This window comes from Uloborus diversus, chromosome 10 (assembly GCF_026930045.1).
Source record: "Uloborus diversus isolate 005 chromosome 10, Udiv.v.3.1, whole genome shotgun sequence".
Classification (NCBI taxonomy): Eukaryota; Metazoa; Arthropoda; class Arachnida; order Araneae; family Uloboridae; genus Uloborus; species Uloborus diversus.
The window spans coordinates 79,963,344-80,089,911 of NC_072740.1; the positions used below are offsets into that span (position 1 = coordinate 79,963,344).

The 126,568-nt window shown below is 32.6% G+C and overlaps 2 protein-coding genes across 2 annotated transcripts; one reads left to right on the top strand and one right to left on the bottom strand.

Moving 5' to 3' along the window:
- Window positions 1-53,290: 53,290 nt before the first annotated feature.
- Window positions 53,291-113,216, bottom strand: LOC129231067 (putative glycerol kinase 5). Its single transcript, XM_054865315.1, has 13 exons — window positions 112,952-113,216; window positions 104,604-104,697; window positions 98,930-99,005; window positions 90,205-90,298; window positions 90,026-90,115; window positions 86,307-86,348; window positions 75,768-75,905; window positions 71,403-71,476; window positions 64,524-64,584; window positions 62,056-62,190; window positions 61,848-61,958; window positions 54,786-54,946; window positions 53,291-53,438 (listed from the first exon to the last, which is right to left on the bottom strand). The coding sequence occupies exons 1-13, from the start codon at window positions 113,057-113,059 to the stop codon at window positions 53,291-53,293; spliced, it is 1,332 nt and encodes a 443-aa protein (XP_054721290.1). The 5' UTR covers window positions 113,060-113,216.
- A 453-nt stretch (window positions 113,217-113,669) lies between these two features.
- On the top strand, window positions 113,670-117,719 carry LOC129231068 (ras GTPase-activating-like protein IQGAP2). The gene is made up of 2 exons (XM_054865316.1): window positions 113,670-114,312; window positions 115,267-117,719. The coding sequence occupies exons 1-2, from the start codon at window positions 113,670-113,672 to the stop codon at window positions 117,717-117,719; spliced, it is 3,096 nt and encodes a 1,031-aa protein (XP_054721291.1).
- Window positions 117,720-126,568: the final 8,849 nt, after the last annotated feature.

Sequence of the window (126,568 nt, forward strand, 5' to 3'; positions counted from 1 at the left end):
GGACAGAAATGGGATTGTCTCAGACTGATACTGCTAGACGTCTCAATGTGTCTCGTAGTGTTGTTCAGCGACTTTGGGATCAATATCAATCAGAAGATTCTGTGTCTAGAAGATCTGTTCCAGGCAAACCACGAGCTACAACACATGTAGAAGACAGTTTTCTAGTTCTTTCGGCCCCGAAGGAGAAGAACCACTATTGTGCCGCAGCTCGTTGCAGACCACTTTGTAGCATCAGGAAGAGGAATCTCTGCTACTACGGCGCGAAATCGTCCTCACAATGCTGGTCTCTATGCAAGACGACCAGTTGTGTGTGTTCCGTTCAACGGACCACAGTGAAGGATCAGCTTATGCTGGGCAAGAGCAGTGGCGTAGCCATGGGGGGGGGATAGGGGGGTCAGAACCCCCCCCCCATGAGCCCCGAAACTATGTATATATATATGTATATATATGTATGTATATGTATGTATGTATATATATATATACATATATATATATATATATATATATATATATATATTATATATATATATATATATATATATATATATATATATATATATATATATATATATATATATATATATATATATATATATATATAATAATAAAAGTGAAAAATATTGAAAAGACCACACCAAGAGCCCATAGATGCGCAACGCAGCAAAACTAAAAAGCCAAGTAAATATAAAATTAAGCAAACAGAATTACAAATATTAAACAAATTATAAATAACAAAAGATGATAAAAAGGAAAAATGCAAACAGCTATTAAGTAGGAATAGATAAAGAGTGAATCCAGAGCTCATCAGCCGTGGAGGATTCATTAATTATGGTCAAAAGACCAAAATTTTAACTATAAACTAGAAGAGAATGTTTAAGCTCCAGTACATGTAATATAGAGTAACAATGGGCAAACGCACCACTTGCTAAACTAAAAACAATAAACTAGAGCTCAAACCTAAAACTAAAAGCAGGGGGTTTCGCCTCGACTAATTAGGAAAACAAGTTCCGATAATTAGCCTTCCACGGGACAGTACCTGCCAATAACAAAATTGTCTTCAAGGTAAGACAATTGTCCCGTGGAAGGCTAATTATCGGAACTTGTTTTCCTAATTGAGGCGAAACCCCCTGCTTTTAGTTTTAGGTTTGAGCTCTAGTTTATTGTTTTTAGTTTAGCAAGTGGTGCGTTTGCCCATTGTTACTCTATATTACATGTACTGGAGCTTAAACATTCTCTTCTAGTTTATAGTTAAAATTTTGGTCTTTTGACCATAATTAATGAATCCTCCACGGCTGATGAGCTCTGGATTCACTCTTTATCTATTCCTACTTAATAGCTGTTTGCATTTTTCCTTTTTATCATCTTTTGTTATTTATAATTTGTTTAATATTTGTAATTCTGTTTGCTTAATTTTATATATATATATATATATATATATATATATATATATATATATACAGTATAAGTGTATAAACTTGAGGGCATGGCTTTACTTGAAACTTCAGAAAAAGTTAACCCCCCCCCCCCTAGGATTTTTTCTCGCTACGCCACTGGGCAAGAGAACATGTTTCCTGGACCCAGCAGCAATGGGCTTCTGTGCTGTTCACACACGAGTCCAGATTTACATTGGAGAGTGATTCAGGGCGTACACTGATCTGGTGGGAACAGCGAACTAGATACCGTCATTACAACATTGTTGAAAGGCACAGCTATAGAGATGGTGGAGTCACGGTTTGGGTTATGATCTCGCTCGGTGGTCACACTGACCTGCATGTGTTCCATGGAGAAACTCTTATTCTGAGATATCGGGATGAGATCATTGATCCATATGTCCGCCCATATGCTGGTGCTATTGGTAATGACTTCATTCCTATTCCGGTGTCCGACAACTTAATAAACAGCATGGAAAACCGATGCCGTAAATGCATTCAAGTTATGGAGACACATTCCTTATTAGAACCCATTTTTGTATTGTTTCTATCACATTTTACTACATAAGATTGTGATGTTCTGTTTTCTTCAAGAATGGACTTTTCTGCAAAAATTGCTTTTTCTGTTATAAATCGTTTTTGCAATACACTTATACAAATTTCTATGACGCATTCAATAAAAAACTATTTAATGCACACATCCTCCAAATTTTTTGTTTCTACAATCATTCATTTGCACATCAGATACAAAAAGCAGGTTGTACCTTAACTTTTTGAGGCCAGTGATATAAAAGATGTGCTGAAAAGTCATCAAAAAGTGGCACAACATTGGCGCACTTGACTGTAGTGTCCATAACAAACTGTTTGAACATCTCTGATTAGTTAATACTTTCTAAGGGAGTGGGAATTATAATACGTAGAATGTATTTGTTTAAATTCTGGAAATAATTATTTGCAATAGCTTAAAGGACTAAATGAAATTCTTTTTTTAACCAATTTTAATCTAAGATTTCAATGTATCGCTAATAGATAAAAAATGCCTTTAAAAGGTTAAGTATTTCAATAAATAATCAGCAAAACAGTTGTGTTCATATTGAAAAACAAAATAACTTTTTTTTTTTTTGAAGTACGGCATCTCACGTATAAGTCGCATCGAAGATCTTAAGTAAAGAAATTTACAGTATAAAGTAGTGAAGCAAAATTTTAGATCTCAATTCATTGCTTTGGTTGCCAACTAGGCAGTTCAAGTAAAATTGATAATCAGTTCTAAGACGTTAAAAAAGAGGTTTCATTGAGCTTTTATCGCGTAAGTTCACCGCAAACAAGGCGGAAACTCTGACTTTTACATTGATAATGAAACAGTAAATCTATCGCAAATATTAATCATAGCTTACCTGCCCGCACTGTACATCACTTTGAAAGATTCGTACCAAAACAATTCGGACTGTAATCGAACAGCAGTTCATGCATTTGAAATTAACGAAAATGCTGAAAGGAAAAAAATATAGATGCATATACATATGTTTGGTGATCAATGTTAAGCTCTATGTACTTTCAATTACTTTATTTTTATGTATTTCCTACACCCAAAAAGCTTAATTTTATCTTTAAATTACTATTCCGATAGAAGTTTACACGAATGAGGACGATAATCTGGTTTTTATAGTGATAAACTAAATGTAGGAGAAACACTGAAAAAGCTGATCCCTTTTATTGATTTTTGAAATATTTTAAAGGAAAAAACCTCGCTAAGTCTCCTTTCTCGCTACAAATGTTCATATTTTTGAACCTTTCAATTTTTCTATTCCTTCAGAAGAAATTACACTTCCTCTTACTACAAATTAACATTTTGGCTATAATTTTCCGAAAAGGGAAAACTGTGTGGGTGGGGAGGGGGGCATCTCCAAAAAGTAGTGGGTAATGGACGAAAACAAGACTCATATTTGGATTCAGGAGGTTATTTTACATCAGAATTAGCAGAAATGGTGTCAGGGTCCATTTTTCATGCTATGCAGATCCATTTATCATATACATTAATCAGGCTCTGCCACAAATGAAGTAATAACTACAAACCTTGAATTTCTATAGAAAAAAGTAACGTACGAAATTTAAGAAAAAATAAAAATATGCTTCCTTCTAAAATTAAAAAATTACTAGAAATTGTACTTTCGTACAAGAAAATGTAATGAAAAGTTCCACATTGAAAGTATTCATACAAAAAGTTTCTAGATCCTTGTTTTTTTTTTGTTTTTTTTTTTTCATTTTTCTTTCAAATTCTCTTGAGTTCCTTTTCACTCGTTTTCGATTTCATTTCTTTTGTCTGAAAAACTTAGCATTAATATGCAAGAAAACTTGTTATCATCAAAAAACAAAAAAAGTGACTCATTTCGTAATCTTTTTTTTTTTTTTTGTGAATGCACAAGTATAGAAGGAACTATATTTTTCTTTCTTTTCTTTTTCTCTCAAATTATGTATGGCGCCTATAACAACAATCAAAATCTAGGCTGATACATTTATTATCAGCATCTAAAAGGCCTTGCATCATGACTTGCAATATTTGTCAATGAAATTATAAAGGAAAAGATTTTGTACTTTGACTTGGGGTATGCAATCTGAATTTCTTAGATTACGTAAACTGAAAAACCGGTAAAATAGCTAACGATCTGAATTATCAGATTTCAAGAAATATAATGAAATTTTTTCTCATTTTTGAGTTTTACATACTTTTATATACACTGCACAACCTTCTGGTATGAAAAAAATATAACATTCATAGAGAAGAGTTTAAAATATTTCAGAACTCTTACAAATGGTCGTCTTTCTGTTTCTATAGAAGTCTGTTAAACTGAATAAATTAATTAAACTGCGGAATGCTTTTGTACCATTTTAAATGATTCTGAGATCCGTGTATCCTAAATAGCGAGAATCATTTATTTATCACTAGGGGGAAACGGTATAGTTATTGGCCACTAAAGCGACCAGATGACTGTGTTTGAATAAAAAATAAAACAGTTTCACTTAAATTAAAATTATGTTTTATGATAATATATTAATGTATTTATGTATACTCATATTGTTTTTAAATTATTTTCGTGTATGTATTCTGAATAAAATCAACACAAAAATCCAAATGTCAAATGCATAGTGATTGGCCACCTCATTACAGTTATTGGCCATGCTAAAAAATATACAGTAAAATAAACGTGAGCAAAATAACTACAATGTTAGTTCTCCGGCATATCCCCAAGTGAATTAGTACCTTCGAATGTATAGACAATGCAGTCGAAATGTTTCATTTTAACAGATTCCCCATACAAAAAAAGCGTTAGAAGACGCAGAAAATTTGCCAAAGAAGAGAGAGAGCAGAGATAAAACTACGCTTTTAACTACCCTACTCTGCTTTTAGTGCCACCTGCCTGGTAATACTTTAACCAAGAGCACATGACATGTAATCTATTCTAGTCAGGAAAATAATACCGCCGAAGGTTAAAGCATATGATAATACTACTTGCAATTTTCAAAAATTGATACTCATATTGTAATATTTTGTTGTAAAAAATTAAAAGATGTCATTTTTAAAATTAAAAAAAAACTATAGGATTTTATATTGTAATTTAATGAGTACATCTGAAAATTTTCAGAGTCTGATAGCGAATGAATCAGTAGTTACAGCAAATAACGTGGGTAACTTTTTACAATTTTTGCTAAAACGTACTTTAAAATGTTGTAACTCAAGTTCCAAACGAGCTAAAGAGTAGTATAATAGCTCATCTGAAACAGAATCGCATACACTTTAGTTTGATATGCATGTTTGAATATTTTTTCAAAAAGAATATCTTTTCACAATAGTTTACAATTTAAAAATTCAAATATTTTTTAGTGTCATTTGAAATAATACTTTTGAATGTCTTTTTTTTAATAAATACATCTGAAATTTTTCAGAGTGGGACCATGAAGAAAGAGATCAGCAGTTACAACAAATTAGGGGCTGTAACTGCTGATCTCTGAATAATGTTGGACACTTTATTGCAACTTTTGCTAAACGTTTTTAGCTGAGCTGCGGAGTCGGAAGAAAAATGGCCCGACTCCGACTCCTGGATTTTGAAACGTCCGACTCCGACTCCAACTCCGGCTTTTTTATCTACTTATTTATAATTTTTTCAAATCCCCTTCTCATGGGAGGGGGGACAGACCCCTAAACAGAGGTTGAAAAATAAATTCCTTTTTATAAAAATTTTCGCGTTGTATTTTATTGTGAACCTGAGATGCATACAATGTTCAAAATTCAATTTGAAATCTAATTATCCAATAGTTACGATTTCTAAAGTGAAATTACTTTAAAATCCCGTTAAAAAATGAAAAGGATGAATTTGCTCCCCTTTACTGTTTAGATGCTGATCAAATCCTGTTCTTTCAATTTTTAAAAACTGTAACTTGAGAGAAAAAAAAATTTTTTTTTGCTAAGTCAAAAAGCTTTTCTTGAGAGAGGCCCCCCCCCCTCGATGACACACATCTGGTGGGTGAAACCTCAACTTAATTTCAGAGTTTATAAAAATTGAAATACTTTAACTCTGAAAAAATTCCCCAATAATACATCTTAAATTTCATCTTAAAAATTTCAACGAAACTATTGTACTATATTGCGGGGAGAGGACGGGTAAATGTATGTATGGGGAAATTTTAAGCAAAATGCGGCGTATACAGCTTTGTACGAATAGCTTTTATTATATCTACCTGCATTTCTGGGCTCAATTTTTAATTTTAATTTTATTGAAAACTCTAGAATTAGCCTTAATATAAGATTTCAGGATTAACTAGAGTTATTGATTGTACTTTTTAGTGATAACCAAGCTTTCTTAGATAAAGTCTTATATTTTATCGGATCTTTTGGATTTGCGCTTTCGTACCAACACTTATTTGAATTTACCAAGCACTTTCAGAAGTTTCCCGACTTGCTCAAGCGATACATACATTCCTTTTACTATTTTATAATTAGGATCGAGGTAAAAAATATATTATTATTTTTAATTGAAAGTGATTACTTAGAAAATGTTGGGCAACAAAACTATTTTGTTGACAGTTGCTATCAGTTAAATAAAGTTTGGTTGCCACAATGACAGTTATTTTCTTATTCGTAGTCCTTTATACATGTAATCAAATTAATTGGTAGTCAGTTTTTTTTTTAAATGCAAGGAGAGTCAGTGTAAATTAAAGAAAAAAAAACAAACCCGGAGTCGGAGTCGGCATGTTTTCGAAGACTCCGATTCCTTTACCCCAAAATCAGTCCGACTCCGACTCTTCGACTCCGACTCCACAACCCTGGTTTTTAGTAACTTCTGTAACTGCTGATTCACTCCGAAATTTTTTAGATATATTCATTCAAATACACTAAAAACGGTATACTGATTTATTTCTTTAAACTGACCTATAATACAACTAGGTAGCCTTTATAAAACTTGAGATATACTTTAAAGCACTGCCGGCAAATTTAAAAAAGTGCGTCTTAACAAATGAAAACAAACTAATTACTCATCAATTATGACTGTGATTATTCATCAGTTATGAAGATTTTTTTAAATATTATATTTGAATTTAAATTATCAAAGAGTAGAGTATTTGTGAGATGATCAGGTCGCGATTTTTTTTCTTTTTGGCTGAATTCACATGGAATGTGAATGGCCCACCCAGTGAGACTTAAGGCCTCAAATAGAAAATGCATTTAAAAATAGTTAAAATAATAGTTATAAACGGATACTCAACTCTATGTGAAACGAAGTGTAGCTTCGCCTACATGCTAAGCATGATTATTACACGCAATACAGAGCAAACGGCCCTAGACTTTTCAAATTTTAGGAGACTCTCATAAGATTTTTTTTTCTACTGACAGAAATCACAGCAGGTGCACGAGCACTGAATTCATATGCAAGATGATATTCATAATTTAATACTTCTTAATTACTGTTATTTATCCAGCGGTATTAGAGGGCACAGGGGCGCTCCGAAATTAATTTTTGGGAGGGTGGGAAATTCTCAATTTGTCGAATGGAACTCCAAACTTTGCCAATCATGACTTTTCCAAATGGCACTTAATATTTTGCCGAATGGTGATAATGTTGCCGAATTGTCAGACAAAATTTGCCAAATAAGGAAATTTTTGGAAGGTCACAGTGACCTCCCATCAGGGCGTCCCTGGTGGTGCAGTGGGGGACGGTTTTAGGGGTCAACCGTCCGGTCCAGAACCCCGGGTTTCCAACACATACTTCCAATCCTAATACAGTAGTTTATATACTATTAAGGACTAGTATGACCCCCCCCCCCCCTCTCTCTCCGAAAGCTCATTCTGGCTGTGCTGGTGAATGGTACTTTTTGTTTAAAATTTTATTTCATTTTTGTTGAATTATATTTCGTCTGTTTAACTAAAGCAGCAAATTTCGTGCCAAACATTTTACGGAGCTATTGCGGATTTACCATGTCGCAATTGCAAGGAACCTCACGACATAAAGGGTCCAAAACTGCACATAAAAGTAAGTTTACGTCAGGCAAGAGTTCACAAAAAGTGTAAATCCACCACTGGTCGGAGCAGGCCCAGAGACAGGACTAGGCATAGTCTGAGTTAATCAGGCGCTGCCTGCATGGCATTAATAAATTAATCTGAAATTCCCAGGACCTAGGAGTTTCAAAAAATGACAGGTTCAGTGCAAATCGAAATTTCACATATTTGACGTAAGAGTTAGGGGCAAAGATGAAACGTCAAAAAATAGTTCCGTATAAAAAAATATTCTATCCTCAGAGTCCAAAGGGTGTTTCCTTATCAAGTCTTTTGAAACTGGAAGTGTCGTCAAGCCGGTGCTATAAATGGACAACCATTTTATCCTCAGCTTCTTAGAGCAGTGTCGACTTCCTGACTAGTTCAGTTTTCGAATAGGTGATCACCTGTTATCAAGTCTTTTTGTGTAACTGGAGTGGAGGAGTGCGAACATTTTTGAAAAAAAAAAGCGCTGTATTTCGAGTAGAAAAGTAAGTTGCATTTAATTTTCCCTTTAGGGATAATTTCTCACTTTCTTCTAGGATTTACTTAATCCGGGTCAAATGTAGCTAAATGTGTTTCGATTTTTATATAATTAAACCTTCCATTATGTATCTTAAGTTGAGAATAAAATTTTAATTTGTTTTTGTTCTGGAAATGGGATATCGATGAAAGAATTAAGGTAAAACAGTCAGTGATTGATACTGCACTTGAAGTTGGGACTTATAAAAGAAAAAAAAATTGCAAGAGAAATAATAAAATTGGACAAAAATTATAAAATTATAAAAGTGTTTAAACTTGTAATGTTTACCTATCAGCTTATAAACTAGCTAATCTCCGGCCTTTGTGTTTCTCCTATTTAATTATTTGCTCACTATAAGTGCACTACTACTGCTGTTTTTACTTCATGTATCAAATATTTTAAACAGAAAATGTGGTAATGTGTACTGAAGTTGTAATGATTTGAATTTAATTCGAGTTTCAACGTCAGTGTTTTTAATGGAGGTATAGGTAATGGATGAGGATGGTGTCAAGGCTGAATATTTAAATAATAATAATTTAAAACAGAACTACTGAATGAAAGATACGGTAATTAATAGACAATTATTTTATAACTAATAAAATTTTAGCTCTCTGTGAAAAAATATATCTTTCTAATATGCAAGATATTGTTATGCATGCAAAAGTATGAAATAAATGTTCAGTACATGCATTCGTATCTATAAACTATGAGTTGTGCATGTTAAGCATGTGATTAAATTTTAAATCAAGTTTATAACTCGTTCTTTCTTTCCTTTTTTTTATACTTCATTTTTAAACATTAATTTTATTTAATTATTTATGTACTGATACTGCGCGTTTTAAATTTATATCGTCCGGAAATAAAATTTGGTACAATTTATAATTCCGGCTAGAAAAGAAACTTTGCGTACTTTGAAACCAGCGTTTATATTTAAAGAAATGTGCGTGTGTGTGTGGGGGGGGGGGGGATTAAAAACCTTATATCATTGCATCAGCGTTATTTCGGTAGGTTTATACCAAAACGTTGTGAAGGTTCTGTTTCTATTGGCCAAAAATTAAACTAAAAGTTGCCAATTAATTAGGTCATTTAATTTTTCTTTTAAGGATTTGCTTCATATTATTTCGCAAACTTGTTTCTGTTTCGTGAGAATGATACATTTAATTGCTTCAAAGAAAATTAATTGGACTGTTTAGTGTTTGTTTGGATCATTGAGTTTTTTCTTTTACGACTTTTCTTCAGATTGATTGTTACCTTAGTTTGTATCCTATGAAAATTACAGTAACACGTATAGCGATAAATTAGATCATTTATTTTATACTGAGTAACTAGCTGTCATCAATTAAACTATTTAATCCTTCTTTTCAAGGATTTGTTTCATATTATTTCTCACTCTTGTTTCTATTTCTAAAGGTTAGTGTTTGATTAGAACGAACATGTAATTCCTTTTTCGAAGAATTTGCATCAGATTTCTAATTCTTCTGTGTTTTTAATGTTTTCATTCTCTAATTATCTATTAATAATTTTAATCAGCAATTACTTCGAGCATAGCTACACTAAATGGGATTATTATGCAAATCCCTAAAGCCAACACGTTCTTTTTATTGCATCTTTTTATTTTTCGTACAGTACAGGAGTACGGTATTCGTGTCATTACTGATATCTTTCTGTATCTCGATATTACTCTTTTTTTAAAGTTAAATAATGAAAATTACATTGTTATTACTTCTCTAATAAGTGTTGTAATTACTTTAAATTTTTGTAGATTAACCATACTGCATTTTTATTGAGCTTTTTAAAATTTAAAAAAAAAAAACGAGATTTTATAGTTTCTATAACCTATTTTTATCCGCAAATTGCCTAAATTCCGTCTTTTTATTTAAAAATTAGCTAAAAATTGACAGGAAGAACAGGAGCTGAGATCCCGTGAGCTTCCATGTAAATTATACCGGAGTTATTAAAAATAATACATTCATATAATGCATCTTCAACTATCATAGACAGTAGTGGATTCCAAATCAGAGCTTTTGAATTTGCGCTGCAGAAAAAAAATATATATATAGATAAGTAGTAGGATATTCTATTCATAATACTAAAAACTAGCTATGTGGGGAAGAAGAGATTTCACAGATTTTTTTTTTTTTAAATAAAAACTTTCCTTTTTTTGCTATATACTTCTCCAGAAAATTTTCCCGTGTCAAAAAGTCAATTTCCGTACTTCTTTCGTGCGACATACTGAAACAATGAAAGATGTTTGCTTTCACTAATAAATTTCAAATTCATTCAAAAAAAAATGTAATAATAATTCCAACTCTGTACTGTAAATGCATAATTTCAGTTTTATGAGCTCTACTTAAGTTTTATCCATTGTTTTATTTGACAATAATAACACGTTATTTCCCAATTGAAAAATATCAAACCACTCAAAAAAGATTAATAACCTTTTCTTACTAAATAAGATACGAACTAATCAGAAAACGAGAGAGCCGAAAAATTTTGCCTCTATTAGCTTCAGTCATAAAGGGAATTTCCCTCGAGAAGACATCAATGGAATTTGTCTAAGAAAGTTCTTCACTCTGCTTTCTCCTCAAAATAACTTCGCTTTAAATTGTACATTTATTCTGTTTTCATGAAATTAAGCTTAGGCTGTAGAACGAATTCAAGCTCCATTCTCGACCAGGGCATGAATGTTATTGCTCGGTATAGCGCTTTTAATATCGTCCAAGTGGCTTGGATCTCTCGATTTAAGGGGGATTGGATGCTTAAATTTTTTGATTTCAATGTTTAATTTAACGTTGACTTTCTAAAGCATGAGATGTTTTCTTCACATTACATATATTTCAATTCGATGACTAGAAGACTTTTTTGTAATTATTATTATTTCATTTTTATTGATATCAACTAACTGTTACCTAATAACGAATAAATACTTTGTGCTTGAAAATTAAATGAATAATGTACCAACGTTATGATGCGCAAAAATTGCAAATTAGAGCAGACACGTGTTTCGGTGTTACAAGGAACACCTTTTTCATTGCAAAGAAATATGAGCTTTTGAACGAAGAGCCAAATCCGAGGAAAGCAACATTGATCTTCGTCCAAAAGCTCACACTTCTTTGCAATGAAAAAGGTGTTCCTTGTAACACCAAAACACGTGTCTGCTGTAATTTGCAATTTTTGTGCATCATAACGTTGGTACATCATTTATTTAACTGTTACTATTTCATACGAAACATGCTCCTTTGGATCATGCAACCAAGCCAAGATTCCCATAAGCAAATTTTAAGCTATTCGTCTGACTGTGAGCATAAAAAGTTCTAGTAATTAGTTCTCCTTGCTGTTAAAGTTAGCTTGTCATAATCGAAAAAGTTTCAACGCCTTCAGTTATAGACAGGGACTAACTGCTAAAAAGGGACGTACGAAGCAAGTATTTGTGTTTCAAAAACTACAGGCCTTAAAATACAAATACGCAAGGGTATTCGTTCCCTTCAGAGCGATGGCGTACCCGCTCAGTTGCTACGGAAGCTATCCTCCCCCGAAAAAAACGATATCTCTCAAAAATATAACAAGAACACCCAAAAAACCCCCACCACTAAAAAATTTTCTCTGAGATGCCAGTCTGTGTCAATATTACCCCCTCCCCCTCCTTTGGCCATGTGAAATATGTACTTACTTTCTAAAATTCAAAATTAAATTATTTTCTAGAATGAATTTCCAAAGAAAAATTATAGATTTTTGTGTGCTTATATCTATAACCTACTACAGAAAACTCCGCTTAACGTGATCAAGGTTCATGTTATCAATCGCTTATTGTTGCCAAAATCACTCGGTTCCGAATTTTTCTACTTATTTCTGCGTTAAAATCATCGCTTTAATGGGATCATTACATCGTTCAATGTTATCTGTTTTCAAATCAAGGACTACGTTTGAAACAATCAGAAACATGTTCTAACGGCAGTATTGATTTCAAAAGAAAAATTCGGAACACATCCTCAAAAATCATTACAGATGGCCGCAGTCTCCTTCCCAAATTCAAAGTTCGATTTTAATTTTTATTAAATAAAAACGAAAGAAAAATTTAAAACATGTACTACTTTTATTAAGTCAATTCTTTCTTTAGACGCGTGAATCGATCAACACTTTCATTTTTCAATCGATCGTTAATTCCAAACTTAGAAAAGTGGAGGGGCAAGCAGTTCCCTTTAATTTGGAAGTTATGGGCGGTTGCCCTCTTACCCCCCCTCCCCCCCCCCCATGTACGAGTCGTCAATGACTGAAAACATTGAATTGTGAATTTTACAGCACAACGATTTCTAGCTAACAAGAATGCGACATGCTAATATGACACTCGTTTTCTCGACTTGGGTTTCCTTTGTTTAGGAAGTTACTTAATAATTCCACAGATTTAGCATGTTGCACAGAATATCAGCTCTCATTGCAGCATAGAGACAATTCACAACATTCTGATTTTTTTCGTAAACAATAGATTGTTTTTCTTTTTCCCAACGTAATAATATACTTGATTCGACTTCATTTTGTACATTAGGATTCCCCAATTAACAAAAAAATAAAAGTAGATAAAATAACATAAAATAAAAATACTGAATGCTACTTAAATTGCTTGATTAACATTTTAAAAAGTAATCTTTTTTTTTTTTTTAACAATGGGTCAAATTAAATGTCACAACATTGTAAAACATATACTACAATGTTTTTTCCTTTAAATGTTTTGAACACAGTACACCTTAAATAAAACACCGCACCGTACTTTCAAAAAGTATATAAGCATATAAAAAGGCCTTTTATGCACAAATGGGATTTTTAAATATTAATAAAAATTGTGTACTGTAATTTTGGTATGACTCATACCAAAATGATTTTAAAAAAATTAAATCGGTAGACTTTTTCCGTCTTTTATTTCAAAGATTTTCAAGATCTTGTAGTTGCAAGTTGGAAATATGCGTGCCGTCTTTTCATTTCAAATTCCGTCAGAACTGATAAGTGGCACCAATGGTAATGAGGTTGCAATAAGTTGTCAATCACAAATCTAAGTTTGCCTAAAACCTAAGTTAAAACTACCCTAAATTAAGAATTGCTGCAATGGATGAAAATTACAAAAAAAAAAAAAACAAATTCTATACATTTTTACGATCAAAATTAAATTAGATTAGCAATGAAAAAAAAGCAGGCTTCTTAAAATTTTTAAATAAATTAAAAAAGCAACCGTATGAAAAATCAGCTGTAAGAAAATATATCCATATGCACGAAATATTCAAGTCTTCTTGTTAAAGAGATAGATATGAAAGCAAATTTTCCATTCAGTTCAAACATAAATGTAACAGCATAGTTTTAATTTCTTGGCAATTGGATTTTTATTCATACCATCTGCTTTGTTCAATTTCAGGTGTCAAAACCTACCCAAAACAGACTTGGATCTGAATCAGTAGAATTTGGAAGAAAGTCTTTTACGAAATTCGTTCATATTACATCGTTATATTCATCACGAAAGTACATTTGTACTTTAATACAATTGAAAATATCGAAGTTGAAGCCAGTACTCAAGTAAAAAACCAACAATAACAAGGTTCAGACCTGGAATGATTATTCAAATTTTAACGTTTTAAAAAGTACTAATGAGCTAGTTTACTTTTATACTTTGGCTTTATCTTTAAAGGCATTTTAGAGTGAGGGCTGTTTTATTATGTCAAACAATCTCTTTCGTTCAAACTAGAAATTTGGACTTGTAAACACCTTTTGTAACTGGGTATTTGTACACCACCCCCTTATTTAAAAAAAATGTCACTGTTAATTTCAAATTCGTTTTATTTAATATATTAGAGAAGCGTACTTTTTTTTTTTTTTTTTTTGTAACTGTAGCAAAAGAAACTTACCTTCTGCTCCGCATTGCAAAGATTGCGTTTCGTGAAAAATACAAAAATAAACTATGTTTACCAAAAAAGTTAACGATTGTTCAAAATTTAAGTTTCAAGGGATCTTATTTGTTAGGAGAAGTACTAGCTATAGTAAGCAATTTGACATACCATATCATATCACTCACATAAGCTCTGAGTCTATGCTTTGGATAAAGCATAGCCAGAAAAATAATTTTTTTGTTTATATGTGTTAACATATATTCATATGTCTGTGAATATATGTTAGGAGGCGTAATGGTTAGAAGTCGATTTCTTACGCTGAAGCTCGCGCACCCGGCCCTATTCGGTAAATTTAAAAAGTGCAGAAGCTTGTCCGCTTCCATACTGTATGATTATGGGTAGGGGTGGGAAGGGATTTATTTCCCTTCCCCCCCTTCAATAATTACGACACGTTAAAGATTTCTTGTGTATCTATTGGGTTTGATTATTCTCGGCTAAATTAAAACTCCTAGTGTAATTTCGCATCATAAAAGCCCAAGCGCCTCCTTCTGGTGGAAAATCGAGTGTTATTTACCGTTTGTGGTGACACATTAATAAACAGGTTGCAGCTATAGGGAATGTACTAATTGTGCACTGCAAATAGCTATTGTTTTTATTTTGAGATATACTGTGCATATGTAAAATTATTTTCTTCATTTTACGATGCAATTTTTTTATGATATTACCATACTAAAGCGGAAAGTTTTTGAAAGACAAGGACCCTTCATTTAAACTAAGGAAAAAATCTTAATTTTGTCTTTGTTCTTTGAAACACTTTTCTTGATTGTACATCTCGCATCTTCGCAATGTTTTAAAATTTTCTTCATACGTCTTTTCTATATAAAATCATGATAACAAGTTTCCAGGAGAGGGCCTCCGTAGCCCAGCGGCGGTAAGTGCGTGCTTTGGGAGCTGCCTGAGCACAGTAAAGGAGGGTTGTGAGTTCAATTCTCGCTGATGCATAGTGATGATTTCACAAATCTAGCTGGACAAAAATATTTAGGTTAGTCAAATTGAGGTACCCTGCACAGTTTCGGTTTGTGTGAAAATTCAGAAAGAAACACTATGTTTTTAAAATTTCAGTAGCATTTTTTTTTTTTTTTTCCCAATTTCAGTAGCATTTTTTTTTTTCATAATGAAGTTTCTATTTTAATCGAAAAGGCGTTTTCGAAATAATTTAAGGAATTCACTGAATTCAGGTGTAATGTGTGTCGTTAAAATAGATGCGAGGAAAGCAAAACAAGTTTATTTTGTAAGACATATTTAAGTAATTACACTCTATCGCAAAAAAGAGAGAAAAAAAAAAAAAAAAGACGTACCCCTAGAAGGAGCTGTCAGAATGAAACAAAAATTTTCGTACGTAAGGACAACGTTGATATAAGAAATTGATTACAAAATGAAAGCAAACTATTTATTTACTAATCCTGAATGAATTGAGATTTTAGTCCTTTGTTGAGGCAACTCTGCGTGAATTTACGAGACAATACAGGCAAACATTGAGGCATAACAGTCTCTTATGACTTCCTAAGTCATTTCGTACCACAGTTACTGCACTGTAAAAAAAATTCGGAAACGTTTCTGAGTATATCGTGCAGCTGCGGTTCATGAAATTTTCGAAAACGTTTCTGAGTATTTCGGAATTCTCTTTCTGTAATGTCCGGAAACGTGTCTGAGTATTTCGGAATCCTCTTTCTGTAATGTCCAGAAACGTGTCTGAGTATTTCGGAATCCTCTTTCCGTAATTTTCAGAAACGTTTCTGAGTATTTCGGAATCCTCTTTCCGTAATTTCCAGAAATGTTTCTGAGTATTCTGTGCAGCTGTGGTTCATGAAAGTTTCGAAAACGTTTCCGAGTATTTCGGAATTCTTCAAACAATTTTCAAAAACGTTTCCGAGAATTTCGGAATCCTTTTTCCGTGATTTTTTCTAAAATATAATTCTTTATTATAGTATTGCATACCATATCAGTTTCAATTCTTTCATATCTGAGAGCAATAATACAAGCAATTTTAGAATCATTCGTGGATTTTTTTTTTTTTTTTTTGGAATTTCTAATGACAAATAGCATGGTTAACAGCATAACATATGCACAGTTATAAATTTTTGAAAAATTATGAAATAATCTACTAGTTTCACTCCTAATCACAAAATCGTCGGGGAATTGGAGTGGGGGTACCTTCTGAAAAGTGGGGATTGTTTGTTAAACAATCTTAAACTTCAGTTTTTCTCTCAATATTTTCAAGACAAAACTATCAACATATTGTATTTTTAATGCAGAACTTAAAAACATATCTTGTATCAAACTTGATAGCTTTTATCTTCGGATAAAATTTGACAGGACTTACCTACCCTTCGCGTTCCGGAATTTGTTCACCTCAAATCAATTTCTCTGACGAACAAAGTGTACCGAAAAGTACCAACAGAGAAATTGATGAATTAAAAAATATGACACCAAGTCCCCCTGCTGGAACCATTCGGGTTGATTCTTCTGTTCTTGCCCTTTCCAGCTCATCACAAATATAAATACTTATTCAAAATAGGTTACTGATTTTATTTTTACAGTGTGCGCAAAATGCATTATATATTTTATTTATTAAAACATTGAACTCTATTACATGATTATTCCATTTCATATATACGAGAATACCCCCCCCCACCCCCCATAAGAGTGATGGTGCACCCATAAAATGCTATGAAGCACCCCCCCCCCTCGAAAAAGCAACATCATATACATTATAAATCAAAGTATCATATACATTATAAATTAAAGTATCATATGAATTATAAGTCAAATACTTTAATATGGTGTAAAAATACAAAATTATTTTATTAAGTCTTTTTTTTTTTTTTTTTTTTTTTTTTTGCTTTTGGTAAAATTGAGGCTCGTAAAACGAAAAAAATGAAGACACTTTTAAATACATACATGTATTTATTTGTTAAATAAATTAATACACATTTAACTAATTTAAAGCGTTTCGCTAATGCAAATATTTAAAGAGATATCGTCATTTAGATAATACTGAAGCACTATGTTCCTAATTACAAGAGATAGTTTTTTTTTTTTACTTCATACAATCTAGCTACACTGTTTACAAGAGAATGAAAACATGCAACCTTAAAGACGAACTATCAAACCTGACAATTTGCATATTATAACATTTAATTCATAATGCTTGATACATAAATGTTCAGCCAAATATTAACTGAGATTGACACATAAAAACAAAGTACACAATAACACTTATTTAAATTTTTTTATATGAACATATGAACTAAATCTCTTTAAAGTAATAGAGTTGCAAAGCGACTTACCTATTCGTCGGTGGTGGTCTTTTGCAGGCTTTGGTCACCAAAAAGGTGATTTTTATGACAGAATAAAATTCTGCCAACAAAAATTACCCATTTGGTAGAAAGAAGAAAAGTATCCAAGAAAAAAGTAAATTACCTACACAAGTTATGCGACGCAATGAATTTACATGGCGTCCTCTAGGCAGTTATTTGGTTTTTAATTTCAGTTTGTATTCCTTCCGCGAGCATGCGTCGAGAATTTGCACTTCGTACTTAAAAATAAGTGACATAGCTTCAAATTCAATCTCATGACGATACATAAGCAAGAAAATATAAGACTTTAAAATTATCTTCAGTGAATTCATGCGAGGAACAAAACTTCTACTAGTTCCCTTGATGAGTGTTACTTCGCATACATGAGTCAGCACTTGTTTTCATTGCGTGCTTTCGAAAGTTTCAGTTTAGATTTTCTGCTGGACTATAAAATTGCCGTGTAATCTGCGCATGCGTCGACTCTTACTTTCTTGCTAAACCGGAAACGTTTCTGATTATAGCAGAAAACTGCGGAGGGCGTACGAATCTGTGTATTACGGAAAACTTTTTTATATATTCAGAGAGTTTTCCGAGATTTTTTACAGTGTGTAAAAGCGCCACTAATTTGATCAAACTCGAAGGCAGTCCAACTTACCGTCTTAAGCGATCCCAGACATGCTCAATGTGTGACAAATCAGGGCACTCAGGCAAAGGAAATACCTGTTTTTTTAGTAATTTATTCAAAGTGAAGTAGTCAATGAGACATATATTTTTTAGTTTTCATGTTTAGTCGATATAATATAATTGTGTAGTTCCGTTTTTGCTTAATAAATGTCATTTCGGCCAACGAACATCGTAAATAGAGCTCCAAGTTTTTCTTTTATAAATCACTAATGATTACCTTACCGATCAGAGTTAGATTTGATGTACATATTTTTGTTTTGTGACCGAACAAATGACACAATTCTTGTACTTATTTTTACCCTTCAGAAAACTCCCTTTTACCCCTTAGGGGATAATCACCCACAGGTTGGGATCCACTGACATAAGGTATCAAGTGTCTTGCTGCAGATAATGTACCTAAAGATATTAAAAATTCGGTAGCAATGTTTAAATTTTTGGAACCCCCGCTTTAGTAAATGAACCGAACATATCCCTACACAATTCCCACTCAAAATTCGTTTCTAAAAATGAGCAACATTTATTCTCGTTCCCACCTCTTTAAAAATTACTTTTTTAACCCTAGAAACTGCATTTCCGTCTGACAGATATTTGTTTTCAAACATTTTTTTTCTCAAAAGCATCTTGGGATGATTAAAAATGTAATACTTTTTCGATAAATAATATTCTTCCCGTCTTACATTTTCAGTATTGTATTTTTTTAATCAAGTTAAATATTCAATAGAAAATGTTACACACTCAGAAATGATTGTAAGTTTCAATCTTTGCTTGTCACATACATCTGCTGCAGTAGCGCAGCCAGAAATACCTTTTAGAGGGGGTATTTTCATCAAAAATATTTTCTGGAGGGGTTTTTGATGAAAAATACCTTCTGGAGATGGGTTTTTGATCAAAACAGTCTTTTCATATGCATAAACTACTGTATTAGAATTCGCATTTATGTTAAAAACAATGCCTTTCCTGCGCCACTGATCTGCTGTGTTTAAAACAAAAATTCAACCAATTATTAAAAATATCCACTAATATGCTTTATACTTTACTTACTATAACATAATATTATAGAAATAAAAAGAAAATGGTACGTAATTTAGTGAAGACGATTTAGTCATCTATCATTAAGCAATTTTGAAACTTATTCAATTCTATTGCCTAAATATTTTTGGTTTGGTGTTTGGGTATAACTGTTTGTAGCTAATTACCAAAATAATTACTAATGTATCGTATGATGACTTTGAACCTGAAAGATACCTTTGATATGAAACAGACACATTTCAAGAAAAAGAGACATGCTTTAGGTTGGCAGTGTAGTTGTGGAAGGAAAATTGCAATGAATGATGTTGCGATTCACGAGTTCTTGAGGTACTTTTCTACGAAAAACAAGTTTAATTTTATGGTCAAAAGTTAAGGTAACAGGATTTTCAATTTGAATGTGATTTCGTACAATGTAAGCAAACAGAGCGAAAACGTCGACTAAAAGTTTTTTTTTCTGTTAATTAACGTCAAATAGCACAAATTGCTGATTACTGCAAACACGTATTTCGGCCTTGCAGCTTGTCGGATGTCTTATCATCCATATGCTCATTTCTTTTGCATTAAAAAAGGCGTTCCTTGTAACGCTGAAACACTTGCCTGCAGTAATCTGCACTTGCACTATTTGACGTTGTTAATTCTTATTTTACCCACTGAGTCATTAGTTTTCAAAGGTTAAACACATGCTTTTCGGCTTGATGTGTTTCTCTTATAACACCATATTTCAGATTAATTAATTCAACTGAAAGACTAAAAAAAGTGTTTTTATTTTTTTATTTTTTAAATCCATCCACAAATTGCGTTTATGTTTCTAATAATTTTCTTTTCTTTTAGAGGCTATGGGAAGAACGTACAGAGTAATACCTTGGATTCTGACAAGTTTTATTGCCGTATGCTTCATCATCAGACACAGTGCAGCAGCACCACCATTGATGACAGAAGAGCAACTGAGTTTGTGCTCTCCGGGCTTGGACAGACGGAATTTATGCGAAAAATGTGCCAAAGTTACCAAACATACACGAGCATACCCGCTGTGTTGTACGAACGATGATGATGCGGCTTGGTGTGACAAATTCTTAAAGTACAGTTATAAAGAATGAAAAGCGACATTCAACTATTTTAACAAATTCACCTTATTTTATTGCTGTTGAGTAAAACCTACCTTATGCCTCCGAAAGTAATGAGTTTATGTGAAACTGGATTGGTTCTATTTGGAATGAATTGGCTTACAGTTTGAATGAAGAAACATAAAAGTATTTCTGATAATTCTATAATATTAAGTCATTAATTAATGAAATTCTGTACACTATATTAAATCGATAGTCTTACCTTTACCTATCTAATATGTTTCAATTATTCCTTTTTATACATTAGGCAAAGACACTTATTTATAAGTTTTTTAAATTCTGAATGGAAAAGATGAGCTTCCTTGTCAATTTTATTTGGCTTTTCAATGTCTTTCATTTAATGTATGCATTCATTATTATTTAAATATTTCACGCATTACCATAATACATGTTCAAGGACGTATCTAAGATGTATTAATGCTCTTTCATGCAATTTTATCTCATTACATTCTACATTTTTTTATGAATGTCAATGTATAGTTCTATGTATTCTTATTTATCAATTCACTTTATGTAATTCATTATGGTATGTCACTGAACTATATTTCAGTAAATTGTGATATCTGTTAACGTTTTAGAAGGAAAGTTTTGTGTACAATATAGTGGATTTTTTTGTCAACATATTTTAAGAATGAAGTATGGACTAAAGAGAAATAAAGACGTTGTCTGGAAACTCATTTATTAATTCGTTTATTATTTTTCTAAAATCATTTACTGGTTGTTTAACTCATAGCGGGTGCTCTGCAATGAAGATTTGGACGAAGTATGCATTTTCCAACTCCTACACATTAACGAATGTTTCCATCTAACAGTGAAATAAATTATCTTCAGCGAAAAATTGCAACTGATACAACATACGGACACTGCTTTTTATTGACTATTAGCAAGAAATTGTAATTTTCAATACGTTTAAAATAGGGATGCCCATCAGGGGCAGATTTAAGTCTATTCAAGGGGGTGGCGGTTGAAAATCGTAAAAACCATATTCCTCCCCTCAAATCTGTCATGTAGGGGGGGGGAGCGAATCAATTGCCCCCTCCCTTTATCCAGTATTTTAAATACTAATTGCCCCCTATCGCCCCCTGTAAGTGTTAAATCTCCCCTTTGGGGGCTATCACCCCCAGGGATGGAAACCACTGTTCTAAGTCATAGCAAAATGTATTATCATACCAGTATAGTGTAGTTTATGGAAGAAAAAGGTTGGAAGACACATATAGACATATAAAAATTATTAAAGGTTCAAAAAAGGGGGGGAAGGGCGAATTTAGGTTCAAATGAAAAAGTGGGTAACGCTGTCCATCCTCGACTACATTAATTGTCTAAACTTAATTTAAAGCAAATTTTTAGAATGTACTTGATTGAAATTTGTAACGATAGCTAGTAATTCCGCCAATTCTATATTATTGGTATATTAGAAAATGACGATCATGGAGGAGGCGGTAGCCCCCACCGCCCCTTAGTAAACCGTCAGTGATGCCCATTCCCCCAAGGGTGATGATACACCTCCCTCAAATACTGTGGAGCATCCCCCGAGAACAAGACCCCCTACCCAAATATGTGATCTACCAAAAACCTATAAAATACTCCCCCTCCCCTAAAAATTTCAGTGACGCAATAGGGTGGTCACAAAAAATCGATTTTCGAATTTCTTCCGCGGCACCCCCCTAAAATGTGCCAATGGACTAGAAAACATGATTTGCAAAGTTTCAGCTTAATCCGATAATATTAACACGTGCCGCAAAGAGGCTAAAGTTACGAAAAACAGCGATTTTTAGCAAAAAATCGTCGTTTATACTTTTTAAAACTAAAACTTTTCATCCTAGAAACTTATTCTAGGTTCATTTTATAGGAAATTTTATTCTCGTGATGAGATGTTTTATCCATTTTTTTAAATAAAAGTTACAGAATGATTCTTGGCATTATTCAGGTCAGGTCATGGAAGATATCCTCAATATGGAATTTTCATGCAAAGACCTAAAAGCATTACATTATTCAATTATATTTATCTGATCTTTGTTAATTTTAATTTATCCATTAAAAAGGCTTCATTTGGAATTTTAAAAATTAAATGCAAAAAATTGCTGATTTAAAATAAAGGAACTAAGCTGTTTAGAAGAGAAAGGAAAGAGTTTAAACTACAAAAAAAAAAAAAAAAAAAAAACCAAAAAAACCCAATGCATTTTATTACTTATTACTTACATTGTTAAATGACATACACTGAAAAGACATACATCATTATGTTATTACTTTTCATTGACAAATTAAAGTGGTAATGGCTTCGATATGGTAGATTTTGATGAATGTGGAAAAATGTGCGTGCATTCAGACATAACTTGTAATAGAAAAAAGCTAGTTAGAAATTAATTTTACACCTTTTTCAGCTGTTACATTGACCACCCTTAAACTGTTTGCTATCTTTTTAGTTTTAACATAATATTGGTTTCTACACTATTCATCAAGATCAGTATTTAAAAACTTTGTATCCATCTCTTTAAAAAAAAATTGAATCTCTAAATAGTTGAAGGAGAAATGAAAAAATCTACTTCTTTGTCCAATAAACCAAGCTTCTTTCAGATTGAGCTGTGATTTTGTATCCCTATCATCTCACAATCATCTTCATTATCTCCTACTTCAGATTTTAATTTTGCAGCCTCCCTTGTTTTGATCTTTCTTTCTTTCTTTTTTTTTTAAGTATCATCAAAAAAGTGAAATGCAACCTTCTCTGAGTTCAGGACCATAGATGGCTAATTATTCTATGTAGTTCTGTGCCTACATCATCTTTATAAATACTCTAGTATTGAACCAAGGATTTTACTAAATGTAGATCTTGGTTGGGGGCCAAAGCTGAACCGCAGACATAAACCATACTTTTCCGTAAATATCGATGATAAACAACCAAATATCTTCAATACCTTTTATCTCTAAATCGATTAAGGAAAGCTGACCCATGAAAAGATATATTTTTAAAGAATATATGAGACAGTGAGAAGCAAAGGGATGTAATTGAAAGAATTAAAATTTTGGAGAAAATCATTACAAATAATAGTGGAACCTCTACTCTGCTTAGGGGCAAGACATGGTACTAGTAGCTCTGGTAGGGGCTGTTATATAACACGATTTAGAAAAAAAGTTCAAATGAAAACCTAGGATCTGAACACGTTTTATAAAGAACTTTAAAAAGTCCACATACATCCCTTTGCTTCTCATTACCTCATATGGCCTTTGAAACCATCTGGTGCGATGAATAGCGCCAGGTACTCGAAAAGTAACGTTGTTTGGGGAAAGACCCCCTAAACAAGTTAGGCAAAGTGGAATGAATTGCTTGTTGTCATCCCTAGGCTGCTACTGATTTTATTTCTCAAAAAGAAAGCTTGAAATTTCACCAGGATTACTTATTTTATTTTTAATCTTCTATACTTGCTTTGGACTGCTTCTTATCTATACCATTCATCCTGAAATTCTTGAAAAATATCTGGTTGAGGACTAGTGACGTACCTATTTTGCAAATCAAATCTTCTTTTAAACCAACTTCTAAAATATGGTAGAGATTTGCTAAATACAAAAACTTTTTCTGTAACAATCGTACTCACAAAACACAGTTTTGCACTGCAGAAGCCCTAACAAGTCCCCGTCTAAGAACACAGACCACTTTCCTGGAAATCGTAAATTTTCCTTTCTCTAGGGGGTCGAAAGCCCTTTACAAGACTGGGATTTTTAAGCTATTTCTTAGCTCTGACCACCAAGGAATAAAGCAACGTTCCGTATTTATGGCCTCTACAGCTAATTTCAAAATTTTTACACGCAGTTGTTTGTTTTAGCTTTGAGTTTTAGAGACATAACTATTGTACAGTGAAATCCTGTTACAACGAATTTCGAATTACCAGAACTTTTAGTTGTAACGAGGTTTTAGTAGTAATGAAATTCAAGCAACGTAATGGAAACCAAATCAGGGCTGAAAATTTCTTTCGTTAAATCGGATATTTCGTTGTATCGGTATTCGTTGTAATGGGGTTTCACTCTATAGATTTCTGATAATATTGCTGTTTTTGCTCTGATTACTTAGCATTGTAAGGGGGTTACAACCATTAACTAAAATAACTAATACAATGTATTTTTTAATGATTCATTCTTTTTAAGCGATTTTGAGGATATTAGCTACGACCTGACTTGGAAAATCCTGAATAATGTTCAATCAATTTTTACAAGAATTTAAATGAAATTGGACTTAAAGAAAATAAAATTCCCTATAAAATGAAACCAGAACGAAGTTTCTAGAATGAATAGTTTTGGTTTTACAGATGAAAAACTACGTTTTTTTTGCTAAAAATTGCTATTTTTTGTAACTTTAGTTTCTTTGCGGCACGTGCTAATATCATCGAAATGACTTGAAACTTTGCAAATCACATTTTCCAATCTATTGGCACATTTTATGGGGGTGCCGCAAAAGATTAATTGAAAAAGTCTTTCCCCATGTACCTTATGACCACCCTAGTGACGCAATCTGCGTCTCTTGAACACTCCTGCAAAGAATCACTTATCATAAATTTTGTGGCTTGAGGAAGAGAGATGTAAGAACAGCAACTTATTTTAATGATTACGAGCATTTTAAATTTCTCTGAAAAGTTTTAAGACACAAATAAAGAACAGAAGACATATGCCAAGTACAGAAAATTGGGAACAAAATAAAAGTTGAAAGTCCTCTTTCTTGATCTACCGTTAGGCAAATTTTTGCACGTATGTTACAAGCTATCCAAAAGAATTGATTGTCCAACAGTACTAGGGAAGTTCTATAGCTCTGTTAAGAAAAATTTGTTTCCTAATTAAGTGGAATTCTAATTAGTTAATTTCCTAACACCAGTTAACTCATATAAAAGAGAATTTCGGTTCAATAGTAGGAAATTTAGGTTTGAAAAGATTAGCTATGCGAAATTTCAGTCGATTAGATGATTATCCATGAATCAAGATAAAAACATGCCATTCATCAATTTCACTATTAACTTGAATAGGAGAAACATAAGATGATTTATGTACAATATAGAAATAAAAGTAAAAATATACAACAAATTAAATTATGCCGAAATGGCTATGCCAGCTGGCTATCAGGTAGGGGAAAAAAGGTTATGATTCAGTGGATTACAGCCCACTGCAAAGTTCAGGGCAATGAGGCTGCTGTTCTGGCTAAGAGGGGAGCTTCTGTACTACAAACAACTCAATCTGCTTTACGTTTCCGCAACAACAAGTCAACTGTCAGAAAAACCTTCAGGACTTCCCTTTTTCAGGACCTTTTTATCAAAAATAAAGATAAACCATAGATCGGACACATTCGTAAAATACCGGAACGGTCCAGAAAGTGATCTGTGGCAATTTTCTGTCTTATTACGGGACATGACTGCCTTTAAAAACACCTTCACTGCATCAGTGTCACATCGGACTCTCTTTGCCCTCTATGTAATTTTAAAGAGCATATGGACATGTAACACCTCCGCAAATGCCCAGCTCTACCTCAGACTTCAATTTGGGAGTGTTATTGGGTGGTGAGAGCTGCCCTGAGTATATAGATTTACTGATGTCACTTTTATTCTTGTTCTCTGTGATTTTCAGTTCTCTTATTACTTGCCATTGGAAAAAAAAAAAAAAACCAAAGTTCGTTGAAACAAATGTGAACCAATATGTTTTTCAATTTTTTCTCATTTTTATTTTTTATCATTATTATATAACTTGCGGCTGTAATTTGAGTTGATTTATTTCTTTTCTACTTCGTCCAGTATTTTTTAAGGTGAAAAATCCTAGAACGATCAAGAAAGAGCTTGATTTATACTGCGAAAATAGTGTACACACTTTTAAAGAAGGGGAGACTGGGGATGGTTTGAACTATTTTTGACAAATCGCTCTCTGTGACAACAGTATATCTGATGGTATACCATCAATCAGGGTTCCCCAACCCTATACCCGCGAAGGCATTGTGCCCGCCACTATAAGATGACGATAAAAATATATCGGTTTCTAAAAAAAATATTACTGTGTAAAAGATCTCTTTTTTAATAATTAGTTAGGGGAGAGTGTTGTACCTCAGGATACTTTTCATATTTTAATTTTTAGTGTCATATTTTAATTTTTAACGTTCAAATTTAAAATCTAAAAGTCACATTAAAATACTCCAACATATTTCTATGTAATATATTTTTTAAACATCAGACTGTTTGAAAATAAACAGGGTGGCGACAGAAACTGAAAAAAAGTTCCCTGACTTTTACCTGATTAGGTTCGTCAAATTTCCCTGATTTACGTTACCAATGATAATGGTTTCCTTTCTTTGCTCTGCTTGAAATCCATTGTATGTTTGTGTAAAATGCAGTATTTTAAACGTTTTAAGTTAGGTATCCGACTACGTTGAGAAAGCGATTTTCGACCAAAATTCACTTTTTCTCAAAATAGTTTTATTCAACAGCCCCATTCTTTAAGATTATGAAATATTTTGGTTTTATAACCTACGCGAATTAGAACTCACGTTATAAGCATTTGAATACTAAGTGTCTGCGGTATAACACGTGTTAAGTCTAATCTTTATTTACGTTTTTTGAAGAATGCAATTTTTTCTCGATAGTGGCTACGGAAAACATGATTTTGCAAATTCTATTCAGTATTCAAGCATGAAATTTGGCATGCCTGTCTTGTAAGTACTTGTGAGTGGAATAGACCACAGATTATGTAAATGATGAAATATTTTTTGATTTATAGCTTTTTTACCGAAAAAAGGTGACAAATTTTTGAGAAATTTCTGGATAAAGTCACGTAATTTGTCATAAACCTTAAAATTCTTGAAATATTTCTTAACCTGCGGTCTGTTTCATGTGTAATATTTATACGTGTGAAAAAATCTAAGCAAATTGTTTATAGCTAGTTAATTTTTATTAATACAGTGTTTCTCCTAACTGGTAATTTTCAGTTATTTTTGCCAAAAAATCACCCATTTAAAAAAAGTTATTGATATTATGGTTTATTTTTAAGCAAAATACATGTTTTAAGATCATTCTGCTTCTAAAAAAACATTAATATTATTTCATAATAGTGTTTAAAAAAAAAAAACTGCTCCAAACCTAGTCGGATACCTAAGTTATGCAAAGTTGTTGAACTAGAGATATAATTTTAAAAAGATGCTGTTTTTTTAATAAAATGTTAGAAAAAACATATCAAGTCAATTTTTTTGGAAAAAATCCTACAAAACAGTATATTATTTTTTTCTATTTGGAAAGTTAGATAAAATTTTTAAAAAATACCTTACTTTCAGTAACCACTTAGCATAAGAATTTTAAGTAACTATTAAAATCACTTTTAGAAACATATGTGTATTTAAGATTGAACTAACTGAAATTATTTGGAACTAAATTTTCACAGTATAATAATTGTTGCAAGAAAAACAAGTAATAGTGAAATAATAGAAATAATGTAGTTATTCTTATATAACTAATTGACATATTTATGCAAAACAGATGAAACCTTTTGATCTATTCATAGGGAGCCTATTTTCTAATCAAGAAAATAGGTTTTAATGAATGATTACAGCATTTTAACAATAAAAATATAAAGATATTTACTTAAGTGCACAAGTTAACTCTATTTCAAATGATTTCAGTATGTATCGAAAAAAATCTTAGGTTGCTTTTGTAACAAATAGCTTTGAAATGCAAGGGGGAAAAAACAATCGGTAAATTTCAAAATATATAAAAGAATACAACTTGGTTTTAAAATAAAAGAATCAGTTAAGCCTGAAAAAAAGAAAACCTTTCTAATCTGTTGTGACAGCAAATAGTATAACGGCAAAAAACAAAGTTTTTTTGATTCAAAGTTCAATTTTAACAATTACATAAAAAATGCGAAGAAGTAATAACTTTCAAGCTTTTATCAGTATCAATTCAAAAAACAAAGATTTCTTCTTGAAATCTTGATTACAATATGCTTATTACTTCGAGACAATGGAATAAAGGCAAAGGAGCTAAGGCATTAATGATGGTTTTCTCTTTGCCTGTAGGGTTGTGTATTTTACGTAGTATTTAAAGGCGTGAAAGCAAACTTCAAGTTAGGTAAAATAAACAACTTTACAGACACAGAAGCAATTTTAGGAAGTTCATCCTGTGGTTAATAAGTAAGATGCAATACTTTGATGTTGAGGAAAAAAGATGCACAAATATGCGGCAGTGTATAATTGCACCTCATTAATTTTAACTTTTTTTTTTGAACAGATAATTGGCGGAAAATGCATAGAGAATTAGGGTACTTAATTTTGCAAAGCAAAAAAAAAAATTTTTTTTCTTCATAAAATCAATTTTCCCTGATTTTTTGTTATTTTTTTCGAAATTTCCTGATATTTCGCTGATTTTTCCCTGATCTGTCGCCACCCTGATAAAATATAGCCAGCCACTTAATGTAATAGTTTCAAGCTGTTCCAAGGTAAAACATCCTGTTGAACTTTGGGCACATCCTGTTGTACCATGGGAAAGTCTTCATGGTTCAGGAAACAACCATATACAGGGTGTCCTGAAAAAGACTGACTGTTTTAAAAAATTTATAACAGTAGAACGGTTAATGATAGAAAGCAAATTCTTGTAGAAAAATCATGTGGGGGGGGGAGCTAAATTTTTTCCCTCAGAGTTCCAGATTTTAGTTCCAAAATGTTTCAATAGATGGCGCTGCACATAGTAAACCGGTAAGACGGAAAAGAAAAATTGAAATTTACCAATTTTTCCTCTGATTGCGACATGGGATTACAGCCGACAAGTGTTTGAAAATATTGTTTTGTTCTTTTGTTTGTTATTTTCGAAAAATTATGATGTAATTTTCTATCTTTTTTTTTAATTTACCGGCTTACTATCTGCAGCACCATCTATTGGCAAACCTTTCAACTAAAATTTGTAACTCAGTGGGGTAAAATTTACAGCCCACCAAATGAATTTTCTGCAAGAATTGCTTTTTTATCATTTACCGTTCGCCTGTTATAAAATTTTGAAAACAGTCAGTCTTTTTCAGGACACCCTGTACTTGAACCAATTTTGCACCAAAAAAAAAAAAAAAAAAAAAAAACTCTTCGATGGTAATGAACTAAATCACAAATAATGAATTATGAATAATGAATTATATATATATATATATATATACATATTAAATGTGTTTAAAATGCTACATCAGATTAGAAAGTTTTCCCATGTTCCAAAACATATCTTAATTATTAAGAACCATGCATATGTTGTGCCTTGGAACGTGTCCTAAGCAATATGTTTGGCTGTCTCAAGGTACAATCACCACGCGGTTAAAAACAAAATGGTGGTCAACCTAGATGCACTATCATTATTTTCTCATAACCAAAATAGTTAAAGTACTTCTCTTTTATAACAAAATAAAATTCAGTTAATTAGTTTTCAAATACAAAGACAGAAAATGAAATAAAAATAAAGAAAATATTTACTTTGGAGCAATGAAATTTTCTTTCTCTTACAAAATAGTCAATTTTACTCATTTGATGCTGATTGTTACTATGGTACCATTTAGTGGTGAAGGATACTTTTTGAGGTTACAAAAACGTGGCTGCTAAAAATAGATTCTTAGAAATTAGGGTCAAAAGGTACAAACGTCCCAAGATACAACACTCTCCGGTACACAAGGGTAAAATGGTGTCCAATAACAACAACAGCACAAATCGAAATGTGGCCAATCTCTTAGTTCTGGAATATAATTGAGATAATTCATGGCAAAAATCTTTTCTTATGAAAAGAGCATCTCATTTCTCTTTTTACCTCAACTTACCCTATTAACAGAAAGTGCATATCATGATTCTAAAATAAAATACAACAATTTAAAAAGCAGTGCTTTATTACACTTCAGATAAAACTCTGATTTAGCAGCATATTACAGATTGCAGCTTATTTTTATCACAGGCACTGTCAGTACACATGATAACACGAGAGCATACTTTTCTAAAAAAATAAACATTATAATCTACAACATTAAAACTGAACAATTATTACCGTATATACTCGCTTTAAGTCAAGCAAATAAGAACAAAAATCAAGTGAAAAGAGAGCATTTGACTCAGGGGCGCCGCGAAATTAACCCATAACAGGGGACGTGGGGGCTGAGGTTTCAGAGAACTTTAAAGTTTTTTGCGCAATTGAGTTACAATACTTTTATTTCCCTTAGATGCTCTTTGAACTTTTATTTGTACAAAATAAATAAATAAATAATTTTGAATTTTAAACTGAAATATACCTTTTCCGAACAAATTTTGCTGGAACTTTGAGATTTTTTGAGAAAAATCATATGCTGCAGTAAATACTTTTTACTTGCAATAAAACAAATCTATTATTTATTAATACTTTAATTTCAGCTATTTACTATGTACAGAAAACTTTAATGCCAGAAAATTGAATATAGCACATAACTGAAACATTTTGGCAGCACCTTAACTATTAGTACAACATGCCATATTTCAAGGTATAATTCAGTCCTCATCGTTTCTAGAACATTATTGTGTAACTTTTGCGAACATTTTAAAGAACTCTCAACTGTAACTAGAATAGCTTGCATTGCTTTGGCATAACCTGGATCACATAAATGAATCCATCTCCATGGTCTTGAAGGGGAGGTGAGGTCTCACAGACCGCTATCGAAGAATGTGACGAAATTTCAACCAGATGCACATGCCAAATGATTAAGAAGAGGGAGATGATAAGCGAGGTCTCAAAACAAAAAGCTATTGGGGAAAAACAATTTAATTGGACTAAGTATGTATTAGAGGTGGTGGGTTGATCAGTCTGTGAAACCGCACATAACCTTGTTACGGGTAAAATGTTTGAGAGAGAGAAATTTCTCAGTTTACCAAATGATAAAATACGAGCATGCACATATAGCTAAACATTAGAAGAGATATTCGGCAATAAAAAAAAAGCAATATTGTCTCAAAATCTGCCGAATTGTGGGACAAAATTACTCAAAAAGGGAACTTTTGGGAGGTCACTCACTTCCTGTGACCTCCGATCGGGAAGCACCCTAATTTGACTTACAGGTGGGGCAATATTTTTGAATTTTTTTTATGGAAAGTATTTAAAAAAATATTTGAAAACCTGCAGTTTTTTTGATTTCAGACCAATCTTTTTAAGTAACACTAAGTGTATAAATGCTGATCTTTTTTATGTAAAATTTTATATTGCTCCATCTTTAGTTGAAAAGCAGCAATACGAAAAAGTGAAGGTAACATCAAAATGAAGATTTGAGAGTTTTCCATAGTCATAGTATAGTTGAAAATAAGAGTTTGTTTAAAGAAAATGAATATAATAAGACAAACACTAATTGTAAAACAAAGTTATACAGAAAATTATTCAGAATAAAAGAAATAATGAATGGAAATCATAATCATATGAATAAGAGCCCTTTACAAAAATTGCGATCACAAAAAGAAAACCATTTCTTACACGAGCAGGAAGATCTTATATTTCTTTTCCTTTTTTATAAAATGTTTGTTCAAAAAAAAAAGGGAAAACATTCCTGATTTTTCTTGAAAATTCAGGGATTGACCATACATGGTTCTACTTTTTCTTTGAAACTATGGATATTGACTTATATATATGCGAGTACATGCGGTAATTTAAGATTGCACATTGTCCACAGTTACAATTAAAAAAATTTGTTCAAAAATTGCATAGATTTTTAATTATACATTTGAAATATATATATGTGCTCTATTACTAAAAATCCACGAGTATATACAGCAAAAAATACATTACTGACTTTAAACACTCAAATCAAACACAAAAAGACAACAACTACATGCAAATTGTATAAGCAGATTTTCTAACATTTATGTTGCCTCCGGATATTACAGGCGAAGCATTCAGTAAGTTAAAGTATAACATATATCTTTTTAAATATCTCACTGCAAATGAAATAATTTATTAAAATACACAAAGAGATAGAATTTGCAAGAAGCAGTATACAATTTATTCCTCTTCACCAAAACATATTAATAAAAGTTGCTAAAAGCTTAAATAATAAACAATATTTTAAAATACCATTATGCAATTTAAAAAGAAATATTAAAATTCCTTCACATATTTTGAGCACATTGCAGAATTTTATTGAAAATTAACGAGTAACTAAAGTGTTCAATAGCTATCAAACAAAGTTTAATGACAACCCATTCCCTTCTTAATTTCTTTATACAGTTGCTTATCACTACAAAGTGACACCAGGTTCTCCAGAATCCTAAATGCACCAAAAAGGGTTTAAGTTCTAATTAAAATTAATCAAAGACAATCTGGACCAGTTGTAGCAATAGCTCAGTTAGCAAAAAATGTTAAAAGGTCAGACAATACTTGTGAAAAAATAAATCAAATTACAAAACACCTTCTTTTTTTTTGAGTATGATATACTTATTTGTCATAAGGTGGTACAGGTGTTTGTATACATATTCGTAGAAAATTGCCGCTTATGTAGTCAACCATGGGGTAACATGTTCTCTGAGCTCATTATTGCTGTTGTGCAACAGTCCACCTAGGAATGCCGAAATAAATGAAAGTTGCTGTGAGCGAGGTGGGGGCAAACCCCAGAGGGTGTTCAAAAACGTCCCAGCCAAAGCCCTGTAAGAGCCCTCATGGATAACTACACAGGCAGAAACTTTGTATGAATATGTATACAAAAACCGGTACCAAGCTGTGATAAATGCTTGGAAAATCACCGGAGCAATGTCAAAAAATTGCGTAAGGGTGGTAGATTTTTGTGCAATAAATTTCTTTGCTCTATCTGTACTCGTTATTTTCTTATTTCAAAGTGGACCTTACTTCAAAAACACACCTCGTACTTAGAAATAAATTGCAAAAGTTGATCTCAATATTTGCGGATGTACAGGGTGGCCGTAATTAAATGACCTTACTTTAAAGTTATCTAGCGACGAAAAAATTGCTCCAAAATTAACACAATTTTGTGTAGGGCAAAGTTAAAAAGTGGGAATTTTTACAGAATTGCTGACAGTCACCTTCATGTTATGATAATATAATAAAAGTAGAAGAAATAGCTTTAAAAATAAAGGTAAACGAGAAAAAGATTTGAGGTTAAATATATTGCATTTTGATCCCACATACATAAAAAATTTGTTCAGACCATGGCAAAAAAAGGGAAGGGGAGAAACCAACTTTAGAGTGACGTTTGTAAAGAATCGATTGAAGGCTACTGTGACCCACTCATTATTTTCATTACTTTTTTATAAGGTGACTGAATTTCAAATTCAGGACTTTCATAACCTATAGGCACATTCAGGAATGATCAGGAAAGAATAATGAAACTTCTTAAGTCCAGATATTTCTGCTCCATGCCTTGTCTTTTTAACAAGAATCTCATACTTTTCACATGATGGCGGTAGATTTTTCACATGATGTGTGTAAACTTTCTGACTTGAAAACTCCTGGTTCTTGCTGTCATGTATGGCATAGGCTTTAAGCCACTGAACTCAATCCCCACTCTCATTAAAAAAACCAATGATCAGCATGAAAAATTGCAAGGAACTGTCAGAAACAAAATAAAAGAGGTGGTGTCAATGAAGAATCACTTGAAATGTTTCCTTGATAAGTAAGACTTGTTTGGTACAAATTTCTTTCAATGAAGAAAACAGATTCTGTATTAATGGCCTGATCCACTTCAAGGAATAAAAAGAGCAAGATTTGTCAAGGGATAAAAGAGCAGTGCCTAATAGTAATGGCAAAAACATAAATAAGAGTCATCATTATGATCTTATAAGTTTTGCCATGCTAGGCTGAGTATTGCTGCATAAATGAGACACCTTATAAGTAAGCAACTCAAAAAGTAAGCTCCTTCAAATAATAAAGAAGAAATTGGTTGATAAATTGATTATTTGAGCTAAAACTAATTTTTAAAAAAAGCACTATTTGTTCATGAATGAAATCTATACTTTTATATGGCACATTTCTATAATGTATAAGTTATCATGTAAAGCATAATAATTAATTTCAAATCCTTTTGCCAAATAAAAATGGCATAGTATAGCCTATTAAGGATCTTGCGCCAAAAATCAGTAGAACCAAATAAAAACTTTGTATTGAGCATTTGTGCTTCTCACAAGTTTTTTAAAACTGTAGATTGTGACGATATTTTTTTCCAGTTCAAAAATTTCTGCTTTTGTCTAAATGATACTGAACTTGGAGAGAAAATTTTAGATTCAGAGTTTAAAGCCTTTATTTCTTCTACAGAACACCACACACCTATTAGAGAAAAAGTGATTACATTATTAGTTGTTGCATATGTGTGTGCATACAGAAATGTTAAAAAAAAAGCTCAGACTTTCATTCAGAAATTAAACAGATAAATATACCATTACATAATCATTAATCAATAGTATTTGTTTTATGTGCACAGTGAAGCCCAGCAGAATGGAGAGTGGGGGAGGGAGGGGGGATGGCACAGACTGCAGCCTCAAACATTTTAGGAGGATTAATTTCAGATTGATTTGGTCTTCATTTTGGGGGGTTCTTTTTCTTCCAGGATGTTCCGTAACATTTGAAGCAGCTTTCCCTCACCCTTGGAGATGGGCATCCATGATGATTACCATGATGATGATCTGTGTACCATCGGTCTGTGTACCCTAATGATGATGATACACAGAGCTGCCAACTGCTATGAGAAAATCATAGTTTTTACGAACTACAGCTGTGAACTACAACGCTACCAAAAAAATGTCCAAAACTTACAAATTTCTTTTTTTTTTTCGTAATCCCAAGAAAAATTTTAATCATTACAGATAATATCCAAATTTTTTGTACTATAAGCAAAGCTTTAGCCGACATCATGAACTGTGAGCCAACCAACCGGACCGAAACTGTAACGGTATGTTATGAATGTTTTAAGATTTGTTGTTATGTCGTGTTTGTAAATTGTCTAATACATGTTAAGAGCTATCTATAGTAGTACATCCTCGCCTCAGAAATGCACGCGAATAATACATGGTGGCAGCGGTAAATTATAAATAACCATTTAAGTGTTCCCGAACATTTTCTGTTGCGAAAAAAATTGTTGAACAAATCTGAAAACGGAAGTATTGCTATGGCAATTATCCAGATAGCTGCATCAAAACAGTCTACGTTCTCGACACCTGAAAATTGGTCTAAATGGAAAATCTGATTTGAAAGGTACAGGATTGCTTCTGGTTTATCGACCAAATCCAGAAATGAACAGGTAAATTCTTTAATTTACATTATGGGAGAACAGTCAGAAGATATATTTAATTTTTTCGGTTTGTCCGATACAGAGCAAGCTGAATTTGATACTGTATTGGAAAGGTTCAATGATCATTTTGTTGTTAAGAAAAACACTATTTTTGAAAGAGCACAATTCAATAAGAGTACAGCTTGAAGGGGAATCAGTCAATACATTCATAACTGCTTTATATGCATTAGCAGAACACTGAATATGGTATGTTGCATGATGAACTTATTTGTGACCATATTGTCGTGGGAATACGCGACAAAGGATTGAGTGAAAAGTTACAATTAGATGCTGATCTTACTTACCAAAGTAATTGAAAAAGTTAGACTTAGTGAAGTTGTTAAAGAACAACAAGAGAAGTTGAGCAGTAACAAAAATGCATAAGTTAATGCTATTTCGCAAAATAAGAATCAGCGGTTTTAAAAATAAATTTTCGTGAAAAGTAAACAAAGTGCAGCACCTTATGCAAATAAGAAATTTAATGAAAAAAGTTCACGATTTTCTAACAGATGCAAGTGGTGTGGAAGACAGAAACATGATAAAAGGGTGTGTCCTGCTAGGGATGCCAAATGCCGGAAATGTTCTAAAATAAGACATTACGCAAATGTTTGCCTCACAAAAAACCAGAAAGGGTTTTCTGAAGAGGCTTTTTTAGGGGTAATACAGCCTGAAAATGAGAAAGAACAACAGAGACATTAAATTTAAAATTGACAGTGGAGCTGATCATACTGTTTTGCCAACAGATGTGTTTCAGGGTAAGTTTAAAAATATTAAATTGAGGCCACGCAACAAAATTCTATGTGGTCCTGATAAAAATGCATTGAAGGCAGTCAGAAAATTCAAGGCTAATGTAAGGTTCAAAGAAAAGTGTTGTGAAGAAGAATAGTTATGTTATTGATAATCTGCAAACTTGTCTTCTTGGTAAACCTGCATTATTATCTCGTGTTCTTGGTTCGAATTTGAATTCCATATCCAAGATTTCTGCAATGAATCCTAAAGTTGCATTTCCAGAACTTTTAAAAGGGCTTGGGGTAATGAAAGAATGCCATGTTATTCAACTGAAGCCAGGTTCAACTCCTCTAGCCATTACTTCTCCTAGACATGCCCCAATTCCTCTTTTAAAGAAAACTGATGCTGAATTGAAGAGAATGGTAGAGCAAGAAGTCATTATTCTAGTTACAAAACCAGCTGAGTGGTGTTCTCCAGTGGTGATTGTGCCGAAAAGCGATGGCAATGTAAGAGTTTATGTAGATCTGAGTGAGCTTAACAAAAATGTCAGGTGTGAGTTACATCCTCTTCCTAAAACTGAATATACACTCTATAACAAAAAAATCGACGCACCAAGAAGGAGTGGTCCGATTGAGACGAAAATTGGTGGATACGAAGACAATGCACAGAATAGTAAATGAATAAATTCTCAGAATGATCGCATATTTTATGTCGGAGTTACAGTAACAAGTTCAATATGGTGTTGACCTGCCTCTAGCCTGGATACAAGCTGAATCAAGGCATGGCAAAGATGGATTAAGCTCCTGGAGGGTGTCCTGCGGTATATCCTGCCAAATTTGCTCCAATTGTTGAACAAGGTTATCAACATTCCTTGCCAGATGCAATCGCCATCCCATCATATCCCAGACATGCTTGATGGGAGAGAGATCTGGCTATCTGGCAGGCCACGGAGGAGTTTAAGAAGCTTGCAGACAGTTCATAGCAACACGTGCCGTATGTTATCTGGCATTGTCCTGCTGAAAACAAACCTAGGGTACCTCAAAAGGAACGGCAGCAAAACAGGTCTTAAGATATCAACGTACCGCTGTGAAGTAAGTGTACTTTTAATTATGAAAAAAAGGGTCCAGCTATCAAAGGAAATGGCACCCCAGACCATAATGCCTTGTTGAGGGCCAGTGTGGCTTGCAAAAGTGAAACCAGGATCCCCCCCCTATACCCTGGGTGTCTCCAAACACGTCTTTGATGATTGTCATGGCACAGTTGGAAGCGGGATTCGTCGCTGAAGACTATACGTCCCCAGTCGGCACCATTCCAACCTGATCGAGCCCAGTGGCGGATCCAGCCGATTGTTTTGGGAGGGGCCATCCGAAATTTTTGAACAAACTCCCCAGGGCCGAATTTAGCTCCATGCCGCCTCTAGGCAAATTTGAAATCGGCCGCCCCTCCCCCCCCCCTAAAGAAGAAAAATATCCTTGACTCAAAAAAACGTAAAAAAGTGTTCCCCAGATTCAAACTGTCAAACTTATGAAGAAATGATGGCGTTTCACATTCTGAGGCGCCCCGATGAAATGATCACAGTGATCTCCCAAGAACATTTTTATTCGGCAAATTTTGCTGACGATTCGGCAAATACCATGATTGAAAAACATTTGACTTTCATAAGATGTGTGAAAGTAATCATTAATAAATTACAAGAAAAAATTGTCTCTGTGGAAAATGAAAGAATGCTAATATTTTACTTTCAAGAAATTTACACTCAAAAAATGTGTATTCTAATAGCAAATTTGCCGCCCCTGAAAAGTTTGCCGCCCTAGGAAACTGCCTACTCTGTCTATTAGGAAATTAGGCCCTGATAACTCCCCAGAAATTTTACTAAAATGAAGTTTTAAAAACTTAATTTTCGGGGTATCGAAACATTAGGTGAGGAGGTGGATTTAGAAATCTCCCTCAAAAAAGTTTCAAAATTTAAATTTCCGAGCAATTTTTGAAAATTAGGAAACTAAAAACGCATTTTGTCTATTTTTGATGATGTACGGAGAAAGGTCAGGTTTCGGGCGCTGGCCCCAAAATACTTTTTGAAAATAAAGCTTAGAAACCAAAATATTCTGTTATTATACATTGAGAAGTTAGAAGAGAAGGGGTTCTCTTCTAGCTCTTCAGCTGTCCAGCCTAAAAATACACCTTTAGGTAACGTTTGCTTACATTAAAGGAAATGTGAAGGTGCTTAGAATCCTTCCTTCCGGGAAGTATTTTGCCTTTGAGGCTCCAAAAATTCGATTTTTAACTATATTTATACATATTTTAGAAAAGGATGGAAGATTCGTGAGCTCTTCTAAAAACCTCCTTTTAAAACTATCATCACGATATAAAATAGGGAGAGAGGGGGTCCTATCAAAACTCGTTTGTAATTAAAGTCCCAAAAAAAATCATTTAAGTTCCTTTTAAGCAAGTTAACTGATAAGGGCTGGATAAGCTAGTTTCAATTGACCTTTTTTCCAAATAAAAGACTTAAAATGCAATTTTTTGCTACATATCAAGGCATTTGTGAAAGGGCATGGGAAAAGGGGTTCTCCTCCTAGTTTCGAAATTAAAGCCATAAAAACGAAAATTTAGGCTCTCTTTGGTCTTGTGAACAATAGGTAAACTCTGATAACAGAAGCATTTAGAGATGGTCCAAGTATCTGTAGTTAGAATCAAAAAATGATGTAAAAGATGAAGAATAGTTTTGGAAATAAAAGTTTTGTTTTGAGGATAGGAATATAGTTTATTTCCCAATTAAGACCTATACTTCTTTTTCAGTAAAATACATGAGTTAAATTTTGTTATATATATTCTCATAATATTTTTTTTCTTTTTTTTCCTTAAAAAAATTCTTACAAACACAAGGCTTTGGGAGGGGCCATGGCCCCCATGGCCCCCCTCTAGATCCGCCCCTGATCGAGCCATGCACCACTATAATCTGGCTTGGCAGTGTGTAGGTGTCAGTGGCAGGTGGCGTAACGGATGGTCATGATGGACACTGGGGTTTGGGTTGAACGTCTGGTGCTTCATAGAGATGAAGAAAGTGCTGTGACAGCAGATTGGACAATCACTCTGTCATCACGATCTGTTGTGACCCTAGGTCGACCGTCACCATCCTGACGCTGAACTCGGCCATTTTCCACAGATCCTTGCCAGCATCTTCGAATCGCCTCATTGCTTCGACTCAAATGACAAACGATTCTCTGATTATAAACTGTGACAGTTGCTTGTAATGAGCACGAACCATGCCGCAAGACATTTTTAAGTTGTTGAAAGGTAATCTGAATTTCAATCAAACCGAAAGTTTTAACAATTGTTGAAGAACTGCTCCTTATAAACATCTGCTGAATGTGCAGTTTCGATGTGCTGAAGATCAAACTATTCATTCATTGGACGCCAAATTTTAATCATTTGCATATCTGGTCAAAACACTCATGCATACAAAATTTCAAAGCAATCGGATGATTGCTTCTTGGTCCGTCAATTTTTTGGTATAGAGTGTACTTTGAATCTTTTAAATGGTGCAAAAGTATTTTCAAAATTGGATGCTAATTCAGGATTTTGTCGAATTCCATTGGACAAAAAAATCATCATATCTTACCACATTTATCACTCCATTTGGTGGATTTAGATTCCAAAGATTACCTTTCGGAATTTCCTCAGCTCCAGAGCATTTCCAGAGAAGAATGTCTGAAATTTTATTAGACATTCCAGGAACAGTTTGCCACATGGATGATATTTTGGTATGGGGATCTACTCAAAAAGAACAGACCAGAGACTCACAGAAGTCTGCAGAAGACTCAAAGATTCCGGCATGACATTAAATCCAAAAAAAGTATGTTCTTGCAGAGTTCCGTTATATTTTTAGGCCACATAATAGATGAAAAAGGAATCCATCCTGATGTGGAAAAGATTGCTGCAATAGAAAATCTTAAAGTGCCAACCAATAAAACAGAACTGAAGCAATTACTTATTAGCATGGCTAATTATTTAGCTAAATTTGTTCCTCATTACTCGGATATACTTTCTCCTCTGTATTCTCTGCTAAGCAACAAAGTAAGTTTTGTATGGGGATCGCCACAAGAAGAAGCTTTTCAAAAACTGAAGCACATATTGTCATCTGATCCAGTTCTACAGGTTTTTGATCCAGCAAAAGAAACTACAGTTACCACAGATGCTTCCTCATTTGGCTTAGGAGCTACAATTTGCCAGAAACAAGCAGATGGAAGAAAATCAGTAATTGCCTATGCATCTAGAACATTGACTCCAAAGGAAAGCCATTAAGCTCAAATTGAAAAAGAAGCATTAGCTATTGTTTGTGGATGTGAGAAATTTCAGGACTATCTAACAGGTATACATTTTAGGCTAGAAACTGATCATAAACCACTTATTCTGATATTTTCCAAGAAAAATTTAGATGACTTATGTCCCCGATTACAGCGAATCAAATTTAGGATGATGAAATTTTCCTATAATATTGTACATATTCCAGGAAAAGAACTATACGCTGCAGACGCATTGTCAAGAAACCCTCTAACAGGTCCACATAAAAGAGGAATTGGAAGAAGAAACCAAGGCTTACATCCAGATGGTAATGGGTTGCCTTCCGGCATCTTCTGGAAAATTACAAGAGCTGAGTGAAGCATAACATAAGGATCCAGCTCAAAGAACATACACCAAAGGGATAGCCACAGAGAAAAAAAGAAGTGGAGATATTCTGTGCACATTACTGGCATAATCGTTATGAAATTTCAATTCAAGATGGACTGCTGATGAGAGGCTGCAGAATTATCATTCCAAAGTCACATCAAGGCGAAGTGCTGAATAGAATTCATGAAGGCCACTTAGGCGTATCTAAATGCAGAGCTTGAGCTAGATGCTCTGTGTACTGGCCAGGAATAAATAAAGAAATTGAAGAAAAAATAAAGAATTGCACTGCTTGTATTCAAGAATCAAGTAATCGCCATCATCCAACTATCCACCCATCGCCATAACTCCAACTCCATTTCCAGAGAGACCATGGGAAGCTGTGGGTCTATATCTGTTTAAATACAAGGATGCATGGTATCTGCTAATTTCAGATTGCTACTCAAGGTATCCTGAGATTGCCAGGCTTGACCGAATGACCTCTGCTGAAATTATAAATCACTGCAAGTCAATATTTTCATGCCATGGAATCCCAGATATTGTCCGTTCTCACAATGGCCCACAGTTTGATCCAGTAAAGACCTTGGAATTTAAGAACTTTGCACAAAGTTATGAATTTACTCACATTTCAAGTAGTCCTAGGATTCTGCGAAGTAATGGGCTAATAGAAGCGGCAGTGAAAACTGTCAAAGCTCACTTAAAGAAATCAAAGGATCCCTACTTTGCATTAATGTCCTATCAATCAACTTCGCTCGAGAATGGCTTTAGTCCTTCAGAATTACTAATGGGCAGAAGAATCAATACTACTCTTCCTCTTGCAAAAATTCAGTTACAGTCAAAGCCAGTGAACAAGAAAGTTCTTGAATCAACAGAAGAGATTCAGATAGAAAGCCAGAAGAATTATGATCAACATCACAGGGTTTGAGATTTGGATGAATTAGTCAAAGGTCAAAGTGTGTGGATTTCTAATAGAAGAGTAACAGGAAAGGTATTACAGAAAACCCCACACCCAAGACCATATTTCATTCAGTCTGGTTAAAAAAAAAAACCTATAGAAGGAACAGAAAAAATACTTGATTCCTACAACAGTTTTCCAGCCTGAACCTGAGCCAGAGGACGACTTTGATGGTACCAAAAACCAACACCCCTCTATTGATGTGGATACAGAATATGCACCTGTGATTCCAGCATCATCCCAGGCTCCAAAATCTCACCCTACGGGAACTAGCTCCTCCACAAATGTATATCCTGGTGTGTAAGTCACTAGAAGAAATAGAACTGTTTGACCCCCTGAAAAACTGGATCTTTAAATGTAAAGAAGGGAGATGTGCTATAAGCAAAGCCTTTGCCGATGTTATAAACTGTGAGCCAACCAACCAGACCGAAACTGTAACTGTATGTTATGAATGTTCTAAGATTTGTAGTTATGTCTTGTGTTTGTAAATCGTCTAATAAATGTTAAGAGCTATCTAAAGTAGTACTTCCTCACCACTAAAATGCACGCGAATAATATGTTATTTTTTAATCATTTTCAAAAAAATTGCTTTTGTGTTAACTAATGTTCAAAATTTTTGTTTTAAGATAAACAAAATGAATTTATCCCAATAAATGATAAATAATAAGAAATTAAATATTTTTTTCAAAATAAACTGTTACTTGTCCCATTGTAAATTTATGGTAAAACCACGAAAGTAACCTCTCCATTGATTATACCCCCCTCCCCCCATTTTCACCGAAAGTAAGATCATTTTGTACAATCCCCAATATACCCCACCACCTCGTATTTTTTTCTGATCTTCATTTGCCACTCCCTCAAAAAAACACTGAACATTTTCAGCTCTGCTTGTTAGAACATTTTTATGATTTTAGTCTTTCTCTCCATGTGCTGTTTTTTTTTCTAAAAATAAAAATAAAAAATAACAGATAATATCATTGAAAGGAAGGGGGGAAAAAGAGAAGAAAAGAAAATCATGCAAACAAAAAAAGTGGAAATTGCTGGTTTTAGCGGTTTATTCCTTTTACTTTGTCTAGACGTACAGTAGAGCGCCGATTATCCGAACTCCAATTAACCGAACTTCCAATTATCCGAACCGTGTTTTTCGCCTTTTAAAATTTTTTAACCGAACTTCCAATTATCCGAACCGTGTTTTTCGCCTTTTAAAATTTTTTTCCGAACTTTATGCGAACGGCATATTTTTCATCCAAAACCTAATTTTTTTTTTCTGACCCTTCCAACCAAGCTTTCAATTACGTACGTACTCTTTTTTTCACCCTGTTATCAATCTTTTTTCTTTTCTTTCTTGGCATACAAATTTTAATCCGGAAACTGCAAGGTATTTTTGGGGAGTTTTGTTAGTGGGAAGAGAGAACACAAAAGGTTTGAAGAAAGGGGTTGAGAAACCAAGGTCAAAGCACAAAATTCCTGTTTGCATTCTTCTCCCCCCACCCTCGCTGTGGACACGTGGGGAAAAACTGGTTTGTGTGACGTATCTACGTTGACAAAGTGAGTTGCTCAGAATCATGTGCTCTGCTTTTTTTAGAGTTTGTTATCGTCGATATCGGTTGCTAGCCGCTGTTAATTCTTGTTGTTAATAGAGTTGTTAGTGGTTGTTACTAAAGGTTTCTTGATAGCGGTTGTTGATTGCACCAGCGATCTAGCTCATTTCTTTTTCTGCAACGAAGGTGAAAAGATGTCTGGAAAGCGAAAAAGAGTTGTTCTTTCGCTAGGAGAAAAAGGAAAGATATTGAAGAGGCTGAAAAATAATGAAGCCGCTTCAAAATTAGCAGCGGAGTTTGGTGTAGGAAAGTCTACAATATCAGATATAAAAAAGAATGAAGAATCAATTATGAAGTATTTAACGGGACTTGAAAGTGAGCAAGGAAGCTTAGATAGAAAATCGATGAAAAAGTCCTTTGATGATAAAGTAGATAAAGCTTTGCACATGTGGTTTTTGCAGAAACGCTCATCTGGTCATCCCATTTCTGGACCCTTATAATGTGAGAAGCACTATTTTTCAACGAAAAGTTGAATGGAGAAAATACTAATACATTTCAAGCAAGCTCTGGGTGGCTTAGAATTTTTAAGCTATGGCATGGTATACGCGAAATCGGATTGCATGGTGAAAAATTATCTGCATCTACAGAGTCTGCTACGAAATTCGTAAAAGAATTTATTGAATTTGTAAACTCAGAAAAATATGAAGAAGAATTTATTTACAATGCAGATGAGACCGGCCTGTTTTGGAGATCTTTACCCCGAAAAACATTAGCATCTGGGTTCGAAAAAAGTGCTTCTGGAACTAAATTAAACAAAGAAAGAATCACAGTTCTTAATTGCGCAAATGCAACCGGTAACCATCGAATACCATTGTTCGTGATAGGACATTCAAAGAAGCCTCGATGTTTTAATAATTGGAAAAATCTGCCAGTAATTTACACTTCTCAAAGGAAGGCTTGGATGACATCAGAAGGTTTCATTGATTGGTATGATCACACATTCATTCCTAAAGTTAAGACACATCAAGAAGATATGAAGAAAGAGGGCAGAGTACTCCTACTTCTTGATCAGGGTTCATACTCAACTTGGAAAATCAAAAGTAAGGAGTTTTTAAGGAGTTTTGCAGGAGTTCATTTTATTTTTTAAGGACTAGTTACCTGTTTAAAGAGGTATTTTTAAAAACTTATTTCAGAAAAAATATGTACAACTCTAATATTATTTATTATTGTTTTCATACAAAACATTGAATGCACAAACATATTAAAATTATAGTAAAATATGCATTTACTGCATTCTCTTTGACGTGAGCCGCCTCGGTATCAAATTCAAATGCAAGGGGGGGGGGGGGGTACTAAAAGAATTTATAGAAGCAAAAAAAAAAAATCTTTAGAATGGTACTTTAACAAATCTACAAGATGTTATTTTACAAATAACTATCTACATAATCGTCATAAATTTGGAAAAAAAAATTCGGATGTGGGGAAGAATTTGTCTAATGAAAAAATCAGATTTCCGGTATTAGCAGACGAATAAATAGCGGAATTTTGGTAAAATTAGGTACAACGTAATCACTCCTATCAGATTGGCAATAGAAAAACATCTTTAAGGCCATGTAGAATAAAAAAATAAGGAGTTTGTAAGGAGATAATAGCAAAAGTCAGGAGTTTTAAGGGCCCTTATTTTCTTTTCTTAAAAAGCAGGAGTTTATAAGGAGTTTGTAAGGAGCGTACGAACCCTGTTGATAATGCACCTTCACATCCGTGTGCAGATACCCTTGAACGGGAAAATGGGAAGTTCCGAGTAAAGTTTTTGCCACCTAATGTTACATCACTGATGCAACCCATGGATCAGAGTGTAATAGAGACATTTAAGCGCTTTTATAGAAAGCAAATGTTGAGAAAGATGCTTCTATCAGAAGACACTGAAGAGCCAGATTCCCAGAATGCCAAAAACATTAATTTAAAAGATTGTTGCATTATGGCTGCCGATTCCTGGAAGCTTGTAAAATCATCAACGTTAAAAAATGCCTGGAATAAAATTTTAAACAGGGAAAAAAGTGATACTGGAGCACAAGCATCTGATAAGGAAAATGAGGAGTGTAAAACTATTAAAGAGATGGGAAGAATCCTAAATTATGAGGAAAAAGAAATTAATGAGTGGCTAAATTGTGACATGCAAGACCCTGGATATCAGATTTTAAATGACAATGAGATTGTGGCTGAGATTGAAGGCGAAAATGAAGAAAATAAAAATGAAATTGAAAATGAATGCTCTGAAAATGACCCAGGTCCATCACATAGCGAAGCCTTTGAATGCTTGGAAAAAGCTATGAAATGGCTCGAAAGGCAGAAAGACGCTGATCTTATTCAAGCAATGCATTTAAGAAGCATTAGAGATATGGCAGCATTGAAAAGAATGTCTTCTTTGAAGCAAGAAAAAATCAAAAGCTTTTTTACTTAAATTATAATCTTTTTTAAAAAAAAGACAAAAAAAAGCTTAAAAAATGAAAAAAAAGACAAAAAAAAGTTTAAAAAATGAAAAAAAGACAAAAAAAAGTTTAAAAAATGAAAAAAAGACAAAAAAAAAAAAACATTTTTAAACACGCCAGCACTAATTGTTGCCAGTCCTAAGCCTGGATAAAGTGTGAAGGTTTTTGTATAGATAGGGATATCCTTTAAATTGTCTGTCCAATTATCCGAACTTTTGCTTATCCGAACTAGGGTCGGTCCCGACGTGTTCGGATAATCGGGGCTCTACTGTATTTTGATGCATTGGCGCATTTCTTTTTATTCATATGTGTTACAAAAGAATCTTTCATGATCGTACTTTGTTGTACTTTCTCTGTAAAATTTTAAGAAAAGGGGGTTGGGGCGGGATCAGTGGTCGGAATAACTACATTATTTTCTGTAGCTAAAACTACAACTGTACATCTCCTGTGTCTTTTTATTAGCTCCAAACCTAGTTAACTATAACTACATTTAAAACCAAAATGCAGCGACTACAAAATACTTTTGAAATTTAGTTGCTACAGTGCTGCTTTTAAAAAAATAAATTAATTAAAAGCATACACACTAATTTTGTTTGAGAACTGAACAAAAACATTCGAAAAATTGTTTAGATTAATAAATTAACTGATTTGGACATCAAATATTTCTAAGAATTACCTCTTCTTTCCTTTTTCAGCCAATTGGTCACTCTTAACTATTTTTTACAATTTTTAGGAATACAGTGGAAACTCAATTTTATGTTGTCTGTTTCATACATCATACCACTTCCAACGTCATTTTCTGCTGGTCCATGAAAATTGTCATACTGATGATACCAAAATATTCCAGATTATACATTATTTTTCATCAAAAATTCCTTTTAATACGTTTTCCCACATACATATCAAAATCACGTTTCATCTAAAAGGTTCACACAAACTTTTATTTCATATCTCTTTCTCAAGATGCATTTGTTTTACTGCTGTTTGAAGACACTGTGGCACTCTTTTTGTTGTCTTGGTATCCTTTAAACAATCGGAGGAAACTCCTCTCAAAAGCAATCTTACCTTCACAAGAATTGGGGAACATGGCTGCTAATTAAGCAGTAAGTTACTTCCACCAAGCCAGGGCTAAGGCAGAACTACATGAATTATAGCGAAAGCCCGGTTATTCCATTCAGAGACCACAGTTTCCTGACTGAATGAGATATCATCTCACTCTAGCTCGGTTACTTCCTATTCTAGATTAATGAGTCCAAAAAAGGACAAAACTGCAGTCTCTACAAAGTATAACTGGGTAGTTAGTATATTGCATGTAGGACTGCTAATGTTCTTCTTCTTGAAAATCTTCCAGAAGTTGATAACAACTATATTGTTTCATCACAACACAAACTTCTTTCAATATAAGATTTAATACCCAATGCTGATGATAGCAATGAAGACAATGAAAATGAAGAAGAAATAATGGAGAATGTCCTCACAGCTGATCAAGCGATTCTAAGCAAAATAATCTAGAACATTTTTTATTCAAATGCCAACCAAGAAGCAAATTTACTATCAAACCAACAATCAAATTTGTGAAACATTGTTAGTATAGAATGGGCTATAAATGAAATTAATGCTAAAAAACAAAAAACCTTATTACAAAAAAAAAGTTTACTAGTTCATTGGGTATTCATCTATTTTTAAACAATGCACTTAGATTTTTAACCCCACCCCTGATTTATATTTTCCTGCTTGGCACGTCTTATATCACAATTGTGACAGAAATTGTAAAATCAGGATTCCAGTGAATACTCTGCAAGAAAGGATTAAAAAGTTGAAAGAATTCAACCTTTAATTTTTTTATCTTTTCTTGCCAGCAAATATTTAATTCAAAAAGTGCAACTTGGCGACTTGAAAATGTAAATAGAAACAGTCATATTTAGATTTAACACTAGAATTAGATGGAAGGTGTGATTTTGACCCCAAGCACACTCCTTTTGCCAACTGCTCCTCTGCATTTTCATAGAAAGTTCAATTCTTCCTTGACTTTTTCTAAATCATTGCACTGTGTAATAATATCTAGTTTTCAAAAATTTTTTTTAAAAAAACCTGATAGGAAGATTTATACCTGGAAGTGCGGCAGTGGCGTGCAGATCAATATTTTTTAGGGGACTAGTTGGTTACGGTAAATTACGATACACAAAAGTAAAAATATTTATAGATATATTATCTTCCCTATTATTATCAACTTCAGTGTTATGCTTCAAAGTTGATGAGCAACATTGCTCACTAAGATGAAAATCTATTCGAGTTTTACCAAAGGTTTTCAACTGAGTAATGGCTTGGTAGTGTCCTTGGGTTTTCTCATGACGAATCGTTGCCTTGTGGAAATTGCTCATATCTGAAAATCCATTAGCATTCAAGACGCTTTTTTCCTTTTCAAAAAGGACGCAGGGCCAGCAAAATAATTTTTTTCTTGACTTACAAGCAGTCAGCCATTTAACAGTCTCAAAATAATCTTTCTTAAAATGCCGATTGTAATTTTTTAGCTTCGCACATATTGCTAGGTCAGGAGTAGGCCTGCTCTGTGAAATTATTTGAGCATTCTCTTGGTCAAGTCAAAGCTCCGAACGAACGGATTACGAGAACGTCCAGCAGGCAGCAATTCTCTTCCAAGCTCCGGGACAGTCTGTGCTGTTGCGCATGCTCCTCAACTACGTCCAGTTGGGGACTTGTTTTTTCAACCGAGTCCCCTTCCATTACAAAAGAAAAACACAATGGACGCAGGAAAATAACTTTGACTAGTGAATTTGTTGTTTCCTGAAGCTCACATAGAAACATGTACACTAGGTACGGAAAAAAAATTTATCCGTTGGTTTAAAAAATGCATGAAATAATCAAATAAGCTTTCGAGCGAACGCCAAGGATCTAACAAAGCTATATGAGATCTGGGGAACAGGTTCTTAAGAGCTAGTCCATTTAAAACGTCGCACACAGGGGAGAAAGGAAGGGAGAGGCAGTAAAAGAAGTAGCGATTTCTAATAAACTTGTTTTTCTGCTCACGTTTTTTCTTAATAAATTATTCTGCAAGGTAATTTTTTCGAAGGGGCAAATATTTAAGGGACCAGCCTAGTCCCTCTGGTATTTGGGCGGCACGCCACTGCTGCGGGCAGGTGTCATTTACTCTTTTGAGAAAAAAAGAAAAGCAAATAAATTAACAGATGCTGAAGCAGAGCAGAAATTCAAAAATGTCTCTTGGAACACATCGTTGCAAGAATTTGAAACAGTTATAATGATTTTCCACATAAGAGAGAGCAATAGCCGCTAGTTTCTGAAATGCAACTAAATTAGCACTGGTTATTTTAAGAGTATTTTAAACTCTTATTTTCTAAACTTTATGTAGGAAACTACGCAGATTTCTTCTCAGAGGGTTACAATGACCCTCCCCACTAGCGCAGCCAGAAAAACCTTCTGGAGGTTTTTTTTTTTTAAATCAAAAATACTTTCTGGAGGGTTTTTTTTAATTAAAAAAACCTGCTGACAGGGTTTTTTTGATCAAAAATACTTTCTGCAGGGTATTTTTTGGATCAAAAATACCTTCTGGAGAGGGTTTTTGATCAAAAATACCTACTGGAGCGGGTTTTTGATCAAAAATACCTTCTGGAGGAGGTTTCTTGATCAAAACAGACCTTTCATATGTTTAAAATATTGTATTAGAATACACATTTAATGTAAAACCAATGCCTCTGGGGTGTCCCTACCCCCCAAAACCAACCCTTCGCTGTGCCACTGCCCTCGCCATATTTCTAAGTATACGAAGACCACTGAATTCTAGTGTCAAGTTTTAATAGACATTCATATACATAAAATTAATTAGATGATGAAAAATATCTTTTAAACAAAAGAAAAAAAGTATAATTTTCATTATAGGAAATAATTTAATAGGAACTTATATTTTGCAGGAACTAATTTAATTATTTTAAGTTCCAAGTTAGAGGTTCAGACCAGAACACCATCCCCTTTCTTACAGCAATGAAAAAATGAAATAAAAACATTTTTTTTAAAACCAACCCAATAATCTCAAAAAGTTTACATTAATTAATAATTGACTTTTAATACGTTAATCTATCAACACTCAATCACTGAAAAAGCAAAAATAAAGAATTATAAAAATGTTGCATATGGTACTAGTATTCATTAGTAAACATTAATAAACAAGCTATCTGAAATGTAAAACATAACTAAAAATGCTTAACTTACTTCAATATGCAATTTCAAATATTATGCAAACGACATTGATACCAAAAGCTTTCTGCTTAAGGGGCAAAGTTTGCATAAAACGAAAAGATTTCTGTTTTCTACTTACCTACAGCTGAACGAATTATTGTAAGTCCACAAGGGCAGTTCAATATCATCCTCTTCTATAACATTTACAGTTGCTTCCATATTTGGTGAACATTGAAACAGTAATCCACTTGAAATGTAAAATGTTCATCCATGGCGCATTCTCAACTGCCAGAAAGCACAAGCGTGCTCCTAAATTGACAGTTGTCTTTTATTTTTTCCTTTCTAAGTCAAGCTCTATTCAATGCGAATATTTGAGAAATACGAAAATTACAATGCCCAACAAAAATTAATGGCATCAAACAGGAAGAGCGTATGTCATCAGAATATGTCTGCAGTCAGCTCATTTTTTTATGAATCTTTCTTTTCATTGCATCCGCTGATGTACGTACTTTCATAAGATTTTCACCACTCAGATTCGTTTGAACTTTGTTTCTTTTTTTAAACACTTTACTGTGAAAAGTAATTTCCAGAAATCGCAACAAATTATTATTTTTTTCAATCCCACTCCACTCAATACTCTAAAACCAAACCCTGTGGCACGACGGCCTGTTAGGGCCAAGGCCTACTGTGCCCAACTCAGTTTTCCTGACCAGGGGCTCTGGGGTGCAAGGCAGATGTTCCGGTTAGGTGGTCAGCCTAACGCGGATCCCCCAGTGTTTGGTTCCCAAGTACGCTTGGTACTCAATACTCTACTTTTGCAAGCTTTTTTTAAGTAGTGAGCTACACTACAAACTACTAAAAAATATGGATACTACAGTAGCACTATGTTGCCCGCTACTTCCGACCTCTGGGTGAGATAATAAGGGAGCATAGGTATGAGGGGGTAGCTGTAGTCTTTTTTATCTCAGTGTTTTCCTCGGAGTGCAGATTCTTTATGCTTTTATTCAGATCCCTCTCCCCATTTGGAGGATAGGGGCTCGATTTTTCAACAGTTTTGAAGCAAAAAATAGAACATGCGTTCCTTGTCTTCATCATTCTGATTTTTTTAGTCCCCAAAAACGGCAAGTGAAAAGCTTTTGAATGTGCAATTGGTTGAAAATAGAATTAGATTTTTTAAGTTTGTTGATGAAAAACAAAAATAAAAAATGCTGCTTATTTTAGATTCCCTTCAAGTACTCCCTTTTCAATAATAATAAAAAACTATCAACTTTTTGAGAAAAACTATAAAGAAAAAAAATGGTTGAAAAATTAAAATTAGGAAGTCCGCCAGTCAAAAAATTGAACATTTGATATTTCTTACATCCCAAGAGGGAAGTAAATATATTTCAAATCTGTAAAATCTTGAAGAACTCATTAATCAATGTGCAAAGTGGTCGTTGAGTACATGCATAAATACGAGGGTTGTCTGAAAAGTTTTCGACCTTGATATGAAGATGGCAGCACTAGTATTTCAAAGTGGGTTGTCCTTATTTAGGCGTTCTTTGGTAGCTCAGAACCGAAATTGGCGCCAATTTTAGCTCAAATTGTTTGTTTGACAGCCATTTTTTTTGAGTTGATGTTACAGTTTTTGTGAATGTAGAAAAATTTGAGTATCGAGCTGTCATTCGTTACTTGTTTTTGAAGGGGCGCCTGCCCAGATTAACGAGGAGTTGGACGCTCTGTATGGGGACTCTGTTCCATCATCTACCACAGTGAAATTTTGGATAGCAGAATTTAAACATGGCCGTACCAGCTTGGGTGATGATGAACATTCGGGTTGGCCCAAAACTGCTACCACTGACGAAAACATCGCCAAAGTTCATCAGAAGGTGCTGGATGACCGTAGATTGAAGGTTAGGGTGATAGCAGAAGCTATGAATAACACCAAGGAACATGCTTGCCACATTTTGAATGACGAATGGGGCATGTGCAAGCTGGCTGCACATTGGGTGCAGCTCACTTTGGACTGGAAACGAGTCCGAATGAACATTTGCAGTGCTCTGTTGGCGCTATTCCGGTGCAACAAAATGGAATTTTTCCGACGACTGATCACTGTAGATAAAACCTGGATCCACCACTACAATCCTGAAACAAAAACGCAGTCAAAACAGTGGACTTCAAAGGGAGAACCTGCTCCAAAAAAGGCCAAGACAGTTCCTTCTGCTGGGAAAGAGATGGCAACAGTTTTTTGGGATAGCTATGGAATTATATTCATAGACTATCTTGAAAAAGGTAAAACAATTACAGGAGCGTACTATGCGACTCTACTTGACAAATTAAACAATCAAATTGAAGAAAAACGGCCTCATTTGAAAAAGAGAAAACTCCTTTTTCACCAAGACAATGCTCCAGCACGCACCTCAGCAGTTTCAATGGCTAAAATCCATAAATTGGAATATGGACTGATTGAGCACCCACCCTACTCACCAGACCTGGCCCCAAGTGACTTTTTCTTGTTCCCTAAGCTAAAAGAAGCTCTTGGAGGACAAAGGTTTTCTTCAAATGAAGAGGTAATCAACTGTCAACAGTTATTTCGAAGAGAAAGACTCATCGTACTATTTGGATGGGCTAAAAGGATGGGAGCATCGCTAGATCAAGTGTGTGGACTTACAAGGAGACTATGTTGAAAAATAATAGTCAGCTTGGAAGGTAAATCTCTCTTTTCTTTGTTAGGTCGGAAACTTTTCAAACAACCCTAGTACATATAACTTATGTGAGAGTTACTGGTGTAATTTTTTCAACCATGATAACTTGAAACCTCTTGGAGTTTTTCTAATTCCCAGAGATTCCAGTATTGAGGTTGTACTGGACATAATGAAACTGCACATGTATTTAAAATTTGATCCAATAAAAATCAAATATTGTTACCATTGTACAATCCTGCTAAAAAAGCTGCACCAAGGCTTGATGTTTCTGTGTGCTTTAAGCGAATGATTGGTTGACAGGTTAAATCGGAAATCAATTGCACAATAAAATCATTCTTTGCTACACCTCCACAAATTCTGCAAAAAAAAAAAAGATTAACATTTTGAAAAGAGCATAGAAAAAATTTACACCGGTGATCAAAAAGTAACATTTTTAACAGAATGAAAAGCAAGATGTGAATTTAAAAGCTGAGACTTTCACAGCAAGTGTCAATAATTGAACTAATATCTGAGACTGTAGGCCATCATCCCTATCCACCCCAATGTTTCTATCCCTATGTTTCTATCCACCCCAAACATCCAGGATGGACAACAATCAACAAGCATTCAAAATACTGTTGAACTCGGTTAATACGAACAGTTAAAAATCCACAAATTTGTTTGCATTATCTGCTATTTGTAACAACTGTGAGTGAATGATACTGAGAAAAGGTGGTAAATACTTACCTATATTTAAAAAATATTACTACTAACATATATTGTAATCTAACTATTACTAAATTTAGAAAAATATCCCTCATTTCCTATAAATGAATGTTTTTTGAAAATATTGAAAAAGGAAGATGATAATCAACAATCACAGAACAGGTTGTAATCCACAATGGAAGATGAACAGTTTTATCTTTGGGAAAATTGAAATGTCCACAGGTAAGCAAATGTGTGTGCTTTATTTTCTATGAAAAATTCTTATCGTTTTCTTCTCAGTACACAATGGGACTTCTACTACCTAACAAAATGATGAATAATTTTTACTAAAAGAAAATTATGGTATTCAACCACAAATATTTTAAGGAAAGAAGTCACAAATTTTTGTTCGTCTTAGCTGAGACTTTTAATTTAATGTAAGTATTAAATGTGAAATTTTTAATGCGATTAAATAGCAAACCTAACTTAATGAACAAAATGTTTGTTTCAGCCGTGATTTTGTATTAAATCTGATCCTATTAAGAGAGTTCAACTGTAGTAATATTTAAGACATAAATAGATCATATTACTTTGCAGCATCTTTTTTATAGTTTAATGTTAAGTTCAACTATTCTTTTATAAGCACTAGGCATTTGAAAAAAAGGGAATGAACTTTTAGCTCTTCATACCTGACTTTAAAAATTGCTGGTTCAACATTGGATATTTATTTTCTGAGGAAAATTATACCCATCATTAAGTAACTATTTTAAAAATTTTAATATTATATATTTAGAAGTTTCACAATGCAAGCAGTTAAACCAATTTTTTTTATACAAAATAAAAATAAAAGGGAAAAATGTATTCAAACAATTTTAATGCCAAATGTTACTTACAGTTAGTAAAATTTTAGCAAAATTGCTACAACTCTTTTGATATTTAACAATGAATTATTCAGTCAAAATGTGCTAAGAAATTAATGACATATTCTAAAAATTTCAGAAATATAAAACTTACTTAAACACATTGGTGTTCTCCCGGACAATATCACGGGTAATGATTTCATGCAGTATGGAAACTTGAAAAGAAAAAGATTCCAAAATAGCTTTAACTAAATGAGCTTTAGAAGTATGTATTTTTAATCCCATAAAAGAAGATGTGTCCAATGGTCCAGTTTTGGAAACCTGTAAATACAGTACTGGATTGAAACTTAACATCCTATTTCTCTTATAACGAAGCTTTTCATTAGCATGACATCCAGAGTTGAATTACAAATTATAACCTTAATTTGTAATTCAACTAAAATTTTCAATAAAGTTGGAAAAATGAACAAAAAGCAGTTAGAAATAAAATGTACTGATGCATACAGAACTACCTGAATTGTAGGAACAATAATACAGAGGTAAAAAAAAACACTTACACGCACAACTTCAATAATGCTAGGATTTGGTTTAAAACATTTCCAAACATCTTTAATGCATAATTACACATACAGATATTAAATCTACTACTAACCCAATTAGTAATCTCATTTGAATTTTCAGGCACTTTTAGTTTCTGACACAATAATACAGTATAAAACATGGATTACATAATTTTTTTCATTAACTAAAATGCATCAGATACATACCATAAAACTTTATTGAGGATTTGCTACTCTGGATCAATGATGATACAGAACTGATGACTCAATAGGGTCTGGTGGGGGAAAGTGGTCAATGGGGTAAAGTGGTCACACGTCGAATAACTGGCTATAGTTTGGAAATATATGTTCGAATGAATGTGAAAATTTTATTTTAGAGTAGGGCGGTTAGAAACTACATTTTGAATACAAAATTTCACAACTGGCAAATTTTTATTTGAAGAAAAAAAATATTTTGGGTGAATGTGAAACATTTTAAAATCTAAACACCTCGTTTAACTTCCATGGGAAACTTTGTTTGTTAGAATTATAAACTGATTGACTGCACAGGAAGCTTCCTACATGTCTCAAGAACTCTTACTGGTTAGCAGTTAGCTGAATTTATTTCAGATAATTTTTTATAACAATTTAAGTAAGATGGGGTAAAGTGGTCATAATATTAGGCTTAACGAATATTGTTCTTCTAATGTCACTTAATTTTTAAGTAGAAGGCAGACACAAATTAAATATTAATTTTACTTAATATGTATTGTTTTTACAGTAAACGGGGTTAAATATATGAGTATATGCGTATATATATACGCATATATGCTCGTGTAGGCACGTGCATAGACGTATTCACACATATGCACAAATAAATACGTATATGGGTAGTTTGCAAGTATTTTTTTTATCCATATAGCTATATATTCTACTATACACGTATATGCTCGCTTATACTCGTATACATACGAGCACTTATATACTCAGTTAGATACTTACATGCAAGCATAAGAAATACAAGCATACAGGGCGAGTTTAAACTCTTGAACAAATCATTAAAAAGTGATAGAGGGGAGGATAAGAAGCAAGAATCATAAGGAATATATGGTCACAAACACAATGCTGACGCGCTACATGCACGCAAAGCCAGAAACTAATGGATGCAAAAAAGGTCACAAATTTATTACACAAAGACAATTGTACACAACATTTTAGGTCTTAAGAAAGTTTTAAAGCGATTGATGAAATTTGCGGCCTGCAGCTGTAATACATGCGTCGCATTCTCGCATTCACAGATCACTCACTGTTGCAATAATGAGACTTTTGAAAAACTTTCATCAGCCGCTGCGCCTTTTTTGCGATGCGTGAATTAGAGCAACTACAGGCGGTAACTTTTAACAACTGCTCTAAATATTTTTTAAAAACTAAAATGTTAAGTAAAATCATCTTTGTGCAACAAATATGTGCCCTGTTCTGCATCCATTAGTTTCTAGCTTTGTGTGCATGTAGCGCATCAGTGATTATAACTTCCTTTTGATTCTTTGCTTCCTATCCTCCCCTCTCACGGCACTTTGATTTTTGCCCAAGAGCTTACATTCACACTGTAGGCCGACAAGTATATAAGCGTATATTCTAGTGTATATATACATGTACTGGTGTATACACGTAAATGTACGTATATATGTCTCTATAGGTATATTATCGTGTTTACAAGTATACATGCGTATATTCTCGAGCTTCCATATTATATTTCCGTGAGTAGACACGTACAAAGACTCACTGGATATATCAACGAATTAACTCGTGTATACCAGTATATGTATGTATGTACACTTATAAATGCGTATATACATCTACTATATACGTATATACTCAATTATGCAAGTAAGTTCTCGAGATGCAAGTGCATACACGCATATGATGTTCGTTTATATGCGTATATATTCGTGTAGTATATATACGTGAAACGTATATACACGTGACACGTATGTACTCGTGTAGACACATATACAATCCTATAGGTAATTACGTATACATGCTTATATACTCGTATATACACGTATATACTTGAGTAGGCACGTGCATGCATGTATCTGATGTACACATGTATCTACTCATATAGGAACGTGTTTACTCGTGTATAACACGATAAGTAAATATTCGTGTATACACACATGTGCTCGTGAATATACTTGTAATTACAAAAACAACCAAAATATACAAGTATTAGGGTTATTTGTAACGGTTTTGCATCTATTTTTAACTATGACCACTTTACCCCATGCTATGACCACTTTCCCCCACCCCATGGGGTAAAGTGGTCATAAAAACCTAGGGAAAAGAATGTGCTATAAAACTACTAAAATCAATATTTTTCTTCCAAAAATTCAGTGTACCGTGTTCTTGAATAATGCAATGTAAAATAACAACAAAAAAAGTTGAAGTGTTTAAAGAATTTATTGTATTTATTATCCACCTAATTTGAAAACCTACGATTTTATGACCACTTTACCCCACCAGACCCTACTCATTCTAATATTTTTAAAGTACAATTTGAACAAATTAAGCTATTAAAGGACAATCAAAATAAATTAGATTAGAAGATAGACAGGAAGGTGCTGGCTACAAATAACCCGTGTAGGTTATGAATTAGTGTAGAAATACTAAAAGATTGCAAGCAGGTGTTACCGATATGTGTACAATCCGTAATAATTCATCCCTGATTTGAGAATCATCGAAAAACAGCTTCTTAGATCTTTAATATCTTTTTAAACTGTTATGATGCTCAACTGGAGTATTTCAAGTTGCCAGTAAACTTGGCAACAAAATTATATGAAAGTTATAAATTGATATCTTTTTGCATGTCCAGAGAAAAATTAAACCCGTTGAATGTTCATATTTTATCACAATTGCATTATTTTAATTTTAAATTTTAGCATAATGTTTTCTTGCATGCTATCAACTTTTCTGAAAGTTGAAAGTTTGGTAAACTTTGAAAGAAAGCTGTACCTGTTATGAGACAAAGACTCGCAAGCAAAATTTAAATTTTTGAAAGAAATGCCTGTATCTTACTGAATAAAAGTGAAACTTTAAAAAAATACATATAGAATAATTGAATATAGCAAAGAAAACTAATTTGAGAATTTACAACTTATTCCCAGCTTTTTGTGATACTGGATGATCAAAAAACCTATTTCACTTCTTCAGTTTGTCCTTAGTCCCCTAAAAGCATACATGATTCACTTTTTCTTAGAAAATGAGCTAAAAGATACCCTCTAACAAAGCATTAGCCAGAATTTATTTTTGGGAAGGGTACCTTCTTTTCCCCCTCTTTAACATCCACACAAAACTTCTAGAATATCATCATTTGAATCTTCGTGACAAAACTACCATAGATAATATCAATTCCAACTTTATGGAAAATACGCAATTGTAATGCAGAAAAAGAAGCAAGAAACAATCAATAATTTAACTACAAGCATAAAAGAAAGATTTGTGTCTATTTTTTTTTGGGGGGGGGAGGGTTGCACTCCCAAAACCCCCCACTGGTTACAACCTTACCCTCTACATGACAGAAGTTAAGGGAAAATTACTTTGATATTTTTCGACAAAATTTAAAAAAAAATCAATTTTTGAAAGTACTTTTGGCTACATAGCATACAGGGTGTACAGACAAAAGTATGGTTAAGAATGTTATTTGTATTCTGTAATTCTTACATATGAAATATCAAGTCAAAGTTTTCAGATTTATTGCTACAATGGATGCTATCCCAAAATCCTAACCATTATAAGATTTTCAAAGAAAAATTATATCATCAGAAAAAAGAAAAAAGTCTCAAATTGTCAGTACTTACCAAGTTATGTGCCGGTAGAAAGAAAACTTCGTTATCTAAACAAGATATTCAAAAAACAAGCATGAGAAAAAGGGTTGAATTATAAAAAAAAAAAAAAAAAAAAAAAAAAAAAAACTAGTACAAAATATGTGTTATGTATCATAAGAACATAATTTTACCTGAAACAGAAAGAGCTATGTAGCTAGATTCATAAGGTTCGGAAAATAAACCTAAATTGAAGACACAAAAATTTCATTACACATTCATCTGGGACAGTCTAAGTTTCAATGCAGATATCATGTTTTTAAAATTATGATTGTTTAAGTAGTAAAGCATTTGATGTGCCCAGTGGCATAGCTAGTGTTTGTCATCAGGAGCGGTTCCCAAATTTGCCACCCTTTCATTGTGAAATAGATACATTAAACTGTCAAGGGTGTTTAAATTAAAACTAGAAATGATATTAAAGAGAAAAAAAAACTAATTATTTTCCACATACTTACAAAAGGAAAAAATAAGGGGAGGGGGGAGGACCACACTTGGAGAAAATTGCTAAATTTAAGTAAAAATTGAAAATTTATGCAGTTTTCAGTAAAGTGAAGGGAAAGGGCGGGTTGTAGGTTTGCTTCTGAGTTTTTTCAAAACTAAAGTCGATTTTAGTGTTTCTTTGTTGACGTGAGAAGATCCATAGACACAGCAAGGAAATGTCCAGAAATTAAAGTTTTAAAATGCAGCTTAGGCTACTTTGTGAAGAGGTTAAGAAAATTGGGAGCGGTAGGATCCATCCTCAATTCAAAAATTTTCAGTTGTGAAATATGCAATTTTTAGGCTATCTTTGGCAATGCTATTGCATGTGTATTCTAAGGCAGTTGTACGGGTTAGGGGAGGGAGGGGCACTAATATTTCTTACTGAATTTTTTTTTAAATTGAAATCAACTTTAAGGGTATCTTTGGTGATTTACTGGAATGGGGAAGGTTTGGCTTCGTTTTTTGAAAATTAATCAGAACTTAAGTCTCAAAAACGCAATTCTAGGCTATTTTTGTTGAAGTTGAAGGGTTCCCTAACACCTAATAGCACCAAAAATGTTGTGAAACCAGGCGGCTCTCCCATGGAAAATTTCCGTAACTGAAGCCCGACTATAGGCTTCGTTTGATATTGATAATGTTAGGAGCAAAAGGGAACACAGGGAGGTTTCCCTCGCATAATCTTTCTTTAAGCTGAAATTCATTTAAGGCTATCTTTAAGAGAGAAGAATTAGCGAGCTCTCCCACCCACACAAATTTCTATGAGCAAAATTTTGGGCTATCTTTGGGGACGTTGGGAAAAGGTCTGAGGAGTTCGGCTTTCCTCCCTCAGAAATGTTTCAAAATTGAAGTTTCCTAAAACACAGTTTTAATCAGTAGAGACGTTAGATGAGAAGGAGGGGGGGGGGTTGTTAAGGTATCTTTCTTGGAAAGTTTCCAAAAATGAAGTCCTAAAAGTGTATTTTAAACTATCTTTGATCACGTTAGGAGATAAAGCATAATCAAGGTTTAAATGCTGTTTTCAAAAATTTTGGTTTTAAAAACATAAGTTTAGGCTATATGTTGAGACTTTTAAAGTCCTAAATATGTACTTTTGGGGTGTGTTTGCTATGTTAGCGCAAAAGACAGGGCTTGGGGCTCTGTTGAAAAAATTTCAAACATTGAGGTCTAAAACCGTATTTCCTAGATATCTTTCGTGATATCAGGAAAAGAGATGAAAGATTCGAGAGCTCTCCCTCCTAAAAACATTTTGAAGCTATCTTTCATGCTGTTGGGCTACAGAGTGGAGGTGGGAGAGGTTCCCAACCTGAATTATTTGAAACTGAATACAATAAAAAGCAATTTTAGACTATGATTGGCCAAGTTGAGGGACCAAATCAAATGTTGAATGAAATTCCATAAGGAATAGACTAACATGTGGTCTAAAGTTGTTGGATAGATTTTCTACTCTCAAAAGAGAGAAAACAGAAATTCCTTTTACTTCTTTTGAAATAGAGAACTCATGTAATGAATAAGAAGTCAAAGTTAACCCTGCAACATATAAAGCCACTTCTGTGATAAGCAATAAATTGTTTCGTGTACCATTTTTTACTTCTCCCTCCCTTTTTTACTCTTGTCGCCAGTTTCTTGAAGTTAAAAAAAAGTTTTTGTTTTACTAGGAGGTTTTCAAGAAACTCTCTTAAAATCCAGTGTTATCTCTTTTTTTTAACAAAAATTGGAAAACTTCATTGTTTTCTTCCTCCTGGAGTTAACTTTTACAGTCTAAAAAAACACTGGTCCCATGACTGTCCTCTGTCGCCTCCCCCCCCCCCCCCAGAAAAGAAAAACAAGGAATTGCACTAATAGGCTATCGCGAAAGGCTTTTGAAAGTTAAAGAAATCAGAAAGTATTGTATAAAACTAATTTTAATCTGGAAGTGACACAAATTTCTTACAATTCGAAGATTTTCTTTTTGCCTTCAATAACAGATTAAAACCATTATTTCCTTATTTGAAAAACACGTTTATTTTTTCCACATCAAAATGGTTAATTTGCTGCCCCTCGAAAAGTGCCGCCAGGGGCGGACCGCCTCCTCCGCTCAACTCTACCTACGTCACTGGATGTGCCTATTTTGAGTTTCAAACACTTATGACTTAGCGCATTTGTCACTAAGAGATGTTAAATTTAAGTAGACCATTTTGGCTCAGCAGATAAGAAGTACTTAGCAATTCACAATCGATTTTTTTTTGGCCTGTTTGAGACGAACTTCCTTTGAAATGTATTGTTCATTTAGTACTTCAGTATTTTTAGTCTAGTTAGTACAGTATTTATTACATATGCTATTACAAATTTACCTAAATTCTGTGCCCAGTTAATAACAGTTCCTGTATCATGAACACTGCATTCAGCAACATAAGTTGTTTGTGAATTTATCGTCCACCCAACCAGAGGATAAATGTCTGGAAAATAGTTTAAACCACATTATTGAAAGTGATATATTTGATAAAAACAAATTCAAAGCAATAAAGACTTGAAAAATGATGTATGAAAATATATGCCAACCATGATGAGCAGTAGGAGGAGAATTTCCAGTATTAAGGTTCAAAAAGGTTCCTGTGCCCATAGTACAACTGATGTCATATTTATTAAAACAACAAGCACCAAACATAGATGCCTGCTGATCTCCAACCTACAACCAAATAAGATATTTTTAAAAACTAACAAATTAATGTATTATCTCATTTAAAGCCATGCTGTTTCACAAAGTTAATATTACAGCAAACAATTTGCTCATTTATATTTGAATATTGTGTTTTCAAGCTATTCAAGCAATGAATAAATGGCTAACTTAACGTAATGCAGTTTTCTTACTTCTTATAATATGATCCATTTTGAATCATTTAGACTTGCAAATTCGACTTATTTCAATAAAATTTCAAAATATTTTACTAAAAATTATCCAAGTTTTTAGTATGCCTTCAACAAGATACTATGATGAATATAATTAACAATAAATAAATGTAACTAGCCGCCTTTGGCAGGTGGGTGTACAAGTACACCACCTTCGGCGGTGGCATAGGGAAGCTTAATTTTCTGCAAACAGTACTATGACATGCAGTATGAAAGTATACAGAGTAAAAACTAAATAAACAGTTTAGAAAGTGTTCAGAACTGAATGAAGTATTTAAGAATAAGCTTCACAGCTGATAATCACATGATACAATAAGAAATAATTAAACTCCAGAACTTTTAAATCGCAATGAGAAAAACATGAGTAAGAATCCCCTCCCCCTTCCTCCATATATTTGCAATAAATAAAGAAAACTTTCAATCCATAGCCATGTCTAGTCAATATTTATCCCACCCTAGGTCCCCATCCCCTACTCTTTTCAAATCACCGGCCTTGTAGCTACTTTTTGTTTTTATGTTATAATTGTTATTTCTATTTATCTTTTGAAGGACAAAAATGTAACACAATTAACTAATGTGTATATGACCACACAGCAAACTCCCATTAACACTCCCCAACGAAAGAGAAAAAGCTTCCTAAAACTTTTTTTTCTTAAAGAAAATCAGGATCATTTCTTAAGCTTATGTTATGATACCTTTACCCCAGTTTTTGGTAACACAACATTTTTTTTTTCAGTTATTTTGATCTTTACAACTATACATATTATTATATCATACATTTTTCAACTTACTTTTTAAATTACAATTTTTGATTCAACAAAAAATTAATCAATACCATTTGATTTAAAAATAAAAAAAAAAAAATACATAATTTATCATTACATTTTTTTTACAAACTGATGGTTCAAATAATATTTTTTACTTATTTTTTCTATTTTGACTAAATATACACATGTATACAATGTTGCAACATTTTTCATGTATCCTTACTTTTCTCTTTGAGCATTGTACTTTTAAATAACTTTATAATTTTATAAAGAATAAAAGTTTTGGATTGCCACTAACAGTTAAACTAAATTTAAATCAAAAGTGCTCCTGAATTAGCCTGCTGACAACAGGCTACCCAAAATATTTTAAAAGTTTTCATGCCTGGTTAACACAATGTAATTTTATTAACAATAATATCTGGTGTACAAACAAGTTTTAAAAAATTTTCAAGAGATGTCCTCACTAGTATTAAATTGAGGTTCACAAGATTCACTCTGAATTTGGTGGGACCAATTGAATGTAGTGTATTATGAGCTGCTACTACCAGGTGACACCATCACAGGACAACTTTACTTAACTCAATTGATGCGTTTGAGCCGACCACTGCTAGAAAAACGACTAAAGGTAATTTTGCAACATGATAACGTTCAGCTAGATGTTGCACATCCGATCAAAACATAGGTTGATACGCTGAAATGAGAAGTCCTACCCCACCCGTCATAAAGTCTAGACATTGCCCTTCAAACTACTATTTGTTTTTGTCAATGATGCACGCTCTTGAGGAACAACACTTCCGCTCTTTTGAAGAAGTCCAAAAATTGGATCAATTCATGGATCGCATTAAAAGACGTATCGTGTCTTTGAGATCACATCCGAAAATTGCCAGAAAGATGGGAAAAGGTAGTGACCAATGATGAACAATACTTTGAAAAATGAAAATGAAACCATTTTTCACAAAAAGTGTCAAACTTGAAAAAAAAATCCTTTATAACTTATTTGTAAGCCAGATATGAAAATTGGATCAAAGAAATTGGATGAAATTTTGAAATTATTTTGGGAAAATTAGAGATGTGGAGTAAAATAAATGGTCTCTCAGAAATAAACTATTAACTTTTTCTAAAGTCAAAATTATAAAAGAAAAAAAAAAATGATGGAGAAATTGGTAGCATTAAAATACTATGGTTATGATCATTTCTTGGCTCTACTGACTAATTGGCCGATTATCAACAGCCGATTAATCAGTAAATGGCCCAATTTGCATATCTGCAAATCTCTACAATTAATGAACATATATATAAACAAGATTTTAAAATTGAACGTTATAAAAAAGTTTTTGAAACTTACAACAGCTTGTATTGGAATAGATTCACCAAATAATGATGCAAAAGTTTCTCCATATGAATCACTAAAATAATCATCATTGGGAGAACATTAAAAATCAATTATTAAATTACAATGCTGATTCAGACAAATGAATTTATGATCATTAGGAGAATTTGAGGAAGAGTGTTGTTATAACATTAACGGATTTATATTTCTTTATGTTGTTGAACATAAAGAAATATAAATCCATAACCAAGTACATGCACAATTTTCTTAATAATAATTTTGTAAACTGCATCAATCATGTGTACAGTAAAATACCTTATATAAACTAAAATAAGAACAAATTAAGATTATGTGGAGTAGCAAACATCTTGGATATACAAAAGACTAGATAACAATGCATCAAACTCTTCAACGTTTCAACACTCCTCCCCCCACTTTAAATACTTTTAAATTCTTAATTTTAAATTAAAAGTGTTGGTTGTTTTAAAATTACAATAAAAGCGTCGCCAAAGTTTAAGAGGTGGTAAATACATAAAAGAATGAGAGTTATGAGAGTTGCATAGCATATTAGAATAATTAACCAGAAAAATAAAGGAAAGACATATGGTTCTCTTCCCTTGGCACTTTAGATCAATGGAACATTAGGAAATTTTCTGATTTTTATTGCAGCATATGAAAACGTGTGCATTTGTTGCATCAGTCTGCAGTATATTTCATTTGCATACATTATGTCAAACATTTGTTTCCTAATTAATCAGTCTTATATCTTGTCAGATCTTTTACACAACTGTTCACTTTTCATGGCATTCCAAAAGATGGGTACTTATGTAAGTTTCATCTTTTTGATGTACTCTACTTTTGCTTAAAATTTGCACTTTTATTTTTGAATCATCCTGTGTATCAATGAACAATATTCCGAATTTTTTGAAAAATAAATATAAATATATATATATATATATATATATATATATATATATAAGTTGGTTAAATATTTTTATGTTGCTAACACAGCTAAAAAACTAATGATGCCTTTTTCATTACAAAGACAAATTAGAATAAATAGCAGTTGGTGATACGCAGTACAAAAACTTAAGTAATATGCATTAGCGAAATATGTCTGGGAAAAACTAATGAACCAACTTGCAAAGTTTGAAAAAAACCTTCTGTTAAGGATTGTCATTTACATTACTAGCTAATCTGCTCTGCTAATATTCCTTTGAGCATTGCACATTGTCCATAGTAAGTCAAAAGAGAAAAGAGTTATAAATGTATATCATAAAATATAGTATAATATCTCTTTTTTATATACTTAAATATGGTTCAAAGTAGATGCAGAACATAAAGACAAAATCCTAAACAATTTTGAAAAGAAAAGGTAGAAAAGCAGTTAGAAAAATTGTGTAAGAAAATTGAACAAATTTAACAGATAGTTTCTCTAAAAAAAAACACTGGACAAATATAGTGTTTTTCTGAAGAAAAATAAATTAAAATCCTTGCCATAGTGTAAAAATATTCAATTGAGAACTGTATAGCATAATGTTTAGAGAACTCAATCGCCAACATAAAAATTCATGTAGTATTTTTTTTTGTTTTTTGTTTTGGAGTCAGTGTTAGAACCTTATTACAGTAAACTCTCAATTATCTGCAGAATAGGGTGGCACGGTAAACGCATATAACAAAAATTGCAGATAATCCAAATAATAGGTAAAAACCATAATACTGTATATGTTACGGAAAAAGCCCGAAGTTCGGCCAGTTCGCGAATTGGCCAAGAGGTTTGGCCAAAGTCCGAAATACTTGCAATTAATATTGAATTTTCTACTTTGGCTGGCCATTTTGCGACGTGGCCGGGAATCCTTGATCAAAGCCCAAAATGATTATAGTAGATTTTAAACTGACAGGAAGACAACACATCTGTCGCTTTCAATGTGACGAAACGGCATGCAAGTGGTAGAAACAAGAAAGGAGGTTGTCAAAGGGCGGCTGGGAGCTAAATCAAGCCCCTTGTCAGTTTCGTCACCAGAACCCCCTCTCCCTATAAAACTAGTCAAATTTATGCTACTTTGATTCCGAGTCGGCCCCTAGTTTCCGACTAAGCTGATATGATGTCATCTCGATGAGCTTGGAGGGTGCTACCACGTCCCTGTGAAGGTCGTGCCAATAGTTATTGAAAACTCATCCTCGTTTTTTTCTTGGCGTTAGTTCTTCAAATGAGCTATGAGTATGTATTTCTCATATTTGCACTTCTATATGTAAATACTTTCAGTTGAAATTATATGCGATCGCTAATAAGGTGTCATTCAAGTATTGTATTTTTTGGTCATTTTGTATCCCCCCCCGGCCACTTTGTGAGAAAAAAATAAGCATATGCTATACCCCCTTCCCCTTTTGCTTACATAAGATTTTATGACATTTTGTATGTCACAGGATGCTCTTTCCCCACGTTTTTAGTTGTTGCACTGTAACTGCTTCATTATTTAATGCTTAACTAAGAATTTTTGTAACCCCACTCCTCTTGTCAGAGAAAAAAAGCAGCCCTTGGTCTCACCTTTCTGCTTACATAATACTTGTCCGGTCCCAGCTGAGATTAAGCTTAAGGCCATGTTTCTCAACCTTTAAGTTTTGTGACACAAATCTTACATATAGTTTTCGTTCCGAAACCAAACCTAATGACAAGTAAGGAATTTAGTGTGTGCTCCCCTTCCCAGAATTCTATTTAAAAGCCCTCTTCAGCCCGAATTTCTACAAAACCAAATCTCAGAGAAAATCTCCAAACCAAAATCCATCATGCCAAAAAAAAAATAGCTATAAAGTAGAGATGAAAATCCTAATATAGCAACTTAATTGTTGGCAACACATGTTTCGGAAATGATTTATTGCACGAATAATATAGACTTGTTTCCATTTAGAAATTAATTAAATAGTTATGTCTGTTTTTTTTTTTTTTTTTGAAATATACTTTGTTGGATTCAGAAAGTTTAAGATTTGAGACACTACAAATGTTTTTTTTTTCTTTTTTTCTTTGAGTTGTGTACAATTGACAGTTAAAAAACGAGATAGCGAAGAGAGGAAATTTAGCATGTTTTGCGCCGAGTCAGCACAATTAGTCTCTACCCACAGGCTATTCACACCATTGCGTTGGTGCAATAAGCCATTTGGAAAATTATGAGAGTACTTTTATTAATTACAAGCTATACCCGCATGACAATGCCCGTGCTAAGAATTTAAAGGAAGGTACTTAAATAAATGAAAATCCTCCCCCCTTACATCTTTGATGCAAAATAATCATTTTCTTAAACTAAAATGCGTACACTCTTTCATAGGCGGCTGGTGCCCCAAAAAAGTGGGGGGTCAAAGGAGGTGTGGGGGGGTGGCAGGTTTGGTGGGCGACACACCCTGAAAGCTAAATTTTTTCTTCAAAAAGAGGCCAATTGAATTTTTACGTCATTATTGGTGAATTGACCCTCTTCCAAAAATTCGAGAAACAGACTCAAAAAGCGGGTGGCCTACCAAAATCAAAGTTCCATTTTAATTTTTACGAAATAACAACATGAAAAAAGCATAAAAAAGGCACTTATTAAGTCAGTTCTTTCTTTAAACACGTGTATAGATCATCAATCATTTTCCATTTGACCCTTAGTTTTGAACTCAGAAAAGTGGAGGGGCAAAGTCCCTTTACTGTTGAAAGTGAGAGGGCAATTGCCCCCCTTGCCCCCTCGTACGAGCCGCCTATGCACTCTTTAAGAAAACCTAAAAAAAAGAAAATCTGCAATTTAAAATATTTCGCAAAAATGAAAAAGACATTATATTACATAAACAGTTGCTTTAAAACATAAAATAATGAAAAAACTCAAGTTTTTCCTCCAAACTTACCAAGTAACCATTCTACCATAACACAATCGATTTGCGAGCGAAGCAAACTCTGATCGATTAGCGATACAACCTTTCTTATGAAAGCGTTTAAATGATAATCCCACTCTCTCACCTTCCTTGTAGAAAAAGAGAAGGTATTTAAAAACACATTGTACCTAGAACAAAAGGAAAATCACGCTCCTCCATCCCCAGTAGAGAAAAATAATTTAGCTCAAGTATGCAATGCAAATTATATAAATAATGATTCCGCATCCTCAAGATTAAAAAGTATTGAATTGAAATTCACCCTGCAAATACAGCAAGACAAAGAGAAAATCAACTAAAATACAAATAATCAATTTAATAAGAAATAAATGCAGTAAAATGTGCGTGAAAATGCTTGGGAAAAAAATAAAGAATTAAAATAAGTACTATGACAATAAGAACAACCTTTCCAAAATGTAAAAAATAAAATAAAATAAGGAAAATATGCTGAATTTCTAGATTGCTTTCTCTTTTGAAATATTGATTCATAAAAATTCAAACTGTTTTATAAAGAAAAAAAACATAACTAGGAGTAAATAAAAATAAATACGACATTTATGTATAAAATATTAATAAGGACATATTTTAGGGGAATTTAGACAAAAAACAGCATTAAAAATTTTTATTTAAATGATATTAACAACAAAACTATTTCTTCTTTATATTTGTCTTAATGAGCCCTTATTATTGAGGATTGGCAAAATAATTTTTAAAATTTTGAAGCAATATTTCTTGGTACAATGTGATCTAGGATCTTTAAAATCGGGTTTAAGGAGCAGATTGTTGATCGTCCTTATTTCAATTTACCTTTGCATTCGCAAACTTTACACAATGCATTTGTTTAAGATATAATTCGCTCGTTTGAAGGGCACAAATGTAATCTTTACGCTATCACGTTGTTACATCATGTACTGTCACTGAATAATATCTATTATGGCTTTAATATAAAAACAGAATAACATGAGATCATATTTTTAAATATTATGAGCTCATTTTTAACACAGATGTATCCCTTGTATTTGAAGTCGTTTCTGAAACAAGTGTACTTCAAGAAAAAAAAACAGTACACAGAAGGACTCATTTTAAAATGCTGCATTAATATCTGCTTTTGAATTTCCTCTTCATACTTTGGCCGATCGTCCATAGCCACTTCGCGAATTGGCAGGCCAAAGTTCGAAATGAAGAAAATTTTGGGCTTTGGCCGGTAAGTTTTCAGCAATGTTGGTCAGTTCGCGAATTGGCTGACCAATTCACGAACTGGCAGATTTTGGACTTTGGCCGTAACATACACAATAACTAGAAAATATGAATGACACTCACACATACATTTAAATTATAGCTAAAAACATATAGCTGCTACATTTCATCTACTAACATTGAATGTAAAAAACATACAAGTGCAAAAGCTAAAAATAAACAATAACAAAATCATCAGTTTAAAAAACATTTAATGATCAATAAGAAAAATAGTGAAAAGACCTGCAGGTAATAGGAACAGTGGATAAACCAAACGCAGATAATCAAGAGTATACTGTACTTACAAACACTTATATATTACTATTACATATTTTATCTAGTTGTGTGTAAAAGCATGAAAGTACTGCACTAGGAAGGAAAATAAATAATAGACCAAAGCATGAAAAAATCAGTACCCACAGAAATTGCTCTAAGTAGAAAGAATTATACAAGACTGTTGTACTATGAACAAAAATGAAGACTTGGATGACAACAATAGTGAAAACTGGTATTGAAAATAATTTTAAGACTTCATTTTTTGAACATACTAATTATATTACTTTTTTACTTCAGTCTGGAAAAAACATACTTCTTTATTGCAATATGACATTACCATGTACTACAACATGATAACATATATAAAGATAATCTTATAATAAGTCGCTACGGTATTTTGCATTTTAAGTCTGACATTATATAATATTATTCTTTTATTTTCACTTAAGGAAACATACAGGGTGTGTATTTTAATTAATGAGAATAAGTCCACAAAAAATAATTTATTAGACATATTGCTACATAACTTTAGTAGTCTTCAAAATATGCTCCTTGAGCATCAACACACTTCTGCAGACTACGTTTCCACGCTTTATGCACTTCCTGGAAGTCTTCAACCAAAACATGCTTCTGAGCATGCGTGCAAGCCTTTTTGACATCATCCAGGGTCTTGTGATGGCGCCCTTTGAGACTTTGAGGGCGACTTTGGCGAAGAGGAAAAAGTCTTACTGGGGCAAGGTCAGAGCTGTAAGGATACTGTGGAACTGTTACGATGCCATTTTTTGTCAAGTTCTCGGCAACCACGAAGCACGAGTTTGGCGCAAATCTTCCTCATCTCAAGATCCTCAATGATGATTTTGTGCAAAACCATTTTATCCATTCCTAGCTGTTCTGCAATCATGTAAACACTTAAATGTTGTTCCATGTTCAGCAAATGTCAAAAAACGTTGCTCGTTTTCAGCAGTTGATAAGCGACCTGCATGGGCTCCCCCTCTACGCTCTCCCGACCTCTAAAAACTTAAGTTTGCGATAAGCTTTCCCTTCCGTACACTTGCTGAATCATTTCCAGCGTTGATGCAGCCAATTTTCCGAGGCGAATGCAAGATTTGATTGCGGTAATGTTGTTCAATGCTTTGTTGCATTTTGAACTTGCACACACTTTTTTGAAGACATTTACGCCACGCCTGAATCTGCCTCAACCAAAGCCAGCAGGCGACTGCCCAGCGGAGCGTTATCAAGGTCGAAGGCCCCACTACCGACTCCAACCAATTGGAGGGCCCTCTGCCATATAGCCGTGTCAGAACAAAAATATTCTCATTACTTAAAATACACACCCTGTACATTGGTTTGAAATTGCTTTTACATACAAGTACACATTACAGATATGACACAAGTATGATAGAAGTTTGTAAAAATAGGGAAATAAAAATTATGTTGGCATATTAATAGCTTTTAACAAAGAAAATAACTGTAACAGTGTACTACCTTGTATTTTTAATTTCAGGGAGAATATTCACTGGAATTCGAAAAAAATTTAACATCCATTCTGCCCACTGCATCTGAAAAAATACTGAAAGTTAAAAACAATGATTTTAAATGTTTTGCAGAAATATACCACTATAACAATACTATTGGCTACCTTGAATTTTGAGATTTTTTTAAATCTTGCTTTCTTCTATTTTTCTGTTAAGAACGGCTTTCATATATGTTATGGATGTTGGAGTATGTAACACAAATATGTCGGAAAAACAAAAAGTTTTTCTTTTTTTTGGAAACAACAATTAAATTCCAAACATAGTTTAAGATCCTCTCATGATTTATGCTAAGGGCAGCAAATTAAAAACTTAAAAAAATGAAACAGTTTAATGTAAAACAAATTTTTTTTGGTTTAGAAAACGGGTTCTGAAACCATAGATGTAGTTTAACTCAGTACACAACTCAGTAGCGGCCATCGAATGTGCAAGCATTGAAGTAAGCAGGCAAAAGCGTAACATGCGAAGATGGTTAGGTCAAAAATTGCATGTGCACATGCACATTTCAGATGCTTGCCCATCTACTTGATAGTATCGGGTGCCCATTAAAGTGGGCCAAAATAAGCCAAAAAAAATTTTTTTTTTTCAAAATTCATTTTTGGATAGAGTGCAAACGGTGTGTAATAAGCTAGCTGGAACTCACAAAAAAGATTCTTGAATATTAGAAAATATCTAGCCATGCCCTTTTGTGACTGAAAAAATCAGTAAAAACGAGAGAAAAATCATTTTTTGTAAAACAAATATTTTGAAATAAACTCCAAATATTAAAATGGAATACAACTAAAATGTTACATAATGAGCCAGTTAAAGCCCATAAAATGTTTTATAGGTTTTGGTGAATATTTAGCAATTTGTGTGTGCCTTTCTAACATCAAAATTGGAGAAAAATTAAAAAAACATTGGACTTTCTAAAAAACCAATAATGAAAATTATTTTTCAAAATGAATTCATTTGACTGATTAATTAGATAGCACTATTAATCTAAGTAATAATGTGATTTTTATGCAATTGTATCACATATTTTCTACAGGATACACACATGTGGCTAAAAAAACTCCCTGACTTTTCCAGGTTGTTTTTTAGAAAATTCCAGGTTACTCGCTTCATTCAAAATTAAGTTTAAATAACAATATTTTCAAAATAATTAAGTTATTTTTTTTATTAATTTTTTTTTTTACATTTTGTTCAAAATTGTTTTCAATCATTTACTACTTGTTGAAAACAAAGTACATTCAACTTATTTTAATGTTCCTTCAATGCAAAGTGTCATCTGTAATTAGAGTTTTGTTCTAATCAATGCTTTACAATACTTCTTTTTGTTTTCTTATTAGTACATATATAACACAAAGCATATTGAGCAAAATACAAAGCTATTTTTCAGTATACGATTAACTTGTTGCATCGATCGGCATACCATATAATGCGTAATAACAAAAATCAACATCCGCCGATCATAGAGGCCAATACCAATAATCATCAATTTTTTTCCCCGCACATTAAAGGATGCTTATACGTTAAAATTAAAATTTTTCTTTTCTAAAAATTAATTTTTAAAAATTCATAATTTATTGCATATTTTATGTTATTTTCAATAATTTACATTGAGATAAACATCCAATTCTGTTTTTGGAATTTTACATCTACTTTCATCTTGCAAATGACCAAATATGGCAACTAAGTGAAAAATTTATGATAATAAATAGATTTTTGAATTTGTACCATAAAAGTCGTCATAAATAATTAATAATCCTAAGTCAAAATAGTCAGTTGCACATAATGTATAGTATGTAGCACATAAGCGTCTAAATCAATTATAATAAAAAAATGTTCTGAAGAAAATTCAGCATTTTTCCAGAAAATCATTAGGAATTATCTACCCAAAATAGGCACATTTTGTGTTGTTTTCAATAGTTTGCATTGCGATAAACATCCAATGCCGTTTTTGGAAACCTAGGCACTTAAAAAGTCTTGTGTACTTCCATCCTGGGACTGACCAAATATGGCGGCTATGCCAAAAATTAAGAAAAACTTTTTTTAATTTGTAGCACGAAAAAAATTTAAAAATAATAAATCTTCACGAAACTACAATTTAGTTGAAAATTTATTTAGCACATTTGCGTTTAAGGCAATGAGGATAAAATTAAGTTTTAAGAACAAAATTTTTCATTTCTCAAGGGAATTACATATTTTAAAAATTAAAAAAAAAAAAAAAAAAAAAATTGCAGCACATTTTGCGTTACTTCCATTAGTTAGCAGTTCCAGAAAACATCCAATTCTGCTTTGTTTATGGAAACTTAGGCATTTAAGCATCATATCTAGTTCTGTCTTGTGAATGACCAAAGATGGCGACTACATTTCACATGTTGGAGAAAAGACATTTCGATTAAAAAAACAAATTTCCCGATCGGCCCTCTCATCCTCATTCTTGTGCTTCAGAAGCAGTAAATTGTTTTCTCCCCTGTTGAGTTAGTGCATGATTTTTGTTCACGAGAGGATTTTTTTTCTTGGGAGTGGTTGAGGATCAAAAATGGTGAATGTGGTAGGTTTTATTTTTGTGTGTGTGCTGCTAGCCTCATTTTGAATCAAAATTTCAATTTTTTTCTTCAGGAAACATCGATTGAAACGAAGATTAGATCTCATAGTACAAAATTCCTGAGGAAAAAATGTTTTTGGGCCAAAATTAGAAAATTCCCCGACTTTTCCCTGACACTTTTAACCATCTCATTTTCCCTGACAATTCCCGGTTTTCCCGGAGCGTACGAGCCCTGTTTTAGAATTATATGCAGAAAGAACAAAATTTAAAAAAAAAATCTACAAATTTGAAATGTTAACATAGTACACTAGGGATATTGAATATTAGGTGTTTGAATAATATTTTCACTTGTTGTCAAATGTTAAAAGTTCTTTCCAAACTTGAAGATAGGCACGAAAGTATCCCTTTTGTTAAGTTTTAACACAAACATTAGTTTTACACAACTTTCAATGGCCTGCGTGGAACAGGGAATTTCCTCAAAAGTTAAATCTGCTAGCTACTCTTTACACATTTTTTTCAAGGTTTGGTCCTTCAGATGCATTGTAAGAGGTGGCTTTTTTACAGCACAGATTGACCAATGATCTAGATCAACTAGCTGATTTGAAATTGAGTTTAGGAAGCTTAAATAATTGTGTACCATCCGAGCTCTTCGTTTTCATATTTCTCCCACAAATTTCAACTTTTTCATCTTGAAGTTTCACTATGCAGCTATGAAAGCATTCACTCTTTACCCCCTTTTCTGCTTTGGTCAGGGGGGGGGAGGGAGGAGGTTGAAGCTTAACCTGTAATTGACATCATAAGCAAACTTCAGCAAACAACAGTTTATCATATTTCTGCAACAATCATGTTTTTTGGCTTTGTTCTGCAAAGATGTTGAAAGCAATCTTAAACATGTACGAAAAAAATTCTAATTTGGGTGATTCAGAATAAAAATTAGTCCGCAAGCCATCAACTGTTAGGCTAATCATTTTTCAAATTCTGGAAGATAAAAGCCGTCAAAAAACTGTCAATGACACACTGCAGGAAAATACATGCTTTAAAATATATTTTCATGAAAAGATGCATTTGTGCAGGGTTGGGGTAAACTTGTTATACTGCCACCCTCAAGTTCTGCCAACTTTCGGTCTGTCACTAAGGTTGGCAGTTTAACGAGATTCAACTGTAAATACTGCATCAAATAGTAGGTCTTAATTAATATTTAAAATGGTTATTTAAGATCTTTTTCATTCTGCACCAAAAAAAGTTTTTTTGACTTACAACAAAATATTACAATATGAGTATGAGTATAAATTTTAGAAAAGAGGCAACTTTTTCCTAACTAGAATAGGCTATGTGCGCAACTACATAGTTAAAATATTTCCAGATAGGTGGTGCTAAAAACAGAGTAAATATTTCACTATTTCACTTTGCACCTCATTCCCTTACAAGCATTTCAAAAAACAATTACTAAACAAAACAACACTTTACTTTTACATTCAAACATTTTCCAATTTAATGGCATTAAAAAATATATTCAGTATTCCAAAACTTTACTAGTGGGTTTAAGGCCTGAAAAAAAAAAAAAAAAAAAAACAGAAATCATAGATACAAGGATAATTTGTGTCTGTAGTAAAATTGAATGAAGGAGTTGCATAATTGGGACTTAATTTCTTTCGTAAGGTTTCATTATTCAAAAGACTCATTTCTGACCATTATTTTATCACAAATCATATACATATCATTCAGAGAATATTTCAAAATAGAAAATATGGAATGAATAAACATTTAATTGAAACACAAAAATACCTTGAATGGGTCGAAGAATCCAGTTACACAGGCATTTGAGCCATCTGTAGCATGAATTTTTCCACCAGTCAATTTCCACACTAACCATGTATCTATAGTTCCAAATAGCACTTTATTTTGAGAGCTGTCTTCTAGTATCTAAAAAATTTGATGAGAGGGATAACTGAATTTTTTAAAATTTTCATAGCATGTTAGTTTAAATAATAAGCAAGTACAAATTGCAAACATGGTTAGAAGTGGACAACCATTAAAAATATTATATTAAAACAGTGAATTCTTCAAACATTTAATAACTACATGAGAATTGACGTATTTATTACAATGCGTAAATAAATAGAAATAAAAAAATGTATCAATCAACGTACCCACAGACTGTGCAGTGTGGAGGGTCTACTGCATTAAAGGGGCCCATGGCTCTCAGTGGATTAGAAATCCAGCGGGCAGTTAGGGATCAGTTTAAGCCCCCTGCTGATTTTTTGCAGGGGGTCCAAAATTTATAGATTTGGGCCTGGGTCAAGGTGCAAGTTTGGTTTAGTACCTGGCCGCAAACTTTATCTCAAAAAATAATCATAAGCTTTGAAATATTGACATTAAATTAAAATTTTTAAGAGAACACAATCATTATATTTAAGCTCCATCAAAAATACAAAGTTCTTTAACATAGTGATCTTGTCATTGCACATTATAACATTCATTCTAAAGATCTGAAAAGTTTGAAGCAGTGGTTATTAACCTTTTGGTTACGACGCCAATTGGGGTCATGAAGATATTCCTATGGGGTCGCAACATTATTTCGACTTTTAAAATATGTATTACAGTTTTAAAATCATTACCCAAAAGAAAAATTATCATTATCAATAAAAATAATCATGGCTTTCATGTTAAAATCCATATTTCGTTTCTAAACTTATTCTAATGCAAAGTGATAATTCTAAGAAATTTCCTTTTGTTAAAATGTTTAGATTACAGCATTTAAAATAGAAAAAAATATTATATATATAAACATCAATAGAACAATCAACAGACAAGATTACAACACAGATAAAAGACAGAGATGAAGCCAGTACTCTTCAGCAGTGGAAACTTCATCCTCTGGTCGAAAAACCAAAAATTTTAATACTAAAACTAAGAATAGGATGTCCAATTACAAAAAAAGTCAATATTCAGGTTTTTCACATTGGGCAAAAGCACCACATGTGAAAAATGGATGCAGATTTTTGGAACTAAGACCTAAAACTAAGCACTGGGGTTTAGTCTTGGAGACTAGAAGCCAAGGTTATCAATAACGTCCCTCTACCGTACCGCCAGCAAAAATCAAAAGTCTTACCTATGTGTCCAGGTGCAAAAGTAAAAGCCGCATCTATCGGGGCCATTTCCGTCCCAGTCGATAAAAATAAAAACAAAATCTATCCAATGAATATAAAAACTGAATAAACAAATGTGTCATCCATAAAAACAGTTCTGTAGACATTCCAGGTCGACCGAAAAACTTAATTAGCAAAAACATCATTAACTGGAGTCCAAACATTGGGTTTACTCTAGAAAAATCATATATGTGACAAGAAAGAAGGTTACTAAGAAGTGAAGTGTTGGTTAAAGGCAATACTAGAAAAAATATTATTTACGAGATTATTTGGGAAATGGTTTTCAAGTAGTTTATTTTTAAGTAGATTAATTTCTTCGTTGAATGCTGTAATTGTGTTGCAGATTCTTTTGATTCTGATGGCTTGCAAAACAATTATGCCAATTAAAACTTTTTTTACTGAGGCAAGAAGAAAAACATTGCAGACAGTTAACTTTGAATTGAAATTTGCATCTTTTACCATAAATAGTGGTTTCACAGTTGAAGTCAGTATTAATTTTAGTGTCAAGGAAGTTAAAAATTTAACTATCAGAACTAGTCTTTTTTAATGTGAGGGAGTTATGAAAAATATTTTTACTGAGTTTAGAAAAGTTGGAGTAGTTGATACATAATAAATCATCAATATATCTGCAACAAAAAGGTGTAGTACTAGGATTATCAATAGAAAATTTTCTTTCATAAAACAAAAGAAAAAGGTTATCTAGGATAGAACTAAAATTAGCACCCATAGCAATACCATTAATTTGTTGAAAGCAAGAATAGCCATTTTTGAAATAGTTGTTGAGGATGCAAAATTTAAAAAGTTTAAGAAAAAATCCTCATTAATATTGAGTGAAGTATTGACAGTTTTACAAAGTTCAGTAAATGTAAATTGCAGTTCATTGAGTGGAATGTTGGTAAACAGATTTTCAAAATCAAATGTTTCTAGATGAAAGATGTCGAACATATTAACCCATTCCTTGCCCCGGCCGATACAGGATCGGTCGCGCAGTTTGTGTTAATACTGCCCCGGCCGATTCAGGCTCGTCGCAAGAAAATGGTTCCTAACTGCCCTCGACGATCCTGTGTCGTCACGGCGTTTCTAGCAGTTTTTGCTTCGGCCGAATATGTGTCGGCGATCCTTCCAGGAGCAGAACCCTGTTATTGCGCTTCTCTGTTGGGTTCTGGAGCTTTTAGGGGAGCGGTAATCAAGCTCTTTTCTTAGACAAAAGGGATGTAACTTATAGTATTTCACAGAACTTGTTGTAATTTATTTTATTTTACTAAGATATTAACTTTTCAAGTACTCTTTGATGGGACACGTATAATGCTTCAAATAATCAGGCATTATATTTTTATCTTTTCGTGGAAGCTTTGTTTCTTAGCATTCTGGCATTTGAACTCCTGATGAACAAGTGTGAAAATATTTCCTTACATATTTATCAATATTTCTATGCCTGAATAAAGCAAATAAACAGAAATATGTTTTTCTTGTTATCAAAAATCCACCTTCTTACGCAAGTATCCTTCACTAAATTGTTCATAATCCTCAAATTTTATAATTTATTTTACGCAATATTTTTTTAAAAATTATCTTACGTATCTTAATTTTGTACGAGTACGTTTTTTTTAAAATTATTATAATGTGTTTACTACGCTTTTTATTTATTCGTATACTATTATTATTTTTTAGTGCTTATTTATTTTTAAATCATGATATTTTGAAACGTAAATTATATCTTTTTATATTCGCGGCACCCTTTGATGGATTTTTAGAGATACGATTTTGAATATTTTTTATTTCACGAAAAAAAAAAGACGACCGCATTGACTATACGTAAAAATTGACTATGTAAAACATAAAACAGATACGACAGTACGAATAAAATGATAATATCTTGAGTTCTTTTTTTGTACGCTTTACTCATAAGAAACAAACCATTCCTTTTCTCCCATTCTTTTTCAGATTTTATTTATTGTCTTAAAATAGCTCCAATGTTTTAATTGTACCTTCTTTTATGAGATTTTAAAAATACAAATTAAATATTTGGTTTCTTTTCAATAATCAAATTGCCATAATTAGTAACTAATCCTATGAAACTAAAATTTATCCAAGTATGTTTAAAAAAAAGATTTAAAATCCGACTCGATTTCAAGCAAGATCTCCTTTTTTTTCCTTCTGAAGACATGTTCCGTCATATAAGCATAAAAGCTTGCCTTGAAATTCCTTTCTGAGCTAAACTGTTTTGTTGTAAGAAAATAATGTGGAAGGGTTGACCACAAAACACTAAAACCTTCTGACCATTCTTTGAATGGAACTAACTTGCTCGGATGTTTGCAAAGAGGGTCCTTGGAGAATACAGACCTCCCAGTCGGTCTAGTTATTCCTCTCTCAGCTGGGGGCTTTTAGTTGCATGCACAAAAGTATCCTTTAGGGAAATAGGGGATTAGCCGCAAGTTTTGATCTTTTGTAATCATTTATCTTTAAAATACTTCCCACGCTTGAGCAACTGATATCTGGGCATTCAGAAGGGATTTAAAAGTCACCTGAATTACGATAAAAGTCGACCATAGTCCTGCCATCAAAGGGTTCTGTGTTTATTGGTCGTTTTGAAGTGTCACAATATATCAAAAGGCACCGAAGAATACTTTTTATCCTCTTAGAATATCATTCCCACACTTAAAGCGTTTTTGTCCATTCAGCGTTTTGTCCGCTTGCTCACACGTTGGATCGATCAGTCAATTGTTTGAAGAATGTTTTGTTGAGGCCTTTTGAAAGATAGATCATCTTACGTTTAACAGTAAAAGAAAAAAAAAGATATACTGAGATAAAAGCAAAAATAAAAATAAATTAATAAAATAATTAGTGTTATGAAAATAATTTCTTTTCGTCCAATCCTCTATTGTTTCTTATTTTCCTGTTATGTACTGCGTAAATGTATGAATATTTCAGCACATATTAGCAACCTTGTATTTTATTGCACTATTTAATTCAGTGCTTAAAAACAAATAAAGCGAAGCGATTTTCGAATGCAAGCTGAACAGCAAAAACAACATTAAAATACCGATAGCAAAATGGGGAGAAAAGTGTTATTATAACGTAGCAAAAAGCAACTCCGTTTCGTTATCTGCGGCATGCGCGTTAAGGGTTTTCGGGCTGGTCATCGAATGGGTTAAGTAACTTGATCACATCATTGCTGTTATTGATTATCCAATACCATTTCTCTTGACAGAGCTTAAGTTGATTTAAAATCTTTTTAGGATAAAATTCAAGTTTAACACTGAGACTTTTTTCAATTGTGTTCATGGCAGAACAGATAAATCGAAAAGAAACAGGTGTTTTGTGGAATTTGGGAATTGCATAAAGATAAGGTAAATGGATAGTCTTAGGACGGGGTAATTTCAAGAGTTTGTAGGAAGCAAAGAATTTTTTTTTATGATGGAAGATTCATTTAGTGTGGGACATTTATAAGTAGTAGTTTTTTTCTAATTAAGATTTCATAACAGTGGCATAAAGTTTTTTACAACAGATAGAAAAATTGGAGCTGGCTTTGCAACAACAGTGAAAACATATGCTTCTTTAAGTTTTTTAAGTGAATTAAGATCATCTGCAGAAAATTGGAAAAAAGAAGAGTCCCTATTGATAATTTCACGAAGTATAATTATTAAATGAAGCAGAAAATCGTGTCTGTATTCCAGAAAAGCAACGAGTAGAGTATTGTAACAGTAGGATATTTTTCTAATGAAATCATATAGTTCACTGGAAAGTCTATAGGCGTTCCAAAAATTAATTCTAAAGTTGGGACGGAATTTGGTACCAAGTGCAAAAATGTTTTTAAGATTATTATTTTGCAGAAAATTTAGATCGTCAGTTAAAAAAAAACATTTTGAAAAAAAAATAGAACCGACTTCAAAATTGCTCTAAAAAGTGAAAAATAATTTTATTCTTTAAACACCATCGATAATGCTTTTAAGCGTAATTTTTGAAGTTGGCGCAAAAACAAAACGTAAAATCCAGTGTGCTTCGTACATATTTTTTTTCTGAAAAGCATCCAAAGTTACGAACGAAACATTTATATCGTTATTCAAATATGCTGTCATGAATGCATAATGTATGTGATAGTGAAGAAACTGGGCCTGGTTAAATTTATAGTTGTATTTGAGTTATGGCTGTGAATGATTTTATATATCGTTTTTGCGCCAACTTCAAAAATTATGTTTAAAAGCATTATTGATGGTGTTTAAAGAATAAAATTATTTTTCACTTTTTAGAGCAATTTTGAAGTCGGTTCTATTTTTTTTTTTTTCAAAATTTTTTTATTTCATTCTTTTTAGTGTAATTGTAGGTATTTCAGAAATAGTAAGAAGTTACCATCACGAAACTTCACATTTTTTTCTTAAAAATGCTCCATACTAAAAAAAACACTATTGACACGCGTTAAACTTTAAGCGATTGGCACTAAAAACTTATCTTTGTTCCTCTCTGGAAATCATGGGTAGTTAATTTAATTATAACCATTTAAGTATTGCATTTTTCCAAACTAATTTACATTCCACAGCATCTAAGTTGCTCATGATGCAATCCTGTATTTTCTTACTTAGCCCCGATCATCTGTTATCGGCATAGATGATAACGATAAAAATACTACAGAGTAGTTGAGGCAAACCTAATGGTAGCATTGTGAAGGCTAAGCAGATCCTAATCACTGCATCACCTCGCTTCCAGGTTAGGTTTACCCCTACTATGGAGCAATAGCACTGAAGAAAGGAAGATTTTGATAATTCACATAGGGTTACTATAAATCAGCTGGGTTACTAAAATAAAATTATTTACCCCAAAAATGAGCCGACAGCGCCAGATTCCCCATTATCGAAGTATCCCTTGAAGAAATTTGATGCTTGCTTCAGAGAAGCCTTCATTCAAAATTATCATTACAATTACTATTAATGTTACTTTTATATGGCACCAACCTTTTATAACAATGAGTTTCATATTGTCGCGTAGATGAAGATAGCGAAGACGATGTGAAAGCCAAATGAAGCGAATACTCGTTAGGCTCAACTCGAGATCTTTATTCAGAACCACGAATGAACGTTACATCTCCTTATATACAACTTGAGAAAGTGCTGGAACTTTCCAGACTTGGAAATATACAGAAATTAATAGAACATTCGAGAAAATACGGGAAACAGTAGAAACGAAATTTTAGTAAAATTCACCTTGTCCTAGTCGGGATTTGAACCCGGGTCGCTCGTGTGGGAGGCGAGAATTCTACCACTGAGCCACCGTTATCCACAGATGAAAAGTGCGAACTTTGCTACAATATCATTTTAATCATTTAATAGGAAAATTGCATAAAATTTACTGTTTTTTGCCCATAATTTTTTTAAAGAAAAAATATGGTCAAACAAATTAATGGGACATAAGTTGAGCCATCCCTTATCCATTAAAAAAAGAATCATCAAAATCGTTTCACTATGTGAGAAGCTATGAGTGGACAAACAAAAAAAAACATACATACGGTCTGAACTGATAACCGCCTCCTTTTTGAAGTCGGTTAACAAGACCAAAGGTAGAAATGAAAAATTCAGTGTCAGCAAAATTAACACAATTACTATTTAAATCGAGGTATTTTTCAAAATTTTCAGCAGCATCATGATAATTTAGAATTTTCTTGGAAAAAGGGGGAGTGAATTTGAAACTAAACATAATATCAAGATCTTGAATTGGAAAAATTTTTAAGAGATTATTGTGTATTTTTGATGAAGATTGTCGAAAGATTTCTGTAAGAAGCTGAAAGTATTAATAATAACAGGAATTCTTATCTTGAAACGAACCAACTTTTTAGGTTAAAAGATCATAGCATAATGATTCAAAATGTGAATTTTTAACGATGTATTGAGGTAACGCATTTTTAATTTTTTAAAATATTTAAGTTTTAGATGAAAAATAAAAATTCCGACAACTTCAGTATTATAGAATATTATCAATAACAGCAATGATGTGATCAAATTACTTAATATGTTCGACATCTTTCATCTAGAAACATTTGATTTTGAAAATCTGTTTACCAACATTCCACTCAATGAACTGCAATTTACAGTTACTGAACTTTTTAAAACTGTCAATACTTCACTCAATATTAATGAGGATTTTTTCTTAAACTTTTTAAATTTTGCATCCTCAACAACTATTTCAAAAATGGCTATTCTTGCTTTCAACAAATTAATGGTATTGCTATGAGTGCTAATTTTAGTTCTACCCTAGCTAACCTTTTTCTTTTGTTTTATGAAAGAAAATTTTCTATTGATAATCCTAGTACTACACCTTTTTGTTGCAGATATATTGATGATTTATTATGTATCAACTACTCCAACTTTTCTAAACTCAGCAAAAATATTTATCATAACTCCCGCACATTAAAAAAGACTAGTTCTAATAGTAAAATTTTTAACTTCCTTGACATTAAAATTAATATTGACTTCAACTGTGAAAACACTATTTATGATAAAAGACGCGAATTTCAATTCAAAGTTAACTGTTATCAAAGTTTTTCTTCTTGCCTCAGTAAAAAAGTTTTTATTGGCATCATTGTTTCGCATGCCATCAGAATCAAAAGAATCTGCAACACGGTTATGGCATTCAACCAAGAAATTAATCTACTTAAAAATAAACTACTTGAAAACCATTTCCCAAATAATCTCGTCAATAATATTTTCTCTAGCATTGCCTTTAACCAACACTTTGCCTCACTGTAACCGTCTTACTTGTCACGTATATGGTTTTTCTACAGTAAACCAAATGTTTGTACTCCAGTTGATGATGTTTTTATGAATTAAGTTTTTCGGTCCACCTGGATTGTCTTTGGAACTGTTTTTATGGATGACACATTTATTTATTTAGTTAGTTTTTATATTCATTGGATTGATTTTGTTTTTATTTTTAGACGCACAGAAATGGCCCCGATGGGCGCGGATTTTACTTTTACACCCGGACACATAGGTAAGACTTGATTTTTGCTGGTGGTACGGTGGAGGGACATTATTGATAGCCTTAGCTTCAGTTGTCCGAGACGAAACCCCAGTGCCTAGTTTTAGGTCTTAGTTCCAAAAGTCTACATTCATTTTTCACACGTGATGCTTTTGTTCAATGTGAAGAAACCTGAATGTTGACTTTTTCGGAATTGAACATCCTATTCTTAGTTTCAGTATTGAAATTTTTGGTCTTTCGACCATAGGATGAAGTTTCCACTGCTGAAGAGTACTGGCTTCATCTCTGTCTTTTATCTGTGCTGTAACTTTGTCTGTTGATTGTTCTATTGATGTTTATATTTACCTGGTTTATTTGTTTGGCTGCTTTGCGCATCTTTGGGCTTCTGGTTTATGGTACTCTAATTTTTTCCTCTTTAATATGTTTTCAATATATACAGTACTGGCCAGAATGGATAACTCACTTGTTTTTTTCCATTCATACTAACGTATTGGCGCCAGATGTTTGTTTTGGCCAGCAGTGAAAAAGATGGTATTCTTGCTTGGCATTTGGTTAGTTTATTGGATGTGTTCTCCGTGTATTGACGCATAAATTTTTGCAGAAGGGTAAAATAATATCAAAATGCCCAGTAGAAGAATTTTACGCAAAATGCATGCACAAGTAAAGATTCTGAGCAAAGATGCTAAATGTGCTTGAGGAAGTGCTGCCCGATTACAATTGGCACAAAAGATAGTTTCCAAATCTATAAGTAATTTTAAAATGGAAATTATGGATATTCAAAGCCAAAAGGTCGTCACAAGAGCACAAGCAAGCGCATTGATGAGAATATCAGCGGAAGCAATCCAAGCTGGTTTACCAAAAGATAATAATGTCAATAATTAAAGGACAATCTGCAGGAGGCTATTCAATGCCAATTTAAAGTCTTACAAGCCTACAAAGAAGCCTAAATTGTCTCTCAAAAACATTGCTGACCGACTGAAATTTTGTAAAAATTATCAGGGGTGGACTGCGGAGCAATGGAAACATGATATGTTTTCTGACGTGACTCAAGTATCGCAGTTTTATGCATTTTGTAGAAACATAAGACGACCTCCTGATAAAAGAGACTGTCAACTCTACAGTATTCCCACCGTTAAAAATGCTGCAAAACTCATGATCTGAGGAGCCATTTCTGCCAAGGGAAGATGTGAATTGTGGTTCATGCCTGAAGGCACAATAATTAATTAATGGAACTGTTTATCTCAAACTGCTAAAAGAGATGTTACCAACGTTTATGAATATCAACCAGTGCACACTTCCAACATGATGGATCACATTGCCACCAGACTAAATCTGTTATGACATGTATTGCAAAAAAAGGGGTTTCAGATCCTTAAGCTATGGCCAAGAAATTTCCCAGATCTAAACCTAATCGAGAACTCCTGGGTAATTTTAAAACGCAAAGTTGATGAGCGTAACCCCACCTCTTTTTTGGACTTAAGAGAAATTATAAAACAAGTGCGAATTATAGAAATCACACCACACTATTGCCAAAAATTATGTATTTCCATGCCTAATCGTATCTAAGCTGTATTGAAAAAAAAAGGTTTCCACATCAAATACTGAACATTTTCTCAATTATTTATGTATAATGTATTTATATAACTAAAATTAATCATTTCCATAAAATAAACATTTAGTAAAATGTTATTATTCTAGTGCATTCATAAACATCACAGTTTTTTGTGATGAGTCAGCCATTCTGGCCAGTACTGTATATATATATATATATATATATATATATATATATATATATATATATATATATATATATATATATATATATATATATACCAGTGCAGTAACAAATTAGGTATCTAACACCTAATTCAGATGTTAATAAGACCAAAGCCAAAAGTTTTGTAAAGAGTTCAAATTTGGAAAGGCTTGTTTTGTAGCTGCAAATTTTGTAATTTTGCTTCTACTGTCACTCTCATAAATACAAAAAGAGAGCTTTATCAATATAACAGTATAAAACAAATCACAATATACACTGATGAAAATTTACATAATAAACACATAAAATACTTGAAATTTATTCGAGAACAATTTGTTTAAATTTCATCCTATTTACATAAATATGCAAAAATAATAATAATAATAATGGAACTTATAAAACAAATAAAATTTTAAAGTCTGTGTTATCAAAAAAAAAAAAAAACTATACCTGTGGATAATTCTCCAAAATCCAGGCCAATCTCATCAATACCTATAAAAAATATACAACACATAGTATGTTTCACTTTCAGTACATGATATGTTCACTAGTATATGTTAAAATGAATAGACAATATGTGCTGGTTAATGTGATTTTTTGTGGCAGATGCTATTTGATAATAATGAATAATTGACAACAAAAATAATCAGGCAACAAAATTTTAGTTTTACTTAGTTTAATTATTGTTGTAGCTACAAATTTAAGAAGACAATACATTCTGATGCTCGTTTTATCAACACATTAGAAAAACATGATCACTAAAGAAGTTTTTGAAAGTCGTCTGCCTAGTGTTTTATCCTAGCAAATCAATGATTATATTTTAATATTTGTACCGCTTGAAAAAGTCCCTAACAGTAACTCTAAGTTGCTCCTAAGTCCCAAGACACTGAGAGCTCCTCATTTCCGTAGCAGTTACAGGATTTAACAAAATTTTAAGGTTTGTCCTCATTTTTATCTCGTGCTCTTCAGTAAAATTTCTTCAATAGAACAAGATGTAGCTTCTTATACATCTTCACTCAACACATCAGTCATGGTTGTAGCCTTTAAGTATTCTTGTTTACTGACATTTATTTTGCAAAGTCATTTTCAGCCAAGTCAGATGCTATGATACTTTTTCATCAAATTCTGGTACATCTGTACCTTCTTTGAGTTAAAATATTCCTCACGTAAAATTCTTAATTGTTTTCACAGGCATTCAAAATATAGATGACGTAGATATTTCCTCTTTGCAAAATTCTTTACATGCATTCCAATTTTCACTTTGTGGACAAGTTTGTTGAATGAAAGCAAATATCTTCCCATAAAATTTTGAACATGAATTCAAAAAGAAAAAGAACAAAAAAAAAAAAGAAAAAAAGAAAAAAAATCTATAGTACCACTACTCTGTCTTTTCCACTTATGACTATTATTTTACATTTACTATTATTTTAGTTTATTACAAACGGAGAAAAGCTGAGTTCAATTTTCTTGAAAATCAAATGTTCTTCTTGCTACTTGATCTTTTAAAATATTTTAAACTTTAGCGACATTGTTAACAATTAAAAGGAAAAAGCAATCAGAAAAATTTTTTTTAAGGAAATCTAAAAATATTTTAATTAACTATTTCAGAAAGGGCATAAGTCCTACGGAAATCCATTGGACTTATGCACTTTCTGAAATAATTGATTCATTTGTGAAGGCTTCTAATTAATGTCTAAATATGCAAGCATTTCCACAAATGGCACAGAGAAGGGGGCTTGGGGGCAAAAATTCCTGCCAGGGGCTTTGGTTTTGACATAATTGCCAACCCTAATACAGTAGTTTACGTACAAGTAAGGACATTTTCACTGAAACCCACCCCTGCCCAGACAGTGAATTCTGCCTGCGCTCATATTTCATGACATGATTTTAAAAGTATTTATAATATCAGACAAAATTCTGAAATTCATTTTTAAAAATATGTTAACTACATGTTCAGATTTCTTTGAAGTAACCAATTTTGATCGAAGAAATAATTAGAACCTTTTCTAAAATTTTCTGAAAAGGGAAGCAACTTATGTACAGAAAGTCTGCTCCATTCCTTTTGTAATGAATTTTTTTTGGAGGCAAAATTTGTATAAGGTTTAGTATAATCTTTTGTCCCTCAGATGAACCATGCTGAACAATTTAAAGCAGGGATATTCAACCTTTTAGATTTTGAAGAACCTTTTGAGATTATTCTTTACTTGAAGAAATCACTTGTTCAAGAAGCAGAAAAACAGAGAATAACCCCAAAGCATTATCTTACTCAAATTTATAAAATTTAATCACAATAAATACATCTAAATTAAAATAATAAATCCTAAAGTAGTTTTTTTTTTTCTGGTTTTCTAAAAAAAATCTATAACTATGACAAGAGCAAAAATATTTTAAATTGAAAAAAAATTCTAAAAACATTTTTTTTTATTGACTTGGCTATGATAGTCTTTATTGCTACTTCACCAGAGCCAATGAAGACCATACATGACCTGTAGTATCTCCATCAATGTTTTTGAAGCACATGGCTTTTAAAAACTTAAAAATTTAGTTTTAGTCATAAAATATTTTTTTTTCACTTTTACTTGCCAATTGCCTTTAAAAACTGGATTTTTTATTAAAATTATAATTTTACAAAAATTTTGGCGCTTTGGTTAAGCAAATTCCAACAGTGATCACTTGAGGAACTCCTGATAAAGTTAAGGGAGCCCAAGGGTTCTGAAAAATATGCCTTACAGAGCTTAAGGACCTTTTGCTTTTGTGCAGGTGCCAAGTCTTATTGAAATAGCCATGGTTGGTTTAAAGAATAATTTTGTTCCCAAGGAAGGAATCTGTCAAATAAGCTTACATAGTGTTTTTTTGGTTATTTTTCACAACTGATGCAACAAAAACAAGTGGCATTTTCTCACTTTGCAACTTCCTCTCCAAACCATAATGGACTATAGCTATTGGTGATGTTCCACAGAGCTAGCAGTCTTATGGCAATCTTTGACCACATTTTATCATTACAGCTATTAGGAACTTGCTCAATCTTGAAAAGTTTCTCCTGCGTGAAAACAATTTTTTCCCATTCATTGTCCGTCATCTGTTTGCATAGGATATGACTTCTTTGGGGCCATGTTCGATTATTTTCTTCAGTCACCCTCCAAACTTTTTCAAAAAATATATCCAGCATCTGAACTGTTTCTTCCCCCCTTGCAATCATGCAAACTTTTCATTATTAATCCAAATTTATTATGCAATTTTTCTCATTGGAACTCCTGTTGTTCCCTTCAGTTCTTGGTTCTCTCAGTTATGTTGATTTTGAAGTTTTTTAGCGTGTTTATCATTAACTTTCTCCCTTTTCTTAGTCTATCTACGTCATCACCAAATTCGTCAAACTGCTTAAATATATATGAATCTGTCTGCTTTGGGAGTTCCAACAATAAACAATTTTACATTGTCTATTTTCTTCATGGCCTTCTAGTGCATTGCAATGTATTTTTGGTGTCCCTTTGTTTATCACTCTTAACATAAGCGTTTGAGAAACAGGCTTCCATTGTTGCCCTAATGTTATACGACTCTTTGCAATTGCGGCATTTACAAAATGGTTTAATCGCCACTGCATGCAATGTCAAAAAGAACATTTAAGGCAGTGAGAAGCAAAGGGATGTAAGTAACAAAATTAAAAATTTGGAGATAACCAGTACAAATAATTGATGAACATCCCCTCTGTCTTGGGGCAAGAGATAGTACTAGTAGTTCTAGTAGGTGCTGCTATACAGCATGATTTAGAAAAAAAATTTAATGAAAGCCTACTCAGGACCTTATCTTTAAACATGTTTTACTCAAAACTTCAAAATGTCCACTTACATCCCTTTGCTTCTCACTGCCTCCTTTGTTAGGTCAGGTATACCATCAGAAAAATTAGATTGATTTTCCTAACGAGCAATTAATTTATGTAGCCTAAAATAAGCTTGAAATTATAATGTAATAAACACAATATTTTTATTTTTAAAAGTTGCCCAAGTTATTTTTTAACACCCTGTAGTTGCAACCAATTGCTTTTTTAACAGGCAAAATAAAGATTGGAATATTTTAAAGCAATTTAAAACTGAAGATCAGTAATATTTTAAAAATATTTCCTTAATTATGTAAATTGCATTTGAAATGAATGTCATCATGAAGTTTATTACCATTTCTGAACTAAATTTGAGAACACTAGCAACTTGAAACAGGTTTTTTCTTGTAATAAGATATAGCAGTTGAGCTCCAAATCTAAAAAGCTGTAAGCAAAATGCATTTATTTAAGCCTTTATGTTTAAAGTAAAATATTGAAAAGAAAGTGACCTTATTTGCTTGCTTAAGAACTTACTTTCATAGATATAGATGAATTCCACATATCACATCTTTCTACCACACGTTTATCTTTCCATGTTATAAAATTGTGGTAAGTGTCACCAGTCTCTCTAAAATATATATATAAATAAAAAAAGGCTAAATTATTTTTGCTTAAGTAATCTTTATATATATGAGTCAAAAAAAAAAAAAAAAATAAGATTTTTCAGTTCAATCACATAGAATGAAAAATATTTTGCAGGGCAACGAGTCACAAAATAAATCATTGTGTAGCAACACAATACAAAACAGCCCTAAGTGACACCCGCTGGGCTGCCACCAAGTTACAACACTAAAAATATCCTATTAAGTAACCTCTTGTAGGAATAATGCCCTCCAAAATAGTCACAAGATGCAGAATAATATCTAAAAAAGCATCTTAAAATTTTTATTACAGGGGAGGGTGGGCCACAATGAGACAAAAAACACATATTTTTCATTTTTCGTATATTGGCGAGTTCTAAAGCACAGAAATATACTTGATTATATTAAAGGTATCAAATTATAGTATATTGCACTAAATTTAGCTCATTTAATGTTAAAGTTTTAGCTTCTTACACAAATTTTAAGAGGGTGCGCAATGACCCCTTAATATACCATTAGCCGTAGCATAGAAAATGCCACAAATTTAAAAACATTTAATTTCTGCAGCTGTTCCTTTACAAATAATTATTTTATTGCAATTTTATATGCATATTACTAGTGTTCATTATAATATCTAGTATTGTTTTTTCAGTTCAAAGTATTTTTTTAACCTCCCTCCCCATGCTTATGAAGTTTGAGGGAGGGGGTTGAGCACCCTCTTCCAATTGAAATAGGATGCTAAAATTCTTACAGCATATTACTATCTATAAGTCTAAAAATATTGAGGGGTGTCCTGTTATCTAGGAGAAACTTTTTTTTATATGTATTTTTGAACCACCTTAATGGACAAGTAGGTGGGACATTTTCCTCTTTAGTCACACTTTGACTAAAATAGTATATATATTTTTTTCATTTCACTGGAAAACAGCTGTTTTTGCTACTAATATACACACTGTCTATTCAAAGTAATCACATCGCTTTAGTAGCCTTTTAGTCACTAGCAGAGATTAAAAATTATAACAACAAGAAAAAAGAATAGAAACTTTAAGTAGAGAGATTTCGGGTGGCAAATATAGAGAGAAATTAAATACACTGATTTCAGGAGCATTTTGAATCAGAGGTAGAAATTTAGGCAACTAAGTCACTGTTCCAATGGAGCTGTAACTACACTATTTTACTGGTCCATACCATTGAGAAGAGATAAAATGGAGGGAGTGAAGACTTTCATTCATGAAGCCAAGACCCCAAGTCACGTGATTGATTTTAAAGCAAAACATTAGAAGAAATCAGGTTTCTTTTGCTTGTTTTGCGCAAAACGTGCCAACCATTTGTCGTTGTTGAGTCATGTGACTTGGGTTCCTAGGGTCAGCTTTTGTTCAGCCAATGACTGGACTTGCTTCCGCCATTTTAATTCCTGCTCAAAGGTTCATACACACTTTTAGTTGTCCATTCTTGGGTTCTGGTTTCAAGTATTGAAAAAATAAAGAAAAAAGACAAAATATGTAAGACAAAATTAACATGCCAAAAGGAGTCAGTTATAAGTTTAATAGACATTTCTGAACGACTGGGAAGAGAATGAAGCAACAGGAATTTCTCTGCTCACCAGTACTGGCAAAGGAATTCAGCCAACAGAATTTTATCTGTGCTGCTGTTTTGAGAGGAAGGCAATGAGGAGACAAAAATAATATGTTATAAATGCAATAGAAACACCTCGATCTATCTTTTCTTGCAAAGAAAATCTAAAAATTGTAAATGAAGTTGTAAACTTGCTCTCAACAGTTTCAAAAGATGATGCTTAAAATTTTTAAAGGGAAAATAAAAATATCATTAAAATTTATATTCTGCTGGTTCAATGGACAATTTGTTTTCCCAGATCAGCGGACCAATGTTAATTTTAAGCCTTGTTTTTAATAGACATCTCTGCTTCCGCCATTACAGAGTAATTTTTAAGAAGAAACTTGAAATATTTGAAAGTATCACACAACTGTTTCACAAAGAATTTTAAACAAATATACATAATAGTTGCATTTCTGAGACTTTGGTTTTTTCTCATCCTTTTTTCCCAAGATAAAGTTGAATATCCTAAGAAGTTGTAAACTAAACTTTTATACTAACTCCATTACATAAAAAATGCTGCTGATTAAAAGGAGAACAATAACAATGAAAACAAGCTTTTTTTTTTTTTGGAAGATAGAGAGCAACAAGGTGTGCATTAAAATAATTAACTTACCAAGGAATAAAAACTAATGTAATAATATTGCAAATATTCAAGGCAAGCTAAAAAATAAAAAATGAAGAAAGAAAAAAAAAGAAAATTAAAAAAAGTATAAAAAGTGAAAGCCTAATATGAACTTAAAATAATCACTAATAATTACTCTTAAATAAAAAGAGTGAGTATAATAATCAATTTATTTATATATATATATATTTATTTATATATATATATATATATATATATATATATATATATATATATATATATATATATATATATATATATATATATATAAAATTAAGCAAACAGAATTACAAATACAGTCGACGCTTGATATAATGACCATCTCTGTGCCAGAGAAAAAGGTCTTTATAATGAGTGGTCATTATAAGAGATAGAATTTTTTTTTTTTTTTTTTTGAATATACACATGCATCATGCATGTTCCGTTGTTCCACTACAATTGGCACTTTTTTGAGGATTCCAGTAAAATGCCTAAACTATTTTTTTATCATGGGAATTTTTTTTAATTTTAATTATTTGTGCAAAATATTATGACAAAATATTTCTAAGTAGAAAATATAGGAAAAATTGTATTACAGTACATACAAATCATTTATTTTCTGAAGATAAAATCAGAAACAGTTGCTTTCCTTTTTAGCACATGTGATTTTTGCAAAACATAATTTTCCATTTCAGTTAGAGATGATAAATAGTGTTTTTCTTGCTTTTCAAAGAAACACTTAAAAGTCTCTGGAGCATTTGAAACATTTTTCATACTGAGAACTTTGGTCTCAATTATTTCTTTATCTGATCATAATACATTAATTTACTTTTGTGCACAACATCGAGAGGAACTTCATTTTCTGACAGACACGTGTTTGACACATTCTAAATCATAATTGATTTTAGCATAACCCTCAAAGTTTAACACTTCTACCAATTTCCCTTTTTTTTAGAATTTTTTTTACAGCATTTCAATTTCTTTGTCGAAATTTTCATCTTGGATTGTCTGACAAATCATTTAAGCATTTTTCTTTTGCTTTTTAAAATCAACATGGTGGAGGCAATTCTTGATGGTTTTTTCTGAATTCCATGCTGTTTTAGAAAGATGAAAAGCTGTAAGAATACCCACTATGTAATCTTGACCTTCTTTCAGTCCCTAAACGGTAATAAAGATCATTCTAAGTTACATATTAGTATAATTGTAAAAACACCAGGAATAGTGTTCGCTGAATTCGGTCGCTGTATTGGATTAGATGATGTAGAACGGTCGTTATACCGGAAGGAAATTAACATAGAGTTCATTAGAACAAAGTTGGGACTTTTACCACTGGTCGTTATAATGGATTGGTCTTTATAATGAGTGGTCATTATAATGAACGCCGACTGTATTAAACAAATTATAAATAACAAATGATGATAAAAAGGAAAAATGCAAACAGCTATTAAGTAGGAATAGAAAAAGAGTGAATCCAGAGCTCATCAGCCGTGGATGATTCATTAATTATGGTCAAAAGACCAAAATTTTTAACTATAAACTAGAAGAGAATGCTTAAGCTCCAGTACATGTAATATAGAGTAACAATGTGAACAGATGTTTTTATGCTGTTCTTTTAATTTTCGGGTTTCGTCGATTCCACGATGTACAGTCTTGCTGCTATAAATTGTCTTACTGCACCTACTTTCTTTACTATGGGCTTTTGGACAAATAATCGTTGTAAAATTTGATCTTTGGCTGACACTGAAGCTAGTGTTCATTTTGAGGGTAACTTTTGAAAGCAACATCATCTTGTTTATCTTATTAAATGTCTTTCCTGAAATCTATGTTATATTGGACAAACTAGGAATTCTCTAAATATTCGTATCAACAATCACAGACATGATATACTTTCGTTCAAAAACAAAGAAGACAAAGAACTTCAGCATTTTCAATTTCACAGTTTTGATAAAATTTCTATTTCAATTCTAGGTTTTGAACACTCTTTGGAAAAGAGACTTTCACTAGAATCTCATTTTATTCTTCGTTTCAAATCTATTTTCCCCTATGGGTTAAATTCCTCCCTTGATAATAAATTATATACAGCATACCATAACTCTTCTAAAAATCTTTGTATTTATTCATTGTTTAGATTTGGAAATAATACAAGTACTTCTCGTTTTAATAGAGGATCAGGAAAATCCCCTCCTCGTTTCTGCATTTTTTCGCCCTTTGAAATTCTTAATAAGCTTGAAAATTCTTTTTGTCATTCTTATGACACTGAATATGTTAGGAAATTTCTTTTTGGTCTTAAACAAAAATTTCTAAAAAAACTTAAAAATTTCCTTCCAAACTACCTTTTTAAAAATTCACACTTTGAATTTCTTTGTTATGATCTTCTGATCTACAAAGTTGGTTATACGCAACAACATCAAACTTACTACTGCACCTTTAGTTTTTTACAAAAATCATTCGACTATTTAAACTTTTCTAAACTACACAGTAAACTTTTAGATTTTTTTCCCATCAAGGATCTACAAATTGTCTTCAGCTACAAATTCAATCCTCCTTTCTCAAAAAATATTCTAAACTATCAAGAAGTTGCAAAAAATTTTGAAAAATATTTGAATTTTGATTGTAATTGTGCTAATTTCTCTAATTCCATCTTCTTCAACTCTGATTTTGGTCATATTCTGACCGGTGATTTGAATTTTTTACAAAACAAAAAACTCATTAAACTTTTTAGTTTGGGTACCAAATATCGGCCTAATTTTCGTATTAATTTCCTAAAACCTTTTAATAAGCTTACATTTGAAATTGAATATTTTTTAAGAAAAATCTCCTATTGTTTTAATGTTCCACTCAATGCATTTCTTGAATATAGACACCACTTTTTAATTGAACTGAAATCACGTTTACGTGATATTGCTAACACTGAATCTTCATACTTCCATCTTTCTGCTGATGAAAATAATGCCATCAATAATTTTAAAAAAGCTTTTGTCTTTACAGTTGTTGATAAAGCAAGTTCTAATTACTCTATCTGCTGCAAAAAATTATATGCTAATATTTTGAAAAATGAACTAGAAAAAACCACCACTTATGTTTCCTCCAAACTTAATGAATCCTCCATCATCAAAAAATTTGCTGCTGCTTACAAACTTATTAAATTGCCACGTCCCGAGTCTGTTAACTTACCTTACTTATATGCAATTCCAAAATTTCATAAAACACCTGTTGGATTTCGATTTATTTGCTCTGCCACCAACACCATTGGAAAAAATCTGAGTGTAAAGCTTGAACAATTTCTCAAAAAAATTCTTGAACAACTTAAACTTCAACAAATGAATTGGTTCTGGATTGTTAATAATAGTGTTGAAGTCATCAATTTACTTAATATGCTTGATATAAACCACTTAGAAACTTTTGATTTTGAAAACCTCTTCACCAATATCCCACTCGCTGAACTTTTTTCCTCTGTTTCAGAACTTTTTAATTCAGTCAAGGATTCCCTTGATTTTAATGAATTGTTTTTTCTTGGTCTTTTTAAATTTTGTATTTTTAATAATTTTTTCAAAAATGGTAATTCATGTTTTCTTCAAATTAATGGCATAGAAATGGGAGCTAATTTTAGCTCTACATTAGCCAACCTTTTTCTTTTATATTATGAACGAAAATATTTAATTGACACTCCTTCCTCTACACCTCTTTGTTGTAGATACATTGATGACCTTTTGTGTATAAATTTTCCTAATTTTTCTGAACTCAGCAAAACTATTTATCATAGTTCATTAACGCTCAAAAAGACCAATTCTAATCATAATAGCTTTAATTTCTTGGATATCAACATACAAATTGACTCAAATTGTTCCACTACAATCTATGATAAAAGACGTGAATTCAATTTCGCAGTTAACAGTTTACAAGATTTCTCCTCCTGCCTAAGTAAAAAGGTTTTTATTGGCATTATTGTTTCGCAAGCTATCAGAATTAAAAGAATTTGCAACACCATTTCTGCATTTAAGCAAGAAATTTCAGTACTCAAAAACTTACTTTTTCATAATAACTTCCCTAAAAATCTAGTTGAAAACATCTGCTTAAGTATAGCCTTCGATGAACATTTCGCTTCTTTTGAAACTGTTTAACTGTGTAAATGTATGATACAACCGTGACAAACCATTTTTTTATGAATCACCGTAGTGGATAAATTTTTACACGTGCGAAACAGGCGACCTGGTACGTCTTTGGACTGATTTCCGGACTTGGTTTTTATATTTTTAATGTTTTGTTGACGAATGGATAGGCTTTTTTATCAGGCTGAACAACGGACAGGATATGTTTACTTGGATTTCAAGGTAAGACAATTTTGTTATTGGCAGGTACTGTCCCGTGGAAGGCTAATTATTGGAACTTGTTTTCCTAATTAGTCGAGGCGAAACCCCCTGCTTTTAGTTTTAGGTTTGAGCTCTAGTTTATTGTTTTTAGCTTAGCAAATGGTGCGTTTGCCCATTGTTACTCTATATTACATGTACTGGAGCTTAAGCATTCTCTTCTAGTTTATAGTTAAAAATTTTGGTCTTTTGACCATAATTAATGAATCCTCCACGGCTGATGAGCTCTGGATTCACTCTTTTTCTATTCCTACTTAATAGCTGTTTGCATTTTTCCTTTTTATCATCATTTGTTATTTATAATTTGTTTAATATTTGTAATTCTGTTTGCTTAATTTTATATTTACTTGGCTTTTTAGTTTTGCTGCGTTGCGCATCTATGGGCTCTTGGTGTGGTCTTTTCAATATTTTTCACTTTTATTATTATATATATATATATATATATATATATATATATATATATATATATATATATATATATATATATATATAAAGTATACAAGCCAAAAAACAAGTTTTAAACAATTTATACGTTTGTTGTAACGTACGTATATTATTGTTTATAATTTAACATGTGGTGCATTTTGCCAAATATTAGTTTGTATTGCATGTACGGGAGTTTAAACACTCTCTTTTAGTTTGTAGTTAAATTTTTTGGTCGTTTGACCATATTCATTGAATCCTCCAGGGCTGATGAGCTATGGATTCATTCTTTGTCTTTTCCTATTACATTGCTGCTTGTATTTCACTTTTTCTCATCATTATTTTTCGTATCAATTGCTTAAAACTTGTTATTTGGCTTGTATACTTTTTATATTTACTTGGCTTTTTAGTTTTGCTGCATTGTGCATCTATGGGCTTTTATGTGGTCTTTACAATATTTTTCACTTTTTATATACTTCTAATATAATTATATATATATATATATATATATATATATATATATACATATATATATACATACAGGGTGTTCCGTTTTAACCTGCAAGAATTTTATTTTCGCAACCGTTGGTCCTAGATGCATACTTCCAATCCCAAAAATGTTCAAAATCAGATGCGAAGTTCAGACATTGAAACTTTGAAGCAAAAATAAAAATGAGTCTGAAAATACAAAATTTAACTTTTTATATGGGCCCTAAGCCCCCTAACTCATATTTAGGGAAATATTCTCCATTGAAAAATAATTCCAACACAAAAAGTTTGAAATTAGTACGACCAATATTCACTGAGATATGAAACGCAGCATTTTGTGACTTACACCACTTCTCACTCACTGTCAATAACACCTTTTGGGGGGAAATATAGCAGTTAACAAGTGTTTAAAATTATATGTGTGCATAGAGTGTGGTTTTTCAAATTGTTTGAGGTTTTTCAGTGTGTTTTTGCGTATCACGGCATAACATTTGCGTTTATTGTTGAATAGCAATGAAAAATATAAATACTTTGTGTTTTTTACTTTTGACAACCTGCCATTTTTCTGAAAGGGCGTAAGTTCCAATCTCATCTTCTGTATGGTCCCTTAAAACTTTAAACTGAAGTATCTTCTTGAATTTTGGTCGCACAAATGTCAAGATTTTTGTGTCAATAATAGTTTTTAATGGAGATTATTTTTCTAAATATAAGTTAGGAGACCTGGAGCCTGTATAAAAAGTTAAAATTTTTATTTTTTGACTCATTTTTATTTTTGCTTCAATCTTTCAATATCTTAACACTGCATCTGATTTTGAACATTTTTGCAATTGGAAGTATACAGCTAGGACTAACGGTTGCGAAAATAAAGGCCTTGTAGGTTAAAACGGAACACTCTGTATATATACAGTCAACTCTCGATAACTCGAAGTCCCAAGGGACCGGCTGAAGCGTTTGAGTTATTGGTAGTTCAAGCTATGGGAAGTTTCCACATCAGTCTTAAGAGTTTGGGACCCAATGAAAACTTTGACACAAAAGAACATTTAAGATAAAAGGCTTTGAGTTATCGAGATCCGACTGTATTAGGAACAGAGCTATAGAATGAACAAATTCAAAATTTTTACTTATTCCAAGTAACAAAAGTTCCCCTCAGAGAAGAAATTCCAATACATGAAATATCTCTCGCACTTAATTGAGCACCTACAATTAAAAAAAAAAAATCTATATAGTTACATTTTTGACATAATGCCTAAAAGCAATAAATTAGGCAGTGAGAAACAATAACAAAGGGATTCAAATATTGGTATTGATCCCAAAAACGTTGGACCACGCTGTGATACTGAGACATCTAGCAGCATTAGACTCCATTTCCCCATCCATTTAGATATCGCTCTTCCTGATATCTTAATCGGGCCCTGCCTTCATACCTGACACAAATTCTTCCTCCAAAGAAACCAAGTAAACCTTTCTCAAATTTCCCCAGGGAGGAGAAAACAACTTATAACTGATATTTTGTGACACATAAAAGATGTGTTTCTGCATTAAAGTAAATAGGAATGAATCTGAACTTTATGAAGACAATGCCTAAATGTAAAAGACATATCATTGAGGGGGAGGGGGATGTATAAACGATGTTTTACTGCATAACCATAATATTTAACCCTAGCCTCAATGACCAAACATTTCCCTTACACTCAATAACAGGGTACCCATTTTGAATTTCGGAGATTTAGAGAAAGAATTTTTTTTTTGACACCTCTTTTATTTAATTGAAACGTTTTCTTCCGCCCTCATCTTGGGAAATGTGTGTGTCCTGTTTTTACCAAAAAACGAAATGGCTTATTGTTTTTCCAGCGATTTAGGTTTACGTTTCATGCTAAACTGTCTGTTAGAAAAATGTGTTTCTCCAGTTTTATAATACTGGATGCATTAGGTTTTACACTTTGGCATTTCATAGTGAATTCATAGAATTTTATTTATTTACACCAGTGACGTTCAACTTACGGCTCACAGACCACATGGGGACCACAAAACTCATACTATATACACATAGGCCCACTGAATTGAAAAATATTATCTGTAATTTTTATCCTCACTATCATTTGCTCAACCTTTGCTGTCATGCCGTCTTGACATTCGTAGGTATGCTTAAAAAAAAAGAAAAGACAGATAATATATTCCAACTGAAATATATTGTCCACATATCGAGAGACACAAAGTTCCTAATTTGGTATCAGCAGGGCCCAATTTCCCAATAGGCAGAGTAGGCAGCTGCCTAGGGTGGCAAATTTTGTTTTAACCACATGTTTTTTTTTTTTTAATTATTACACTTGAAGTGAACTACTAGCATTCTTTCGTTTTCCATAGTGCCTTTTCTTGTAACTTAATAATGTCAATGCGTTTGTCCAGAAGCTCCAACAAGATTGGAGTTAGATTAAGATTTTTAGTGTCATAGTGAAGTTTATTCGAGTACGGTTTCTTTAGTGATTGACCTGCATTTTCTCTTCCACATTATTAATATTTAAAAACTTTCCTGTTAATTGTATTAAGTCTGGGTGGCAAATGAAAATGAGTGACGAGCGGAAAAGGCTGAATGATTTTAAATGAAGAAAACATGCTTAGTTAAAAACCAATAAACAAGAAGGAGTCTTCCAAAACTTTTTAAAAAGTGATACATATTTTTCAAATGGGCAGTTTTCAAAAGCAGAAGCTTTGGACTTTTTGGAACGCAATCCAGTAACAATTTATAGGGGAAATACCATCGAGCAATGAGGAGTGGTAAGAAACTTAAAGTGAGTGAACGTAATAACACAGAGGAAATTATTTAAATCGTTGATTCATACATGAAAATATTTCTTAATTTGCCGAATGGTAAAATACGAGCATGCAAGAATATCATACATTTATAACACCTAATCGGAAGGAATGTTAAGCATCATTAAAAAACAATTTTAGAAATTTTCAAAAAGAAAAAATAATCTCAATATTGCAATTTTGTCTCCAAATTTTCCAAATAAGGAATTTTTGGGAGGTCACAGTGACCTCTCATCGGGGCACCCTGAAGATAAAATGCAATCATTCCTTCATTAGCTTTGCAGTTTAAATTTCGGGATATTTTATGCGTTTTTTGATCACGGAAATTTTGCATCTTTTTTTTTGAGGGGGAGGGGGATGGCAGATTTCAGATCTGCCTAGGGGCGGCGTGGAGCTAAATTTGGCTCTGGGTATCGCTCACGATGTAACAATGTGTTAGTACATCAACAAAAAGATAAAGCTGTAATGTTTTCCACTTCACCATAGGCGGATTTAGGACTGAGTTCCTGGGGGGGGGGCAGAGTTTTTTTTAGCAACATTTTTATTGCCCCCCATTCTCATGTTTTTGTCTGTTTCCTGTGATGCATAAGTCCATGCTTTACTTTTTTGTGTGTCGTTTTCATTAATGTGTGTTTTCATGCTGTCCTTTTTGAATTGAGCTTAAGAGAGGGAGCTGTTATCAAGAGAGTGACACAGGGCTCCCTTTTATGTGGGAAATAGAATTATCTCCAATTTTAGGGGGCCGGGGGTTTCTCCCCCGGAGGAAATTTTGTACAAAGGATATAAAATTCTGCATTTTGAAGCCTTATAAAGGTTAATTGGATAGACATAGAAATTGATAACTAAATTATACAGTTGTACAGTATTGTTCAAACTTTGTAAGAAACAGCCATTTTAAGTTTGAAAGAAAAAATAAAGTATAGATTTCTCATTACAACAACCTTTTTTTAATTATAAGTAGTGCAGAAAACGAAAAGGAATAGAGGTAGTGTATCATTTTTTTCCCCTGGCTAAACAGATTAACAATATGCAGTAGAAGTAATTGGAGCTCACTTTGCTTGGGATTTTCAAAGGCTCATCTAATTATTTTCAAGGACTCTAGAATAAATAAAATTATTTAATGCACTTCATTTGTACTTTCCAGTCTCTGATATTTTAGTACTTGATTGTAAATTTTTACAATCCTGTTCTAACTTTGAGAGAAATAGCTATTTTAAATTTAAAAGAAAAAAGAAACCATAGATTTCTTATGACAAAAACTTTTTTTCAGTTGCAAGTGGGGCAGAAAACGAAAAGAAATAGAAGTAGTGTGTAATTTTTTCTGTGCTAAACAGATAGACAATATGCAGAAGAAGTAAGATAAAAGCAATCAATACAAAAGAATTTCTAAAATACTGCATTCGAGATTGACTAAATAGCAAGATATGAAACATGCGAGTCACAAAAATTTATTTCAAATAATATGTTACAAACGAGAGAACCATGATTTTTACATTTTTAATACAAGATGCGGAAAGCAGCTGAATTTGAAATATTTTGGCATTCCTCCCCCTCTACCATTTGTTAGAAATTTTAAAATTTAAGGTTTGTAGCCACACGTTTCCAAATATTCAAGGTTTTCAAGCACTTAAAAATGAAATTAGTTTTTTTCAAGCAATTTCTATTTTTTAAGAAACGAATCATGAATTTTTTTGGGAGTTAGGGACCGACTTCAAAGCAGGGGCCCTAAGCAATAGCTTGTTTATCTTATAGGCAAATTTGACCTTATTTGTAATTCACTCTTACCTGCAAATTTTTGCTTGATTTTTTTGTTATTTTTACGAAAATTCGTCAGTTTTTACGGTTAAAGGATTTTTACGATTTTACCAATCTTTGTTAGGTTTTTATAGACTTTTATAAAATTTCAGCAAATTTTTAAAAAACTTTTGATGAATTAGTTTCATTTCAATAATGACAAGGACTGACTCACTTAGACTTAGATGATAATGACTTACCTTACTTTTTAAACAGTAAGTAAAATTGTACTCTCCCTCTAAGTAAAAAGATTCATTTAATCAGAACACTCAGATAACTGAATTTTATTTAGTTTGCGGTAGTATTTATTTTCTCTCTCTCTCAAAAAGGGAGGGGGTGGAGAGAAAGAAGGGAAAAAAACTGTTATTTAGAATTTCTCAAAAGGCCAATTAATCTACTAAGAACATAAATATTATGCACAAATATACTTGAAATGTGAACACAAATCATAACGAGAAGATTGTTCTGTTAGCGCGAATGAGGGGGGGAGGAGTTTTTTCCCCTTTGCTTTAGGTTTTAATTTGTTAAAAATAATCGTCAATTATTATAAGTGCTGCAGCTTAATGTATAGCTCGTTTAGCCTATATTTTCATTCATATGCTTGCCCAAATGGTTTTCAGTCTAAAGTAGTGAATTTAGACACATTTTCAGAACCCCAGTGACAGCTGTACTATTTTTATTTAATGTTCGCCCCCCCCCCCCCTTTTCTTTTCTCCCATCAGAAAAGAACATTCGTTTTTCTCTTAATTTTCATTGAACTATTCTAAAAAGAAAAAGTCATGATTTTTTTGTTTTAAGATTTTGGAAGATGTGTTGTTACTATATAAAGTCCTCCCAAAACTGGGGGGCATTGCCCCCTATAAATCCACCCATGCACTTCTGAACTATTCAAAAAAGAAAAAATAATACATATATATTTTTAATTTTTGGAAGATGTGTTGTTACTACATAAAGTCCTCCCAAAACTAGGGGGGCATTGCCCCCCTCCGCCCCCCCATAAATCCGCCCATGCACTTCACATAATAACAAAAGCAAATCTGGAGCAACCAAAGGTCACAATTATTTTGCTTTACAACAAAACAAAATCTGGTGTGACGCGATTGATCAAATGTTTTGATATTTTCGAAGCATTTGATTGAATGGTGATAAACAATGGGTGTAGTGCCCTCTGAAATATAAAAATGCATTAATCCATATTATGCTTATACTTAATTTCATTTAAAATCTTAATTATATCTGTAAATGTAATTTGAATAAATGTCAATAATACGGAAAATTTCTTTGCGTCTAAGATCTGCAGTGTGACTCGTATATAATATGCAGTGTTTTCAAGTGTTTATTAATTTTTATTTCTTTACAGTATGAAAACTTTTTCGGCATGGACTTTGGTTTTGCTCCAAGAAAATAAGTGAAAAAAATTGAAGAGCAAACCTTTATTTTAAAAAAATCATTTCTGAGGATTCTTTAGATTTTTTGGGGGGGGAGGAGGGGGGTACTTGCTTGAGTGTCCCAACTTGCTACAAATGTTCATGCTTTTGAACTATATACTTCTCTAACCTTTCAGAAGAATATTAATGGTGAATACAATGCTGTTTTCCTTATCAAATATAAATAATTGCTATGTAACTATGCGAAAACTTAATAAAATTAGGGGGCGCGATACCAAAGTGGGGGGAGTGATGGGGGAAGACGGTGGTCACATTTTGATTCAAGGGCTCATTTTACATGAGAATCAACAAAAGTGGTTTCAGAAGCATTTTGAAGGGTTTTTTTTTTTCATGTGCAGTGCAATGGGGACCCGGGTACCTGGTTATTGAATATAGGTATAAAAATTTTAAAGGCTAAAAAACTCCCCTCAATTTTTTTTTCTTTCTGAAAACACGATTACAACTTTCTTTAGTTCAAATTCATGTAAATAACAAGGATTAAAAGCAATTTTATTAGGACCTAGTTAGAAAGGGTAAAAATTATGATAAAAGTCGCAAAAAGATACCCGGGTACCCGGTCATTGACACTAGGGTTAAATATCTTATGGTTGTAATTTTAAGATAAACGATTATGAAAATTTTAAAATCTTAATGCAACTCAGAAAACCTTTAAAATAATGAACAAAAGATTTATGTAAAATGAGAATGTTACATTTTCCATTTATAATAACGTATGATAAGTTTGTGAGCAAAAACAACTTACAACTCAGGCATGTTTTTACAACATTTTTAAAGGCATTCCACAAGGCTGATGGTTCGATTTCTTGTTTGTTGTCTTCAAGATTCAAAATTGGAATCTACAACAAGATGTTCAATTACTAAATGTATAAAAGTACTTAACATAAAGCACATTATTTGAAAAAGGAAAACTATAGCCCATATTACCCAACACTTTTTAAGGGTAGAAACATTTCAAAATTTAAAAAAAATAATAATAATAAAGCCAAACACACCGATATAATTTGATTTACTTTAATAAAGTTAACTGAAAATAATATAAAAAAGCAATTTAATAGTTTTGCACCATATAATACTTAAAATTAGCCCCCTAGTCATCTTGGTACTCGGCTCGTGCAAGTGGTGTACACCACCTTCCGAGGGGCATTTCGTGATATTCGCCACTTTTTTGCCGCTACCTGATGCACAGCATCGACGTCGCCTGACCCGCCTGCAGCAGATTTGTGCAGCACCTCATTTCCTGGAAGTACCACAGGGGTACTTTTGGGACTTCGCCCTGTACTTGCCCACTGCAATAGCTTTAGCCAGAGAAAGAATTTAAATTGACCTTTCTGAGACATAAATGACATTATTTTAAAGGAAAAGAAGAAAAAAGCTTTACTTTAGCAAACCATTTGAATTATTATTTTCCCCTGCTCATCAAAAAAAAAAAAAAACCTCACTTCACTACGCACTAGAAAAACATCTGTTTTTTCTGCAAGACCTTTCTGTCTGTGAATCACTTCCGCCTTAATGGAGAAAAGTGAAACTGTCTAAAGGAGAAGCTATCTGAAAGTGATTCCGAAAGACCAACCAGGAGGAGAATAGTTAGGTTTTTAATTAATATCTCCGCTAATGAAAGTCACACAATTATAACACCTAGCTAAACATGCAGTCAGGAAAATTATGAATCTATCTATAAGTGGTAAAAAGCTCAGTGTTCTCACCAGTTTTCAACTACTGTTGTTGTTATTTAAAAGATTGTATGAAATTATTAACATATAAATTGTAAATAAAAGAACCTTTATTTGCAATGTGATAGTTACAGAAATATGAGAAGTGAGTCAATAATAAAATTCCAGATTTAAAAATCTCAATCTGCATTTTTCTTACTCAAAGAAAAAAGAAGCTTGCATTTTGAGATAGAATGGGGGTTATATGCATTTTGAAGAAGAGTGGTAAAGGGGACAAGTGGATTTCTTGTGACTTATGTCAGATGTTCTGCTTGTTTAAGTGGAAGTATGAGTCTGAGAAGGATTTTATTTACACCAAGTATGTTGAACTCTCAGAAATCAGAATTAGGATGATTATTTTGGAGGCTGAGTTAGCATTAGGCTGTAGGATTGTAGAAGGGATAAACACTCCAGAGGGAAGGGGGAAGTTAGTAAAAAGGAGGTGGGCATTAGCTGTGTGTTAGATAGTGGGAATATTCCAGAGGTAAAGGGGGAAGTTATTGCTGAGGAAACAGACTGGGAAACAAAGAGCATAATTTTGGGAGATTCAATGGTGTGTGAGGTGGGAAACTCAATAGACAGTTAGATGTAAGGTGGCTAGATGTTGTTTGTCAGGGGTTTGGGTGAGAGATGTGAATATGGTTGCTGAAAAGAAGAGGGTATTTAATAAAGAAGATGTAGTTACTTTGTGGGTGGGAATTAATGATGTGGGCCATAGTAACAACGATGAGTTTACAAAAGAATGGGATTCCCTGTTGGACAAAGCAACAAACAGTTCGACAAATGTCCAAGTCGTTGGTTTGCTTCCCAGATATGGAATGCATAGGAGTTGGTTAAACCAACGGGCTAGGTGTATGAACCTGGTACTCAAGGAAATTTGGGTAAAGCGTAGTATCAGGTTTATTGATGTGTGGAGTAAATGTAAACGCGATTGGATTGCTAGGGATGGCCTGCATCTGAGTTCTACAGCAGGGCTCTCCAACCTACGGCCCGCAGGCCGGATCCGAACCTTGAACAGATTTTGTCCGGCTCGCGGGAAGCCTACAAACTTCTTTTTTTTTTTTCCAGAACAGAGACTCTTGTTGGAAATATAATTGAGACATTATTTTAAATTGTCAATAATTATTTAAAATCTTTTTACCATTTATTTTAATCGTTTTTGAATCAGTTTTTACTGTTGACTACGAGTGCAGCACCCATCTCTCTTTTTGCTCTTTCCAAGACCTCATTTCTTAGCGCCACCTTCTCCTGGAATTGGGCATTTCCTGGAGATTAATGTGACTGGGGACAAAAGTTCTATAAAAATACGTGAAACCATTTCTAACCTTTTAGGCTTGATTTTAAACACCTGAAAGGTGTTACTACAGATGGTGGAAAAAATATGTGGAGTCCCAAAATCAGAGTAGTTGGAAACATTTCCAATTTTATAAAAATAGTTGGAGGTGTTCAACCCACGTTTTTTTTTTACTACATTACAAACCTTGTGTGGGAAACACTTGAAAGTAGCTGTCAAAACAGTTAACTTCACCAGATCAAGTTCCCTCAAACACCGTCAATTCAAAAATCCTCTTGCTGAAATTGACAGCGTTTACCCAGATGTTCCGTACCATTGTGAAGTTAGCTGGTTGAGCAAAGACAATTATTGCTCGCGGAGAAAAGGTTCAGGAACGTTTTCTGGAGAATGACCCATAAGTAATAATATGAAAGAGGCCTCGGTAGCGCATCCAGTCCGTGCGTCATTATAGCAATCCCGAGGTGGTGAGTTCAATTCCTGCCCGTTGCCCTGGCTGTAACATCCTTCTCTGTGCTATTAATTCTGTCCTACACTATGTGCCTGTATCATGCTATCTGTCATATTGGACGCGTTTTCATAAACGGGTCCTGTGTGACAAAGTACACGAACTAAAAACAAATATTCTATTAAACCATAACAGGAAGACAATTGGATATATTGCAGCTGCTTGGGCATTCTCTTGGGCATGCCTGATAATTATAAACATTTTAAGTTTGCTTTGTTTTGTTTTTTATTTGAATGTTATTTTTGAATTGTTATCACATGGTTGCTCTTGCAATAATTTTCAGTATCTTTGAAATAGTATCACAACTATCCCTATAATAATAGCTATCATTCATTTTGATTTCCGTTATTCATTTTCTTTATCATTTTCAAATCAAAACCTATATTCTTCTCTGCTAACTGACCAAAATTTCTTACTTTTTAAAAAGCGAAAAAAAAAAGGTTGATATTTAAATCATGTAATTTATGAAAAATGCATGATATTCTATGGTAGGTATTTGTATGAATAGGATATACAATGGAAATAACTATCTCAGGCAAATACATTTTTTAGGTATTTACCAGGGTATCTATATATATAAAAATGGATGTATGTTTGTGGGTATGTGTGTATGTTCCTTATACAAATCCACAGTTTTCGTCGAATTTCTTCCAAATTTGGCATAAAGGTAAATTGTTGCTCAGGAATTCATATAGGCGGGTTTTTGGAATTTTAAAAAGACCCAAAGAGGTCTAATTTCATATTTTGAGTCATAAAATTGCTCTTTTCTGCACGAACGAATTTTTGTATAGTTATGAATTTAGTCTAAATGAAAAGCCCATAAAAAACTGCCCTAGATGAAGTTTCTTCAAAGATTAACTTTAATCGTTAAATTTGTGGACCTTGGTTCAAAGCAAATGAAAACGGTTATCAACATATAACCACCAGGAGCTATTTGAAATGCAATCAACACAAAACGTATCCTGAACGACGGCTGTCAATGCTGTTTAGCGATGAGCGTTAAAGCATAGTTGGCGAGAAAGCCGTAGATATAAGAAACGATGCTGTCCATCGCTTCTTGAACTGCGACCTACGAAGCCAAGGGATCCATTGATGCTACTCATGGTTCTACTTAATTTGAATGCTACCGTTAAATTATAATTTTTAAACATTGTTTAATTATAAAAGTCACAACAGTAAGGTTGCGTGTAATTTTTGATCGCAAACATGAGTAAGGTAATAATATTGCATTCAATATTGACATACAATCTTTGACTGTTTCAGCATCAGACTACTTTTATTAAAACCACATCTATTTCATCCTTGCAACAGAAATTTGATTTAATGTTCTATGATCCTTATGAAACCAATTTGCAATATATAAATTTTCTTTATACTATTCTTTGATTTACGTCGAATCTTTAAGTAATTCGGTTCAACTATAACCGATAACCTAATTCGGTTTAATAGAAGTCGCCCCAGGCTGTCCGAGAGCAGCGGTAAAGGTACTAATAAAGCAAATAAATTGCAAAATAATCACAGTAATGCACAATAGCGCATTCGGAATTTATCTTTCAAAGGAGAGGGATGTGGTCAAGGCTTTCCTTACATGTATCTATATATATATATAAATAGATGTATGTTTGTGGGTTTGTGTGTGTGTATGTTCCTTATACAAATCTACAGTTTTAGTCGGATTTCTTCCAAATTTGGCACAGAGTTAAATTGTTGCTCAGGAATTCATATAGACAGGGTTTTGAAATTTAAGGAAGATCCAAAGAGGTTCAAGTTCATATTTTTAATCATAAAATTGCTCTTTTCTGCACGAACGATTTCGTATAGTTATGAATTTGGTCTGAATGAAAAGCCTGCAAAAAATGAACGAAATGAAGTTCCTTTAAAGTTTAACTGTAGTCGTTAAATTTGTGAACCTTGGTTCAAAGCAAATGAAAATGGTTAGCAACATATAACCACCAGGAGATATTTTAAATGCAATCAACACAAAAAGTATCCTCAACAATGGCCAGAAATGTTGATTAGCGACAACCGTAGAGCATGTTTGGCAAGAAAGCCGAACGAAAAAGAAATGCTGTCTTTCAGTAGTTCTTAAATCGCAATCACCGTCGGTTCTTCTTCAACTTGCTTGCAGGTTTCGCTAATAAGATTTCAAGTAATAATACCGTAACAATAAACGAAATTTTGATCCGTATTTTCTACATAAATAGCACAGAAAATACCTAAATGAGATAGGTCCTTTCATCCATAAGCTCATTATTTTTTGCATTGAAAAAGGCGTTCCCTGTAACGTCGAAACACGTGTCTGCTGTAATTGGGAAATTTATGCTTTTTCTAATGTTGTTTGTCTTACTTTACCACTTAGTTATTCAACTGTCATTGAAAAAATGCTGTAAGATTAAAATGGTTACGTATCAGTGTAATAGAAGCAACTCTGTTCGCAGTGGAGGAATAAAGTGAAACAATTTGTATCTCACGTATAACCACTAATCGCAGTACATTATTCTTTAAACTTCAAGAAATTAAAATCTCCAGTGAGACTTAAGTTCTGTAACACGATCAATAAGTCAGAAGGGCAGGCGATTAAGTACTTTAAATGCATGTGAAATTTACCTATTTCTCATATAGATAGCTTTATGTTGCATGATTAAGGTTGGTTCACTCAAAAATGTATTTCATTTTGCTGCTGGAAGGAGGACTAAGAATTGTATTTAGGAGCAACATTTGAGTTAAATTGATGAATTAGAAAATTTTGAATAATTTAACTTTTTAGTATTTGGATTACGTTTCTAAATGTGGAAATACATTTCCTCCGTTTTGAAGCTGTAGATAAGGAGAACAGAATGTGCAACAAGCTTTTGTAAAACATAAACAAAAGAATTGTCTATTATACAGTTGCAAGTAGAAACAAGATGGTGTTTTTTCTTTCTTTTAATTTCATGACCTGCAAATAATTTTTAAAAAAATGACGCGGATAGTGACCAAAAATGTGTACGCCTATTTCTTTTTCTATAATGCAGTTCAATTGACAGGTTTTACATAGTTCGTTCCATAAGTTCGCGCCCACGTACTTCATTTTTAATGCTTTATGTAACTTAAAATAAGAACTGTAACTATATCTACGACAACTATTATTCATTGGAATCATTCCTACCCCTCATCATGACTGCCGCTGTAAATTAAAATTTCGATATTCTCAAAGGAATACTTTAGAGCAGCAAACTTAAATAAGTGCTCTTACTACCTGCATCAGTTTGAGTTATCATGTACAACATTTACGGCAAAAGTGTGAGGTTTTAAAAATTGGAAATAAAATTTTAATCAAGACAAATTTTGAATCGTTGCAAGACACCAATATTAATGTCTAACTGTCATTTTCTCCTACGAAAATAGAAATTTGACATAAATATAAGAAAATAAAATGTAGTTGACGTACGTCTTTTTATGCAACTTACACTTATCTAATTTTACTACATGGCATGCTACTAAATCTACACGGAAAGGACAAACAGACACATTTTGTGAAATTATTTATACTAAGTGATAGTTTTCTACGGAATGTGCTTGCATACCTGAACACTTACAAAAACTTATAAACTGAGTCTACCTAAAACTTGAAAGTAAAAACACCACCAGAAAATCCGTGAAACGGAACGTTAACGACTATTAACAACAATGACCGGATTCCTTATTTTCTGTACAGTGGACTAACTGTTTAGCTTTTGGGCTATTGAGAATGATTTTTATATCTGAAAATATTGTAACGGTGTCATATTTTGCATATATTTGTAACTGATAAAAGCCATTGAATTTTACTCACGACTCTTTCTAGGAAGACATTCCATGATTTTTTTTCCAGAATAAAATTGTATGTGAAGAGTACTACAGCATGCTTTAATGTCTTGAGGTATACAAAACCTTCAAACACAGCACAACGGTTTTCGTATTCGAAGCACCACGTAAAAGGTTGTCCCACAAGATATGCAAGACAATCATTTGTCTCTGCATTAAGACAATGGATGTACCGCTCGTCTGTTTCAACCGCAGACAACGTGCCAGTGGACACGACAGAACCAAAGAACATCGTTGACATAACCCCGATAACATGCCTCATGCTTTTTCGTTTTTACTTGATGCTATTTTTTCTGCAAATGCTCAACTTTCTGTGCTATTTACAGTCTTTTGAAAATTTGAGCCTAGAGTGGTGTGAATGCAGGTTTTTACTGTCATTTAGATAGAATTCCTCTATTTAATTTTCTAAAAGATATGTTGCATTGAGAAGCACCCGGGCAATGCCGGGTAGTAAGCTAGTATACCTATAAAAATAAATACCTGGGTATTTTACACCCCTATACTGAAAACTTGTTACAACAAATACCAATAAAACAAAATATGTTTCAACAAAATAAACTTTCAATCCCAATTCCAATTGCTTGAATAAGTATTGCAAAGTAAAATTTTCTGTTACTATGATCAAAAATTGTGATCCCATGATGTCGTTGTAACGGGATTTCACTGTAAAAAATTTATTTAGAAAATTAAAAGTTTGACCTTATTACAGACCTGCCAACTTTCTGGATTTAGTCCAGCAATGCCGGGTTTTTGCCGTAGCTTCCAGATTACCGGATTATTGGGATTTTTTTCCCGAATTCCACTAATTTTCCGTCAGAAATTAAAAAAGAGTGGACGGGTTTGGATTTTCTTCCGTAATGGACTGCGACCTATCTTTATCTACCGCAAGTCAGCAATTGGTTTGTCCTTCGCACGGTCGCTATTCAACATGAAGCCATAGATTGCTCTGTGGCAGCGCTTAACACATTGTTCCCAGTTGGCGACTCCAAATCTTTCCCCTCAGCAGGATGGTTTGAGAAATTTGTGGCCCCTATAGCGAGGGTGAGATTCTATGTTCAAAGAGCTGTTTGGCATTGTGCCAAGTAATGTGTTTGCACTCTTACATTAGCTACCACAGAGACAATGGATTTTCAGAATTTTGTTAGATATGGGTATCAGCCGGTGCAATATGCGTTTGATTGAATTTCTTGGATGTGTATGCTTATGCTGTAAGTTGTTTTTTATTTGATTACAATAAGAATTCGTTTTTTCCATAGTATTCAATGCAATTTTGTTGTTCTATAAGTTGATTGGATTTTTTTTGTACTCAAAGTTAGATATTACTGTGATTTTGATATGTTGCACGGCGAAAAAATAGTTGCAGAATTTTTCATTTTTCTAGGTCGGCAGGTCTGTTATTATTAAAAAATAACTATTGCAAAAGATAATAATTTTGGAATAAATGTGAAGAATATGTTGTTACTTGACAGCTAAATAATATACCTTGTTTTACTTATGAAAAAATAAGCTTTTATTAATTTTAGAAATTCCAGTCTGTCTGCTATCATGCCATTTGACTACTTGGTCTCCAATACGTCTTCATAGTACACATCAAGTAATTCAAAATCAGGCATAAAGACAAACATTACTTCAATATAGTTGCATAATTAGAAATAACCCAAAAAAGTAGAGCAAGTTTCTAAGAAGAAAAAAACGAGCAGTACATTCAATGAATATTACAAAGAGAAAATATTTACCTTTTCACAAGTGCTACCTAAGACAGAAGCGTTACTATCGTAGGCAAAGCATTTAATATTAGTCGTCCCAACGTCAACTCCGATGACAACTTTTCGTTTTTTCCCCATAACATAAGGTAATTCATATGTTTCAATACAAAATAAGATCTATCATGTAAAAAACATCACAGGTTTCTGTTTGAAATAAAGTTTTCTACAATTGATGCAAAGCAACTTCTGATAAATCACTTGATAAAAGAAATGTATACAGGTAATGTGAATGATTTGTGAAGTGTTTACGTTTACAGATTATCAATTTTATGTTTCCCCCTCAAGGCATTGGTTAGTTCAATGGATGCTTTTTAAAAGTTCCTCCGCCTCATTTCACGAGCTACTCGAAGCTTTTAACAACTTTTCGCAATTTTTAAATTATCTTGAAGGGAGTAAATTATTTGAACTTTCTTGTACATGGGAATGTGAAGGTTTTTTTTTTGTGTGTGGAGAAGTCTAACAAAACACGAATAGTGAAAATAAAATTTCACGGAAACTCTTTCCTTCTTTTTCGTTCTCTTTGAAATCGAATGAATAACAACTAAACTTCAATGACGTTACACAGACATTTGACAGAATTTCTGGAACCGCGAAAAGCGAATCGCACGTTTTTTCGTTTTAAACCTGGTTTTAAATTAATGTACGTTCGGCAGTGTACATTCGTACAAGATTTAATAACGCGAGAAATATGCCTTGGAGCGAAGAACATACGATAGATGAAATACGGCTGAAAAAGTCAGCTTATCAATATTTATGTCATTTAGAAGAAGCAAGATTATGGATTCAGGATTGCTTGAAACAAGAAGTAAAGCCTGTGAAAGAGTTTGAAGTACGGCTACGAAATGGGGTTGTTTTAGCTAAGCTAGGAAATCATATTGCTCCCCATATTGTACCGTTGAAAAAAATATATGATGTTGATGAGGAAATATATGGACGTTCGGGTCTTCAATACCATCACATTGACAACATCAATCTCTGGATAGCAGCTATGAGCGCTGTAGGACTGCCAGAGCTATTTTATCCTAATGCATTTGATGTATATGGAAAAAAGAATATGCCTAAAGCTGTGTACTGTATACATGCACTTAGTTTGCATTTGTACAGATTTGGTGAAGGGATTAAAATTTTAGACTTATGGGGGAAAATAAAATTTTCTGATGAAGAGATCGATTCAGTTAGTCTGGAATTTACAAATTCTAGAATTCAACTTCCTTCTTTTAAAAAAATTCGATGTATCTTAAATAGCACAGTAAGCCATACAAATGTTAATCTTAATGCTGCAGTAATCGCTATTAACATAGCAATCAGCCAAGAAAATTCAGAGAGCTTATGTTCTGCCTTATTAAATCCAAATGCAGCTTTGAAAAATGTTGTAGTAGAAAATGGGCATGCATATTTAACTCATTTATCCAAGTTAAAATTTAAAAAATCGGCAGAATTGAAAAATGCGACCAATTTTAAATATTCTAAAATTTCTGTAGATTTTTTAACTTTAAATGTTATTCAATGTTGCATAGATATTGTTAACTTGCAAGAAATATTTAAATTGTTAAATTCAACACTTTTGTCTAAAGATATAGAGTTGTTTATGAGTACATTGAATCATCCTTTTTTGGATTTAACTGGCATTGTTTCGAGCTATGCAGACACATATTTTCAGGAATATGCTAAATGTCCTGCTGAGTGCAACTCGGAAATTATTTCTCAATATGATTTACAAGCTATTATAACAAATGTTAACAGCAACAAAAAATTGATCCATGAAACAGAATTTTTATCTAAATTAGATTTGGTTTTGGATGGTGAAAATTATTTAGATTGTTTCACTATACTGAAAGCAAACATATGTAATGAAAGGGTGCATGAATTTGGAGCGGAGTTTTATCACACATATTTAGCGAAGCTTAAAAAAGAAAGGGGTAAATTAAATGTCACTGATATCCAGTGTATGTTGCACAAATTAACTGCAATTTTAGACAATGTTGCAACACTTATTGATTTCCAGGCATATATTCGAGGGTTCTTAATCAGGAAGAATGTTATAAAAGGGATAAAAGAATTCAAGATAAGAAATGCTGAAACTGCAGCACTCAAAATACAATCTTTTCTGAAAATGTCACTAATACGACGCAAATATCTTCAGCAAAGAGCCATATTCATTGATTTCCAGGCACATGTGCGTGGTTTCTTAATTAGGAAAAATGTCTCAAGAGAAATTACCGAACTGAAATCAAAAAACGAAGAAAATGCAGCACGTAAAATACAATCTTTTCTGAAAATGTCAGTAATACGGCGCAATTATCTTGAGCGAAGAGCCAGAAATTTAAAAATATTGAGATCAGTGAAACTGATTCAGCGTTGCTGGCGTGCTTTCAAGGTAAAGCAAAATTTGAAACTTTTAACTCATTCTTCCAGCCCTTCTTTATCGCTAATTCGGAACATTATATGTATGCTAGAAATAAGTAATGATGATTATTCTGAAGAATTAAGATTGCATAACCTACAAAGTGAGGTCATTCATATCATTCGTTACAACCAAGATCTTTTAAAGGAACTCGATGAAATGGACCTAAAAATTGGACTTTTAATTAAAAATTATATCACACTAGAAGAACTTGTATCTCAAAAAAAGTCAAAGGAAAAAAACAAATTAAAAGAGAGTTCAGATAAAAATCTTAACAACTTTTCTAGAATGCATCAAGTTTTTATTGAAAAATTCGAGAATTTATTATATTTGTTGCAAACAGATCCAAATTATTTAGCAAAGCTCATTATTGCCTTGCCAATTAATGAAGCAAATTCTTTTGTGGAATCTGTCGTCTTTGCAATTTATAATTATGGGTCTACACCACGAGAAGAATTTTTTCTCTTAAAATTGTTACATAAAGCACTTGAAGAAGAAATTATCTTCAAAGTTGATAAATTGAGTGACATGATAAAAGATGATCGTTTTGTTGTAAAGATCGTACTGTCTTTATATCGTAAAATTTATCAGCCAGAAAATTTGAAAACTTTGTTTCAACCTCTGCTTCACTTAATTTTGAAAGATAATTTTCTATTATATAGTCTAAATCCTATAGATATATATAGAGTATGGCAGAATGAAATAGAAATAGAATCTGGAAAAAAATCTGAACTTCCATACGATGTTACCGTTGAGGAAGCCCTTTGCCATGCAGAAGTAAATCATCGTTTTAACACATTGCTTGACAGGTTAGTGACATATGCAGTTAAAGTTTGTAATGCTATTATAAATAGTCAAAATATTCTTCCATATGGTATCATGTATATGGCAAAAATATTAAAGGAAGTTTTAATGAAAAAATTTCCCTATGCTTCCAAAAAAGAACTCTATCAAATAGTTGGGAATTTCGTGTATTATCGCTTTATCAATCCGATAATAATTGCACCCGATGCTTTTGAAATATTAAATAGTTTACCTGATGATAATATAAGTCACAAGGATAGGATGAAGCTCTCGCTCATTGCAAAATTTTTACAATTTGCTGCTGTAGGAAAAGAATATTCTGAAGATCATTTAGTTTGTCTTAATCCATATCTTAGAGATTGTCATGAAAATTTGCTCTCATTTTTTGAAGAGGTATGCAATATTTGTAATTTAGAAGATCACTTTAATATATGTCCCTTTTCCGAAGCACTCATGACTACTCCCAAGGTATATTTGAATCCACGAGAACTAATTTCTTTGTACAAATTATTGACTAAAAATGAGTATATCTTAGCGCCCGATTCTTCCGACATTTTACACGAAGTTTTGGAAGAATTTGATGTTGAATTGCTTAATGATATTTTGGAAAAGACAGATGAAAATATTTTATCTACCGAATTGTGTCTTTCATTAAAATGTAACAACAAATTTGAAGATGATACGAATGATGAGGAAAAAATATATCTACAAACTAAATTTATGCTCATTACTTTAATGCAGGTTTTTCCTTCTCAAGAGTGCATTTTAGAATTCTTAAACTTGGAAATGTCAAGTGAAATGGCAAAAAAATTTGAAGGTTTCTCTTTCACAAAACAGATCAATTCTATGGGTTACAATGCAACTGATTCTGAAAAGTTCCAAAACTGGAAGACACTATCTTCTTTTCAAAAAGCTTTACAGTATAATTTAAACATATTGGAACTTAATGGCTATGTCTCGATAAAAAACAACTATCAAGATATATTAAATGATATAGCTGAAGACATAGTGAACCGTTGGAAATACAGAATTAGTCGTAAAAATGAAATAGAAAAATTATTAGAAATACTAAAGAAACTGAAATCAAAACAGTTATGTTATTTTGAAAAGCTTGATTATTATAATAAATACATTGCTGTATGTTTGGAAAAGTTCAAACTTGGAGAAAAACTTATACACAGAAAATTTCCGTGGAAACGAACATCAGATGGTAACTTAAAAAATAAGGTTTTGATATATTCTGGCTCTAAATTACATGAGAAAGGTATATTGCTAGAAATTCAGGGTTTAACTAAATGTCAATTGAAAAATATTTTCTTTGAAATCAGCTCTTCAGAGGATCCTGGAATTTTTAATGTTAAAGTGAAATTTATGGGTAAATATTTGGAAACTGTTATTGTTGACATACAAGATTTATTATCTTATAAATATAAAGGTATAGCTGTCATCAAGCTAAATGAATGTGTAAGAATCAATAATAATTTCCTTCTTCATTTATTGAATGTAAAATTTTATAATGGAAAAAAGTGAATGTTAATTCTTTTAATAGTTTATATTTGAATATTTTGTTTTTTAATTTATATTAATATTTCAAGAAAGTATATATATTTTTAAATTTTATTCAATAAAAATTTTGTGATAATGTTTTTTATAACTCAAACAACTAACGCTCATATTTAGATGCCTTTAAAAGGTATACTTGGTTTACTTATAGCACATATGAAACACATTCCACCTTATGCAGTGGTAAAAGTGGGGCCCCCAAAGTAAAATACTTGACATTGTTCTGCAAAGTAAAATCATTTGACCAGAATTGTTCTGCAAGTGCTTCCATCATTGTATGCACAAGCAACCAACGCGACCTTTTCTACAAATCGGGAGCCCTAAATCAAAATCGTTTCATACAGGGTTTTTTTTTTTTTTTTTTTTTTTTCAGTTTTTAAAACTTTACTGATTGAGATTCTCCAGAAATATTTTACATGCTTTTTAAAATGCATAGTAAGATACAAAATTATATAAAAATCCAAACATTGGTGCCAAACCACTTTTTTTTTTGGTTAATTTTACATGGCATGAAGGAACAATTAAAATAATTTTAATAAATAAATTACTAAAACAATAATTAAAATAAGTCGAATTAGGGTAGCATATAATAAAATACTTCAAAACTTTCTAAATTATTGCAATATTTTCAGGATGCAAAAGGATTGAAATCTCAAAAAAGGCATACAATTTTCTGCGATGGACGTGTTTCAATGTTGGCATGTTTCCAAAACATACCTTTGTGGAGGAAAGTGCAGTGGATCAAGATCAATTGGGAAAAATAAGGAGAAGGGAAACCAAAAACGCTAGAAAAATCAGAATCTTTTCAGATTTAGAGTATGAAATATTTGCAGAAACTGCCGATTTTCTACAAATATTTTCCAACTCGACAGAATATTGCACAAATTCTGCACATTCCTTTAAGTTCAAAGTAAATCTAAAGTTCCTGCAGATATATATGACTTATCGAATTCAACTCTTTTGCGAGCTTTCCTCAGAATTATAATTTCCGAGAATTTTACATTTTCTTTTAATTTAAAGAAATCTGCAGAATTTGTGCAAAATTCTGTGTTGAGTTGGAAGATGTTAGCAGAAAATTTGCTGAAACTGCAGATTTTCTGCAGAGATTTTGCAATTATGTAGAATTTGTGCAGAAAATTTGTCTGAGTTCTCCTCTTTCATTTGAACAGAATTGTTCTGCAGCTCAGGCATCTGTTCTGCGACGTACGTCGCAAATTTAGTAGTATTCTGCTTTGGGGAGTGGAGGGATGGCCAAGCTCTCTGTGGGTGGGAGCCATATCCTCTCCCCAAGATTTTTTTAATTTGAAAAAGTAAGTCATTTAACATTGTTTCATTTTAATTTAACAATGATATTAACTAGTTTTTAAAGAAGTAATTTATATTTTCTTATGCAAACATCATACAAGGGTTTAACACTTGTTACTATTTAAACGGCAATTAGTACTTGATAGTAACAGAAGAAAAAATTGACGACCAGCAACAGGCTCTGGGCCCAGCTAGTCTAGTCCTTGTCAGTTTATTAGTCCTCAATGAAGAGTAATAGCCCTCTTACAGCTATCTACCACCTTGCTCATTCGTCTCTTCCGGTAAACTGATCCAAGTGCCTACAAGTAGTAATTTTTTCTAATTTCCAGGTTAGCCTGAGTCAACATTACGAATTTACCTGCCTATTTAAATTTTAATGGAAATATTGTATATTAATTAATAGCAATTCTAATCCTTCAAAATCATTTTTATGCTATCTGAAAGAATTAAATCTTAAAAGGTAAATTTTGTTTTCTTTTTTTTTAATTTAAAAAAATGATGGAATATAGTATATCTATAGTAGAAGACCGTTATATAACGCACACCTTGGGACCAGAGCTTTTGCGTTATATAGGTTATTTCACAAATTTTGAAACAAATTTTCAGAATATATATATATATTTATTAGTACTTCAAAATGAGTTCTATCTGCAATGAGTATTAAAATACTAATTATACAACTAATCATTCACAAATAAATATGCTTTATAATTAAAAGAAAGTGAATTATCCTGCACTTCTGCCAGCTTCATAGTTTGCTTAACTTCTGCATTTTCAAGAGCCATCTGATATGTTTTCTTTACTGTGAATATTGATTTTCGTTTAAAAGCTTTGAATCAAGCTGGAAAGATGAAAAACTGTTTCAAAATTTAATTTTCCTAACAATTTTTATGTTAGCAAGGCAAAACAAAGGGATTGTTTAAACTAAAAAACCAATTGTTTACTTCTGAAAAGTTGTGCGGTTTATAGAGAATTGCGTTATATAGATCGGCGTTATAAAAATATTCTACTGTATCTGAGATTTTTTAGCCAAGTAGATTTTAGTGGTATTCAGAAGTTAGTGAACAGATTTTAGTTGAAATTGAGAGAGAGAGATAGCATAGTATTTTTTTGAAAAGTGGAGAGATACTTCACCCTGCATCTATCCAAACTGCACCTAAGTTAGATATTTATGTTTGTTTTCAAAATTTTATATTCCCAAGTAGTTTTCCTTTGCGGATCCATTAACAGCCTAAGTCATGGGTAGAAAATTTTTTTGAAATTAAGTACTGTCCGATAAAATGGTGTATTTTAGTTGTATGATCTTTCGACTAAATTTAGTTAATAATTATGAGATTTCATAAGGGCACAATATTATGGCCACTTCAGGAAATAGACAATCTAAGGAAAATAACTGCTATATAAGTTTCCTATGGCAATTAATTGCCTATGTAAAATATGTCTTGTTATTTTCACATTACCTCACACCTTTAGCTAACAGATTCAAAAAGGAAATGTAAATAAGTTTATAATTAGTGGAACATTTCTTCTTTAGTAAATTCTTATATTTCTACTGTATATGAAATAATAGTCTATGGGAAACCTATCACTTAACTTAATGCTTGTATTGAACAACATGAAACCACATTCTTTGAATGTGTATTGAAGGGAAAGGAGTGATTTTTTCAGCAGAATTTTTTATTTCCAAAGGTTTTGAAAATTATATGTGAAAATTTTCCGAAATAAATCTTCACAGCACTTAAAAGTTTTATAGAATCGGATAGTTTGATCATTAATTATGTTGACAAATGAATAGCTTAAAAATTTTGTGATTTATAGAGATTTCTTTTCAAAAATTTCCAGGGTACATTATCCTACAGAAATGTATACTTGCATTATATTTATGAAATCCAAGAGGTGGGGAGAGGGCAATTGACACATTGATCACCTAGATTATCTGGGACCTTTCACACTTCAAAAAAAGAAAAATCTCTTATGAAACCTGAATGTAGATAAATGTCCAGTAAGCAAAATATCTTGCCTCCGTATTACATAAAAGTTAATATATCAGGAAAAATCATCTTGCCTCAATGCTGCCGCAGTAGTGTTGTGTTACTCCTTTTATGCTGTCAGCGTACTGCCACAATATTGACTATTAAGGTGTATGCAGCATAATATCAGGAAAATAAGCTGCTTTTGTAATGCTGCATACATATTGTCATGACAGGAAAATGTCAGAATGTTAAATTGATAGCATGAAATCATGCTCTAGGCAAGATGATCTTGCTTTTATAATCTTACATACATATTGTCATGACAGGAAAACAAGATATCTTGTCATGACAGTATGAAATCAGTACGTAGGCAAGGTGTTTTATTTATTTATTTGTATTATTTTCACTTCAAACTCAAGAATTAAATTTCATTCTTTAATTATTTCTGCTGTTCTTCAAGACTGATGAATTTTCTAGCCTAAGAATGTTTTCTTAAAGCTGACATCTGATCGGAAATTCATACAAAGATATTTTATTAGTAGTACTTACAATTTTATTGAAAAAATGAAAATTTCTTTGTTTTGTGGAATACTTGACTTATTTTTAAATTCATGCTTCTAGGTAATTTTATTATAAAGACATAAAATGCCTAACTAGGAAGTTTGTATCGCACATTAAAGAGTAAAAATAGTAATAAATAAAATAGTCCATTTCCGAGTGGCTGTCAGCATTGAAAATATTGCCTGGAAAAAACATGAATTTATCTTTAAGATTGAAATGATAATACGAAATTCTGGGCTGCATGTCCTTTGTTTTAAAGTCTAGGGACGAAAAGCCTTTTTTTCAGACATTTCTGTTATTATTTGCATTGTCTGCAATATGGCTAGTCTAGTATTATATTAATAAACAAATACCGTTATCAGTCATTTATAAATTATTCGTAAAACAATAATATTCCACACTAATAACTAAGCAACCGACTTGACACAGCCTAAAAATTGCATCGCCACGTGCAGCATGCGGAGCTCCTCGATCAACTGTATCGAAGGAGGAAGATAACAGCAAGGGACGCTAGGTATAACGAACTCTGTGCATGTATAACTATCAACAAAGTTCCACCTGTTCCGTTGTGTACTAATAACCCTGACAGCGACAGCATGAAATCAGTAACATCTTGACGGCATCAGCATAGGTGCAATGCTGAAAATGTAAGGAATTGTCAATATTAATATTTTAAGATGAATACAATGTTGCATATATATGTTGTTATTGCAGTGTTGCTTTTTAATCTTTATGCAGTATGAAACATGCTCATATTGATGCCATCAGTATAATATTAAGATCTTGTCAAGATTGATACAATAAATTTTTCTAGTAGGATGCACACATTGTTCTTAACACTCTGTCGGGCGCAACTGATCTATTAGGCACACCTTGAATTCTTTAGTTAGCCACGCCCCCTCAATAGCTTATGCAAAAATGTATATTCATTTTCTCAAATAAATTTATGTTACATTCGAAAATCATGAAAAACTGTTTTATTTCTCTTCTTTGGTGTTTGTAGTTGACAATTTTTTCGTAAGAAAATGAACATGCGTAGAAAAGATCAGTAGATCAAAGTGTGCGTCCCAGGCTCAATGCGCCCGATCGTGTTCTACAACATATTGCGCCCGACGGAGTGTTAACAAGTGCAATATCTATTTTCAGACATTCCTATTTCTTCCCTTTCCTTTCCAATGATATCAAACCTTTCAAGATCACCAAAATCTGACTCTTTCAAACCTGATTTTTAAATCTGCACTGCTTTAGATCTACACTACTTGGATTTTTATATCTACTCTACTTAAATGCATAAACGAGTGATCTGACCAATTTGGAAAAAACTCCTCTCCTATGCATTTTTGCAATAACTTTCAATGGATCTGTTTGCGTATGTGTGTAATTCAGTTTGCTATAATACCAAACCCAGTGGCACGACAGCCCATGGGGGCCAAGGGCTACTGTGCCCATCTCAGTCTTCCTGAGCAAGGGCCCTAGGGTGCTAGGTTTGCAATAAAAAGTGATCCTTCTTAGGCTTTACATGCATTTTTTTAACCCTGTTGTTTTCTTAGCTGTAATTTAAATGCATGCGAGTGTTATTGATCTGTTTCATATATTGCGTATACTAGCATTCTTTGTGTCTAATTTGCAGATTATCCACGCGACCCGATTCAGTGGATAATAGGGAGCAAGGATGAAGCCATGGGGGGGGGTGTCCCCATGGGGTCTGCCCCCCCCCCCTTCCCGAAAGACCACTGTCTGCTTTTTGTCAGTTGTTGCACCTCACGTCAACAAAAATTTTTCAAAAGAGAAAAATTTTATGAAACCTGGTATTTTTCCTTTAAATATTCCCATTAATCGGCAATTTTCCTGCATCCGAGTCAATTCAGAACACGAGAACCTTGTGCAACTGCAGTTCCCTCTTGCCACTTGTCTTTTGCTGTGTCGCGTACTCCGTCCGAAAATGATGAATTTCCGTTTCTTCTTTCAACTTAGCAGGGTTGTGACCTTGAAATTCGGCCCCTTTCATTTGGTCCGCCAGATTGCCATCGGCAAAGTAATTGAAAACAAACATTTATTGTCACCTTCGCCATACCCCAGTCTCATTGCCATGATTTTCTTTCTTTTTTTTGTTTTGACTTTTTTCCCGTTTGGACTTGGTTTCCTAGACACATGCTGCGCGAAGGACAGTCACAGTGGGGTGCATCCCTGGTAAATCAGTAATTGAAATTCCTATTTTGTTTTGGCACACAGTATTTTTCTACCACACACTTATAGGAATCATATCTAGAACAAATTTGTAATCAGAAGAAAATTAAGTTTACACAAACTAGGTAAATTGTAGTCCTCTTTTAAAGTTTGTTTAACAATACAAGCAATTTTATGTGTTAATGTGTTTCCCATTTAAAATTTAAGTTCAGACAGCAACGAAAAAGAAATTCTACACATTTTGTGTGTTTAAGGATGAGAAAAAATGAACATTAATTATTAATTTATTTTTGCTCTTTATATTTTTGGGATGATTCATTTCAGATTCATTTTATATTTTGGTATTTTGATTAATAATCTTATTTAAACTTTTAGTTTATTTTTAACAATAATAGATTACTTATGTCCCCAGAAGCTTACAACTTTTGAACTGTAATCCTGAAAAGTTCATTGAAGTTGATACAACGAAATTACTTTTTGCTGTATCAAATTTTTATAAAGTGAAGAATGAAATTGAAAATTACACGAATATTTTACTGTGATTAGTTTATGAAATTGCAAGTTCGGCCATATTAACACACGTAATTTAAAAGTAATTATTTGAAATTCATACTTTTGAATCTTACTGAATTGTGAGTTTATGGTCCCAAGAGAAGAGCCATTAGTCATTTTTAACTGAAGAAAAAAATCTTTCTTCAATGTTGTTCCATTTTCAAGTAAAGCATATTTGTATTTGCTTCATTGGAATAAATTTTCTGATTGTTATTTACCGCCTTTGTTCTGAGGAATTATTTAGTAAGCATCTATGCATCCATCATTAGTAAATTGCGAAGGTAGCATTAAACGTAACAAAAACGGACATGTGCATTCAACTATAAATTACCAGGTGAAAATTTCTGCTACTTACTGCTTTACAAGCAAATAATTAAACAAGGGTGAATGCAAGGTAAATTTTCTTGTGTTTTTCACTTCTATATTAGTTTCTTTTTTTTTTTTTTTTTTTTTTTAACTCTTAATTACATCAAGTTAAAATTACTTCCTATTCCTTGCAATAGAATATATTTTACTACCATCACATAAAAGAACGAAAAAAAAAGTCAATACCTACGTTATAAAATATGATATGCTTTCAAGAATACAGGATGATTACAAAATTGCTCCTAGAATGGAAGTTATACCAATTTGAAAATGAAAGAATCAGAAGTGTTATTATTGTTATATTAATTTTAGAAGATTGATATAAATCATTACTGTATTTTAAACCACAATTATTCTAAGAGTTTTTACAAAAGATTGTCTTTAGACTTTGGAACATCAGATGACTGAGGAGCAAAAAATTTGCAAACTGAGGCTGTAAGAAACCTGTAAGTTTTGTTTCCAAAAATTGGCTAACTTAAAATTAGATACATTTTTATGCATAAGCATAAAAATGTATCTAATTTGATGCTGCTGTATTATCGCAAATGGGACAAAGACTACTTTAATGATCAAAATTTGACGTTTGTCTCCAAATTATGAAATTTTCGAGTCTGACACTTGCTTACTGCTAATAAAGACAGTAAAGTAACCAGGTTATAATCAAATATTGTCATGATAATTCGTAACAGAGCATATTGCCATTTTCACTGTAATTGTTTACAATTACTTTTTTTAATTTGAAAAAGACTGATTTGTACAGAAGTTGTTTAGTATCGGCAGAATAAACAGAACTCGTGCTTGGTGGTGAGATAGGTGGGTGCAATGCCTCCTCTTGATCTTTTAAATGAAACATCAAATTGAAAACATCAGAGGAAAATTGCCAATAATGTTCAAATCATTCATGACCTTATACAAAAACATTTATAAAAAGCAATCAATTACATTTTTTCTAAAATATTGTTAAAATAAAAATACATAGATGCTTAATTTCATTCATTATACATTCCATTACTCGCCAGGTAAAAGATCTCTCATGTATTCATTTGGCTTGACAAAATTAAACCCCTAGTGCAGTTTCGCATCGCAGAGAGCTCAAGTGTCTCCATCTGATGGAAACTCGGCGTAAAAATTTCCTGTGCCAGTCACATCCGCACTTTAATGGTAGCATATGAAAGACTAGATGCCATATCGGTGGTTCGCACTAGGTCCGAAAAGGTTAAAGCCTCTAACGAAGCCCAATTACAAAGAAAAAAAATACTATAACGGATCCTAAGATAGCTTATTTTACCAATTTGTTGCAAAAAAATAACGATAAAAAAAACCGGAAATACGCCTTTTTAAAAAAAATTATTGCTGCAAAGGAAGTCTCCGTCCTTCAAAGAGTTAATAGTTTGTTCAAGCTTTTAAATGATGGTTAGAAATGATAATTAGAAAACGGATAAAGTTAGAAATTTCATTCAATTTCGTATTATCAAGATAATGTTAGAAACATAAATAAATAAAGAACTAGTTCAAGTTTTTTAAATGAAACCTTTCTAATATTTTTGTCGAGAGGGTGGTTAAATTTTGCCAGAAATCTTGTTCAAATCGAACAGGGTGGCGGAATTATGTTATGTTACGAAAGGAAGAAAATTATTTTCCAAAAGTGTTGGCAACCTTAATTTGCATTAGGTTTTTTTTCATTCGTTCATTCCTTCTTGCAACAAGATCGCGTCAGCAGAATATGCAAATTGCCGGTAGCATTTAAGCTCCCGGCACTTTGCTTCATTCTCTTCCCTTTTCAATTTGCAACCCAAGTCAGACTTGGTTGTTTCTTTCGGCAGCTCAGTCGAGTCTGTCCGTTTTTGCCGATAGTTTCGGCTTACTGCTCTT

What these genes read in the sequence shown, in the direction of transcription:
- LOC129231067 (XM_054865315.1), bottom strand. Translation starts at nt 113,059, where the DNA reads ATGGGGAAAAAACGAAAAGTTGTCATCGGAGTTGACGTTGGGACGACT. An exon ending in TAGGTAGCACTTGTGAAAAG is followed by an intron (nt 104,698 to 112,951) that starts GTAAATATTTTC and finishes ATCTTGTTGTAG; the next exon opens with ATTCCAATTTTGAATCTTGA. An exon ending in CTATTCCAATACAAGCTGTT is followed by an intron (nt 62,191 to 64,523) that starts GTAAGTTTCAAA and finishes ATTTGGTTGTAG; the next exon opens with GTTGGAGATCAGCAGGCATC.
- LOC129231068 (XM_054865316.1), top strand. Translation starts at nt 113,670, where the DNA reads ATGCCTTGGAGCGAAGAACATACGATAGATGAAATACGGCTGAAAAAG. An exon ending in AGAAAATTCAGAGAGCTTAT is followed by an intron (nt 114,313 to 115,266) that starts GTTCTGCCTTAT and finishes TGAAAATGTCAG; the next exon opens with TAATACGGCGCAATTATCTT.